Here is a 144179-nt window from a genome sequence, read left to right as displayed (position 1 = left end):
ACAAGTTGTAGTTGTTTACAGCCCTTAACTGGGTGTATGTTGCTATCAATCATTATTCTTCCTGAGGAAAACCTTGTTTCATGTACTAACCCCACTAAAACCAACGGACATGCTAAGCTGACTCCGATCAGTACTAAGCAGATTTTCTTTAAATTTTACAAGATTCATCTTAATTCATCTTTCTGGAAGTACAGACAAGTTGTTCAGACTTTCCCTTAGTATTTTCCTTCTCCTCCCCATTTCTTAATTATGCTGAAATGCTAAAAGGCTCTCTCACCATACTGTTTTATTTACCTGCCTTTAATTGATATAATTTCACAGGAGATATTATCAACCATGAAGATGATAAATGGCTGGATGTCTTTCCAGAAGCTGCTTCAGCAAGCTGTCGGATGTGAGATTTATTCACATGCCTTAAGGTCAGGATTAGTTTTACCACCAAAAAGCAAGAAAACCAGAAGAGTGAGACTTAGTTTACTTAGAAAAGGTGCAACTTGTCAAGTACAGTAGCATGTTGTTACTTGATAATTAGCTCAAGACGAGCTTGTAGCTGCTTCAAAGTACATTTTAAATCAGACCACACTGAGGAGTCTTTGGGGATGCATCAGCAACAATTCAGTGGAAGAATAGGATGCTGTGAATGCTTGTTATTCAAGTATTTCCTTTCCTTATGCATGAGTTATTTGGAAGGAGTAAGTACATATTTCTTCTTTTTCCCTCCCTTTGATGCAGAGAAAAATACAAGTCAGCCAAAACACACAGTGATCTAAGAAAGGTGAAACAAAAATCTCTGCAGACTTTAATCCAATTTCTAGGTTACCAGAGATGATGACAATAAAAATAACTAATGAGAAAATCCTGATTATGTATATTTCTAAACTGGCATAATTTGGAACTTTGAACAAGAACAAATACAAGAAAAATAATTTAAGGCATAAATTAAAAGTATTTGGGATTTCTGTTGCAAGTTTGCAAAGTGCCTTATGTGCTGGGGTCCATGAGACCATGGATAAAACAAAAAAGCATAACATTTAATAAAGTTTTGTTATCACTGACAAATCAAGAAAATATTGAATTCATCTCATATAAAATAAAAGAAAGAAATTATTTTCAGTAATTTAAACATTCAGTATCTTTAAGTACAAAGTTTATACTCTATCATCAGCATTCACTTCATATCAAAGAATTAAAAAGATATTTTTGAAGCTCTATTATTCATCAACAGTTAAAGGTAAAAAAGTATATATTCTTGCATACTTTCTTTTTGTCTCATTAACACCTTGAAGTAATTTCCTATGTCTTATATAAATGGCAGGTTCATCAAATACTACAATCTGCCTGGTATTTTTGTGTCATTAATGAGAAGTTGTATTTTGAATTCTGGTAGCTACTGACCGGCTTCTCATCTGTGATTCTGGTTCTTTGTTGTTATGCAGGGCTTGCACCACCGCAGTGAGACATTAACTCTTCCAGTCTCTCACACTGATGTTCGGAGGGAACCTCCTGTGTTTCAGTGTGTGCCCATTGCCTCTGGCTCTGTCTTCTTTGCACCCTCCCTTCAGGTATTTATATATGTTGATGAGATCCCCCTGAGCCTTCTTTTCTCCAGGCTGAACAATCCCAGTTCTCTCCCCCTTTCCTTATAGGAGAGATGCTCCAATCCCTTCATCATCTTTGTGGCCTTTTGCTGGACTCTTCCCAGTACATCCAAGTCCCTCTTGTACTGGGGAGCCCAGAACTGGACCCAGCACTCCAGGTGTGGCCTCACGAGAGCTGAGTAGAGGAGAAGAATCACCTTCCTTTACCTGCTGGCAATACTCCTCCCAATGCAGCCCAGGACACCATTCACCTTCTTTGCAGGAAGAGCACATTGCTGGCTCATGTTCAAGTTGGTATCCACCAGGACCCCCCAGATCCTTTCCTGCAAAGCTGCTTTCCAGCTGGGTGACCTGCAGTGTACACTGATGCCTGGGGTTTTTCCTGCCTAGGTGCAGGACTTGGCAGTTTCCCTTTTTGAACTTCATGAGGTTCCTGTCAGCCCATTTCTCCAGCCTGTTGGTGTCCCTCTCTAGGGCAGCACAACCCTCTGGTGTATCAGCCACTCCTCCCAGTTTTGTAACATATCACCCATATCAGTGATGAAGGCCTGTGTTCCTTTTGGTTTCTGAACTGTACAGAAGCCAGCCATGGAGCATTTTCAGTATTTTTTTTGGTAGTCCAAATCCATTTTATTTTATTTATTTTATTTTATGTTTTATTTTTCTCTGAATTTTAGGTGGGTTCTTGTTGAATTCTGATGGCTTCACCTCAAGTTTCAAGTTGTGTGACAGAAATCTATCATAAATGTATTCCATATAATATGAAATTTTCCTCTCTAAATATCAAAATAAAAATATAGTTTGGCCTTGTTGTCATATTTAGTATTATCAAATTGAGCCACTAAGATGATCAATAATATTTTTCATTGGTTTTGCTCATCACAGGTTTTGCTCTTTTGAAGTGTAACCACTCGGGAATGGTAAGGGAATATATACCCATCATACAGTTTTGCTTTTTCTAAGACATGTACTGTAACTGCATTCTGTAGAGTACAAGGCTTGATATACTGGGAACTTGGTATGTTTTCACTACAAGGCAAGTGATAAGTGACATTTTCTTTATGGTTATGGCAAAAGCCATTATAAAAGTCATTGGGACTGCATTAAACAGTGCTTTCTTTATGTCTGAATTCATGCCAGAGTTAGATATACAAGGGTAAATTAAGTGCATTTATGCCAAGAATAACTCCTCTGTGAGTTCAGTAAAACTTTCATACAAACAAGGGTACTTTGTATTTTTAATAGTACTTTAGAACTATATATATTCGTGTTTGGTTGTGGAATACCCAACAGGGTTCAAAAAGTGGTTGGATATGGTATTTTTCATAAATTTTATACAAAAATAAAGGCAGGAAATCAATCTTTGTACTTCTACTCCTTTATAAAACAGTGTGAATTTGTTATCTTTAAAAATAATCACACTGGTTTAATACAGGAGGAGGGAGATGCTACAAAGCTAGAAATGGGAAAGCACTTTATCAGAAGTGATGTTACATTATGAGCAACTGTTGGCTTCTACCATTGAGCTAACCTATGATACAAGAGTAAAAAAGAAGTGGCACAAAAGTGGCTATATCAAGACTTATGCTTGTAAAGAGGAAACAAAAGATGATAAAACATGTTATTAAAAACTGGAAGAAATAGACTGTGGCCTCCCAAAGAACATAATAAATGTTCTTTTGACTCACTACAATGCAAATCAAGGGGAAAAAAATACAAGGTAGAAACAAAGGGAGTAGAAACCTGCTATATAGAAAAATGGTATTGCAATCAGTAACATCCTTTTAAAAATGTTACAATACATAACTGAATTAAACTAATAATTCACAGACACACTATAGAATTTTTTGAGCAATACTAAATATGGAAAGGGATCCTATGTGTTTGGAGCAGACAGGAGGCTTTGAGATACTGTTTTATGAAGAACGTGGAAGAAGACGGTATGAAGAGAAAAACTCTCACAAGTACAATAAACTCAATTTTAGAAACATGAACACCAGAAATAAAACAAAACAAAATAAATAATAAGTAAGAAAACAAAACAAGAAACTTAAGACTGTTTAATGAAACATATTCATGGGTCAGATCATGTCTTGTAGAACAAATTTAGTCTCATGCTGAATAATGACACCTGTATGACTTGCAACAGAGAAAATGGTATTTTTGCATTTCCTGAAAGCATGGAACAGGATGTGAGTACTAAGAATTTCAGATCAATGTATAAAAATAATACTTTACTGAATAGAGAATACCAGCCATGGTGTACAGCTTTCTTCAGAGAGCCAAACTCCAAAGAAATTTTAAAAACAATCTGTGTGCTTGAGAATGATGTAACACTAAGTAATAACAAGATACTGAATTATTAGCCAGAAAGAAAGAATTTGTCAGACATTACCACTTTATTGTAGTGTTTGGTGATTTCTTCAAAAGTGGAAATGAAACTAAATGGAATGAAATGTATTGTACTACTTCTTCCTGTTTATAATTTATAAAGTCCTGCCTCTGATAACTGTGTGAAGACTAACTATGCTGCAGTCATAGTAAAGGACAATCAATATGTAGCCTAATAAGACCCAGGTACAGTTTTGACATGAAGCAAATATTTCTATCTCAGTACTCTCCTCTAAAGACATGGAAATAAAATTTGAATTTATCCTTTTCAAAGCAGTAAAATATACCATCTTGACATGACATTCATATTGTAATGAAAGACTTAACAAATCTATGATAATCAATTAGCATTAAAATAATGCAAAAAGGCACACTTTCCCTAGTATTCTTGAATGTGAGCAAAGGAAATAATGTGACCTTTAGCATGATCTTTGAGGAGATCTGACCTTTGCAAAATTTCTGGGATGGAATGAATTGGCATACCTGGAACCATTTGTGGATGAGGCATTTAAAATTAACAAAATTTAGATCCATGTGTGCCTGTAACAATATGGAAAGCTCTTTAGGTAAGTTAAACAAAAACAACATTCAGACATCTCAATGAGTTTATTGAAACATTTAGAAAAACTATACTTTTAATGGAGGATGAAATTAAGGAAAGAGAAGGACTAGGATGCCTTTTTTTTCATCACCTAGGAATAAGCTGCAGGTGGATGCAAAGAAGCTTCTTGAAGTGAATTATCAGAAGTGAGAAATAATTTCTTTGACAGAAACAGGTTGTGGTATAATAATGACTCTACAGAACAGGTAAAGTAGTATGTCCATCAGTACTTTAACGAATTTTAAAGATTCACATAACCTTTCATTCCTGAACGTATGATATGGCTGATTCTGTAGTGACTGATTCTACATAGTGAACAGATGTCCATTGCAGTTCAGTCTAGCCACTCTGCCTTTACAATGTGAATTTACTCAAGAGAGAGAACAGTAGAATAGGAAAAGCAAGGAGAAATTTTAATCTGAGCCAACTACAAAACAAGTGGAGTTGTGTAGAGATCTGGTACAGTCATGGTAAGAAAGGCACCACTCTGGTATTGGGCCATAAAGGGGACAGAGACTTGCATTACACATTTATGGTCGATTTTCATACAGTTTTTACTGCTATTTCCATAACGTTGTTTCTGTAGCAATCACTTTATTTTACATGACAAATGGTCTTAAGTTTGATTGTGGTTGCAGAAATCAGTCTCTAGCGCAGTCAAAGTGTAATATTTGCAACAAAACCTGAAGTGACAGGGATTTAAGCAAATCTTTTACTTTATTTCTAGGCCCTCAAAGGGAAAATACATTCTGTTGGAAAAAATAGTATTTCTTTTTTCCAGAAGAGATAGCTCTGTTGCTATTACTTGTTGTGCATATATATTGTATACCACTACTTTCTACTCTCTTGATAAACATACTGAATAATAATATTTTTCTGCTTTTTTATTTTTAGTGATCTTTCCCCATGAAAGTTACAGTTATTGACTACATACTATGTACAACAGTTACTAGCTATTCTATGAAGTGCTCTTTTTATTATATTTTTGTGCAAATTTGCTGTACAACACCGATGTTTTAAACCATAGTTTACATTAAAGGAAGGAACATTTATTTTCTGAACATATCATTTATTTCTGGACACTTCAAAACCAGGTAGCAACAGTAAGTACTGAAGATGGTTTTAAACTGTCTGTATGTGAGGGTGCAGGGGACAATGAATAAACCGTGGCACCTCAAAAATGTGTTTCTCTAAGAAGGCCTATGATTCATTCTTCTAACTGATAATTGCTTATGTAAACAATATATGTGGTGCAAGAAATACTGAATTCAAGGAAGCTTTACAAAGAAAACCTTTATTAAAATTGTTTTGTGATCAGACTGGGAAAGGGAAGGGACAGATTAACATATTCAGCATTTATGAGTGGATGAAAGAAGACAGGACGATCTTAGATTTCACAGTACATATCAACACCAAATAAGTTGTTGTTATTCTATGTTGCCATTTTTATCTGTGTATATAACAGTATGGCAACCTTTATTTTAAAGGAGAGATCTGAGAGGATGAAAGAAGGTAGCAATGTTTCTTTTTCTGAGAAAACTACATTACCAGCTTTTCACTACAAGCTAAAGTGGCACACTTCTAAATGCAGTAAAACAACTCAAAATATCACATCTCCTTAAGATCTCAGCTAGATTATTATTATACTTAAATTATGCTTCGTTTGGTATTATATGTGCAGATCTAGGAAAGAAAGATGTGTCATATCTCACATGGCAAAGCAGCGCTTAACAGAATGAGTAGCTATATGTCAGCATCTATAAGCAGTTTAATTCTGAAGGCCAAGAATGACAAAAAAAAAGTTATGCTCCTTATTAATTCATTAGAGGTGTATGCTGTTTCATTGAACAGAAAAAAAATGCAAAACCCCATAACCCAAACTTTGATTTACACAGTAGGATAAATCCAGAGCTATCCTGTTAAATAGATGAGTCTATCAGGCGCTTCATAGACATCAATGCAATAACAAAACCACCAAGACCCACCTATACCTTGCTAGACAACTTCCATAAACAGTGTTACATTTCCTAAGCTAGATTATCATGATTTTGGACATAAATCAGTAATAAAGTCTAATTTTTACACACACATCCATGGTTTTGTATTAGCAAGTGGGTTATAAGGAGAGAAAAATTATTCGTAACCTTAGGATATGAGCTGATCTTAAGCAGACTTTAAATGCTTACAAGCTAAATTATACTAAACTCCAAAAGTCATGCTCAAATACTTGCATACAGTGAAGCAAATCTTTCAGCTGACAGGTGTCTGCTGTCACATCTTCATGCTGCAGGAACACACTGACACAGGAAGCATTGAACAATGATAGATCTAAGTCATAAGGAATAAAGAGTCTTTAGGAATTCCACAGGTGTCAATTTAGGGTCTTAACAGATATAAAAAATATTTGATATTATTTTAACAGAGTGGTTTCAAATACAAAATAAATCCAATTCCTCTACTGGAATGATTTAAGGTCAAGGAAATGCATTTTTGTTTATAAGAACCTTGGCAAAACTGGGTCTTTGTAATTTACCTGATGAAATTGGGACAGTGCAAATGAACACCTTCTGCCATCATGGTAATGTCAAAAGTGGTTTTCTTCAGATCAAGGTTGTCTCCCTGGTCACTTCATTTTCCAGAACGTTCTGATTTAGTAAAGTGTCACTAGAGGGTGCTGCAAAGTTGTTTTCTAATGTATTTTACAGATAACTGAAGTATTTATTTTAATGTTTGTAGAAAATGCAGGGCTAAACTTGCAGGGTATAACTTTTGCTGTGTTTATGAAGTGCTGATGAACTATCACTGGCTGATAGGCTTGGATGTCATCATCTGCAGAAACGGTAGAAAAATGTTCAAGTTTCAATGAGAGATACAAAGCATGAGTTACAGGAGTTAATCTTAATGAGTAATAGTGTGTTTTGGTCTTTCTTTATATGCATAAGAAAGGGTCCAGATTAGGATACCTTTGCTTAGCTATCCAATAGTTCAAATTTCTTTCAAGCATGTCTTCTGACCACTAGCATGCCATTACATTAGGAATATTAATTAAGAAAGTAAAATCTATATCTTTCTAGAAAGACTAAAGTAAAATCTTGTGTCTTTAATATAACATGGAGGACCAGGCCTTTTGTTGTTGTTGTTGTTACAAAGCCTTTGAAATGAAACAACAGAGCAGCAGAAGAAATAGCGTGTGCTATGATGTTGGCTGAATTGTGTATAAATCACATAAATCACAGCCTACACTTCTTCCGAGCTATGGTGTGTATTTATGACCTCTTAAAGATGGTGGAAAACATGGTGACTTCAGTAAATTACAGTGAAGGGCACTTACAATATCTAGACTTCTGGGATTTTTAGACACTGTGAGAAATAATAGAGAAAACAGCTACCAATTAAAAGCCTCCTGTAAAATATTGAGCATTGAAGAGTCACATACGAGGATATGTGATTCACGTACTAGTATGGCTGGCATCATTTTCAGCCAAAAGCAGTTCAGAGGTGATAGCAGTACATGGAGGTTTAGGATTATAAGGAAGCCCATCTTCTTCATTTACATCGTCCTTGCCTTTTTTTGACAAGCTTTGTTCCCCCAGCAAATAGGTTTCCCTTGCTTGTAATAGCTTTATTAATGTTAATTTCCAAACCGTTTACAAACCACTTGTGACACTGCCCAATAACAAATTAAGTGTGTAGATCCTGGTTTTAAATCTAAAAGCACTAGTACAAGGCACAATACATAATGTGTTTGGAGATCTGTTGAACCCCCAGGACCTGCTGCTGGCCCAGCAATGCAAGCTACTGCATCTGCTTGCAACACGGGAGCTGCTGAAATAGGGATGCAAATGTTTCCACGTGTGGGAGCAAAGCCCCAGCCATGTCTCTCAGCAAGGAAAGAGCTGCCTTGCCCACAAGAACGCTAACGTGGGTGTAAACCACACAGATTTGACATGTTCCTTGGAAAACAATTGCAGGAACTCTCTTTTTTGACTGCACAGCCTTTTGCAGGCAGATGTGGCTTTGCTTGGCCCATCTTCTGCCATGGAGTAGACGTGACATGGACATGTTCATGCAGTAACACGCCCAAGGTGAAGAGCAGCTCTGCGTGAAGCTCTGGCATCTGGTTCCTACCGAAAAGCTTCCCCTGCTGCTGCAGTTCGCGAGCTACCCTTCCTCCAGCACCTCATGTTGCCCAGAGCATTCTGGCCTTGCTCAGAGGTGATTCTCTTTACTTTCCCTGTGAAACGCAGATGGTTTTTTCCCATCAGGCAACAGAAGAAGGCAGTGCGAACCTTTGCACATCATTCCATGTAACTGTTGAACTCCAGGAGTTCCTCCTAATGCTTTGCAGTCCTTTTGGGCTTTGAAAACAGCACAAAAGGGCTAGAAATAGTGGTGGAGGGGAATATTCTCTGCAAGGTCACAGAACTGATCTAGCTGTTATTGATATTTTTTGGTCTTACAACCACCCCTCTAAGAACAGAATAAAATCCCTGTCATTTATCTCCCTCAGTGGATCCTAACCTTGTCACAATCCGAAAACCGTTTCCTTCCCACAATAGATAGTGCTCTTCCTGAGCAGTAGTTAGCAGTTACTGTGCCAGTGCAAACCAATAGGCAACTTTGATAAGTAGATTATTGACATAGTAGATGGTAATTTTTCAGCTGGAACAACTGTGTCAATACACAATTTTGTAGTTTGTAGTTCATGGAAATGCTATCACTAGGTGATATGTCATTGTGGAGAGACCTTTAGTCCACAGGTTCACACAGGTACTGCCATGGTCTGTTTTAGCAGTGAATCGGTGCATTTAAAAATGAATATACTAAATAATCACTGTATTAACATTAATGATAAATATGCATCCTAAAAACAATAGAAAGGAACAAACATAACATGGGGGAGATTTAAAGCTTAGATCTTACTGCTACATTAATAGAAAAAAAAATCAGTCACTGATCCTAATTACACATAAACAACTATAACATTTGTGGATTTCCCTTTCAAAGCATTTGAGCTACAGTAGTGATGAAAAAAACATCCACAGAGTGTCTTCCTTTTTCACTCTAGTCTCATGTAACTTCATAATATCTGAACCAATTTAAAGCTGTATTAATAAAAATGCTTTGAACTGAGACCTTACATGTCAACTTGCAACACAGAATGAATTTTAACTGTCAAGTTATGATCCTCTAAATTAGGAGATGCTTTATAATTGAAATGCTGACACAGACTTCTAATTGTAGAGGTGTTGGCAGGTGCTGCTATGCTAGCATTATATTAGCAACTTTTGCGTGTGAATATTGTTCATTAAAGGTTATGCTTATATCACATGCATACAGATTATAGGCTGTAGAATGACAGCTGTGTAAAATCAGTCAAATTAGAACACACACTATAGATGCAAACAGTCACATATTAAACAGATTAAATTAGTATCCTTCAAACTTTCTTTCACTTTAAAAATATACATGGCAAATATTTTTATACCTAGGTGCTTAAAAATAAAGCAGTTTATGAAATAGTTTCTGATACAGCATTAATAATAAAGGGAAAATAAAAATAAATCTTCTCTTTTAACTAAACATTAAATTAGCTCAACTATAGTAGTTGCCTGAATTGCAAGTGAATGTTATAGAGCATGGATCTAATTGCTGTAGTGTTCCAACCCTCCAAGCAGTGCAGATGTTATGCAAATAGTTTTGTGTTCATTTTCAGACTGTAAAATGTGGTGGGTTTTGCAGAATCAGAATGGATACCAACATGCATGTGCACATGCACACATTTAAAAAAAAAAAATTACTGAATTCCCTTATGTCTGGTTACTAGAAAAAAATTTCCAAGCACAGTCTTCTTTTATGCCGTGTTAGAGAGTGATCCTCACCAAAATTCTTGATCGAAAGGTAGTAGACTTAGATAAAATTCGGATCTGAAGTTCACTGGGGCTGCTGGGTCTCACTGTGTGTTTGTGTGTGTGCATATACAGAATGTTTGGGCTATGAAGTACCAGCGTGGTATGCGGCTACAAATGTCTTTGTAATCCTTTCTACACTATCTCCATCCTGTTGAAAGTCATGGTCCCAAGGTACAAATTGCTGATACGTTCTGCTGGTGTATGTTAGCCTATTTCCGTCATCATCTAGTGATAATTTATCATTTAAGTGCCTTAGAAATGAGACCTGTGTAGGTGCTGAAATATGTAAAATTTTCCCAGTTTTGAAAATTTTGTAGCTTCTTTCAGTTTTCTAATGTTTCCATATGCCTTCAGTGGGGAATTCCAGCTATTCAGGGTTACACTGCAGATGCTAATGCACTTAGATTATTTAAAATATAAACAAAAATACAAGCAGAAAAGCAAGTTTACATCTTTTTTTTTTTAACCTTTTTTTTTTTTTTTCTTTTTTCTTTCTTTTTTTCAGGAAGGTAGTTAATTTGATGTTAAAAATACATATATTTGTTAAGTTGGTTCTGTGACATTAACTTAGCCTTTTTACATAGAAAATATATATATTCAGCAACTCACCTCCCACTGGTATGTTTAAAAGCTTTGTTAGTTTTAATAGCTATTTTCTTAAGTATTTTTCATTATTATATTTCCATGTATGTTTTATTTGACAAGGAGGGGGTAAAAAAGATGCCAAGATAAAAAGATTATTTCATGGTAACATTTCAGTGTTATTCATCTCAAGAAGTTGGATACCTTACCCATCCCAACTATTCCTATCCTATTGTATCTATTCCTTATCTATACCTATCTTGAACTGCTCACTCAATTACATAGATTTGTTTTTTCTCAGTTTGGCTCTATGTGTATATGTCTGTGTGTTGCAGTTCACTCCTATAGTCAGGCATCCACATATAATTATGAATTAGCATGTCGTGGGCTTATTTGTTTAATACCTAGCCCACCTCTTTTGCCACTACCACCTACCATCATTTGTTATGTCTAGCTACTTTTTTCTTTTGTGTGATTCATCAGCATATTGGACCACAGGGACATATCTTTAATAGTATCATGAAGAATGTGATTACCTGAAAATTTATGTTTGGAAATTTTGAGAGAAATCACTGATGACTTTGCATAAATTCTCAACATAAAATGTACTAAATATTAATTAAGTCTTTTATCAATATGATTCGTTTTAAAAAGGGCAAAATTCTGATAATGGAGTTCTTTTATTTGGCAACTGCCTCAAAATTCTTTTGTCATTGGGATCAGCTTCTATATAGAACTACTTGTTTGGGGATTTTTTAGGTAAAGTCAAAGCTTAGGCAATTTTTCTTTGGATAAAAAGCAATTTAAAAAAAAAAGAAATGAAAGAAAAGAAGGCAGCTGGATACATTTTTCTATTCCTGTTCTATCTTAATTTATATTTCTTACACAATGTGTTCAAGAGGAGAGATTAAGATCCTGCAACATAGCATCTTCTCTTGCTGTGGTGAGGAGGATCCTCACACAGCAGACTGCAGATATACGTTCAGATCTTCTCTCCAACTGAGTCAGTGCAGAGAATTGAACAAAAGATTTGACCTATTACTAGTCATTATTTTAGTTCAAGGTTAAGTTGAGCTATGAGTAATTTTCTTATTAAGAAGAGACTAGGGGCATGACAGTTACTGGAGAGATGCTTGCATAAACTGTCAGAGAACACAGAAGACAGGCATTTTTTTCTTTCTTTCTTTCTTTCTTTTTTAATGATTTGTGTAGCAGATCATACTTTCTCAAGAAAAATTAAAAGTATGTAATTGAGATGATTGAATTAATATTTTCTCCTTTACCAGAGGAAATACAGGACAGAACACGTGAGGCAGCTATAATACCTTTATCAATTGCTCAAACACCTGCTGCCTGACTGGTATAAGTAACTTTCAATTACCTAAATAAATGAACATGCAAAGTACTTTTTTTTTCAAAAGTATGTATTAGCCACAAATAAATAAATAATAAAATTGAGGTTGAAACCAAACAATAATTACATTTTTTGCTTCACTTAGTATCTGGGACTTTCTCCATTGCACTCACAGATGCAGTGCTTGTGCTTTGCCTGCAGAAGTGCACAATATTTTCCTCAGTTGTAATTGGTGGTGGCTTTAAAATTGCCTTTTGTTTAACAAAATAAGACGATAAGCAATGAAAAAAAAATAAATCAGAACACTCACAAAAGTTTTATTGCTCTAAGCGTGCTGAAATGCCAATTTAATTTCACCTCTGCCACCTGGAGGAAGCAGAGCTTAGTTTCTCATCCTAATGCCCATCACTAAATTTCTTTAATATGTGACAGCATGCTGAGAAGGGCAAGGGCAGTTTGGTTAGGGCAGGTGCCTGAAAAAGAGGGCTCCTGACTTCATTTTTGGCTGGGTTTTTGATTTGGGGTTTGTTTTTTAGTTGTGTTGTTGTGGTTTGGGTTTGTTTGGGTTTGGGTTTTTTTTTTGGGGGGGAGAGGGGGCAGAATTAGTTAATTTTTCAAGAGAATCCTAATACCTTGATAGAAAAGTGCTTTTACAAGGTTTTATGGTACTATTGTTACTGTTATTATTACTTCTTCTTCTTCTACTACTACTATTAAGCAGTTTTGTTAAAGTGAGGTATCCTGCTGTACATAGATTTCTAAAAAATTAAAACAAAATTTACAAAAAAAGCAAAAAGGAAAATTGCGTCCTTTATAGGTAACACAAACCTTAATCGTGTGCTACTGAAACAGACCTTTCTAATTTAAAGCAAAGGCAAGGAAATTAACTGAAGTTATAATGTCAGTGGTTGATCCATTAAAATATCACCATCCTCTGATGCTGTTTTCTCTAACTATGCAGGATAAATAAACAATCAGCTCTGTAGCCAAGATTCAGGGGTGCTTTTATTTGATCATTTTATGACCTCATAAGAAACTGGAGATCATTCATAAGGAAAATGCTAGTTTGCTGTGCCTCAAAAGATGTATTAGACAACATTTGGATAGCGAGTGAAATCACTGTAGAGTGCATCTAGGCAGTATTGCACTCATAGGTGAATAAAACTGTTGTCACCGAAGGAGTAACAGTAGATTGGCATGAGCCAAATGAGTTTGTGTATACATATATATGTATATCTGTATGTATGTGTGTATACATACCTGTGTATATGTATATATAAAAACATACAAAGATATATGGATGCATTTACTCAAACACATTTACCTTTTTTATAAACCCAATACCATTCCTTTTGAGTTGCAGCAAGATTAAACACTTGGATCCATTGAAGCTATTCTTCCACAAAAATAAATAAATAATGTATTGCAGCATGTTATAATGATGGTTTTGTTAGCAGAAAAAACCCCTCTGTTGAAGGCGAAAATATTTTCTGTAAGTAAAGCACTTCGATTCAAGGCAAGGGTGGCTTTAGTTAAAACAATCTGTTTGTGGTCTGACACTGATTTATGAGGTGTAGCTTATTTATCTTCTTTGTTTGAATTGTCTTTTTCTCTTCTGGTGATCAGATATATTTTTAATATACTTTGTTTAGTTTTGGCAGAAAATTAAGTCCTCTGAGGATTAGTGGTGTGCTACACCCTGAATTAACTGCCAAAGATGCAATAATTTTTCCCTTCTGCTTAATTGTATTGTGGAAGCAATCAGTCATGCAGCAAAAGCAATTACATTTTTGTTTTTATTCTATTTTCTTACTATTTTCGTTAATATCAAAGTGCATACGGTGTTTGAAAAGATGCTCTCTCTCAAGCACACTGTCTCTGTGAGAGCGAGGAAGCAAAACAAATCCAACAGCAATGAATTAAGTCTTGGTTTTGAGGTAGGGTACAGGGTAGAAGAAAGAAATGCATATTCACAAATACCTCATCAAAAATATTTTATCAAAACATATTTAATAGATTTTGACAAAATAAAATAAAATTAGAAAGACATGTCTGACCTCTGCAGAAAATTACATCTACTCAACAAAAACAAAACACCTGAATGTCAGAAATACTCAGCCAAAATATTTTTATTCACATCTGCTGATAATAATGCCCCATAGGCATTCAAAAGTCTCATGCCACTACTCCCAGTAGGTTTGATTCATTAGCAAAGATTTTTCCCCTTGATGCACTTTTGGCCAATATGTAACATGACTGTTTTTTTAATGTACTGAGTTTCCAGCTCCTGGTGGAAAAATATATCTATTTGCTAGAAGTTGACACTATTATTGAAAAAATCAGTGATTTTGTAATTGAAATATTTTATATAGAAAACAATCAACTTCTCAGGCAGTTTTATTTGTAAGCTTGGCATGACAAAGATCGAGTGCTAGAGAGTCCGATACCAGCCAACTAACTAACCAACAGGCTGGGATTCCAACCTCAACTATTCCATGGTATGGGTAGGTATTTCGGAAAACTATATGATTTCAACCTATATCGCATTTCAACAATAATCACAAGAAGGCTGTCCACTCATTTGTAATGCACAAAAAGGCCTTAGTCCATTGAATACTACATCCAAATACACTGAAATAAATCTGTCTTCCCCTCTGTATACTGTCTGATTGTACATCATTCTTCTTCATCACTCAGAGGGTCAGAATTATTCACAAATTACAAGTAAGTGATGCTCTGAAATCTCTAAGGATCTGGGAAAGGTGTTGATGGGAGGAAACACCACAGATTTCTTTGGATCACATTCAGTGATTTCTGCCCTTGATCTCACTGAATCCAACATTAACTACACTACACTTAATAAGTCTAGTTTTCTCCTGGTATAACCTGATGGAAACTAGAGAGGATGCTCTAGTGGAGAATTTGGCTATTGAGTTTCTCATATATTTGTACAGTGAATGTACTTGCTAGGTGTTAAGCTTATCAAATAAATGGCATCCAACATGGGGAAGAGTAGACATTACACATTAAATCGAGCACAAAGAAACCAACCATTCCTAGCTATACTTTAATCTTGTATCCTGTAATTTTATGAACTTTCATATGAGCAAGTTTTCATTTTCAAAAAATGCAGCAGCAAGAATAAAATTTAATCATTTTGATGTGTCAAAATTTAGTCATTTTGATTTATCATCTCTAAATAGAGTTTACTAAAGCATTTTTTTAAACATGTCAGAATTCATCAAGTTTAAAGAAAATTAAATAAATAGTCTCCCTTTAAAAATATCTTGAACAACAAACAATTGCTAAAGCTCACTTAGTAGTATCCAGAGAAAGAGATAAACTCTACATTAACCATGGAAATCTAATTAATAACAACCCATTCACACACTATAACTCTCAATGTGCATGCAAAACAATAGCTTCTGTTGATGTCTCATTATACTGTTCATCAAATGTAATATATTTTCTTACATTTTGTATACAGTATTTAAAAACATCTTGTAAACATTATTTTTGTACTGTGGGCTTGGTTGGAAAATTTATGAATATATTTACCAAACAATTCATTTAATAGATTTTACAATTTTTCAGAATAAGATATTGAACATTTTTTTCATTATTCCTCCAGCCCTTATTATGTAAAATATTGCACATCTTAACATTATTGATTTTTTTTTCCTTTAATGGAATACTTTGGCATTCAAATTAATATTAAGTAACTTTCTTTAAAGCTCTTTTGCTCAACTCTTGAGTTTAATAGGCTGAAATTCAATTTAGTGGAGCAGAGAGGAGGGTGCTGGGCAGGGAGAGCACAAGCACAGTGGGTTCGGGGTGACAGGGCAGCTTTGTGCAGCAGGACTCACGTTCTAGCACCTGGGTTTCCCCTTCCATGCTCAGTGCAGACTATTACAATATGCTTTATTTGCAGGATGCAGTCAGAAAATGCCAAGTATCTAAATCAGTGCTCTGCAAGACCGGTTGCCTTTTATACTGTACAATTCAGTGGTGTCAGCTCAGCTGGACACCAGGTGACCCTCAAAGCTGGTCTATCGTTCCCCTTCTTAGCTGCACAGGGGACAGAAAATAGAACAAAAGGTTCATGGGTCAAGATAAGGACAAGGAGAGATCACTCAACCAATTACTGTTGGGCAAAAGAGACTCAACTTGGGGAAAATTAACTTAATTTATTGCTGATCAAATCAGAGCAGGGTAATGAGAAATAAAACCAAACCTTAAAACACTTTCCCCCACCCCTCCCTTCTTCCCAGCTCAACTCCACTCCCGATTTTCTCTTCCTCCTCCCCCCAGCAGCTCAGGGGGACAGGGAGCGGGGGTTGGGGTCAGTTCCTCACACGTTGTCTCTGCCGCTCCTTCCTCCTCAGGGGGAGGACTCCTCACTCTTCCCCTGCTCCGCCGTGGGGTCCCTCCCATGGGAGACAGTTCTTCATGAACTTCTCCAAGGTGGGTCCTTCCCACAGGCTGCAGTTCACGAACTGCTCCAGTGTGTGTCCCTTCCATGGGCTGCAGTCCTTCAGGCACAGACTGCTGCGGTGTGGGGTCCTCCCCGGGCTGCAGGTGGAGATCTGCTCCCCCGTGGACCTCCCTGGGCTGCAGGGGGACAGCCTGCCTCACCATGGGCTTCCCCACGGGCTGCAGGGGAATCTCTGCTCCAGCCCCTGGAGCACCTCCTCCCCCTCCTTCTGCACTGACCTGGGGGTCTGCAGGGCTGTTTCTCTTACATGTTCTCACTCCTTTCTCCTGGCTGCTGTTCCGCAGCAGGGTGGGTTTTTTTTCCCCTTCTTAAATCTGTTCTCCCAGAGGTGCTACCACGGTTGCTGATGGGCTCGGCCTTGGCCAGCGGTGGATCCATCTTGGAGCCGGCTGGCATTGGCTCTGTTGGACATGGGGGAAGCTTCTAGCAGCTTCTCACAGAAGCCACCTCTGTAGCCCCCCCCCAAAAAAAACCTTGCCACGCAAACCCAATACATATGGTTTTAACAAAATTCTTTTAAACTGCCTGTTTCCTGAGCAAGTTAGGAAAAAGACCCTCTTGAAAGGCCACCTTCTCTCCTTCCCCCTGTGACCAGCAGCCTGAGGAAGCCCATAGCCTTGCTGTGCTGAAGAAGCTGGTGCTGCTGCGGGGTCGGCAATTCCAGCCTGTTCCAGGGGCCTCCCATCCCAGGGCTGGGTTGGAGATGTGTCATTGCGAGGAACTGGCAGACCTCTGAAACCCTTGGCAGGGTACACTGGAAGACACATTTTCAAAGGAGAAAATAGGGCCTGAAACAAATTAAGGAAGGCTCTTAGTTTGGGTACTAACCATTTGATTGGAATACTCTGCTATATGCTAAAAACCAGGAAATAAATTACCACAGCACTTCAAGACTCTATCTACCGTAACGGCAGGAGCAGACCTGAGCTCTTTGAACACAGGAACAAAGCTGCTCTGTGTCCATCCAAAGATTACAGAAATCATCAGGAAATCTCAGGTACTTGAGACAGTGCTAAGGAATGATAACTGTATTCTTCACTGAAATGGTTTTCATTTAGCCCCATCATTTGGAGATGATGCAAAAAGGGAAGTGAAAGGTAAGAGACGAATGGACCTACACAAAATGGTATAAGTATGCCTGAAACATGATCCTACACAGCATACCAAATAGACCTCTACAGCAAAGATCCATAAGTTAATGAGAGTGTCAGTGGTTAATGCATTGCTCCTCATGGGACATGAATCAGGCCATACCTTCCCATGGTAAGGAAAGTGTAATTTCAAATTGTCTCTGATATCAACATGCAACAACTGTGAGCAAATATTGAACTTGTAACGACAATCACTGCATTTTAATTACTGAATAAATTTTGTTGCATATAATAGACAGTAAACCTGCAAATGCTTTGCAACTTTTCAAATGCTAAAAATAAAATAACTATAGATGGAGAAAAAAGAATCCTGTTTTCTCAAAAGCACGCAAAAATCAAAGGAAACCAGTACTTTCCTGAAGTTGATAACAATTTTATTTAAAACAAACAAACAAGGGAATTGGAAAAGTCCTATCATGGTAGACATGTTTTCCTCCTTCTTATCTTCTACCTCCTCCTCAATTCCTAGTTCAGATAGTCACAACAGTAGGGCAATTGGGATGACATCATCTGACCTGTGTAGAACACTGGAAGTATGATTTGCATTGCTGAATAATCAGAATTTTTCTTCTAGAATGCCTGTTCTGTAGTCTGAGATAATACACTATTCTGAAAATTGAATATCTTTGCAATCATTTTAATATAGAACAGAACAAAACTATGCTGAAAGACGCTTACATTTAAATAAATTAGAGCACACTAGCAAACTGCAGAGGTTGAGATACAGAATGAATTGTGGGCATGAGGCAACTTTATCTAAAAAGGGTTCAAAACATGTTTTATCTTTGAATTCTTGAGGGGTGAAAAGAAAATCAGCAATAAAGTAAGCAATAGAGGAAGCTAGCTTTTTCGCACAGTAACCAAACCTTTGTAAGGGCAGATCCACTGGATAATCCCTATTTACTGGAGTCTAAACTCTTGTAGGCAAATGTAAATATTCAGCACAAGAATGTGTGCACAATGCAGACATTCTTTATTCTTTCAGAGCAAGGCCTCTTTGTTATAGCTTATTGTCAAGACAAGATAGCTGTCTGCGGAGAGAAAAGAAAAAAAAATACATTGTCCACTTAAGCTTAAGCCCTGCTCCAAAATAAAGATTACTCTAATTTGAAACACGTCTTTCCTGAGTCTTGGCATCAAGATATTTTCAGGTAATAAATATGTATAAACAAGCTCCTTATTACAGATTCCACAAAGGGCTTTATTCAGGTCTCTAAATAAAGTTTTTAAGAAAAGCCTTTTTTCCGTGTGCATTGGGCAGTTTCCACATTTCTTACATTTGATAAAATTTGTAAACAAAACAGTCAGGATTTCATTAAATTACTGTGGCATACAGAGACAATGTAAATAAATATGACCACTGAACATACTCATTTCTGGAATATACAACGTGTGGCAATCTTTTAAAATTAAGGATTCTCTAGCTCACTGTGTTTGTTCTGCATGTTGTCAGTGTGCTCTAGTGAGGGTGGTTTGGTATTGTAAAGTTTTAGTTAACTTAATGGTCATTTTGCACCACGCAGTGTAAACAGTTTGAATGTACCAAAAAAAAAAGGGGGGGGGATATTTTAGAGTATTATTACTCAATCATCTAAAAAGGTTGGTATGTCATATTTTGTCATCTGATAATTATTTTGTAATGCTCTTGGCAGACATATTGCTTCCCTAGGTAGAGATTGTCTGAACATTTCATTACAAATAGGAGCCTTTAGGGAAGAATGTTGCCTGATGAAATTAATCATTATACAGGTTTACTCTTTAATAGGTAGTTTACTTTATAAGAGATTATTTCTAGATGGAATATATTAGTGCCGATATGCTGATTTGACACTCACTACAGTATATGAGAAAGAGATATAGCAGGAGAGAAGAAGGAGAGGGGAGGGGAGGAGGGAAGAGGAGGAGAGAAGGAGAAATAACCTCCTTGGCATCCCTTCCTCTCTCCCCCTTGATGTGTACTGGGAATCATTTGACCTCGGCAAACCATCTGGCTGTTGATCACGCGATAGGTGGGAGCTGACTACGTGACTGCAGAGAGTGAAGGTATATCCTACGGTGTATCAGGTTTGGTGTGTTCTCAAGCTGTCTTTATTGTGCCTCACTGACCCATCCTGACTCCTCATATCCCCTTCTAGATCCCATCTCACTTAGAAGTTTTCAGGTGGGTATTTCTATGCAGGAGTCTTCTGGCAATTTCTTTTTTTCAGCATCAGAGAGTCATTGGTTCACTTGTTTCTGCTTCAGAGCAAAGCACTTGAACTTTTTTCTTTTCCTTTTTTTTTTTTTTCTTTTTTTTTTTTTTGTACTAGTGCACTGTCTGTTGAGCTTGTGGTTACATGCAATTTTGCAACTAGGAAGACCTTTGGTTTGGAAATAACAAAAAATAAAACAATTAATCCAAGATGCAGGATAGATATAATTATTGCTCACAACACCTTAAGAACTACTTCTAGTCAAGCTTCAGATCATTCACTGGTGATAGATTTCTCTGAAATCTACTTTGCTTATTTACAAATATATTTTCCTTCCTAACCAATGTATTTTTAACTGTCTTTGAATATAAGCTAATACTTGGAGATTAAAAGAGGAAATATGTTATAACTTGCTAGTGACCACCAGCAGTGTTAGCAGATGGCTGATACTTCATGAATTATCGTTCAAGACTTGTACAACTCCAGAGTTTGGTCCTCACCTTTCTTTTCGTTAGCTTTCATAAAGATTTTGTGTCACCTCCAGAGTTAACTCTACAGGCAAGAACATCAGCATATTACCTTGGGCATGAAATCAGAGTTGTCCCACAAGTTAAAATCAGACAACACTGCAAATCGTCCAAGGGTGATGGAGTACGATGCAGGGGCCCATGCTTCAGCTTCATGGGTGTGCAGTGCCAGGTTCATTTTCTGCAGGCCACATTGGTACAGGGAGACATGGCTTCTGCCTCGGTGCTGGAGCAGAAAGAGCTGTCTTTCATGTCAGACAGTCCTACTGGAAAAGGTAGAAGGTGGCCTATTCCTCCCTCTATTTCCATCCATGCATATCACCTCCAACAGATACCTATTTTGTTCTTTAGTTCAACATTTGTTCTCAGAATTCACAATAAATGACCTTCTGAGGTGAAAACATGCTATACTCCAGCAAAGGGTATATTATGAATTTAACATAAAAATAAGAAATGTATAAAATAGATAAGGCATAGGAAAGGACATGGCATTTTACTTGGTTTTATTGTTGTGAACCCAGGTTTAATTCACAGAAACTAGCTAGAGATCTATAGGCTTGGTATTTTTCTCAGATAAAGAACACAATATGCAAAAGAAAGGAGGAAAAAGCAATTATTTTTGTAAGCATAAACTATAAACTATCAATTTGCTAATTTGGACACTAGCTTCACTCTGAAGCTTAGCCAGTCTTTTATAATTTAACAACTAGCCCTGATAATCTGCTATGTTGTGCACAATCATTGTGCCATTTCTAATTAAAATTGACAACCCCCCTGAAACTTCCCTGAGACAAATGTGGCAAGTTTAGAAGAGCTTGAACTGGTTTAACTCTTTGGGACTGTATTTTTAAATAGGCACTTTTTAGAAGGGAAGAAACAATGTATAGAAAACTCTACAAACCCTGTACAAATGCCCAGAATATCATCACAGACTTCTTGCGATGATGTGTAAACAATGCTTACAAAACCTTTACCATATGAGAAAACATAGTGAAAGCATCATTTTCTCTCTAGGCATGTTAAAGATACTTTGTGCTTATTTGGAAGGGGAGTCTCTGAGAAAAATACTGTCTCATATACAGTGTGATCAGGGCTGCTGTCTGGATGGCTGCTTGTCCGCTAAACTTCAAACACCTACTGCAAAATAATACAGTGTGTGCTAGGGCTCTTATAAATGACCTACTTAATCTTGATAAAGGCAGCGTTGGACCATTTAATACAAAGGCATCGTTTGATACCTCCTCCTCTCCCGCAACGAGTCGGTGTCCTTGTAGAGCAATAAAAGAGTGACTGGAGGGTGACGTACAACAATTTGTGGATCGGGAAAGCCAGAATCCTTCACTCTTCCTCTGTACATTACGACACAGAATTATTACAGTCCTGTCTTCCATACCTAACTGTGATTAAAGGTGGTTGTGTAATTCAACATATTTATAGGAAAATATGTTTCTCTACTTCTGTGAAAATAGTTTGGGCCTTAATGACCAATTTTTTGATGAAGCAAATGAGACAGTGGGGAAAAATTTGCTAATATATACACGTGCTGTATACAGTCATGTAAGAGTGTATGCATTTTGCATATTTCAGGAGATGAATTTTGCCTGCGGCAATGCAGTCCCTTTCTGGAAGGTACAGAGTAAATTCCTGAGACCATGCATGGGGGAAGGGAGAAAAAGCGTGGGGAAGAAATGACACCAAAATGCAGACCTGCAGCTACTCATATGTTAGGCGACTTCTGGAAATTGATGTTGTTAACATCCTTACAGAGAAAGTACTGAAGTAGCTTTTGTAGAGACATTTCATTCTGGAAGAAAAGTACATTTTTATTGATAGTGGCTCTCTTTTGCTGTATGAATACAGAACAGATGACGCTGAAGCCCCACTCTTGGCTAAGACACCTAGCTAGTGTTGTAATAGGCATATATATAATGCACATATTCAGTAAGGACCTGATATGTAACAAGAACAGAACTGTGTTCTTTGCATGCATGTCTTGCAGGTAGAGAAGTCAGGAGACTGGTTGAAATATGTGGATTTGCATTCCTACCTCTAAAGACAGTGTAAAAAAAACCCAACCCAACCCAACCCCAAAAAAGTATTGACCAGAAGGTTTGTGGTTTCTGAAAAGAGTTCTTTTTCTCTATTTTGCACTTATGCCTTCACAGGTGACAATGAGGTCCAGGAAGAGAGTTCTGTTTCCTTGAGAACTTGATGTCAGAGAAATTTGTTAGGGAAAGGAAGATAGAGTTCTACATAAAAGTTCTGTGATTTAGAGAATAGAAAATCATTACAAGGAAAAAAAAAGTCCTTTCTCCATCTTTATTTCCCATCTTTGTGTGTGTGTGTGTTTTGTTTTCTGTTACAAATGCGTGAAGGCAGGAATTTTGAGAAAAGCAACTTCTATTTATTACTTTAATTGGAAACCAATTTTTGTAAGTTACTTGTGAAAAAAGGGAAGATATAAAAGCCCATAAAAAGTTATAGACTCTCAGATTTCCTAGTGCAATAAAATGAGTCTCTTTTTTTATACCTGTTATTCCTTTAGACTAAGTAATGTACCTGGCCTAGCCTATGCTTCCTCGTTTCCATCTTTGTTGATGAGAGAGAAAGACACATGAACAGCATTTATTTCCTGGCTGCCCTCTCCTTCTCTCTCTCTTTTCAAGTACTTGGATTCATGTATAGCATATTTTGGCTTCATGCATCTTCTTGCATGATGAAGCATCTGCCTGTGGTGCCGAAGCTACTGGCAGTGCCTGTGTTTGCCCCAGAGCACATTACAGATGGTAGTGTCATTGCAGATAATGATAGCCTAATATACTCATGGTAGCAACAGGGGACAGATGCTGCTTTTGTTCAGTTTTCAGTGGCAGATCCGCCCTGCAGACTGGGGCGGAGAGGGGGAAACTCCTCTAAAAACCAAGCAGAGCTGGCAATTTAGGTACTGGCCACTGGGTGGGGCAAAAGTGCACATCATTAAAACAAAACAAAACAAAACAAAACCCCAACCAAAAAAAACCCCAAACCCAAAAAGTGGATGAATTGTCGGAAACAACAGGGGAATCAAAAGCAGGACTCTTTAGGGTGGCCAGGAGATTCTCAAATATGTGAAGTAACAGTTTCTACATATGAAACAGTAGACATTCTTCATTACTTTTATTACTTCCACAATAATCTACATCAGATTACATGAGGGACCATTTCAAGGCATCTTGTTGTCTCTCAGGATACGGATGTGAATAAATCACACCCTATAATCTTCCATCATCCCCAGTGTTTTTGCCAGGGCGGATTTACACTCACACATAAACTAAACACTTAAACCCCTACTGTAGAATGGTAAAGGACGTTTTTTCCAGAGACTGCAAGCATATAAAGTACATGCTGTTTATCTTTTGCCTTTCTGCAGCATAGTCGGATGAGGAAAGCCTTACCAGATCATTATATTAAGTAGGAATTTAACTTTATGACTATTTTTATTGAGTGTAATGTTTTAACAAATTGCATTTGTCCTATTTCTCAGTTTAATAGCTTGAGATCCTGAAAGAAAATTTACATGTTTTTAATGATTAACATGATTTTAATGCAAAACAGCATTTTTCCCCTTTTAGTAAGCAACCTTAATGAGAACATGGACCTCAGATTATCCCTCATCCATGTGCAGCCAGTGTATCAGAAACATAGGAGAGAAGCCAGTAACTGAGCAAAAAAAAAAAAAATCACCCTGTGCATGAACTTAACTTCCTGTATATCCTTTTACCCACACCCAGATCTGCAGTCTGTTTTCTGCCATAATGTGATTGCTCTGCTTGAAGCCCTTGAAGAAATTTCTTCCCATAGAACTGCTTTTCTTTTTTTTTTTTTTTCTGTGGGAAGGAAAACTGTTGGCCTGATTCCAGCAAGTCCTTAAAAAGGAAGACATAGGGAAGAAGGGAGGAAGTATTACAGACATTTCTAACAATTTTTCCCAGACACATTCCTGAAGAGTGATCAGAAAACAAACGAATATACAAAAGAATCTCCATCGTCTTTATAACACAACTGCCATTTTCTAAATTAGCCAAAGGAACTGATCTGCATGCGGTTGTCCAAGCACTAAATCCAAGGTAGAGTACTGCCCTTTCTCTTTAAAGAAGGCCTTAAAAATACTTTTTTTTTCTCCTCTTCAACTTCTTACTTCTTCATGACTGTATCCATCTATAACTTTAGAAGACCTCTCACATTTATGAACTCAGTAACTATTATCATTTGTGTCATAGGGTCAGGGGACAGGACAGCTTATAATATACAGTACCATTTTCTGGAGGGAGAAGAGAACACCATATCTTATTTTCAGTGAAAAGACTAAAACAAGGTGACAAAAGCCATTATGTTTCCTCAGTCACTGAACTCCACGGCTGGCACCGTTTTTCACTGACCTCACAACTAGCTCTTTTTCTACAAACACCCCGATTAAAGCCCCTTCCTGTGACTACAGCAGCCATCTGCCCATGCTGCGAGTCCCTCTGCCCCCAGACAGGACTATTTTACCTCACTCTTTTTAGAGGAACTGACTGCCTGGATATATTTCTACTTGTGGTGCCTGGCCTACAAAGCGAACTGCTAATTTCAGCCTGTTTCCTGTTCATCAGGCATACCAGTCAGCAAAAATCATTAGAACAGATGTTACTATCTGTTAGTGGCTTTAAAAGAGAAGACACTGGAGAGCTGAACTACCTTGCAGAAATTTCCAGACGTGAAATGGTCAAATGCACAACACTTTCTTAATGCTCCTAACCTGTGGGTAAATTAACTTCATTCTCCGCTGTTGCCGGCTTTGCATTTTTCACAGTATTAAAAACTAATGTGAGGAAAAGCAAGCACAGTCACAGATAACAGTGCTTGGACTCTGTAGAGTGTTTCAGGGGATACCAGCATGGTAAACAAAAACACCTCTGCTAGTGTCTTAGAATACCTTTCAATTGCCCTGTTGCAGGGGTGCTAAACACCGAAACAGAAAAAGTTAATCTCAACAGTGTATGCAGTTTTACAGAAAGGGGGATGACTGAAATATGGCACCACTACCCCTGGCTCACCAAGGGAGTTGGATATTGGGTATCAAACTCGTAAATTCTGTCCCGTAACAAGAAGATCATCTTTCCACTCTGTCTTGCACTGCAAAGCTAAGATGATAATGCTTTTCAATAATGTCATTACTGATAGTACCTATTACTTAAAAGATTACCCAGTGTTGTAGTACAACTGCCAGTCAAACTGTATCTGCTTATACCAGAGCTGAATCTGTTTCGTAAGGCGTTATAAAATCTGAAGCACTTCAGACATGTAGGTAACGGTGACCATATACAGATAAGGAGACTGAAATACAAGTTTGGGATATTCCTCCAGGTAACTCTCTCTATCCACCACTACAGTACAAAGCAGTCTTTCAAATTAGTTCAGTTTGGGAGCCTAGTATTGGCTTGAGCATACTCTAACCAGGTCTTCCAAGGTCTCTTCTTCCAAGCACTAGAGCTTTGTGAGTTGCTTCTCTTCCAAAAATCAGTCATGATCCCCATCTAAAGTAGCTGTAGCTTTCCAGCCTACACCATGAGTACATTGCAGACTTCCATTTAGATTTACACCTCCTGACTACCCATCCTTGTCCTCGACAACTGAGAAACTCTGTTTTTTGATAATTGGGTTGGGAATTAAATGTGACATTACATTCAACGTGGGTTCGATAGTCAATAAACAATTGTCAATAGCAACTTGAAATATTCATTTAGGGCCTAAAGTAAATTTAATAAAAATTGCATAAGAGTTAATTAACATAAAACAGCCAAATGCAAAATGAATTAAATAAACTAAAATAAAGTTCATGTTTTAATCAGCAAAGCCTTGTTGCTTAACAGCTCCTCCAGGCTTAATGTTCAGCTTAGAGTCTGGATCACACTCTTTCAAATTGCTCCACAGAGACATAAATCTGACTGTAGCTACTGTATACTCTTGTGAGAGTGAATACATGTGGATATTTTTGAGTGGGAATGTAAAATATAGTGTGCTGGTGCACCGTGTGTGAATTAATCTTTTCTGTAGTAGGAAAAATACATTATAATATTTTTCTCTTACAGAACAGTGTCAAATATTTTCAGCTTTCTTTTGTTTGAGGTGATACCAGAGAAATTCAAGAATAATATTGGACTCAATTAGACTGTATGAAAGCAGAATAAGGTTATTGACTTCACTGGAATTTTCCTGAACAGACACCAACATGTTTGAAATCTAATGCTAACCCAAAGTTCCCTCCTTTGGAGTGCCTTCACTGCAATATTTTTCTTTCTTGAGATGAAATAAAAAAACATTTCACAATCTGTTAATCCATCGATCTAGGACACATGTATTTCAAAATAATGTTCAAACTTACACTTAAAAATGTGCAACTAGATGAATGATCTGGATTATGCCACATGTGTTAGCCTGCTTTGACTGTTCTGTTATGCCTCATCGTGCAATCCTCTGAGCGTTGTGAACACAACAAGTGAAAATGCAGCTTGAGATGTCTTTTCTCCCTCCAGTTTCTTACTGAAGTTTGGAAAAACTTGACCACAACCTGCTCTAAGCAACAAGGTTGCTGTTGTTTGACAAGGTAGAGCAACTCAGCGATCAGTACAGTAGCTGGTTGTTTCTTGGCTCTGAAGTGAGTGGCCTGGACTCCCAGGAGATGTCCACTGCCTGCCCCGGGACCCTGCCCTGGCTACTGTGTCTCTGTCTGGGAAGACGGAGAGAAAAATGTTGTGTAGCATCAGCTGCAACACTGGCTCCAGGATGTATCACACAGGTATTTTTGGTGTGCTCAAAGATATGTCTGAATTTTCCTGACAAATGTAAAAACCTTTCAGTTTTGTTAATAACTACATGGAAATCTCCTTGTATGGTCACCTAGTTTACACGTATATTAACAATCTAATCTACTCTGTTCTTCAGTCCATATTTCTGCTAAGGAATTCTATTATCATATAAGTTGTCTGAGGTTTTTTTCCTAATTTTCCCTATCTGTAAGTTCATAATGGTACTATTCTGTATGACAAAGATTGTGAAATAAAAGTGTCAGGAAGTGCTTTTTGAGCCTCAGGTGGAAAGTTTCACACAAGTGGAAAGTGTCTTTTTATTTTCTGAAGTCTATAAATGAATCTGCAGCTCAGAGCAAGCTTGTGAAAAGCAATTCTCTGAGGCAAAATAGTTCACATGGTCCTATTAAGACAAGCAGGTAACTTCTGTTGTGGAAGTTATGCACTTCAAGTACAACTGATTGAATTCTAGAAATTTTTATGTGGGAACAATTACTGAATGAAATCATGCTAATATGCTTAATTAATATTAAGCATGACTTAGGTTTTTTTAAGCAGTACTGATTTCACGTATCTCATTAAATGACTGGCGATCACTATTAAAGAGGGTCGCCTCTGACAAGGCTGTAGCCAGCAGTACTACGTCTGAAAAGCAACACTTACGGAAAAAAGGACAGTCATCCTTTTACTGTTGATACACCTTAGAGGGTCACTGCATGAAGTTTTCTGGGGTTAATCACATATTCGATGGAAAAGATTTTTAAGGGAGAAATGTAACAATATGTTTGAAGCCGGAAGAAGACAATCCCTCAGATACACAGTTGATTTTAAACCAAATTGCTAAGATACAAGCTTTTGATGAATTAAGTTTATAGTTTGAAATGCTTTCTCTGAGACCAACAACTCTGCATCAGTATGTCACTGCTAGACCCACCCGGTAAAACTGATGTGAGTGTGATGATGTAGAGGAAGGTGGTCCAGCTTCTTTAGGTATGATTTCCTACAACTTCACTTTGGTAAAACTTTCCAAAAGAATGAGACCTAGTGGGTATCCAAAAAGGTTTAAAGGCATCACAAGTCAGAGGAACATCATGAACCGCAAAAATAACTTTTGAAACACAGGTGGGCTTTCCCTGCCTTGTACCCAGGGACATAATGTCACTTGTGCCTGTGAAATCTCTTTGGATGGTATGGTGGAAACTAAGACTGATAACGTACTGCCTAAGATAATATTCCTTGGGAAATTTTTGTTGCCTGACCATTGATATTTCCCATAAGCAAGGGTGGTCCTGGTTAAGGTGTCCAAGAAATTGTGGCAAGGGCTTTAAAACTGTTTCAGAGCTGATTACATGCACTTAAACAGAGCAAGGATATCAGCCCTGGACCTATACAGTGTGCAGTCTCTCCACCGAGTTCAGATCCAGCACATCCTGGTGCAGAAAAGTGTCACTGCAAATTTGTCAGCAGAATGCCCCCAAATCAACACAAAAATAGAGGTCAAAACAAAAGTGGCGGGCAAATCAGTTATTGAGCACTCTCTAAAGAAAACCAAGGCCAGGTTAAATGCAGCTTATGCAATCCTTTCTAAAAAGGAGATTCAATAAATTTATGGACCTGCAATCGTGATTCTCAGGCTCAGGCAAATGAGAGCTGAGTGAAGAATACATTTTCTTCGTATTAATCTTTGCTGTTGTGCCACAGACAACTGACCCTACGGATGACTCGCAACACAGTTCTATCAGTCATTGGATCCTTCAATTGCTCCGTTTCCTTACCTGGGATCTGTGCCCAGCAGAACATTTTATTTTTTGAGAGATTGTTCATCAGTTATAAGGACAACTATTCAGAGTGAAGCAGAGGATCTCTCCAGACAAGAAAGAGAGGCTAATGTACCAAAATATAACAAAATTTAAAACATTCAATGTCTAAGTTTAGATGCTCTACAATTAAAAATAGTATGATTTCAGAGGACTTGCTTTATTTGCAGAGTTGTTTCATGTACAAATTGCATATCACTCGTTCATTTAAGAAGCTATATGTGCAGAGTAGTAAATGCATTTTGTTACATATAATGCATTCTCATTTAACCCTTTAACACTCATCTTCATAGGGCTTGTGTTGATTCAGAGTCTACAGTAATTCTAAATAGTGTGGTTTTATTGATTTAACTTGTAATGTCCCAGCAGATCAGTTTGATTCATTTTTTCCTCCAAACTAAGTGAATTGACTTGAAAAGTGAATTTACATTTTGGTTTCTGATTACATCTCAGAACTACTGGTCAATATTAGATGAACCAAGCAACTAACTGAATTTGTCATATTCTTGGCCTCCTTATTTTCAGTGCATATTTGCATTCTAGGTTTTGAAAGTAACATTCATAATATATCTCCCAGATACATAGAATCTACTTTAAGAACTAAAGGTAGAATGATCAAAGTATTTTATTTTAATAAATGAAGTATCATCTGCATCTTCACAAACCTGCAAATCTTATAGTATTGGCATTCTTACTGTCAACTAGCTCATCTGAGTACGGACAGCTTTGCTAGGGACAGAGTATATGCTCAGCTTCAACAAATCAGCCCAGTGTTCTACATAGTTAAAATTAGTTTTAGTGATTATGAACATCACACACAATTTCAGGTGCATGCTGTAATGCTCTTCCAGCCAGCCATGAGATTGAGAGGTGGAGTGTTTTCCCAGTTTACACTGATTATACTTTATACACAGGGAACTAAAAATCACTGTAGATATTAAGGGGGTTTATTTCTGCATAATAAATAAAGATGCATTCACTCAGATTCTCTATTTTTTTTTTTTAAATCAGTGTTTTTCTTCTTGAAAACACAGATTTCTGTCGGCTATTTGTATACTGTATTAAAATATTCTTTTATCTCTTAAATGTATCATTATGCACTTTTACTCCTGGTTTCTTCATTCCACATTACAGCAAAATAGATGAGTGCATTGAATTGCTTTTTGTAGATTTCAGTGTCTGATAGATGACTACTATTTTCAAAAGTGTAGAGGGCATTTGATATCCAGTTCAATTGCTTCATGTCTCTAGGAAAGTAGTAACCTCACCAGACATGAGTTTTGTAGGCTCTTTCTTCTTTTCATTTGAGAAGAAATGCTCTTTAAAAATGTATTTTAATGCTCATTTAAAATGTATGGCAGTAGTGGAATGCCCTTTGTCATAATCTGTCTAATTAGAGATCATGCTTAGGACGAAGTGACCCTGTGTATTCATGATATTTCTGAAGAATATATTTAGTTTGTGTGCTATTTGGGACCACTTCTGTGTTAATATTGCTGTATTTACTGAACATAAAACAACTAGAAAAATTACTGTTTAGGTTCTTTAAGGCTGAATTTTTTATCAATGGAAAAGAACCACTGAAGTTAAAAACCTTTAGAAACATTTTACCTCTTTCTCTTCATTATACAAAGAAATTTTCTTAGTCTCTCTCTCTATAAAAGACTTCAGGATGCTCATAAATATTTCTTGGGTGACCAAAACCAAATTCAGAATTCAATTTCAGGAAAATAAACCTGAAACTTATTTTAAATGTATTTAATTGGATATACAAGGTTTGATGGCTTGTGTTTTACGTTTTAAGACTTCTAAGTGATTACAGTGTGCTTAAACTATGACTTATTCCTCTTTCTTTTTGATAGGTTTCTCCTGCTACTTTATGATGTGCTCTTCACTTAATTTCTTCTGTACCTTTTCTTTCACAAAAGATAAGGACTGCCGTCAGACCAAATAATTGGACTGCTAAGGACCAAATAATTTTGAATGTGAATCTATAGCAGAGGTCTTCTGCAGTAATTCTGTGAGTGTTCTTACTGTGTCTGATGATCTAAGGTCTGGTAACCTGTATATCCCTCAGCTATTCTACAAAGGGAAGACCATTATCAAATTTATGTTGTTACATCAGAGCAGCTGATACATATTTCTGCTCACCCTGTATTTCATATACCTTGTATTGGAGTTTTTTGTGGGTATTGCCTTTGAAAGTGGAATTTATCTATAAATTTGTGATTTGAAACAACAAACACCTTTGTATGTCATAAGTAAGACAATAAAATGGTTTGGAGGCTTTTAAGTCAGGTCAGAAGTTATATCACCTTTGTAACTGTCTCCTAATGGAAAAGCATCACAATTATACTTCATGTCTAGCCAAACTGTGAACATTGTTTTACTCTGAACTGAAAATAGCAAAGCTAGTCCAAACCTGCATTTTAAGTATTTTAAGAAGTGTGTGCTCTCAGGATGGCCTAGTCTCAAGTTACCCTACAACTTGGGTTTTTTTCTCCCCTCTTATTTATTTTTAACCAGAGTAACACCAAAAGAAGCACCAGATGAGGTCTGGAGGGAAGCCAAAATATACTGAATGTAAATTAATACATTAATGAAAACTTCTGGACTGGAAGGGAGATTGGTTTTGGTTTTTTTGTGATGTTCAACCCAGTGGCATATCTTCAAGCTTAAGTAGCCTGGAGGACATGGGGAATATTACTTTGTGGAACACTTCACCTGTATCCTAAATCTTCACTTTATGGCTAGTGTAATTCTTCTTGTCTTCAATAAGAGTTTTGTCTGAATAAGTAGTGAAGGAACTATTCACATAAAAAAAATATATATACACACACACCCCCACGCAGATGCATAAACATACATATATAAATATGGAATAGGCAAATCTAAAGATATGATAAATGAAAAAGAAGAAGAAGGATAAAGAAAAAAATAAAAATAATGTGTCAGATTTTAGAACTGGTGAGAGTACCATTTCAGCTACCATCTAAAAACTACATTTAATTCAACAATGGTAAAATCCTTTTACTTCAAGATGTCGGTGATATTATTCCATCAAAAAGGAAGCTGAAGTCATTAGATGAGGTTTTATAAAGAATTTTTAACATTGGTTTGTCTTGACTGTTCAAATAAAAGAGTTAAGGGTGAAAAATAGTGTTAATGTACACTCTGTTGAGAAAGTATTAATTAGTTCATGCTTATAAAGTGTTTTGAGGAAGCACATTGTTACATAGGAGGCATGTGTTTCCCCTAATATCATGCAGCTCCTCTAGCTATTTCCCACTTTCATAGTATATAATTTTAAACTGTTCAGTAATTGATACAGCCTTCCTTCTTGGGCAAAACTTGTGTGAAAAAGTTCATCATTTTATTCTAGAAAGGTAAAGAAGTGACACTATGTTCACACTTAGAAATGTTCCTGCAAAGTTACAACTAGTTCTATGACTGCCTTATTCTATTATTACACAGGAATTGCAATACTGATTCAGATCCAAATCCTATCCTGAGCAAAGTCTCTCACTGAGAAAGTGGCTGGTGTCAGATGCTTTAAAGTCCTGGAGCACTCTCCATAGGCACTCCGTATCATATAGTCTGTCCCCACTTTTGACCTTTTTTTGGTTGCAAGCAGAAAGTCAACCCCCAAGCACGAAGTACTTCAATATGTCTCAATATAAAAAAATCTAATACTTGGTATCTTGTGTGCAAAAGAGCAAAGTTCTCCAGGTAGAGGTGGATGAAGAAAAGTCCTTGGCAGTTGTACACAGAGGCAACTGAGTGAACCAGTAGGTTGCCATAACTCTCATAATCAAGTGAGGGATGCTCAAGGAATAACGGTGTGTGCAAGCAAACTCCAACCCTGAGTTGCTTTTCATTCCCTGAAACCATCCTCACCTTCATTATCCATCATCTCATTTTCAGTCAACTAATTTGCATCCATGTTCTGATTTTACTTCTCTGGTGTTTTATTACAGTATTTGGGCATTATAGTGCGGTGTAACTTTCTGTATATGCTAATCCTCTCAGTCATAAGTCATTTCTTTATTCTGGGCTTAAAACTAAACCAAGATCAAACCCCTTTTATAATCTTTTGGTTTGTGTTTCATTTGGATAATTTTTTGATAGATCTTATAGATACTGTCTAAAGACTAAAAGAGTACTGTGCAAGTGGGAATGAGTGAAGTCCCTTCTCTGTGAAAATATGACTGAGGTTGATACTAACCCCTTGATTACATTCCTAATTCATTGGCATTTCAGTCTATATTCCCTGTATCTCTTACCAGGCTCTATTCAATTTTAAAAAGATGGAGGTTTGTAGATTCCTGTATAGTAGGCTTTTTACTTTGTAGAGAAGTTGTTACCTTAGGCTCCTAACTTCAATAGGAGACCAACTGCCATTGGTGGCCTCAAGGGCCCAACAGAGTGATGCTTGTGAACCAAACGGAGGTGATGAGTTCTCACAGGGGTGGCTACAACGGTGTTACAAAGATTGCCCATCCCTTCAGCATGGCCATCTGCAAATGGGTGCCAGAGCTTATGCTTAGCAAATAATCGTTACTGAAGGGAGCCCCACGAATGGCTAGAAATGGCTGGAATGAGCACAGTTTGCCCCAAAGGGTTCCCATGGATCCATTGTGGGCTAAATCTCTGAACTGCTGTCCAGTGTCCTTGAAGGTCCTTGATTTGCCTGAGATTGCCAACCTACCAAATGTAGGCATCTCATGTAAACACTGAATTAGGCAGGTGAACATCCTGCACGCCAACCAGAGCCAGTGAAAACTGAGGCCTCTGCAGAGAAAGAAGCCACTTCAGAGCTGAATGCTGCCCTTTGGTTTCCATCAGCTGGCTTCAGGTAGAAAAAGAAAGACTATGCTAATGCTGTAATTTCCTTGTAACTTCTTCTTTCTTCCAGGTAAATAGTCAAGGAAAAAACTGTAACACACTGTATCCTTTGGACGAGAATGTCATTGTATACCCAGCCCCAGTGAAAAAAGAAAGAAGAAAGATTTGAAAAAGTGTTTTGATTTGTTTCTCCTTTAATTTGTAAGCATGCTGGAGAGCAGTGAATGCAGTTTGGTGCAAATAGGGCTTGCTCTGGCACTGCTGTGTAAAGACACTCACCTCTGGGTTGTGAGCTAGAATACATTCCTACTCTGTTTTCTGTCTCCTAATTAGTTTTTAATCCATAACATGACTGTGCATCATCCCCTCTCATTGCTTAATATCCTCAAAAGAAGAAATTTTCAAAAGGCTCTTGAAATTCTAAACCAGTTATATAACCTGCTTCTATTATGTATTTTGTTAACTATCCCAAGTAGCACTAACCCTTTAAAATGTAAAAATCTATGTAACAATAAGCTTTGTAGTTTTTTTCCTTTTCATGTTGTATACATCAGAGATTCTTATGGACCTTTGGTCAGTGATACCAATTAGGAGCCATACACATACAGGAGATCAGACTTCACTCCGTACAGTTCTTGTCTGTTCCTATCAGTACTGAAAGTGCCTGGAGTACAATTGTTGTGCTATGGACAGTACCTTTACTAAAACATGGCATAGCAATAACCATCCATGAATTCTAATGGTGAGGTTTTTAAAATTTCTTTTCTTTAGTAGCCTATCTGCTTAAATTTTAAGGGCTTGAGTATTTGAGTTTTAGGCTACATTCTGCTGAGGCCTATATATATAGATGACTTTTTTTTAGATATCACCAAATAACTTGTGCACACCTAAATATTAAGACTTGTACCCTCAAAATGAATATATGGGAACTGATATTAGTTTTTAAATAGGATTTGCCACCCAGAAAGGGCAGGCACAAGCTTTTGCACACTCAGTATTATTTTATTTTTTTTTATGCACAAGAGGAAACTGTGTAGAAGCCCAAATGAGAACTTGCTTCCTTCAGAGCATTAATTCAGTCCATTTCTGTTCCCTGGTGCCTAGCTTACTAAAGTGCGTATCACCTCAGACTGACAACTGGCAAATGCCCATACCCTTTCTACTGTTCTCCTCAGCAGCGTTTGACACTGTCAGTCATACATTCCGGCTTTCATGCTGTACAAATCTGGCAAGTGTAGGCAGAAACACACTGAAGTGACTCTGATCTTTCTTGTCAGACTAATCCCAGAAGGCCCTATTTCCATCTCCAGAACTTGCCATTGAGGAACTTGCTAAGGTTCAATTCCTTCCCCTTTCTCATTCAATATCTCTACTTTGGGAAGCTATGACTTGGGAGACACTTGGGAGAAGACCAGCAAGAAGAAAATATACCCCACTAGCAGAATGAGATAAAAAATAGATAATATACCAGCAGATGTGCCCAAATACCTTTTATATTGAGCTTCCCAAAGAAGTATGTTTGAATTTTCTGACGGAATCTTAGTGTAAGTTTAATTTGCTTGCTTCTGCCGTCTCATCCCTATTTTTTGTTCTGCATGGTTACATAGGGACTTGTGCTGTAAAGCTGATCAGGGAAGCGATCTATGTTAAACAAAACAAATTTGAAACTTCTCTTTTTTATTGCTTGATTTAACTTGAACCATTGAACTGATCTATTTCACAAGGTGGCCTCACACACATGATGTCACCCCAGCTGATGGGGACAGTGAATGGCAGCCAGGGGGTAGGAAGGAAGGACAAGAGGAATGTCTCAGCTGGCTTTGTTGCCAGTGACACTGAAACATACAATTCCGCCCCTTGCCTAGCTGAAAACCACATGTCTTACAAATGGGAGTGAGTTTTCAGATGCAGCTCTTCAAAACTCATACAATTAGTATATCAACTGCCTTAAAGAAAAGGAAGCTTTAAGAAGCACTATGAAGGAAATTTCATGACACATATTTTTCTAGTTACTGTTTTAAGGAGAAAAAGAAGTGAATTCTCTGTTGAAGATACAAGCTCTTCCTGCTCTTTTTTAAAAAACTTTTCTTTGAACATACAGCATTCTTTTTTCTATTTTCTGTGTGAAAACAGCAGCAAGTAAAAGGATGAAATATTAATAAAGAAAGATCAAGATTTACCTCAGTTTTCTGTCTGTAATTCAAGGAATTAAAACTTTTTTTTTTTTTTTTTTTTTTTTGTGAAATCATGTATCAGAGGGTCTAGCATAGCCATTTGGACACTTTCTTTTCTCCATTTCAATGTTTCTGAGTCAACAGGCAGATTTTCATATATCTTTTCCCTTAGCTTCTGTTTCTATACCTGCTAATTGAGTAAATAAGAAGAGCTTTTTCCTTTCTTCTCCAGCTTACAAAGCTACCTCATGGATAACTGTACTTCAAAGGCCACGTGTTATACCAAGCCATTCCATTGAAATGCAGAGCCAGAGTAAATGCTGTAATTCCTCATTTCCCCTGATCTTAAATCCATGGTTCTATGAATTAACATAAACATCCATTCTTTGACCAGTCTGGTGAAATTACCTATATATCCATAGAGATTTTGCTTTCCTTTCAGAGGCATCAAAGAGTGCTTCCTTTTGAAGTGGTAAGTGCTCGGTATCGTGGCTTAATGCAGTACTGTATTGTTTTGTTTGGCCTCAGCCTCAGAGAGCTGTTGGTCTGATCCTTCACACAGCAGAAAATACTGTGATCTGATATCTGGGACTGAACCAAGTAATTGCAGGAGCTTGGCTGCACCAGGGAAAGGGGGAGGGTTATGCCTTCATCTTTCCCTGCTAATGCCTGCTGTGTGCTCTTATCTCATTTGGTAGATTAGAAAGAATTTAAAAAGAGGTAAATACCAAATCTTCTTTTTTTTCTTTCTTTTTTTTTCTTTTAATTTCTTTTTTTTTTTTTTCACTTGGATAACAGCTATGTAGCAGCTTCCAGTCACTGAAACAGGTTGTTAATGTAGTAGGAAATGGTGATGGTGATTATTCCTTTCTGTAAATTGGTTTCAGAAATAGTTTAGAGAACTTGCAGACAACGTTTCAAACAATATTGGGCACACACTCAGACACAACTGATCTTGAATCACACTTATATCAAGAATACTCTGCCAAGGGTTAAACAGCAAGATGTTCCCAAGCCTGAACTGTCAGTGTTACTATTTTAATTGTTCCCCAATTAAATAATTAGGTGTAACTTAATAAATGTTTGAACACCATTTTCTCCCCTCTTCTTTCAGTCCAACTGTCTTGTAGTTTATGTCACTATGTCCTACTTTTCAGCAAGAACATGTCTTAATATTGAGTGTATCAAATCTAATCCTACGGTTTATTGTGGGCAGCCCCAGTTGGTCCTGTTCTAAGGCTTTCCCTCCCTTTCTGGTGAAAAGCACTTGTACCGGGGTCCTGCTGGTGGCCTGAATCACCTCAATTTGTTCTAGCAATCAGAGGCAGCTGCTCCATGTGAAAGGAGTGTGGACCACTGAACAGAGCATTAGGACTGACCTCAGGCTGAATGCAAAAGGCTCAGCCTTTTCTGTGAGGCCAGTCGAGCATGTGCAAACAGATTTGCTGAAGTACAAAATGGTCCAGTGATTTAAAGCAAGTTCTCTTCTCTCTCTTTCTCTCCTTTTCCCTTTCAGAAATGAAACAGGATAGAGGATAGCCTGGGTACAATCTTAGCAACATCTGTTGCCTTTCACTGGGGTCTTGGCCAAGGACAATATCTATTCAAAGAGGTACTGACATTTTATTGAAAGAGAAAAAAGCCTTAAATAGAGAAGCGTTTGGACATGTTTCCCAACACACACAGTTGGGTCTTTTTATGGGTCAGAATGCTTTTGGAGAAACACTTTCCCCCCCCCCCTCTCCCTTTTCTGGTGAAAGTGTCAGAAAACAAATCTCCAGCAAATTACCGAGCTCAGTGGGCTTACAACACTGAAGAACAGTTAAATTTTCCCTTGTTTGCTTTTATTCCCTGAACTAAAGGGTGTTTGACAACCGAAATCTTAACCACACTTAATAAGAAGTGTGAAGGAATTTATGCTTAAGATTGTTTCACATCTGTTACTTTCTAATTTCCACATTAATTTATCTTTTAAAACAACTAGTAATAGCAATGGAGCAACTGCAGCATTTTAGCACTATTGCGATGACTGATATTGTATGAAGATGTATTTTGTAAAGTTATTTGTTATGTTTGTTTTCCTGTTGCTCTCCCCCCCCCCCAAACATTAATTTCATCCAGCACTTAGGAAGAGGCAGTTACCTGTTTCTCTCTCCCTTTTTTCCTCACATAGCTTTTCACAGGCAATTTTGCTCTGTCCAACCATGACATGCCTTCATAAAAATGACAGATGAAGCAGCTGAGTAACTGGTGGGTATATTATCCTCCTGCAGGCATCTGCTGCTCAAAAGGCACCTATTCTTTTGTTGGCCTTGAGACTGAGGATGTATGTTGCATCCCATACGTGAAGCCATTCTTATCAGCCTGCCACTACTTGGAAGAAAATCACAGTAGATTAAATAAAAGCTACTCAAAAGAAGTCTAGTAGAGTTATCCAATTACATAGATTAGCAATAAAACTTTATATAAGTACAATTTTTTAGACACAGAAGATAGTGCTAGAATCCTCAGAAGAAATCCTTCAGTTTTACTGAATTTTGGTTGATCAGGCCATGGTCTTTAAGTTCAAAGCAACATGAAAATGTACAGATGAACACAAGCTCCATGACATCAGATGACTTAACATAGCTGACTTATGTGTGTATTGTATGCATGTGTGTAGTAAATTATTAATAATTATCTGTATGGTGGTATTTCACACTGAGATTGGGGTGCTTGTGCTCTGCCTGTGTCCCATGATTGACATAAAAAATCTTTGTCTCAGAAAGTTCGCAACAGAAATATGTATGACAAACTTCAGTGACTCAAAGAAAAACAAAAGCAGTACTTCTGTCGAAAAACCAAGGCATGTAGGACTAGTAACACTAAGGTCAGTGTTGTTGAATGATTAGACACAGCATCCTAGTGACCAGTGCCTGATGTCTCCAAAGGCCAGACTGGAGGAAATACACTAAAAGAGTGAAGGGGATTGAATGGCTCTTACTTCTGGTGCTAGGGCACTAAACCATTAACCTGCTAAATGTGGGAGGAAGCAGGTTCCAGAGAACTGCTATTTTCTTTCACCTGCCCTCAGCCCTTTTTTTTCCTCCCTTATACATACAGGCACGGGTAGAAGTAGGAGGAAATAGGACCTAATCAGCCTCTGTTTTTATTCTTGCAGCACAACTGTTGGTGTAATGCCCTGGGACGTGCATCTTCATAGCAATGGGCAAAGATTTCCCCCACCATCTGTAGGAGTGGGACAAAGTGCTGTGCCCCATACTGTGAGCTAGTTTTCTAAATGGCAATGACTTAGATCTCCCATAAAACTTATTCTTCTCTCATTGAATCAAAAGATGTTTTTCCACTGATTTTAATGAATGCAGAATCTAGCCCAAGAACAGATAGAAGCTGGATAGGATTAAGGGATTTATAATGTTTTTAACATTTTAAGTATAAAAGTAATGTCTGAGTTGTCATTCCTAAGGAATAAAAAAATTGATGGATACATTAGCTGGGTGGAAAATTGACATATCAAATTATGTCTCCTTCGGCACTCACACCAAGTAATTGTGAGAGTGGGCAGTTCAAGATGATGAAGATAGTCACATTTTTTCTCTAGCTAACTTTGAAGACATTTCCATCTGCTTCCTATACAACTGCTTACATGCCATTTTAGAATTCTCTCTCCATAAATATTCAGGTATAGGAGTTTAACATTTAGGTTAACATTCAGACATGAAAAGTTTGATTGCCTGAAGGTGAGAAAGAAGGGTCACCAGCATGCTCCCTGCTTGTAGTGTTTGTTGTGCTTATAATGCTCAGAATGTACATTTTGCAAATGTTTAGTGTTTTGGGGTTGGATTGGTTTTTGTTTGGTTTGTTGGGGGTTTTTTTGGCTTGTTTTGGGGGTTTGGGGTTTTTTTGAAAGAGAGAGGGTGCTTGTCCAATTATTGTTGTGGTCAGGGGAAAAACAAATAAAAAAATTTGCTTACTTAGCTAATGTGTTCACATAGGGAAGGTTATGAGCATCTTGAATACCAGTCATGATGCAGGAGTACACCTAGTTTGGGCCAGTTATTCAGAAAAGTCTTCTAAAATTGCAGCTGTAATCTCTAATTTTGTTCATGCAAGTATTCAAGCTTGTATTGACAAACTACACTGGAACTCTGAAATCTGGTTTGGGTTTAGAGGTCAGTGGAGGAGTTATTCACATTAATTTTGTATACTTGGTGCAGAGTATAGAATCTGACCTGAAGTGACACATCCTGCTGTGTATGGGCAGTTACTGGTTTATTTGTGTACATATTGGCATTTTTCACAAGTAACTTAGCTGCAGATTTTCAGATGACTGCTACACAGTAGCAGTCCCCTGAAGCGTGCAAAACTCCCTGAAGTCAATTGGACTTCCTATGTATAACTTTTCATAGAATTAGACAAATGTTTTCAGTCTAGATTGCAATTCCTCTGAAAAATTGACCTTAGTTGTGCCACAGTGTGAATGCCATGCAGAATTGAGCTTAATATCCAGCAGAAACTTATCTAACCTTTTTCTGCATACATCAGAAAAGAGAGGAGTGCTGATTATAAAAATGGTGATGCTTCTTCTCCACTAGCAGGATCTTACTGGCATGAAGCATTAATCTGAGATACAAGTGTCTGTGGATTTATTTACTTACAATTTGAACTACTGTGGTCAAGAGATGCTCATAAATGTAGCTAGGTAAGGTCTGTTACAGAGCTACTGTTTAACTTACCATTGCAATGTTAGTGCAGGTCCAAGGATACGCAAGTAGTTGGCACTTTGTTTGCACTTCTCAGAAACTGGATTTTCTTCTGCTCCTTCCCTGACTGTGCCTTTCCTAGCACTTTTGTTTGAATAATGTCCTTGAATGAAACAGAAAAAAAGGTTTTTTTAAGCATTCTTCCTCCCTTTTGTCTTACCATACCTCATTTCCTAGCTCTTATTCCTAGCTCTTAAAAAAAAAAAAAAAAAAGTTTTAAAAATATTTTTTATGCTTTTATTCTCAGCACATTTCTTTGGTTGCTGCTGATCTTTTTTTTCTTCTTTCTTTTTTTTCCCCTTCCCCTATGGGTAAGACATGCTTCTTCCAGAGCACTCGGTGTACAACACTGCCAGCTTTGTCCTGCCGTGTTCTATCTCAGTGCTGGCCAACTTGGTACATCCACTTATAATATGATGAATAGCATCTGGAGCCTGGCCACACAGCCTACATTCTGGTCTTAGGGCTTTTTTAAGCCATCTATCCTTGCTTGTACAAATAGCCCATTCCTGTGTGGCCATAATGAAATTCTCCATTTCTCTTTTCAGTCTTCTGACAGCCTACCTGCCATTTGCCACCCTCTTCTTGTGAGGTTTTCAAAATTCTTTCCATACAGTTGTTTTTCATTTGATTTCTCCTTGTGCTGTTCTTACTGCTGTGTGACTAATAAATTACCCTCAATGGCAGAATCTTTTTCTTTTAATTTTGGAGCCTCCTTATGATTAAACAAGCCTGTTTTCTATCTACGGTTTCTTAACTTTACAGGTTCCTTTCCTACAACTGCCTCCGTTGCCTTTGTCTGTTCTTCCTGACAACATAAACTCCATTTTTATCTGCGTTCACAGCTTTTACCTTGGGCATCAGTAATTTCTTATTACTTTTACAGTTACATTGCCTTAGATTAACTAGATTTACTTCTGAAGAAGAATACCACTTTTTCACATATATCAGTTACCCAGATTTGCCTGTACATGTGGGCCAAATAGGTCATCAAAAGATTGTGGAAACTCAAGAGAAGATGAGGAACTCAAGAAGAGAGGAACAGGTGGAGCCATGATGGTAATGTTGACTTGATAAGGTAACACATCCTAAGTGGAATGGGTGGTTGTGGATACATAAAGAGACCCCATAAACTCACTAGATGAATCACCACTATTTTTATTCGCTACAGTTTAGTTCATATTGTTATGTCTTTTTGGCTTCCATATCGTTAGAGGATATTCTGCAAAATACCTTCTAAAGAACAGGTTGCTGAATCTTTGGAGGCTATTAGGTAGGTCCCCACAATTACTGTGGCTCCACAGGGGGTGGAAAAACTCCTAGAATATAGGCAACAATGCAATTGCCTCCAAAAATCAGTTTAAGTAGCATATTAAGCCATAACTGGGAGGACATAGAAAGGCAGAGACATTCCTGTGTTGAGTATCTTGTTAAAGGCAGTGAGTGTCTTCAATTTCAGTAGGCTTTTTGTTTTTCCTTCTGCTATTTGTAGAGATGAGAACAAAAGAAGACTAAAGACAAGCAACGCTCGGTTCTAGATTTGAATCAGAGCTGGCGCAACCACAACAATGGACAGTGGCTTCCCATGTGATACAGAAGGTGAGAAATTCACATCAGAATTATAGCCACCTGTAAATATCATCTCTGGACAGCAGGAGTACTTACCTAAGAGTCATTTATAGAGATATTTGTACTTGTACAGGGCAACCATGTGCTAATGGTGGTAAGAAGTGTTTTCCTTTAAAAAAGATCTTAAGCTGCAAGCTCTCCTACTTGCCTCATGAAAGTCAAATATCCATATAAATTTTTAGGAAAAGTTAGGATTTTGCCTCTGAGCATAATACATTCTCATATTGAAGGAACTCTGCAAGCTGTTGCTGAGCACATAATGGAAGTTATTTCTGCCCACACAGTCAATGAGTTACCAGCACCCAGGTAGCAGTTACCAGACGTTGCTTTTTTTCAGAATGTATATTAGAAGTGTACAGGTAGAAATGTTAAAGTCACAAGACTGTCAGTGGCTCAGGAGACTGAAGAGAACTATAAAACTTATCCATTTTCTGCCTCAGGTCCAAATCCTCCCTCAACAGTGGCCACCAAAGCTCTCACTGTCTAAGAAGCATTTGAGAGCGTGTCACAGGGCAGGGTTTGTGGTCCTAAATCTGCCTATGGATCTGCTATACAGAACAGCAACACAACTTGTACTGGGAAGAGGCATCCTTGACACCTTCAGAAGTCAAAAGATGGGAAAGGTGCCAGCAGCAACGCACCCTTTGATGCCTGCAGTCAGTCTTTACAGGGCCTATGTAAGAGACAGTCTAGCATGGCCCAGTGTTTGTTTTTACAAACCGTACACTTTCCTCCAGAAACGGTATACCCCTACCGCTCAAGATGACTAAATGTACTACAGAACGTATTAGAAAGAAATACAACAGCACTGTAAGTACGGGTTACAGCCAAAATGATCCAGTCAAAGTATTGGAATGGACTGACTCATTGGCAAAACCCCACACTCAAGACAGTCAAGAACAAATTGTATTAAAAAAAATATACATTTGCTTACATTACTAAAAATGATAGATTGCCAAAAGTGACTAAGAATAATTGCTTCTTTATATTTTATTCTGCCTGTGCAATGAAATTAAATTGGTCTGCTTAGTCACACTTTTTGCTTGGAGTCACTGGGCTGTTTTGCTCCCATGAAAGTCAAAGGGTTTAATGCATTTTATTTTGATATGACAGCATAAGCATTTAGAAAAATAATCAGACAAAAATATCTATCCTATTTTCAACATAGTAAAAATAAGTTCAAATGTTTTCTCAGACATACAGTTTAATGAAAGGTTTTGCTTGAGAGAATATAGATTTTTTGGAACATAAAGCACATCCTTGAGAGAAGTCTGTTAAGCTAGTAGGGACATCATGAAATACTCTGTGAAGGTCTACACATGAAAGCTTTTTAATTGGGTGATAATTGGCTATTCCAATTCTCCATTAGTAATATCTGGATCCGAATGAAAATTAATGAGAAAGAATCCTTCCTTTATAAAGAATTTTAAGTGATTGTAAATCTATTTAGTCCCTGTTTTGAACCTGAAGAGCAAAGAAAAAGTTTGAAGATGTTAGGTAAAGTTTATGAAGCATGTGACCCCTTGTAATTTCTTTTTTTTGTATCATCTTATTCCCAAATAATGATTTTTTTTTTTTGGGGGGGGGTGTCTCTTTAACTGTTCTATCTTCACCATTGAAGTCGTAGCTACTGAATTAAGTAGGAAAAGATAAAGTTTCCAATACTGGTTACCTCTCAGAATGAGTTTGAAAGAAGATAAAGCAGAGGTGTTTGTGATATTTAGTGATGAAAACCGATAATCTGTCCTTGAACCTTGTCCTCTAAGGATCAGTGCAAAGAGACTTATTTTGATTAACTTGTGAAAGATGAATTAGGGATTGGGGGAAGGAGGACAAAGGAAAGAAGAATCCTTAATTACAATCTTAAGCAACTGTGTGCAATCATGTTCCAGGATTTTCTTGCCTGAATACATCTTATTAAGTTGTAACCATGTACTCAGACGCTCCATAACTTGGAGAATGAAGATTGCTTCTAGTTGCTCTCTTCAAACCACTTCTTCAGTTCACAAATGCCATGATGCTGAATTGCCTCTCTTGGATTAGAAGGGTGACATTGGAAATCACATGTCTGAAAATGAAGCTAAAATATAAGGAACACATGGCAGTTACATATTACATTTATTAGAATACTCATCCATGTTTGCATTTGTGTATCCAAAGGCTGCAAAAAAATCAGAAATTAAAATGATTTAAAAAAAAATCCTTTGTGATCTAAACCAATTGTTTTGTTGTTTTTTTTTTTTTAAGAAGTGACTTTATCCTCACATTACTTTATTATTGTTGACACCACACTTCACAGTATAATGTATAATAGGAATGAAAATTAATTATAAAAGCACATTATTAGTTTGTTCACAGTATGTTAAGAATGTTTTTCTGGTGAAGCTATAAATCAAAAGACATTGGCCAAGGCTCATTTCTTACAGTTGCCCTTGGTACGATCCATTGTTCTAAAAACAGTACGTGTTAAAAATATTTGTGTCCGTGGAAAATGTCAGTTCAGCAGCTCCGCCAACATTTGGAACCTCTGCCTTTTTTTTTTTTTTTTTTTTTTTTTCAGGAGGCGTCCTGACTCCCGGGTGATCGCGTTTCAGTTGTAGATCTCTTCCCTTCTGCAGACCCAAAAGGCTTCAAGCGGTGCTAAAACGAGGCAGAAAGTTTGCCCTGCCGCTTTCCCAGCCGGACCGAGTCCAAACAAAGCAGGTATTCATTTCCCACAGCGGCTTCCCCGGGCAGCTCTGGGCTTGCGGGGCTGTGCGGGGATGCTGCCAGGCACCAGCCCCAGCGTGACTCTGCGCCTTCTCCTCCTGCCAGTGCGCAGAGCTCCAGCACGTCTCTCTCCAGCGTTTATTCTATGAAAGCACCTGCTTTATTTAGCCTTCTTTTTTTTTTTTTTTTTTCCCCCCACCCCCCCCCCCCCCGGTTTAAACAGGGGCCGGGGAAGAGGGACAGCAGCAGTAGGGAGGCAGAGGGCAGCAGGGGTGCGGGGTTTTAGGTGCCTTGAGCAGTCCGTGTCCTGCCCCGGCACCCGGAGAGGGGACCCCGGCCCGGCCCGGCCCGGCCCGCTCGCTGCCCCGCCGCCCCCAGCTGCGAACGGGCCGGGGCAGGAGGAGGAGGAGGAGGAGGAGGAGGAGGAGGAGGAGGAGGAGGAGGAGGAGGAGGAGGAGGAGGAGGAGGAGGAGAGGGGATGTGGGTTTGGCAGGGGGAAGCAGGGAGGGCTGGGGAGACTGAAAGGGCAAAACTGTCGAGCAGGGACCCCGCAAGTTCGGATTAGTTTTGCGACTTTGCCTTCACGCCTCGGGAGCTCAATTGATCGCGGCTTCTAGGACAAGTTGGGGGGGGGGGTGGGGTGGTGAAAAAAAAAAATATTCTTAAACTGTCCCCTTCAGCTCCGCGTTTCAAATGTAAATCGGGAGATAGATTGGCTCCCGCCCCACCCCCTAGCCCGGCTCCTGATTTTTATCCAAAGGACTCCATCTGTATATCCTGTCAAGGAGGAGGAGGAGGAGAGGAGAGGCGGGGGGAGCGGGGCCGGGCAGGCGGCTTTGCTCCCCGGCTCCCTTTTCAAGAGCCACCGCTGGGTCTTCGGGAGGTACAAAGAGTCCCGGTGCCTCCTCCGCACGCCCTCGGACGGAGCCGGCCGCCGAGCGCCGAGATCCCCTGCCCAGAGCAGCATCCCCACCTCCTCTGCCTTCTTCCCTCCCTCCCCCCTCCTTCCCTCCCTCCCTCCTCTTCCTCCTCCTCCTCCCGCAGCCACGATCCGCACCCAGTCGGAGCCGGGCTTGGCACCGGCACCCACTTCTCCCACCGTGTGCCCAGCGGCTTGCCGTTCCGCGCCGTGCCGCGGAGGAGGAGAAGGAGCAGGAGAAGGAGGAGGAGGAGGAGGAGGAGGAGGAGGAGGAGGAGCGGAGCGGCGGCGTTCCGACCTCCGCGGGTGCGGGCGGGCGCGCAGCCCCCATGCCAGGGGGGCCCCCCCGCCGCCCGCAGCCCGGCCCCCGCCTGGGAGCATCCCGCCAGCGCTTCGCCGCGAAGGCACCGGCGGCCCTTGGGATTAAAAGACTCGCTGCGCCGGGCAGCCGAGGGAGAGGGGAAGCAGGTAAGTGCTGGCTGCACCTCTGCCCTTCCTCGCTTTCCTCTCCCCGCCTTCCCCTCCGCGCAGGCAGAAGGAGAGCCGAGTAGTTGCAGGCAAGGGGAGCTGTGTGCCGTCCGTGTCCCCCCTCCCCGCCCCGTCCCTCGCCCTTAACCCGCCCCGCTCGGCAGCGGGGCCGCGGCTCTGCGGGGCGAGCAGGGAAGTTTGGTTGTGTCCCTGCCCGGGGGCGGCGGGGAAGGGGCCGGCGGGGCGGCCCGGGCAGCGGCGGGAGCAGCGGCGGCGGGGACGGCGTGGGAAGGGAGAGCCCCCGCGCTACGGGCGGGCGTGTGTTCACCTTCCGAGGAATGAGAGAACAATAGCAGCTCTCTGACTCTTTGGAGAAGTCTCGCGGACGAGGGGGGACGTGGGGGGGGGGGGGGGCGGTGGAGGAAGGGAGGACCACAGACTTGTGCAAAATACGGGCGGCACTAAGTCCTGACTGCCCCGGTCCTTTCTGCTGAGCCGAAGCGGCTGGCTTGCTCCATCCCAGAGTCCGGCACTGATGCTGCAGAGCAAAAGGTTACCGAGGCCAGGAAATTTCCCGAGTTCTTTCCCAGAGCTTTCCTCCTTTTGTGTCAAGGATGTTCCAGAGTTTGCAAATGTTGAAATGATGGGAGCGTATTTCTTCGATTAGTATTCAGCTGGTAAGGCTGGCTCTGCAGTCTTTGGCTGTTTGATACCGACCCTTCCCCCCCAGCCCCGTCCCCCCAGCTATCCACACAGCCACCCACGGGCATGTCCTGCTCTCCGGTAATAGGTTCTGGGCACCGGTAGCAAGCGGGTTGTGATCTGGATGCTCCCACTTCTGGTTGCTAAATGGAGGAAAAAAATATCCCTTTCTGAGATAAGATTTAGCCTTTATACTCGTGCTTCCAAAAGGTGAGGTAGTTCAGGTGAGCCGGGATTCTGCAGACGATGCCTTCCCCCTGCAAATTGGGGGATTTAGGGAGGGATGGGAGATGGAGGCTAGCGAGGCACTCTGATTTTGGGAACTGAAATGCTGATACTTTCATCTCTTCCCATCGCAAGGATAAAATCTTGTGTTCTGATAGATAACTTCTCAAGTCAAAGCAGAGACTTGGAAGGGCAGCATATACTTTATAGTCTTTCTAACAAGACACGCTGCCTTGCCATTTTTCAGCTAAAACATAGGTGATCGTACAGCTTTGCAGGAAATAAAGCGCTTTTCCAGGACAAATAAGTAAATACATAAAGGAGCCAAACTCTTAACAATTCCAGTTTCTGAAGCAGTCTCTCCTTGGCAGTGATGTGTGACTTTTCTACCCTTATTACATTTACTAATTGTTCCTCTGTTACCTTATTTGAAGTTTGCACGGAATTGTTACTGGTGAAAGCTAGATACTTATTTCAGTTTCTGAAAAAGGTAGGTCTACAGAATCTCAGGGGAAGAGCTATTCAGTTGGGCAATAGCATGAAAGTTGCGTCAGTAAATTAAGTTTGCTTAGAATATAGCTTCTGAAGGTACAACAGGTCAACAGATAAAGATCAGTTGGGAAATGATGCTCATCTGCTCTTAGCAATATCATAACAGTTTTAAAGATGCAACAGTGAATTGAGGATGTTTAGAAATAGTACAACCGTGCCTCATTAGAGCTAGTTCAGTGCAACGGGTGTGTTACCACCTTTGGGGGGGAAAAAGAACAAAAAAACCACTAAACAAATCCAAAAGAACTATCTAGGGACCAAGTGTGACATCCTGTTTAAAGTCCTTGTACAGACTTTTCTATCTCTCCAGCCTGCAGCTACCCGGGGATCTAATCTAGACACACTTCTTTTTTAGGGTCATGAAAGAGGGCTAAGTAAGATTTAAGAAACAATTGCAATAAAATCCATAGTGAGGGGAGAAGAGCAAAGGAGCTAAAAGCTGACTCTGACAAATATTAATGTTAAGTATGTGAAATATCTTGGGTTTGAGTACTTAATATAGATTAAAACCTACCTGGAATATTAGGGAAATATCGAAGGTAATAATCTGAGCTACCATTGCATGTTAGAAGTGTGTGGCAGTTAATGTGAATAAAAAACCAAACATCAGTAATGCAGACTATTTTCTTGCAAAAAGCCATTAAAGATTGCAGTTTTAATCAGAGGGCATTTCACCCTTATAATGGGAGACTGTACTGTAATTAGAGGCTGATGTAGGTCATTAGAATTGTGTTAAGAGTCAGATGACAGCCTCGCAACTCTCTTAAGTCTACTTTTATTGATTTAATAGCAAAGCACTCTTGATTATTTGCTATTGATTTAATAGCGAAGCATTCTTATCTTTCCATATAAAAGGGTAATTGTAAAGTATTTGTATAACTGCAGATTATCCATGAATTATCTGATGACAAGAATGGATATAGCATCCATGTAGATTTTCGCCTATCCTTTTCATCTATAGCTGTGTGCATGTGCATGTTGTGTCCATATTTTCCTATGTTTCTTCAGCAGTCAGAGACTTGACTGAAGAAAATCATTATTAATGCAAAACCTGAGGTTGTTCTACTCTAAGTTATAGTTCTACTTTGCTATAAACCTGACTAAGCTTTTTCTCAAAGGTATTTGGCTCACAAATTGACTCCAACGTGCAATGAAAATAGAAAATATTTTGAACTTCAAATGGTTTGCAGGTGAATATATTGCTTGGGAGTCAGTTGTGGTGACAGGCTGGCCAGTAAGTTTCTGTGTATGTTTTTGGCTATTGGCTTCAATATCTGCTGTGTTCAGCGGTTCTTCGATGAAGGCCTTTCTCAAACCATTCGGTTTCCTTTAGTTTATCGTGCACATTTTTTCTCATGTACGCTTTCATGCTACTACTGGGTATTGTTTTTTCGTGGTAATAAAAATCATTACATTCTAGCTGAAGAAGGGTGCATAAAAGAGATGATGGTTACTTCGGTTCTTCCTGTCAAACCAGGCTTAACTCTGAGCAGTAATGCAGGAGTGCCTCCTCTGGGAATTCAGTGGCTCTGCAAGAAAGTCATCCCTAGGTATTAATGTGAGGTTCCTCAGCTTAAATGAGGCTGCAGAAATCGAGCTTGTGGAAATTTAAATATTTGACTTGATTGGTCACAGATATACAAATACTGCTAACGTTTCTTTTCAATAACTGATCAAATTAGCATAATCCTTTCCAGCAACTTAGATCTATAAAATGTACCATAGCAAGGTGAAAAACCCACAAAGCACTTTCACATGGAGAAAATGATATTAAAATAAAAATAATAAATCCTTCTTTTGTTCACTTTTCTTGGGGGGAGGGGGGAAACTGTCAACAACCCAAACAACTTAGCACTCTAGCCACATACAATCTCATGAGCAACTGCAGAAGAGTATGAAAGAGCAAAAGCTGCTGCCTGGTTTCCTTTACACATTTTTTGAAGCCCTATCATTTACTGAAGTGTGCCTAGTGTTTTTCTGTTGTCTCATCAGGTCCTTTCACCTGAGTCAGAGGGTATTGGAGCCAGTTTAGTGTAGCAGCACCATATGTTTGGAGCAGTGATAGTTTTTTTCTTGATAACCAGATGCAGACTGCAGGATGTGCACTACATTTACAGATCTCCCATGTGAATATTTAGGCCAGTTAGCGGCAGGAGGTTGTGGTCTGTAGTTGTAATGTCTTCTGGCACAGGGACTTAATAGGTTTCATCATACTGCCTTGACTTGCAGAGCTTCATTTCATGGAAAGGTCCTCACCTCACTTGCTCCAAGGCACCTTTCTTTTTTTTTTTCTTTTTTTCTTCCTTTCCCTGGAAAAAGTGATATCCAGATGTAGCAATCTACACCCTAATTAGACATATCTTCTCTAAACCCTTTGTCTCAAGGATCACAGAGTCTCTGAGCCTGCGAAGGAGTTTCCTGTGATATTTAGGACGTGTGACATAGAGGAGCTGCAGGCTCATAACAAAGGGGAATTTTCTCTGCCACAGAAAGTGACACCCTTTCCAATGGGCATTGTAAAATGGAATGTCAAAATGTAAATATTTCAGTGAGGGTAGTTCAGCTGTCAGGGGGCTCACCTGCTGATTCCACTGTGTTTAAGGGATCATGGTTCAAGATCCAGTGGCAAAAGTCACCCTCAGAATTATCTCAACACACAGGGTCTTATTTTATTGAATGACTAAAGTAAAGGAACAAAAAACCCTAAACATGGGATAACTGTGCACTATTGACCAAGCTAAAGCAAGATTTACTAGCAGGTGTTGTCTGGGCTGCACTTCCAGAGACAGTGAGGTCCAGATTTACGCAGTAAATTTTGCAATGGCATCAAAAATTTAAGTGTTCCGATGAGAGGAGAATAATGGGAGGGGGGGGAGAGGGAAGGCAATCGGAGTGGAAAACTCTTCAGTGGATGCCCTGAGCTGACAGCGAGATTTTAAAATAGAGAAATGTAATCCAGACTGGGGGAGTTTAGTAATGGAAAAGCTTCTGGATTTCCACTTCTTCCTGAAGAATTTTGCAAGTTGGAAAGACTTTAGGACAGCATACGGTGAAGGACAAAATTCCCCGTTGGGTTGAAGGGATTGACGGGGAAATGATACGGTTCATAGATTAAGCTGGTACTGTGACACTGGTAGCAATGTGTGACTGGAAGTCTGCAGGAATTTGCGCTTTGGCTGCAAAGGTTAAGTGGTACGAAGATGATCTCAAAAGCCTTCAGCAAAAGCCCTCCAAGGCTGGGGAAATCTCAGGGGTGGGGAAGGAGGGCTTCCATGAGGATATCTGGGAGACTGAAGACATGTTTTTGTCCATACCTACTGGGTGCTGACTGCTGCATACAAACAGCGAGGACTAGTCTTGATGCGTTGTTTTAGAAATTATAGAGCGAAGCAAAATATTCAGAGAGATTTTCAGTGGGTGTAAATTACCCTTAATTGCTTGCAGTGAGGGGAACAATTCCTTAAAGCTGAGGATCTTATTCATGATCTGAATGTTTTCAACAAATCAAGATTGCCCCTCAGAGACAGTGCATAATAGTGTCTTTTTGACACTAGCAGATTGTTTTGGCAAAGTAGAGTAGTAACATTTTTCAGATTAGCAGTGTTCACCAGAACACTTCTGCTACTAGACTGTGGCTTAAATATAGTTCCATTTCTATGCAGCAGATGGGAGAGGATGTAAGTTTTATGGTATATATTGAATAAGGAGGTTATTATTTTTTCAAATGTATATTCTTCAGTCTGATGTTTTATATGTCAACCAGCTATTTAAGAACACAAACATGAAAGATTAGATATTTAGTGGATATTTTTAATTTATTTTTTTTTATTCTTATGGCTGTTCACACTGACAGTGTGTTACTGCTCTGGTAAGACATACTACTTGCACAGTCCAGATCACACAACATACTCTTTGAATTACACACCAGTTTTTATACTTTGTATTTTTCGTATTTGTGATTGTCAGGACTATATGCAAAGTAAGTAGGGAGTACAAGCTTAGATGTGAAAGGTAGACCCTAGTGCTTTAAATACACCAGCAGAAAAATTTATTTTATTTTTAAAGCCTAACTTAATTTTTATGTAGGCAAAGCGTGAGTGAGGAGACATGATTGCATTTTGCCCCTGTTTGGGGAGGGGAGTAGCATTCTGGAGATGCAGAAACAAGATGTAAAGGTGCACTGGTGTCCTAGGGTAAGTAATGACATCAATTACAAGTGCAAATATTTCTCAGTTCTGCGTACACTGAGTCCTGTTTGTGCAGAAAGTGATACCATTTTATAAAAGAGCATCTTTAAACACAAAATACAAAATGGTTGCAGGTCAGTTTTGCCTTCACTTCACACTCAAGCCTGTAAGCGCAGATGACAGAGAAGGCACTGGAAGCAGAGCACTGCATTCCCTCTATTGCTGTCAGTGTTAGTCATATCCACTGCTGCAAGTGCAACCCTGAACAGTGAAGTTATGCCTTGATGAGAAAAAAAACAACAGCATCTTTTAGTTTTCAGTTTTATGAATGCTGTGGTGTTGCTTATGTGGACTTGTAGACTTCATACTTATGGACTTCATAGAACAGGTGCTGTTGAAGTGAAAGTTATGCTTGGGCAGAAATATAATATATTTTTTTTTTATTAAAAAATCCATATAAATACGTATATCTGTATCAGCAAGATAGGTAATGAAATGCAATTTAATAAATAATTTTGCCCCAAACAGAAAAGGTTTTTAAATACCAGCACTTTTACTTCTGCCTTGGGAAGTATCACACTCAAAAGGCAATGCGCTGAAAGAACTATAAATAAAAACCTAAAAAAAAGTGCTCTAAGAGGAATAAGACTTATCCTGAAGAAGGGGAGGCAGGGAGGGAAGAGATTTCAGAGCAGAAAGTGCTGCCACACAGCTGAATAAAAATAATTGGAATTCTGGTGATTGTGTGGTGAAAGTATTTGAGAATGAGTAAACGACAACATTTTTTTTCCAGGGGGTGCGAGTACTCTGCTTTTCATCAGATTGTGCTGTCTAGCATATGGACTGTTTTTGAGTTGGTATTTTGGGTGCGTTTTTCAGTTCTGTGCTGTGGTGTGTGGCTGGGGACCATGGCACTCCATATGGTGGCTTTCATACTTCCCTGCAGGTGTAAAAGAGAGGATATAAGAGAACACTGTTCGAGATAAAGGTTAGAGCAATTCTAGGTTTGAAATGTCTGTTCAGAGCAAGAACAAGACATTTCAAACTGCTTAGTGGAAAGACTCTAACATATTGTAAATGTTTTACTGACATTTCTTAAGAAAATCCATTTCATATTTTTATCTCTGTTAAATAACAATCTGCTGCCTCTTTGAAATAAACTGACGGTTTATCAATATCAGATGTCTTTAACCTGATGTAACTTAGACACAGAGAGGGAAAGCAAAGGGTACATAAACAGCCTTTACTACAAACAACGCTTATCTTATTTGAACTGAGCGGTAGGAAGTGAACCTATGACGGAGGAAGCACAGCCGCTCTCCTTGCCACTCATGGCAGCCCTCCCAGTAATTACTATGTCATATGGTCACGATTTACCCAAAGGGCCAGATCAAAACTGAGCTATGACTAGTTGGGATTCATCATTTTGAGCTATGCTCTGCTAGGGATGATGACACCTGCCTGTTAATTCCACCGCGAAGGGAATCTTGGTCCATGTTGGAGAGACGTCTTTTATAACTGTAGCATCACGTTTTGGAAATCAGGGACTTTAGGTAAGACATTGCCTATTCTTGTTTTGCCTGTGGGGAGACACTGGATTTTCACATATGGAAGCTTTCAAATTGCTGCTGCTTAGCAAACACGCTCAGTGGGTTTGTGGTTTATCCCACCAGCCTCTAAGCAAAGCCTTTCTGGTGCAGGGCAGTACCACAGAAGGGATTACTGTAAAAAAGGCTTTAAATACAGTCTGTAATCAGAAGAGCTTTTTATTTGTTTCATGTTTCTGCCCTCTAGGTACCTTTGGCAGCATGATGCTTAGGCGTTCTGCAGCTAAAAGAGCCTGACATACTGAAAACAGATAGCAGAGATCACATTTCACTCAGTTTTAATAGTAGTGGGTAGGGATATAATGTTAATCTATCTAGAGCATTTAATGTGCATGTGATTTAATGTCTAGCCTTTTTAGATTAATTAAATGTAGAAAGGATGAAATCTTCTTTCTTCCAGGGCTTCCTAAGTAGCAGCAGTTCACTCCAAATGAATGTCTTGTTATCTGTTTTAATTTCATCCTCATTTTCACCGTGTGCTTGGCACTTCTTAAATCCTTCTTGTCTGCCTCATTGCTCACTCGGACACGGGGGATGCCTCTTTCAGAGAGAGCATTGCTTACCTGGGGTTAATGCAGGTGATTCCCCTGAAAGGCAAAGCTATGGTTGGTACTGTCTGACAGAACTTACACTTTTAAAAATATTATACTAAGTATACATTTTTACTTGGCCAGAGAATGCTCACAATTGTAAAAGGCAGAAAAAAGACTTGTTTAAATATTGAAGGGTTGGGGTTTTTTTGTAATTGGTTATTTTTTTAGTGAGTTCTACCAGTTATTAAATGATCAAGATTTTGAAATAAAAAAGGACAAGATACACAAAAAGACGAAAATTGTATGTGTTAGCGCTGAAAGATCGTTTGTTGTTAAATAAAGGTTTCATTGAAAACACAAAATCACATTATCCTCTGATCTTTCTGAACATATTTATAAGTATATAAACTAGTCTAACATGCTTCTTACTGAGCTTGACATTTGCTTTAGGAATGTCGTAAGAATGAGTGGGGAGACTCTGAGGGCTTTTTAGCGGGCCAGGTTCAGATCAGAACAAAATATAACATCTGGTGTACTGTGACTAAGATCAATCAAATTGTTCCGATTCATCTTATACTCCTTTATTTTACTTTTCCGTTGTATGGAAGAGAGTTAAGCTGGTGTATGTCCTTACCATTAATGTAAATTCCTGCCTGTAGTTGGTTTGTATCATGGTAATGGCAAGTAAAGAAGACTGTAGCAGACAGAGGAGGAAAAATCAAACCAAAGAACTGTATATAACTACACTTTCTTTGATTATTTTAAAGAGAATAAAATTCAGCTTTTGTACTGGGGAAACGTGTATTAAGAGAGCAGTCACAAGAAAACTTTATAGCTGTCAAGTACAGATGTATCAGCAGTAGTAATGCCATCCAAGGAATGTGCTCTAAGCTCTCAGAGACTTATTATGTAAACTCAACTGTGTTGATGATGAGAAAAATCATAAACATTTTTGATGCATTATATGAAGCTGCAAAGAATTTGCATTCTTTTAAAAAAAAAAAAAAGTTCTGACAACAGTTCTTGTCTTTTTCCCGGATAGGTACCTATTACACCATTTCTTTGGTGAAGGCTATTCAGCAGTGGTGACTTCTTCCAATCGACCACTCTACAAATTATTATCTCTGGACTCCCAGCTGACACCCTGCCGGAGGCTAGAGCTACTGAGACAACTGGAATTGTGCCTGCTCTCATCAAGGTTTTTTCTTTCACGGGGAAAAAAAAAAAAAAAGATGAAGTTGGGCAAAGTGGAGTTCTGCCATTTTCTGCAGATACTAGCTCTTTTCCTGTGTCTTTCTGGGATGAATCAAGCAGAGCTCTCAAGGTCCAGGTCCAAGCCCTACTTTCAATCAGGGAGGACGAGAACCAAACGCAGCTGGGTGTGGAATCAATTCTTTGTGCTGGAAGAATACATGGGTACAGACCCACTCTATGTAGGAAAGGTAGGGGTTTTAAACAATCTTTGGAAGGTGCAGATGCTCGCTTTTTGATGTGTTTATATGGTGCAGCCTGAAAATTGTAATTCTGTCAGCATGGTTGACTTAAGCCAGGGTGGGACAAAGTTTCGTAGTTTGAAAATGGAAAATGTTTAGCACTTCAAAACAGCAACACATTACATTCCTGATTCCTCTTGCAATTTTCATTAAGAGCTATTTTCATTTCAGCTATGATTCTTTAAAGGATCACAATAATGAACGTGTTTTCCACCTTTGATACAAAGAAAAGATTTTTTTACTAATATTAGATTATTTTTTATTTTACATAGGAATAGAGAAAAATATTGATGACTGCTCTTTTATAAGAGCTAGCAGCTAGTCCCAGGCAATAGAAGTTCTGTGTTATGTTGTTTGCTCCCTAAAGATCAGCACTACTGGAGGCAAGAGAGAAAGAATCGGGTGTCTGGGGGTGCGACAAGTGAAAAGGAGGGCATGTCTGCATTACTGCTTTGCTTTGACTATGCCTGGCTGGCAGATTGGCACCTTGGGGGCCTTGCTGTCCCTCCGTGCAAAATCTCGTGGCTTTACCTTCCCTCCGACAGGCAGCAGGCCAGCGCAGAGCAAGCCCTTCCATCGGGGCATCCCAAATGGCTTGTTTCGCACGCCCACTGCTGCACGTGGACCGTGCGGAGCACGGCTGTGAATCCTCATTCACTGCCTTGTGCTGGTGGGTAATACGCTTCCTTCAGCAATTGCAAAGGGAAAAAAAAACAACAAACAAAAATCCCTCTTGTGTTTCTATGTAACATTTATGTGTAATCATCTTACTGAAAGAAAACCCCATTTTTCTATGTGATATCAGAATCAATAAATAGAGTTTCTCATTAAACTACAGCAAATACATAGAAAACAATGGAGTGACAGCTTTTGGCAAAATGGCACGCTTACAGAGAAGGAGATGAAGTAATATGAAATCTACCACTTCAAGTATACGAGTGCAGTGAATTTCAGCTTACTTAATTTGTCCTGCTGAGACAAAAACCTTGATGTTTGTGTTAATACAGTTAAGCACTTAGAATTTAATCATGCCAACTGAATAATCAAGTTAAATGGGGAACTGCTCCTATGATTACAACTATGGTTGTATTTAGGTGCTTTTCTGAACTGGGGTTGGTACTTTGCACAATTGAGCCCTTGAGAAAGATGTGCTAGAATCAGAAATACCGTCTCTTATTACAGCAGTCCTGAAAGTTTTTGTGAAGTTTTCGGTTATGTAGCAGTGTCCATTCTGATGCCATGCAGCCCCTGCTTGGCTTTGTGAGTTTTGTCTTTTAGGCGAATTTGTTCTCAGGTTAGAGCTTTTCTTATGTCTCTGGAAAATGGCATATTTGGCATTCTTGCCCACTGATGAAAAAGGAAGTGTAGCTTGCAATTTGGAATTTCTCTCCTGGAAAAGAAGTATCTTTAAATACTCAACTAAAGACTGGTTTTGATCTGTAACTATTCTCATAGTCATTCAGTTACTATATCATGGCCAAAGAAGCTGTGGTAGCACTGGAGTACGTGATATTTCCATGTATGTGGTTATTTTTAGCTTCACAGTCTGCTTTTCCCTGTCCTTTCCAGGAGTCCTAGCATTCATAAGCAGGCATCTTCTGAAAAGCAAACCTTTTTTTCTGAAACAATCTGTGCCCAGCTTGCTTTTGTATCAGCAGGAACTCACATTTGTACCAGCAATTCATTTTCTAGGAAAAGCAGATAAAAATTTGCACTTGCAAAAGGAAGCCCATCTTCCTGCAAACAGAGTCCTTGCTGAGTGTCTCATACGATAAGATATGCCCGGTTCCTAACCTTCTCACTGGAGAGGCTTTTTACTGTATGGTTCCTGAGGTGCAATCATGACCGAAGCTGCATTCCCACGCAGGAAAGCAAAAAGGTGAAGAAGTGATTTTCTTTCTGTATGTTAATGTATTATGTGTAGCACCACTCTGAAGTGAGCAGCAGTCGCCTTCCTCCCCCTCTTCTCCCCTTAAAAATATTGCTGTTCTTGTTTCAAATCCTTTGCAGGCAGGTAGGGACTGAGAAGACCAAGATTTGGATAAGCAGGTTGTTTGGTTTTTTTTTGTTTTTTTTTTTTCTTTTTTCTTTTTTCTTTTTCTTTCCCCTTGATGAGGATGCTACAGCAAGCAAAGAGCTGGCATAACTCATAACTCACAACTCACTTCTCTCATCAAGTGAAGTGGAAGCAGCGACCAGACTCTGCCTCATGTTCTGCAGAGTGCTCTGCTCCTGGGGTGGTCAGTCCTGCACCGCCTTACGGTCAGGATGCTTTGCAGGGTGCCAATCTAACTGCACATCCAGGAATGAGGATCCTTCCTCCAGATTTTAAGGGCTGTGAGATAAAAATGCTTCAGAAACACTCAGGCAAATGGAGCTGCATTAGGGAATATTTTCTCCCCACCGCTGTTCCATTTCACAAAGCCCTAGGTGATTCTGGTTGGAAGGCAGCGTTTGGAGAATGTTAGGATTACACGGCAAATCATTCAAGAGTCATGAAATACCAATGTTAATTCCATGTTCAGCATTAACTCTGTCCTCCTGGGTGTGTGCATTCTAACACTTTAATTACATGATCATGCGGGGTAAAACCCTATTCCTTTTAAATAATGTAACAGGATTCCTATTTGCCTCAGTAAGATGAGTCTTTCACCTAAAATATTTTTTCAGTGTTTTGTGTTTATTTAACAAGATTTCAGATCCATACCTGAGGTATATTGCAGCCTTCCTTCTTGCATCCTTGACATCCATTTATTGCCAGAATGTTTTTTTTTGTTGTTGTTGGTTTTTTTTTTTTAAAAAAAAGGTATTTATTTTCTTAAGGCAGCAGGGGCCTGTTTCACATCACTCTGGAGAAACCTCTGGAGGAGTTCCATTAGTTTTACACTAATAGGAGTCAGAGGTGACTGAGGTTTTTTGCTTCTTTTTTTTTTTAAATGTAGGTCTTTCCTCTCCATGGTATGAATTTTAATCATCTTGGATTCAATCCTGAGTAATTCTGAGTGCCTCTTGGGAGGTGCTTAACATGTAATCAGATTGTGGACTGAACCACATACAATTTCTTTCTGTCCATCAGCACAGCATATGTTATGTTCACTTAAAGGGCTGAAGCATTTAACTGTTTATCCCATTTACCTGTTTGGATAGGTACTGTTATCTTCCAGATATACCGTGTAGGAGAAGAGGCAGTTAACTATGATGCTAATTTAGCTAGAAGCATAGGTGGCTTCTGTTTTCTGGAAAATATTTACTATTGCTTGGTAATACGTTTTGTGAAATGCCTTACTCTCTATTTTCCATATAAATGACCTAAATGGAATCTATTTGGGCACAAAAGTAATAGTACAGAGCAATTTAAAATGATGCAATGCATAAACACCTAAAATTAGGAAAAAGTGTATGCTATTATATTGAATATTTGAAAAGCTGTATACAAACTTGTAATTAAAGTCTCTATGGGTACACTTTGGCAAAAAGGGGTGAAGTTAAAGTAGAACTTTAAAATTTTGTTGATCTCATTTTTGGTTTTGTTATGTAGCTATCAGACATCCAGGATTTGGTTTTGGTTGCGTATTTTTGTTGTTGCTGGTGGGTTTTTTTAGTTTTAATTCCATTTGATGTGTTCTGCTGCAAGAATGTCAGTCTCCTCAAAAGCATTATAATGACACAAAGTCTCAGCCAGCAATCCTTTCATTTTCCTTATTAAAAAATTAAAAAAAAAATAATCGAAAGAAGCCACAAATAAACCTGAAGAAGTGAAACAAGGCTGTGAACTCCATGTGAGATGCTGATTGATGACTGGCTTCACTGTTTTCCTTTGGTTCCAAACCAAAGCTCCTTTTCCAATGGCTCTAAATTTAGGTATGGTTGAAGACAGGGAGAGTTTCAAGCTCTTTGCTGAGTTCCTCTTTTTTTTTTTTTTTTTTTTTCCCTGAAACCTCACTAAGATAGGAAGAACTGAAAATAAAAGAGAAAAAGGCATAGGCTTGATTGAGCACAAAACCAAGAAGCTGATATTTAACTTTGTGAGGCTCGCTGGTACTTCTCAGAAATAACACTTGGAACTTGTAGTGTGCCCTGCATGTAGTTGTTATTTATAATGTATGGGGAAGCAAAACATAAATCCTAACCTCCATTTTCTTGATGGTAAAAGCAAGAAAAAACGTTAAATGAGGGGACTAAGAGCAAGTAGTTTGTTAGAGCTCACAGTCATTGCCTTCCAATTCCATTTTACCTGCCTTTGGTTTCGCTTCTTGTTTTTCGAAGGTGTTGGTCAATGTGTCAATAGGGTGACAGAATTATTCACATATGATATTTATCTGGGGTGTGACCTTATATCAAGCCATAGGGATGTAGTCAGAAGTAGGGCTCTTTTTCTACATCATAGCCTGACACTTTCAGATGGGGCTGATGACTTTTTGGCTGACTTGGATAATAAGTGTCTTTGCTAAAATACTTTAAGGTGGTGAGCTACTCCCCTACTGTGGAAGTGCTGGCCCCTCAGTCAAACTTAGACCGATATGTGGGAATATCAGCTGCTGAGAAACTGGGGGAACTTCATCTGTGATGAAAGAGCTGAGGATCTCTGAATAGAAATTAGCCCAAATAGCTTTTCCTCTCTCTAGAAACTACACTACAGCAGTTTTACTGACACTTTGGGAAATGGAGAGGAGATGGGGTGAAATTACAAAACCGAAACGTAAGTAAAAGAGGCTAGGCTGCCTCATTTGCAGGTACCAGAGCAGGAGGTGGGTTGGTGGGTTGAGTGAGATTCCCTGGAGGGCTCTGTCCCTCCCGCTGCCTCTGGAGGCAACCCACGGGGGACCCACGCTCCCTGCCCAGCCTCAGCCTGGGCTCTCGCCCCTCCAAGCGTCCTGCGCAAGATGAATGTTCACGTCTGCTCTGCAAGTAAGCTCCCGCCTGAGAGTAGCTACAGCTCTGCACAGATGTTTTTTTCTCTTCTTTCTGTTTTTTTCCCCGGGTACTTCTGGTGGAAAAACCCCAAACCCAACATGAGCCACCTGTTCTTCATTTGTCTTTGTGGACACTATGTGGAAAACAAAGATGGCATAATAACTCAGAGAGAAACTTCCCCTTTGTTGTATTTTTTCTCCTTTTCTATTTATGTTATCTTTACTTTTAGCATAATCTTTGAAGCACTGTTGTTTTATATGTTCCCCAAAGGCCATTTATGAAAGTGAAAAAGCAAAACTGCTGTATTTCTGATATTTATCCATCTCAGGAACTCTGTGTTGTTCTGTGCTATGAAATTTGATAACAGTTGACCTTTTAAGTAAAATGGGACATGCCATTCTGGTCAATGTTTTTCTACCACAAGTGCTGCAAACGAAACAAATGAACAGACCAAATAGTCAAGTCCTGCTGACCTGCTTTGTGGATTGAATAGGTCTTGGTGAAGGGATGCTTCAACTGTACAGCAGTGGTATGAACTTACCGTCTCAGCTTGTACTACACAGCCACTAGTAGCACATACTTTTCTTCATTGGCTAGTCACTGTGGGCTTTGCGTTATTCCATGCTTTACTTTATTTGGATTACCCCGAATAACTGAGAGCTGACTGACAATCTGAATGTTTCCTACTCAACATGCAGGGCTAAAGCGTCTCTGGGGAGAATGGTGAGATTAAAGGCACACAGGAAGAATTATCCAAAGGGATAACCTAAAATCTACTGCTTTTTTCCTGGTTGATTTCATTAGCCTGCACAGCTATAGTGTAATTTCCTCTTTCCCTCTTGATAGGAAGTCGTCTTCTCACATAGCTGAATGGATACAGAAATGGGTTTTATGCTAGGGATTTACAGTGATGACAATTTCACATGCTCAAGCACTAAAAGACAATTTGTATGTAATTTCATTATTAGAAGCAATAATAGAGTTGAGAGACTTATGGTCGGATACTGAACCAGAACATGCAGCTTTTTGATCTTTTAGTATAATATAGAACATTGATCCTTAACATGTGGCATTACAGAAGAGGAAGGTTAGTGAAGGTGATGACAACATCCGTAAATTAAGTAGCCCTCATCACAGCTTTTTATTCCATACCACAGCCATGCTATTTATATAATCCTGTAATACCAGTTCTGTATTTCAGTAGACTATTAGGCTCTACCTGCAGTGCTCTCCTCTGAATTTCTTTTGGGCATTATTTAAAACTATATTTTATGGGTCTCTGACAAAATAGAAAAGGAAGAGTAAAAGCTAATTTTGCAATGATATGTAGATGCAAGTCTCCTGTATGCTCGGCTGGTTATCAGAAAATGCCTTCTTTTCATGAGAGCATGAGATTTACAGTTTTGATGTCAGTTAAGCTCATGCTGCTTCAGCTGACTTTTTTTAGCCATGTTGTAATGTTCCTTCTCCTTTTCATCTGCTGAGCTTGTTTTTAGTTCTCTAATTCATGCTATTGGGTGTCACTCAACATCCAGTTTTACCTCTGTCCTCTGGTCTCACAGTTGTGTATTAATGACATTAGAAATACAGTGCTGTAAAACTAGGGCTACTAATGAGCATTTACATTATTCAAGGGCTAAGGAAGTCCAGTCATGAACCAAATCCCCACTGTGCTAGGCGCAGCGCAAGCAGACACAACCCCTGCCCTGAGGCTGGGTTGTAAGACAGGAGGCAATAGCAGATTAAGAAGCAACGATGAAATTCAGAGAAATATGGACATGTTAGTCAACATCCCGAAAATAGCTTGAGAGCAATAGCTCACTGTTGTTCTTCGCTATGAAGATAGAATATTATTTGTTCTGAAAATGAGAATCATGCAACGTTTTTAAACATTATGAACAGATAACAGGGAGTTCTTTCCTGCCTTTATTTTCCATCCCTTATGGATGACAAGTTACTTGAAATTCATAAATGCAGATCTATTTGATATCTATGTTAGTACAAGGCTACTTCTTCTTTCAGACCGGTGAAGATAAAGGATATTTCTCAATTGCTTTCAAAAGATCAAACTGCATATGCTTTAAAGTTTTACATCTTGTAGCCTGCTATCATGCTACCTTTTCCATAGTGCCTTTTTTCTTATACCTGTACTGATAGACATAATTGTCTGTCTACAGACTCATTGGGCATTCATCCCATGTATTTAGTGCTTTCCATGTGTTACAGTTTAAACGTGCTGCCAGGACTATTCCTGCCTTGTCAGAATTCTTCTGCTTAATTTCTTCTTTGCTCCACACTACTGGGTTTTTTTGGTGTTTGGTTTTGTTGGTTTTTTTCTTGGTTTTTTTTTTTTTTTTTAAATATCACACTGCACTCCACGAGTTCCTTGTCTTTTTTTTTTTTCAGTAATCACTTAGTAAATAGTACCTGTGTACATGTAATTTTTTCAGTACCAACTTTTACCAGTTAACAGGAGTAACTGGGACAACATATTTAAAGATCCTGAAAAAATCAGGAAATGGTTCCTTCTTGTCCAATAAGTTGGCTTTTACATGAATATACTGGTGATAAGTCCTGGAAAATCTCTACAGTATAATCTTTTTCTCTCAGCATCATGCATTTGCCTGGAAGAGGTGGCTGAGCTAAGTGCAATGGTGGAACTGCTGAGAGAGGAAAGAATTTAATACACTAGGTTGCTCATTTCTCTCAGAATAACTATTAGCTACGTTATGCTAACCAGTGTCTTCTCTGTCACTTTTGCACTGGAAGAGGCACTTAGTGTTACGTAAATTAGAGACAAGTAGCTCTTAGAAAAAGCAGTGGAGTTTATGCTGTTAGGAGAACTCTAATTCTGTCCCATCTGTCCAAACCATGGTCGTGGTATGAATACCAGCCTACACCACGAGCAGAAGTTTGCGGAGGTCATAATGCTTAATCTCTCATATCTTCAAGGCTGTAAGAAGGAGGATCAGCCAGTTAAAAAATGGGGGTTTTGATTACATGCTATTAAAAATACATTGTCAACACCTAACTATAAATCACTTGACATCAGTTTATAAATGGGAACCAACTTAACCTTCCCAGGCCAAGTGTAAAGTTAGCCAATGAAGAAGCCCCACTGACAACAGAAGAACACATCATGAAAAGGTGCTGATCACCAAAATCAATGAATATGCTCATAAAATTATACAATATATTTAGGATTAATTCTTGCAGATGTTTTTGACTCAGCTAAAAAGTTACTACCATTAATAGTTCCTTCCATATTCAAGTATTTGCTGGTGCTACAACCCTGTACTGTTGCAGAAGTAATATTGTTATTTACATGGGTGTAAAGCACATAGTGTGATAGTAGTACTCTATAAATCATAAACAATATAGCAAAGGATAAACTTTATTTTATCTTTCAGATAAATAGGAATACCAAGACAAACATAGCTCTTTTGCATATAGTAGTTCATGTGTGATTATTCATGTACCAGAAAATACAAAATCTGCCTTACTGGCTCAGTCTCAGGCTGTCTTTTTCAGAATACTCCCCTGGGAGAAGAAGGTAGTTCTAAACATCCGAGAAGGCGGCAAAGGTTTTTTAATATGTGTTGTTTATTAAGTTGTGCTGTTCATAGAGTAACTGAAGATTTAATCCAGAATCTTGAGAACAGTTTTATCGACCCTAGTAGACCATCTGAGAATATTAATTTTGGAATAAAACTATTTGGCTGGTTTAAAATTGAATTTTTAACTGACATTTTATTCTGTAGGTTAGAAAAAGAATAATACTAAAGACTGATTGACAACAGGTAGCAACATATTCCACATTTTGACAGTGAAAAAATAGTGCCTTCCTTTCATATAGTCACACAGTAGTAGAGCACTGAAGGCTTGCATTATTGTGTTTTGTTTGGGTGAATAGGGTATATGTTGAGAACAGCTAAGGGCGGTCCCACAGATCATTCTACCTACATCACAAGAGATTCTCTGGCCCTCTCTGAGTAGAAAGAAATAAATTTAATGTAATTTTCCAGGTGATATAAGGAGATTTTGCAGCATGAAGTCCACAAAATGTTACTATAGTCATACTGTCCCATTCAGTTTTCCTGTTTCTGTAAATTATGAGAAATTATCTTGAGAACTATAGAGACATGCAATTTTGTTGTTGTGGAGTGCATGTGAGAAGAACTGAGCCCACAAAGTTATTTTCCATTTGAAATGTTTCCAAAATATGGAAAATCTGGTACTTGGATACATGTGTAAGGATGATAAGCTGCTTAAACATTTCATACTGAGGTACCAAATTGTAACCCTGCTGACTAGGCAATCAAGCAATCCATTTTCCTTACAAGGTAGGCAGGTGCTGTACTAGGCAAAGTTTAGCTTGTTATTCTGTAACAATGAAAAGTTTTCAGACACAGTTCGGAAAAGCAGATGGTCATTTCTTAAGTTTCCATAATCTTGGTAAAAATGCAATGCCCTAAATTAGCAAAATAGTTAACTTGTCTTTCTTATACAATTTACACACATTCTATGGGCAGAGTAGGCATTTGGGAGAGTATTTGGCATATTTTTATGTATCTTTTTTAACTTGCAAGGCTATAATGCTGCATGGTGTTTCTATTAAAAACTGTTAAATAATTCCTCCTGCTCCTGGGTGTTCATAATCTTCATGCACATGTAGACTGTTGTCCTCCCCACCCATCTTTTACCCTTTACCACTTAACTGTTGCTTAGCCAAGCAAAACATATTTCACACTTTTAAAAAGTTTTCCTCATTAGTCAGCATTGCAATCCCGTGTTCATTTTTACTGCTTTTTTATTTATTCCCTCTATTTTTTCAATATTTTCCTCATAATAAAAAGCCATAAACAAAAGCACTCTATTATACCTTCAGCTAAACAGGAAATAAACCAAGTGAAACTGTTATTTCCTGTCTCATTGTATGATTCAAATTGCACAATTCATGTTTGTTTCTTTCTTTGCAAGCTCATGTCCACTCCTGCTCTGAGGATCTTAAAGCCTTATTTTTTTTCTGTTTTATTCTTTCTGCTGAATCAAGGGTACCTGAGGAATACTTCCCACTTGTACTGACACATTTATTCATCTCAGATTTATCTTAAGATTGAAAGAAAATGTAAAGATTCTAGTACAGGAAAAAAGAGATTGAAAAAGTTTAAGAGAAGAAAAAGCATCCCAAAGAGTAAGTGTGAGAATGCAAGGACCATGACGAAGCAATACGCTATGTTTTTCTCACTCCAGAGCCTGACGTAAAGCTGAAAAGAACATACCAAAGCAATCGATGAAAAGATTAAGTTAGATTAATGTATAACAATCATATGTATAGGTCTTGATTCCCTTTGCTCTTTGCTAAAGGTGCTATACATGTGTGTATGTGGCATACATTGGTTTAAGTCACGTCAGTCTACCAAGCAGGGGTTCTAGAAAGAAAGCCTTGTAGGTATGCTAGTGGGCTTAATTATGTTAACGCAGATGGGAAAGGAGGGCAGCTAGCCAGAGATCCAGTAACACTCAGGTTTGAGAAATGTGCAGGAGACTCAGACTGTTTACTAGCAGATGCAGCTGAAAGCGACAAAAAGGTAAGTAAAGCTCATTTGTAATCGAAAGAGGAAGATGCCATGTACAATGTAATCTGTGGTACAAGACAGCAGCAGCAGCAAAAAAAAAACACAAAACATCAAGAAAAGAACTAGTAGAAAAGTGATTTTGTGTTTCTTTTCTGGGAACAGGGAAGCAACTGATAGAAAAGGAAAGATGTAAATATTTCTTCTAAAACATTACTGGAGAGGGCTAGAGAATTTGGAATTTGATCAAAAAAAGCCTAAAGCATGAGCAACATGGTACCAAACAACATAGGACAAGAAAGAAAAGCCTTCCATCTGTAGACATTCCAAGAATTACTGGGTCAAGATAGAGTGTGGATAAGCAAAAAGCCACATGCAGATCTGGAGGAGTTCAAGCAAGTCTGAGCTCTCAGCAGATGGATGGAAGGATGCGAATATGTCCAGCTGTCAGGGCAGCAACTGGGCCATGTCCAGACTGTTTCCAAATTAAGAGCTGAAAAGCAAAAGGATTAAAGCTCTGGTCTGCCACTAAGGAAGGCAGCCCCCACCTTATGAAGTAAATTAGTGTTTGGAATTAAGGGGATGAAATAATGATGCTCGTGGGTTTTCTAGGTCTTTCAGAAGCTCAGCAGACACCTTTCCTTCTAGACTGGTATTTTGACATTTGTCATTTCATGTAACTGTATTTCCTTCAGTCTATTTGCAGGCTACATGAGAATTTTTTCCTGCAGACTAATTTCAAAGTCCTGTCAAAATTAGATTTTGTTCCATACTATATGTAAGCAACAGTATCACATTCAACAATTTCCCTTCATCTATTATTTTAGTAAGTAGAGCTGGGTAGGAGATAACGGTCCATTCTGCTAGTCTGATGGCAAAATAATCTTTCCAGAATGTTTTTCTGACAATTTTACTTCTAGTAGCACAAAATGAAATCAATGACTGCTTTTCATGTGGGATGATACAGACTGAGGGCCCAGGTGCTTTGTCTTGCTTCCAAAATGTCTGCCAAGCAGGCAATGAGGAAGACAGAAAGATTAAGATGTCCACCTTGGTGACAGATCCTTCTGGTACCTTTATAGATATAAGAGTCCATATCTGCACACTACACTAAATAATTTTATCTTCTGTTTATTAGATACAGTGGCCCACCTTCCAGTTCTGACCATTTAATGTGTGCTTTGTACTATGCTTAAACTGCAAATATCAATTTGGAACACAGTTCTGGACTGTAGCAGGATGAGCTAACAGGTTGTGGATCAGATTCAATTCTCCGGAAAATTACTTTGTAAGGTAATTAGCAAGATACAGGGGAAAAATGCTGCAGCTTAACCATCAAGGTCGGAAGAGTTAAGTTTATTAGAGTGAACAAAGCGATCAGCAGTATTGCAAATTTTGCTGGAGTCAAACACTCTTGCACCTGTAAATAACCTTTACTGATAACAGAACTCTGACAGAACTGATACAAGTGCCATTGTAGAGAGTAACTGGGTGAAACCAGATCTTTTTTTCCCATAATTGCTTGGATCTGTTGGAAATGTAAATACAACTGATGATGAACAGTACATTCCATGCTTTCCTAATCTATTCTCAAAATCAAAGTACACTCTTGGTTTTATTGGTGGCAACAGAAGCAATGCAATAAAATAAGATAGATTTTCTTAAACCCTAAAACATCAAGATACCGTTAATAATGTTTGGTAGAGGATAACATTATTTTATGAATGATGTTTTGCAAGGCAAAATAAGATTTGTTCTGTTCTTCATACTCCTGAAGTTGCGTGTCTCATTAATCAATAGACCCTTCCTGATGTTTTGCTGTAAGGTTGGGCTCAGGGAAAACATTCAATACTGTTAAGTTTTTTACCGCAACTGAAGATTTAAATGACTTCAGGGTGGAGTGTGGGACTATCAGAAGAAGCAGCAGGTTGCCACGTGGAAAAGGCAGCTCAGGGCCATGAGTCTTGACATTGGCTTGGAAACCCTGGGTGTCTTCACTAAATACAATATGACTGTCTAGTATGTGTCTGTTTACAGAGTAGCAGAAAATTTGCTCTTAAAAGTGACTGTATAAAATTATACTTTGTAACTCAGTAGATGAATTCTATGTGTGAGTCACACCTGCCTGTTCTGGTGATAATTTTTTTTCTATTTATTATTGCTATTAGTCCTGCTGAGCTAACACAGCTGAGAGACAGCAAATTGCACTCTATTATTTCTTGTGTGTCATCCACAGATGTGTTTGTTAGTTCCACTGACTTACACCTGCACAACCCAGTTGCAAGCTATGGGACGATACATTTGTACAATGAGAACAGAATCTGAAGATAGCAGGGTTTTTACTTATGTAAGCAGAGGCCTAATTCGTGTCCTGGAAAGAAAGAGCTTGTCTTTAAAAGACTCAGCCAAGGTTGCAATACATACAGCTTATATACGAGTTGTCCGCTGAGTCTATTTGAAATGCAAGTCACAGAAAGGCATCGCTGGTTTTATACTTCCACTTTTCAGCATGCAGCACATTAATAGAAAGCCTATTTACTGTCTTAATGCCTTTTTTATGATCAAATTGGTTTACTTGGTTAATTCAGTTTGTTCTTTGCCAGTTAACATTGAATGCACTAGATTTGCTATTGAACAGCTACTATCCTTCCACTTGTACTGAAATTTTTGTTTATATATGGACATAACAACATGGCTCTATTACTGAACTGGCATGCTTTCTCTTTGGTAAAAATTGGGGAATTTAATAGTGCATTCTGGTTCCTTTATTCTCTTATATAGCCATTGTTTCTGCCTTCCAGTCTTCCACCTGTTTTAAAAGTAGCTGCAGAGCAGGCTGAAGGGTATTACTTATCTTGTGCTGTCATAAGCACTGACCACCAGTATCTGATCACTTCTGTGAACAACGTGCTTTAACGTTTCTTGTGTATTCTTCACTGAAAACAAATTAACCCCCCCCCAAACAATCTTTTTGCCTTCTCATAGATTTTATTTAGAAAATATGAATAGAGATTAATGGAGAAAACAAGAGGAAGCAGCAATAAAAAGGATGTATGTAGGAGAAAAATAAACCAATACTCACCAACCACAAACTCCAAGAAGAGCAGAGGATCTGTGGGACCATTAGGAGGACAAAGGATTCACCAGTTAGGTATGCGAGGAATAGAGTACAGTTGAAGAAACACAATGACCTTTGAAGATGTATATAAACTAGAGACAGGTGAGGAATATAAATTCCAGCTGTGAACTACAAGTGAGGTTATTAAGTAATATTTTCTCTTCACTTCAGAAAGTTTGATTTTAATGATATTTGAAATTTATACCTCCTTGATCTTCATTAGTTTGACTCATCTGCTTGTGACTTTTCTTTGCAGAAACTTTTATTTATTTGTGTTATTTTCGCAAGCTGGATTTCACCTATTTATAAGTAATGTAAATTTTACTAAACTGCCATTGTATTTAAATGACAATTTGCACATTTTTGAAGGGAAAAAGTACAGAAAAAATAACTTAAATAAGAGGTTTCTGTTTCATGTGCAGGAACAGTTACTATTTGGAAAATATTTACTGAATTTAAAATAACATTTTCCTTTTAAAAGGTATAACATTTTTGGCAGTATCTATTAATGTGCAAGGCTCAGAACTTTATGAATGGGGATATAATTAATTATTTGCTTTCCCTTAAAAATATAGGAGCAGATCCTCAATGAATGGAAACTGCTCTCTCCTTCCAGTGCGCAGAGCTGTGCTGATTTACACCAAGCCATATAGAACTTCCCTAAGGGGGGATATTTAGCACAGTTTGTTAAATTAAGTGATCATTTTAATGGACCACACAGAAGGTGTGAAACAAAAGTGAAAATGCCTTGAGTATAAAGTTCTGAACATTACAATTGGTGACAGAAGGCCTATCAATGAGACAGTAATCCTATAAAAATACAGAAAGATCAGATTGCTTGTCGAATTAGAATTGCTTTAATATGGATGCATGCAAGGGGATAGCAAAGGAGCTGGAAACTTTCCATCTGCTTTGTATACAAAGTGATTAGATTGTGATCACTTAGTCCAAGAGGATAGAAATGATGCACAATTCTGCCAGGATGAGACATGCAAATTGGATCAATTAAGCTTTGAGAGCGCTCAGACAATCTGGTAGAGAAGTTTACATGCTGTGTCAAGTGAAACTTAGCAAAGATCAGTCTTGAATGCTGGGGGCAAGTATTATAGTGATTTAAACTCTAATCTCCAAGAGTAATTCATTGTTTTCGGATTCGGTTATAAAACCGATCAGATACTATAATAAAACAATCAGATACTATAATAAAAGATCCCTTTAGGAGGTGTTTGATGGTATACACAAGGAGTATGACAGACAAATTAGTAACAGTCATCTGAGTTGAAACATTTGAGGTAGATGAGAGTAAATTCAGATGACTGATCTTTTTTGCAGTTAATGGAATACACAATACTAATAACTCCTGTACCTTCATGTTGACCACAATGCTTCGGAAGCAGGTAGTGTTCTCATAAGGAACTCATTGTGTGCTCTATTTTTTATTGAACCAGAGCTCACTCAGAAGGGGAACAATGTGAAAATGATCGTTAGATGAGAGTGCTCTAATTTCACCAGGGATCATCTAAGAATTTGAATTATGTACCCTATGCAATGTCTTTTATAGTGGCAAAAGAACAAGTTGTTTCAGATAATCAGAGGGGTCTTTATGTAAATTGGAAGTTCTCAATATATGTGAAGTACTGGAACCTTCAGAAATGAGTTTCTGAAGGAAGACTTTGAACATTTTCCGTAGAATCCAGATGGCTTTCAGAATTAGAAACAGGTCTGCACAATTTGAATTTTAATGTAGATTCAGCAAGTATACATGACCAACGTAAAATAACACCTGCCATTTCAGTATTTTCTCATCATTTGTTTATCAATGGCACATACATTTATTGTCTTGCCAGCATTTAATGGCAGTGAGTAAGAAACACAGCAAGAATGTGTTCTAGTGAAAACATGAAGAACAGATGAAAAAATCCTGGGTTGGCATCAGCATTGCACATGGCAAAACTATGGATTTTTTTTTTAAAAACGATGAGTGAATTTCAATTTTAATCCATAAATATCTTCTCCCATCATTTGAAATGTCAAAATATGATTTAAGGAAACAAGGTGTAACAACTGCATAGGAATTTGATGAGATTGTCTCTATTAAACACTCATCGTGCTCACCAAAACAAGAAAAGGCATCAGGAGAGCACTGTCCTTTACATACAGCTGTTAAAATCCTTCTAAGCTGCAAGGCTTTACAATTAACCTAGTATTGTTCATGTTAAGACAGTTTGTTATGGTTTTGAAATACTAATGCATTATCCTCCCCCTCAAATGTTTTCCGAAAAACAGCACAAAACATGGGCATTAAAAGCATTTCTTTCCCAGCCCTTAATCCTATGGAGTAAAAATGCCTATCAAAATATGAATTACTATCTTGAGATCAGTCTGGTTGTATCTGAAAGCCCTGGCAGACCTGCAAATTTGAATGGTTAAAAAAAAAAAAGTTAAGAAGAAATCAAACCTTTCAAAGTATTTATTCACAAAGGATTGCTTTAAATGATCTTAACAGTTTAAGGCACATTTTCAAATGCCCATACTTACTGTGCATCCCTTACTTCAGCTTGTTCTGAATACTGAACAGCTACAGTGTGAATTTATGTAATGCAATCACTTAAGCTTTCAATTCTGCTTCTTACAATTAGTCGATGTGATGCACATTGCTGTTCATTAAAGCACCCTTCCTTTGCACAGGGATTAAGGCTCTGTTTCAGAAAGGCGCTTAGGCATATGCTTAGTACCAACATTCATGAGCCTTAAGCAAGTCCTGACATGCTGTACATGCATAAGGATGATTTCCTAACTTAGAGAATTCTAAACCAGAGATTTAATTTGATGTAGCACAGGGTTAAATTTCCCTACTCTTTGGAGTGAATTTTGAACAATGGGCTGTTAATTAACTAGCCAGTATATATGGATGGATGGATATGTATTTTAGAAACACTTTTGGGCAAAAATCAATGTAATAAACCATCTTCAGTGAAATACATAAGAGTAGGGGAAAAAAGAAAAAAAAATAAGTTGTCTTATATCCTTCTGAAAAAAAGAAAAAAAATTATCTGTCATGCAGTGTTCTACCTTACTGAACTACATTGTTAGTAATCAGTCATAGTAGTTAATAGAAAGCACTACAGAAATGTTAGGGTGTTTAATCAAGGCAGACTGAAAAAGAGATTCCAAATGAAATGTAAACACACTGACAGCAGTAACTTGTGTTTTAAGATAATAAGTTAACCAAGGGATACTTCTGCTCTTTTTAAGTGAACTCAGTTTAAGACACAAGACAAGTGTCTACAGGAGGGTATCTAATACTGCACTTTATTTGGTCATGCATTGGTTTTTCATGTTACATTGTCATACTAGCAATGAAACTGTAATGATTTGCTATAGATTTTCATTGCTGCCCTTTTCATATGAAATAATTTACTCATTAAAATCTTATAGTAAAATTTTACTTTCAAAATTCTCTGTTCTTGCTTTATTTCCTTGACCCACTTCAGCTATGAGTAGTTATGACTCTCTCCCCAACATACCTTCCCAGGGACTAATTATGTGTGATATGGGCATTGTGTCAAATTCTTAATTTTGCACTTTAAATCTAGGAGTAGTCCTACTGATCTTAGTGGGAATAGTTATGGGATTAGGTTTGTGGAAATGCTTTGAGAAATATCTGGGTGGTGTGAAACATTTTATATCACATAACCAATATGATCATATGAAGAATTATCAATTTCAAGTTGACTATAAATCATTCGGGAAAGTCAGCACTAAGTACTGCATTTATCCAAACATATCAAACTTTATAAAGAAAGACAGTAGGAATTTATTTTTTAAGAAGCAAACTATGATAACAAACACTGATGCCCTGACATGTATATTATCATTTATGTAAGTTAAAAATGGACATGTAGACCAACATGTTAACTCTGCTTTGTTTGAACAGTTTCATAAATTTCATTTAACAAGTCCTTAACTGTTTTCAGGGAATTATAGGTTAGTGTGGTGGTGGACCCAGTTAATTACAGTTTTTCTGTATTGTAAATCTTTCATCATTAAAATGATCAGATCGTGCTGTCTTCTGTAGTCCAGTATTTTATAAGCTTCTACAGACACTATTAGTCACAGTAATTACTTCAACTGCTTTACAGTTACATATATTACCATTGTCTTCTAGTCTGTCAGGGTTTCAGCACTTCCCACTAACATGCAAGGTAAGATTATAAGTGGATTTTTAGCAGCATTAAACTTTCAAGAGCAAATGAAATTTGAGGAATTGATACAACATAAAAACAAAACAGAAACAACAGAAAAAGCTCTACACCCTCCGGGTATCTATTCCTTGGTACTAATGTTCTTTGGAAGCAGGTTTCTATGAAAAAAATCATTATCAACCAAGCAACGCTGCAAGCTATTTTGGATAGTTGAAGCAGAAACAGGATAATCACTCTAAACTATAGATCAGTAGTTTGACAAAGAAGAGACAATATGGGAGGTATAATTTCCACTCTAAAATAAAGACAGTCAGTATAAGTACATTTCTTATCTCAGAAAACACTTTAATACCAAATGAATTTTTGTTTGTAAGTTTGGTATTATTGATATGGTAGTCAAACAAGAAGTGTGTAAGATTATTTTTCCTGCTCAGTGCTATTACAGATAATTCTTTAGATTACAGGGTTAGATATGAAAAAATAGATGCTTTAATATGCTCTCATTTTCCATGGTTGAAATCCTAGGCCTGAATTATCACAGCTAAGTAGAAAAAGCAGTATGGGAGAAACAATTTCTATTTGTATATATTTGTATATTTGTATACTTTTTGTCTAATTTGTATTTTCAAGAACAGGGAAAAAGTAAAAACATTCATTTTACATTATTGCAGGCATATAAACTCTGCTATTGCCTTTCTTGTTTCATCTCCCCTCTTTCCCTCTTTCCTGTGCCATAAGGCAAAGTGCATTCATGCATTCTCTGCTCATAAAAAAAAAAATCCTTAAAAATCATAAATAATTAATAAAATGATGAATGTATTTTTTACCATGTACAGTGGCATAACCACTGAAACTATTCATATCACTGTAAACATATATCTATTTAAGCATATATACATATATGTATTTCAAGAAAAGTGTATGCTCAAGAAACAGTTCTTTACCATATGTATATTAATATTGTGCAAGCAGAGATTGTTTCGTGTCTAGTGGGAAAGTAATTTGCGAAGAAGAATGAATGCAGTTTCTTGAAGGCTCTGTTTCTCTAAGCTGCTACACGTGCATAAACTTTCCAAGCCCATGGACATCTGCTAGCCCTGAGATATTCTTCTATGAAGTATACTAGGGTCTTTGGTATTTATTTGCCATGCTACATATTTTAAGCCTGATCACTTTCATAGAAGCTATATGTGGGGAATGCAGGGACAGAGCATCTTCACACAGTTTTATTACACTGCTGAAATAGAGAGTAGTGACTTTAAGAGAATTTTGTCTTACAGCTTCAGTGATTCTTGGCAACAAAATAAATCAAACCACTGGACCAGCAAATACGTTGGTTTAGTACATAATGGCGAGTAGTATGGTGCATTATGAACAGATATGGATCATGTGAAAATACTGTTGGTATGTATGGCAGAGAACTTAGTCCCTTTCCTGGAGAATAAGTGAATGTAGAGACCCCAATACAGCTGGTAAGAATAAACATTCAGGAATTTGTAAATACAATTTCACTCCAGTGGTAGTTTCACATGATTTAATTGCTTTAGGCACTCGTATAAATGAGGTTTGAGTCATTGGTTTCTTTAATCAAAAATTAAATCTATTTGTGTAGAAACAGAAGTGGTTTTTATATGGCAAATAGGATAGCAAATCCACTACTCTATGGCTTGGTTTGTCAGTGATGCAGTATTGTTACTGAAATACTCAGAAGGAGCCCTCCAAGGAATAAATACTGATGGACTGAGAGTGGTTTGGGAAACAACAAAAAAATCCAAAGCTGAATATTGAACAGGTCTGTAAGGATTCCAATGTGCATATTGTTTACAAACGCTGTGCTCTGTTTCCCCATTCCAAATTCTAACAAGATAATTTCTGAAAAGCTTGAAGTGAGTGTGTGTGAGGGGAAAGCAGGTCTCTTTTTTCCATTCTTATTCCGAACGTGTTATGTTGCCTGCAGGCTCTTGGTGGTGCTACAATACAGTATTGCTGTCCCCCCCCCTCCCCGCCCCCCAATAAATATTATGCAATTAGTACGTGATGATGCACAGTATACAGATGGCTTTTACCTCCCAAAGCTGCCAAACTGTCTTTTTAAGAGTGTGAATGACAAATAGTCATTTTGGAGAGTGACATGTCATGATGATGGCCCATTAAAACTCCTCAAGAATACTCAGCCGGCTACATATGCCCACTCAGCTCCATCTACAGCGGCAGCTGCTTCTGAGTTCCTCCTGTAGCTGCACTAATCTTAATGGGCTGGCTGCACAATTCCCTGTCGCCACAGGGCATTTCGTGTTCTTAAAACTGGGGAGGGAAGAAGGTGCAGATCTGCGAGTACAGCATCTGCAGAGATGGGAAAAGAAGGGGACGGAATAAGGAAACAGATACATGTGTGCGCGTGCGCACGTGCATGTGTATGTATACATAGACACGCTTAAATGTACGCATACATTGTACACATAAACACAATTACTATATCACTGTCTATATAAAGAGCTAAATTATATAACTATAGACACAACTGGGTGTTATTAAGAGAAAAAAGTCATAAAAATTTGACATGGTTGTTCTTATCACATCCAGTTTTCGGTGTTTTCTATTAATTATTCAACTCAGTAGCCTTTAGATGACAGTATCTCTTATTCCTAGAGGAACCTTTCATCTGAACTTTGTCTTCCACTTAGAAGCCTTGAGGGCTTACTTAGATACTAACTGGAATGTTATGAAGTGTAAGATTTAGAATTTTGGTACTGCTACTTCGCATTTTGTTTGAACAATAACCATCAAGGCACTAAAGAAGTTTCACTGTTCTGTTTCCTGTTTCACGCCCCTTCTTGAAAAGGTTGGCAAACTTAAATATTTACTTCACTTCATGTGGCTGAGGTGATAAGGTTATCATCCTCCTGGAGCACTGATCAGTCGCTTAAGAGTATAAGAGTTATATATTTTTCACTAAACCCTTCCACCAACATATCTGAAACTTTTACTGAGGTTATAACATGGGCGAAGAAGGGGATAGTAACACCTAACTGCTTATTCCAAGTTTGATCACGGGAGAGAATAAGTCTGAGTAAATTAATAAAAATTCTTACTATTTTAATTTTTTAGGCACAGAAACATACATTCTGTAGCAGCAAAAAAGTTCAGAAACTGCATTAATAGGGGAAATCAGGATTTTATTTTTTTTTTTTAAGAACGATGCCTAGTTCATTCAGAACAAGCTGACACTTATGTTACTCTCCCTGCCCATCAGTCCTGTTTCTTATCTTTGCTCCTCTGGTTCCAGCACTTTAAAATCAATGACAATTTAATTTGCACCTTTTTTTTTTTTTTCCCCTTCCCCTCCAAAGTAAGCCTTTTTTTGTGAACTTGGAGTAGTAGTAATACACATCCTCAGTAAAATGACACCTGACTAGATTCAGGTTATCAACCTTTTTAATTCCTGTTGCATTAAATAGAGCATGAAAAGAAGAGGCTGGTAGAGTTGTACAGCTTTACTCTCAAACACTGTTCTGGCCTAACACTGATCAGTCACTGAAGATCAGCTCCACTTACTACTTCAGCTTTTTCTTTCATTTCTTTTAATTTTTATTTTTTCCTTGCTGTTTTGTCCCATTTCAACTTGTCATTCTACCTTTTGCCTGTCTCCTTTTGTCTTCCTCTTGCCCCATCTCCTCTGCCTCAGCACATTCATTTGAGGTCTTTCATCAGCCTGTTTCCCATTCCGGTTCTCTCCTCGTCCTTCAGACCTGTTCATGTTCTAATCCACTTTGGGTTTTTTGGTTTGTAGATTTTTTTACCTTGGTTTTTTTTAAACTCACTTTCCTTTCTTCCCTCTTTATCCTTCTTATTTATTATGTCTCTTATCCTATGCTTTCTTAATCCTCCACCTGCATGAATACCTTGATTGTAGATGGAGCTTTGTTCTCACTGGCTTTATATACACTGTTGAATATGAATATCTTGGAAGTCAAAATACACCAAATGACATAAAATTTCCCCGCAAGAGGGCTATTAAGGACAATGTGGGATGGCACAGCTGGTACTCCCAAAAGGATGCTCCTGGTTTTACCTTGAATATGAAATGTGCTCATGTGATAAGTGACCTCTCATTTGCTCATTGACTTTGTGGTGATCCTGGGCAGATCTGTTGGCTTGTGGTCATTCATAGGACTCTAGTATTATCCATAACAAGACAAAGGAGGATTCAGAGACAGTCTGAGTTCAGGCAGCCTATAAGGACAATGGTGGATATGAAGAGATCTCAGGAATGTTGTGGACCTCAGTTGTCTCAGCAGCTCTTAGGTCTTTGGTCAGCTCTGAGCACCCTAGACACAATTTTGAGGGTTTTAGATCAACACAGAAGTCTTGTCTAGGCTGACTGGCTTTTGAGCAAGCCTGTCACCAGCTGCTTGTGTTAGATAAATATAACGTGGTTATACTGTGGTCTACAGCATGGGACCTTCTATTCCCACATGACTATCTCTGTACTTGCCTGAAAATGAGAAAGTCTAGAGGCAACACAACAGTGCATGAAATTGCTAGTAAGTCAAAGTGGTGAATTGTGCCACTGTGGCACAGTTGTCTGTGCCAGTTCCCTACGATAGTGACAACATTGCTGAAACAAGGAAACTCTAGCAGCATTACAAACATATTCCCTCTTTTCAAACTCTAATTAAAAATGTTAGGGTTTGGGGTATGGCCATTTATATTGACTTGGATCTCTTGTACTCAGTGTTATCTCTTATACTGAAAGCACAGAACATAAACCAGCATATTTCTTTCCAAGCCCAGGCTTGTACTATAGTTTTACAAAAATTAATAAAATCAAAAGTAAACAAAAGCCCTCCAGGAGCTCCTTTATCACTTTCTCAATGTTTCTTGGAAAAAAAACTTTTATAAGAAAATCATTACCTGCTGAATAATACTTTCACTAGTGCCTGGGTGTGAAGTCAATTATATGAATCACAAGCCTTTGCTGACATCAATAAAATGTTGAGGAATCTGTCCCACATGACTTCTGTAATGACACTGAAAAGGAAATTAAAAAAGACATCTTAAGCTGTTGATATTGAAATATGGTTACAGTTTACAAGAGTGAGAGTTTCATAGCTCCCTCTGAAAACCACAATTGTATTTGTAACTAATGTGTTTGTGAGTCCCTTAAACGTTGCAGAAATGTGGTATGTGTGCATATTGGATTTTACTTAAATGTTAACTCTTGTCTATGCTGAATTTTAAATGTTAGTTATTATTTGCATTGAAATTGTTCCAAATCAGCAACTTTGAACCCTTAGTTATCCTGATAGTTATCAAATATAGTGTTATATTTTAAAAAAGAAGGAAAAAAAAATACAAATATCTAGTACTTTATGAGTCATCACAACTCAAAACACTTACTAGCAGTGATAATCTGAGAGGAAAAGGGACTTTCTAGGTGCAACCACAGTAAATACTGAATCCAAGAACAGAAGTTTTAAGAACCTAGCTGTTGTGATGAGCAAGATTTAGTAGAAATAGCCAAATTAAGTCTTTGTTTCAAATCACCTATTTTCTTTCACATTTTGGCAATTACATGTTTAATCTGTATGCACCCGACAAGTTCCCTTTTTAAGTCTTCCCAGAAAGCAGTGGCTCATGTATATGAAGGCAAGAGTGTCTTCCTCCCACAATCAATTCTCAGTTGTTTTGTGATTGTAAGTTGTGGTTATAAAATGGAAAAGAAGATTGCTCCTGGCTTGGTGTTCTTTCTTCCTTTTGTCCGTTTTTGCTTCCTAGTCCCTCCTTGCTTTTAGTGAGAAGGCAGCAATAAAGCTGCAGTTGCATCAATCCCATATTACCAAGAGCTACAGATGCCTGCACAGTCATGAGGAGGCAGTTTTCATTCCTTTCCTCCCTTTCTAGGCACTTTCACAGCAAGAAAGGGAAGGGTTCAGGCAGGGTAACTCCTCCTTGAGAAAACTTTTCAGTTGTTCTGCAAATAAGTGCACATTTCTTATGGTCTCAGGGAGCTATGGAGCTAGGTTGTACTGAAGCATCTTGTGGTTGCTCTGTCTGTCTCATTCTCACCATTACCTGATCCTGCTGGTACTGAAAACCTGGCAGCTCCTCATGTTCTCCCTGTGCTTTTCTTCTTCACCCAGAAGCTGTAAACTCAGCAATGAAACACTGGCCATGCTGCCGCAGGGAGGAACGACTGCAAAGGTAGATCTTTAGGGAAGAAAAAATGGAGAAGAGAGGCATGTGAACATTGCACCTGCTTTGAGGGATCCTGAACTGAAAATCAGAGAAATGGCAAACCTCTCATTCAGACCTCAAACAGATTGGTGGTGGCCAGATAAATTGTTTTTAATGCAGTGCAGTATCTCTGCTTACTGATAAAAATAAATGGCCTTCTCTATTAAAAATACTGCATTAACATATTTTAATGGCAAGTAACGCAGAATGACGTCAGCATTGGTTGTACAGATCTGTACCTACAAACAAAATCCAGAAACTACTGAGTATTAGGGAACTTGAAGGAAATGTATTATTTAGGTTTCCCTAGAATAATCATCATCCTAAGGGTCCACATAAACATAAATGCATTAGACAAGACCCTATACTAAGCTATATTGCTGCAGCGCCAAAAAATGTGAGGACAAAATTGCTTTCATTAAAGGAGTTAGGGTAATAGTGCCTTTGCTACTGAGTGAACCTGACTGCTTCCTTCTCTCACACATATCCAAACAAGCATTTTCTAAAACTGAGAAGAGTTTTAGGAGTTGGGCCTAAAAAGATGTAAGTGCCCTCTTTTTAGGTTGAGTTCAGAGACAGTAGAGGGCACTTGGTATATTACCTTCCTAAAAAAAATAAAAAAAAATAATAAAAAAAAAAAAAGAGCACTTATACACCCTGGTCCTCTATGCCTCCACAAGGCTTGTGTGGCTTTTCTTATTAGATTTGTTCACTCTGTGCTAAGTTTCCTAGAACATTAAAAAGTTACCCTCCTGTTAAAAATGCAGAAGCTTGCTGCTTCCGTTTTCTGTTCTCATGTACTCTTTCTTGTACATGGTGTAATGCAGGGAACACCCAACACCAAACCTCTTAAAATCTTAATGTTAGATGTATGTGGAATGTAACAAAGAAGCAAGAGGATCAGCATATAAGAATTGGATCATGAATCTCATACTGGAAATAAGGTTACTTGAAAGTCAAGGCAAACTGGAGAGTGACCATCACGGATATTGTGTGGACACAGCAATGGGTGAAATGAATTGGAATTATACAACTATCTTTACTTATAGCATTCCCCTTTCAGAAAGCAGAGGGAGGAATTTTATTTACAATTTTTATTGCAAACTACTTCTGAAAGAAAATTTGTCTGGGATGTTCCAGGATGGGATCAGATGAGATTTACCCAGTGAATCCTGGAATCTTCCATGTCTCTTGAAACAAGAATTGGAAACTGCCTTTGTCTTGACCCTCTGTTTCTAAAGTCATAGTCCCCATTTGCAGCTACAGCCTCAGCTGCTGTTCTGCCTCCTACATGAATGTCTCTGTAGAAAGCAGGAGGGGTGATAGACATAGTAGATGGCACCATCATAGATGCTTTCTGGAGCCTTCCTGTAAAGTACAAATGTCCTGAGGACTAACATTACTCTATATAGTTGTTGCCAAATTAATCACAAGAACAAATTCCAGGTCTTATTCTTAAATGTATTTCTTCTTAAAAAAAAGGGAGCTGGGGGGGTGGGATGACACCAAACCACGCTTCTGCGCCCCCCCCCCCCCAAAAAAAAAAAAAACAAACAAAAAAAGGAATGTGCAAAGTGTTTTCTAAAGCCAACAATATAAGGAAAATATTACTTCTCATTTCCTAGGGTGTTAAACTAAATAACTGGAAGTACAGGTAGTTTGAAGTCACATTTGGTAGTAGCAGAGGTGTAAATATGGTACAGGACTGCTGCATTCAAAAATGTTATTCTTAGTTGCAAATCACTGATGTCTCTCCATTAATGACTTTGAAGATCACTGTTTGGAAGGATTTTATTGGATGGAACTGGAATAAAGGTCATCTGAAAACTGCACCAAACATACATCTGGATTCTGTCAGCCTACTTTATTTTTGCATTGTTCTCTTGTATTGGACTTTTAAGTTATCTCAGATTGACACTAAAATACACATAAAGTTGAAAAAAATTCTTTAAGACTGCTTTGCACAGAATTGATTGTACTATAGTGCCAAAGATAAACTAAATCTTGAGTGGTATCACCTTACTGGGGTTAAGTAGGTAGAGAATGCTGCTTTACTAACTTGAGCATGGCCAGCATTGTTTTTTTAAAGGCTTAGTAGAACAAAGTTTTTGTAACAGATACAAAGAAGTTTGCTCTCCCAGAGCTTCAACCTTGGAGTAACAAAGGTCACTGCTAATCACTTTACTAATCTGTGTAGTAGCAGTTTTCTACCAACACATCATTCCAAAAAGTGGCTTCTGTTCAGTACTTCGCTTCAGGGCACCAGCCACTGTAGCGTAATCCATGAGGAGATTTATGGACCTCAGAGTGGGACTCTAAAAACCAATGCGTTAATCACAGAGCCACTGAGTGAGCAAATGGGAAACGCTGAAGCTACGGAATTTCTTCTTTCTCTGGGTTGTGGAAGCCTTACTCGGTGCATCTTTGAGGATTTACACTTCTGGCCTCTCCCGTGAAGGTCTCTCTTCTTTCAAAACACTGCTAGAAAGTTGTTCGGGGTGGGGCTGGCTCTAAATACAAGATGAATGGGAGGCTGTGCAGCCCTGCAGCATGAGACCCAGGTGTGAGTGCTACACTCTGGTGTGCTGATGGACTCGGCTTCCCCCCCATGAGAGAGTTCTATGTTGCCTTCAGCAAGTTGAGACATGGAATCCCTTCCCTCCTCTGCCTGAAGAGATCTACTGGCACATTTTTAACCTTCAGTAAACTGCTCTGCCGGATAAACTGCTGGGTATGCTGGTGTCATCCGCTTTTCTCTCATCCAGCACATCCTTACATATGCCACAAAAGGTGGAATAACTTTTACAGGGAGAATGGGAGAGTCTCAGCCACCACAGAAAGACCAGTGCTCTGCTAGAATATGGGATATGGAGAAAACTGAATCACTTCAAGAAGACAAAGGCATTGAATCTTTGTATCCCATAACTTCAGTTATTTCTTGGGTGATGTGACACTCAGCATTTCAGTCTAGACTGTAGGATTCTGGCTATGGAGGGAGCCCACACAATGCCTCTGTAGTACATAGGAGACTTATGCATCCTGAAGTAGGTCTTAGAAAAAGAAAAGAGGACAAAAAAAAGTAAAAGCAAATCAAACACAAGCCAGACAGATTCTTACTTGCACAGGCCACTGCTCCTTTGTAGGGAAGATGGGTACCTCTTCCAGTCAAGTTTGGAAAAGCAGCAAGAGCCCCAGCTGCCAGATTTGGGAAATGAACAGAGGTATGGTTTAATGAACAAATCCCCAGCCATTAGGGCTGAGGAATATGCAGTGCTGTGGATCTTGAAAGAGCCTGGATGTGAGAGACATTTTACCTTGATCTGCTCACAGTGTCAGCACTGAGTATTCCTGAGTGTGCCGAGAAGTAGGACTTTGAATGTTCGGGGAACTCCACCAAAGAAATCTCAGGCTTGTTTAGGTATCTCAGGAGTTAGGTAGCAGCAGAATGAGGATAAGCCATATTTTGAAAAAATGTAGCTGTTCTGGTTTAGACACCCTAGTTCTGTGTTTTGATCCAGTCCAAAGCTCAGACTCCATTTCTACCTTAAAAGAGAGAGGGAGTGCACTGTAATTGCATAAGTATGAGATATCCAGACAGTGTAAGTGAAATAATGTGTAAGAAATAGGCAGCTTTTTATCCAGCTGCAAAATTCAAAACTGATCTTGAATACTTCCCTGCTGAAATAGGAAAAGGTTTTGCAGCTGTGCTAAGTTATGCCTGAGATAGCAATTTTCTGTATGTATTCTGGAAGTGATTACTATCTCAGTGATACTCCCAGCTGAGAGAAAAAAAATGTTAGTGGAGGAAATTATGATGATGATGACAGTGGAGTTACCTCCAAACTCAACATGACATGGAGTTAGGACAGGTACAAAGTAGATAAGAGACCTAAGAGTAGATAAGAATCTGAACATCTTTAACATTGTCCTCAGCTATTTACAAGTAATAATCAACTTTTTAACAAGCGTGGAAATACTTTGAATTTTACTGATGTTCTTTTCAGTTATACCATGTTAAAAATGTGTGTGTGTTACTTTAACATGATATCCAGATCAATAAGATTGGTGATACAAGTATGAGAATTGTTTGAGTCTGTGTTCTGTAAGAGGAAGGTGAGACACAGTAGACGTAAAAAAAAAGCTACAAAACCTGTGGAACCTTGTTCTGTAACTTTAAATAGCTTGCGTGATGAGGAAGAAAGTTTCTTTGTGTAAATCTCTCTTGCAATTCCAGTGGAAGATACATTTTGACCTACTGAGGTACATTTGTTCTGTGCCTGCTAGGAGTAGTCCCAGGGAAACTACACCTGACCTTTGATGCTGCTTCAGGAGGTGCCAGGACACTTCTTGGTCTTTCTCAGACTCTGAATTTTTCTGAAGTTAGATAATGGAAAACAAGATATGGAAGTGAAGTTACTGGCCCATCAGATAGTAGTGAGCAATCTATCAACCAATCCCTTTTAATTAATTTGATGTTTTACTGCTCTACACAGTAAACACTGAGGAAATCAGTATGTCGCTTCCCATATGTACACAGGAGTAACCACACGCTGACATTAAGTTTATAGTGACATTTGTTTGAGGTCTCACCCTTCAGTAGGATAATAAGCTGAAACCAACAATGTTGTTAAATTCAGGTAGGAATAAAGTCACAATTATAATCATATGTGTGCATGGGCATATGTGTGTGGCTATGTAAAACTCTGGTATGAGAAGACTGTAAGACAATATCAAATGCATTTGAAAATGAGATTATTTGCAGGAAAGAATGAAATTATCTTGCTCAAAAGAGCAAGCTGACAGATTCTAATAGTCCCTCACATGCCGTGCACGATAAACATTCAGCTTATCTTTCCAAGGACAATAAAATTTCATGTACTACTGCTCGACATAAGAATTATTTTTACATATCTCCATGCCACTGACTGTCTTGTAAGTTAATCTCATCTCTCATCAATTTTTCACCAGCTTCACTCTGATGTTGATAAAGGAGATGGTTCCATCAAATACATCTTGTCAGGCGAAGGGGCAAGTTCCATTTTCATTATTGATGAGAACACGGGGGATATTCATGCTACAAAGAGGCTGGATCGAGAAGAGCAGGCCTACTACACGCTCCGAGCACAAGCACTAGATAGGCTGACTAATAAACCTGTGGAACCCGAATCTGAGTTCGTCATTAAGATTCAGGACATCAATGACAATGAGCCAAAATTTCTGGATGGTCCTTACACTGCTGGAGTTCCTGAGATGTCTCCTGTGGGTAAGTGCAAAATACACTGTTGGTGTTGTGGGAAATTTGTTCCTATTGCCTTTTTAAAAATTTCATTATTTTTTACTGTATCGCACTAAGCTACTTAATTATCCATGAGGCACCTGCAACAGTTAGATATTTCAAGACGTAACTGGAAATAACATGCTAGATTAAGTATTTACCCTCTCAAAAATGTTGTGAAACTCAAATAGCTATGTAGGGATTCAGATAAGCATTTTATGGTGTATTTCTCATTCCAGTGCCCAGAGGCTTTGTTTTATAATTCTCATTAACAATAATAAGTTTCACACCTATGCTATGGTACTCGGAGGTGATAATATATCATTTTGTTCAGATAAAGTCCGTTCTTAACAAACTCTTCAAATTCCTGCTAGCACACAGCTTCATTTTTTTGGTAAGTGTTGCATAAGTCGGTAACAGTTTACTGTATGTCTTTTCTAATACTGAAATCCAGCTCTCCGGGAAATAGATGCAAGCAGCAGGGACTGGGTTACAACTTGAGATAGTTTCAAAATTCACATGGAATCAGAGAAGAATGGCTTTTAGAGGCTTCAGACCCTCTGTTGGAAAAGAAGAAATGCTCTTTTTCCTGAGCTTGAATTAGGGAAGAATTTCAACATCAAATCCACTATCTCTTAATTTTAAAGAGACCAAATGCTCATCTATTGTCAGGTGCCACTGTTCCTTTGAAAGCTGACTTGATTCAGACCAGATAGGACTTTGGCCCAGAGACATTTTGATAAATTTTACTTTAACCTGAAATTATAAATGCAAGCATGAAGCTAAAGAAAGCAGAAGAACTTAATCTACTTCAGTGGAAATATGTGTATGGGAATTCTCACTTCAGGTTAGGAGAGACATACAGTGATTGAAATGAGGATTTCCTTTGCTTGACTGATTTTAACCCATAACAAAATTTGATACTCTTACAGTAAGACTGCCCATATAGAATATGCTATGGTTTCCTCTATACCATCTCCCATCTTTTTGGACGTTAAACAATGCCTTCTAAATTAGAGCTAGAGAGAGAACAATAATCTTCCCTGCCCAAGTGCCCTGCAGCAATCATTAGTCAACATTGCTGTTATATTTGAAACTCAGGTTAGGAGCCAGTAGGAGATGAGTAAAACATTGCTAATGACTTTTCTATTTATTTATTTTACTAAGCAGTGAGCATAGACACTATTTCTTATTTGATACGTGGCATTTTTTCGTTGTCACTCAAACACTATGTGGATGGCTGAAGAGGCAACAGTAGACTTGGAAAGAAAGATGGACACCACAGCTTTTGAAGAGTAGCAGGGAGGAGATGAAGTTGTGATACAGTACTGAGAACTTTTACAGCTGCACTTTGGAAAAACAGAGATAATCAGATAATCTAAGTCTGTAAAATATAAATATTCAGCACTTCAAAAACACCTTCTGTAAAAAACTTATCTTTTTTTAAATTGCTGTTTTATTTTAGAATTAGATTATTTAAGTGAGCTGTAGCACACAGCAATGATTAGATTTTTTGCACTTTTGCCTTGTGCCCTGAAAAGCAATATGTCCTCCTTTCCCTTTTATATGAGTTACCTCTGTCTTGTCCTGTACTAAATGTTGACATATGTACAACTACTACAAGTATATGGGGTTTACCTACACACACAAATCCATGCCTCTACCCCTCACCCATGCTTCATTTGTTCAAAAAATATATTGGAAATCAATCTATGTGGGGTGCCCAGTATGCAGTGGAGAACATAAGGACTATTTTTCAAAACGAGCTGGTTTTGCACATTTTAATGAATCTTTACCAGCGATTTCATCTTCATGAGCTTCCTGAAACTGTACATTTTAAACATCTTCATGGGATTTATCACACAACTATGAAATACTGCATTGTTACTGAATTAAGGATTAGCATGAAATGCCTGTGTGGCACTTGTCTTACATAGTCACATCAATTCATAGTTTATTCATATAACACAATTTTTAATTAATCACCTAGAACACTTATGAAATATTAAGGAGAAACAAAGTATCTCTCTCCTATTTTGTTTAAAATTATATCCATGACAAGGATTTTTAATTGGATATTAAACAAAATGAAAGAGATCATAGGATTATAAACCCAAATTAACTAGAAAGCTAGGAGAACTATAACCTTTAACCTAAAGGGTGATTATGCAAGTATAATGATTCCGTATTGTATTTGACAAATATTTTAGGACATTATCTAAGGCTAATTGAAGTCAATCTTTTCTGGTATTTGCAATGACTTGGGGTCAGGTTCAAATTATATTTGGGTCAGGCCCAATTATATTGATTATCCTAGATAGGGTAAATATCTTGACGGCTTGTAAATCTATTCATAGCAAAACCCTCACAGCTATGGCTTATCTAAAAAATCATAGGGATTTTTTTTTTTTAAGTATGTCTCTTAAAAAATTGAGTAGTGTTATATTTCAAACAAAAAGATTGCAAATTATAGTTAAAAGAGTACTAAAAGAGTGTTCCCGTGATGTTGAAAAAACAAGCTGATGTGAGATGCTGATCTGTTTGGCTTATAGCTGAGGGAACTGGAGATAAAAATTGCAATACCCAACATAGTTCTGGTTTCGTTTAATCTTCTCTACTCTCCAAAGATATCAACAGCTTTGCTTGTTACCCAGCACAACAAACGTCTTTCCTGCCTCATTTATTATTTCCGATTGAGATGGATAGAAACATTTGATTTTTATAGTAAACTAAAAAAAAAAAAAAAAAAAAAAGTAAAGCTTTATATCATGCTTTCATCTTTGGTACAAGTGGGGAGTGGGTTTTGAGAGCCTCAGTGAAGAGACAGTATCTCTCTCCAGTCAGAAGCCCCCTCTGCTTCACTTTATCTGACCTTGTTGCTGGGTTGGGACCAGTCTTGGGTTTTGTCCCCAAGTGAAGGCAACCTAATGAGGCTGTGGGAGGAGAGAGAGGAGGTGGAGAGGGTAGAACCTTCTTCCAGGTGCTGTTTCTCCCCCTTCACACTCCTGAGGGAAAAGACCATGCAGGCATTGATGCATCAGCTCTGGGTGATACCTGAAATACCAGATGTTATGGAGCAGAACCAGGCTGGGCTGTTGCACTTAACAATTAAGCAGGTCTTATGGATAACTTGATAGTAAAGGTGTTTAATATTTCTAGTGGCAGCTGATATCATGTAGAAAAGTGATGCCATCATGGAATTGTTTTGTGTATTGCGCATATTACACATCATTAATTGATATCAGTCAATGCCTTTAATAACTGACTGCCTTTAAAGGTCTATTTTTAATTTGTTAATGTGGCTACAATTCATTTGATAAAGGTTTGTGCAGTTTCAAAAATAATCATTTGTTAAGTTCATCTAGTTTTAGAAACCAGTTTTCCCTTAAATGATTTCACCAGTGTTAAAAACAGAAGTCACACAAGCATTTCCCATACAAACTCATTTAAAAGCTTTGGTAAAATACCACACAAGTTACTAGCAAGCTTTTAAAAAAGCTCTGTGCAGAGGTTTCTAAAACATTGAACTGAGAGATTTAAAAAGGTTCCTTTTGAAGGATCTCCAACTCAAAATAAACTTCCACAACCATCTTACCTTTATCTGACCCGATCACAGGAAAGGTTGATCTCTGCAACATGTCAGAAACATTGCTGAATCTTGACTTGGGTAAGTTAAGGTACATATAATGTTCTAAATTCAAGATCCTCTCTGCAAAAACTTCTTGCTTCCTTTTGCCCTAATATCAGAATTTGAATAGCTCACATTCTCAGATTACTGTGATTCTGTAACATCTATCATTATCTACTAAAGTTTAGGTTAAAAATGATGGCTTAAACATTTTGGAAAAAAACAAATCTGTGCCAGCCACACAAAATTCAATGTGTTATTAGCTTGTATCAGTAAAGAAATATGTGGAACACCCTTTGATTAACAGCACAGATTTCCCCTCAGTATGTGCTGCAATTGCTGAAAAAGTCTATGAAATTGCTGCATGTAGAATTCTTCTTAATGAACTGATATTCAAGCTTTGTTACAAAGACAATTGTACCTAAAAATAATTGTACAGAAAAATAATTGTAGAGGAATCCATATCTGAGAGGGAAATACATTTTTTCAGTAAATAACCCCTATTTATTTTTTCGACCCATATCAGATACACAAACTGTAAGAAATATTTAAAGTTGTAGTTGTGAAACTACAGGTTATAACAAGTCACGAATGAAAGTTTGGGTTAGGGCTAGTGTCCTGTTTACTGCTGCAGTTCAGGGCTCTGAACAATGCTGCCATAAACAGGATTTACCGGGACGCTCATTTTGTTGGATGGAGTGAAGGTGTGATGCCATTTGTTAGCTGTCCCATGTAACCTGTAAGTCCTAATCTTGGACGCATGTACGACAGCTGACCACCTGTGTTATGAGGTAGGGCAAAGTGTTCAAGAATAAAAAGAAGACTTAATTTCAGTGCAGGAACATGAAGTCTCCTTTTGTAAGGTGATGTAGTTGGAACTACGATGCAACTACTCATTTTTCCTCAACCTATAGATTTATTGACTATCCATGAGCATCCATAGAGCTTTATTGGTTACATTTTTTTTTTTTTTTAAGGAAAATAAGCATATGAATTTGACATCAATCCATTGCGAGAAAAAGTAGGACAGCCCTGTGTTGCAATGATCATCCTCTGAAGGAATTCCTGTTCTTCAAGAAAAATCTGCTTCCTCTGGGAAAATGTCTGGAAATCTTCCTGTACTGATCTTTCTCTGCATTATGTTTCCTTGGAACTGATTTTCTATACATAGGACTTTTCACATAGTTAGCATACCTTATGGTAGCTTGCATATTCTTTTTAAAAAATATATTGTGCAGAAATCTCCCTCTCAGCATGGGACTTCTGGAAGCTCAAAGTTTTTGTGTGCAACTGGTAAAGAAATAATGACAATAGTAGTTGTTTTAAAAGATCTTTCCCCCATGAGGTTTGAGAGAAGTGGATTAGCACGAAGGGACTAGAAAAGTATCATTGTTCTTTAGTTGCTGATTACACTTAAGTGGGATAAATGCAGAAAGATTTGGTGTTAGAATTTCTTCCTAAAAAAAACACCTTTTCTAAGGGATCTATGTGTTTTAGGAGAGAGCCAATTAGATTCAGATACTGACTTTATTCATCTCATAGAATGTAGAGGGTTTGTTTGTTACATCAATAGATTTTTACAGCAAACAAGCACTTCTAAGCTTGCAAGATTTCCAAAATGTCTGTGTTGAGGTTGCAGAGCCTGTAATTACTTTGATCTTGTATTGGTTTGGAGTCCTTGAAAGCGGCAAGAGCAAGGAGCAAAGACGTAACTGTGTGTGAGGTTTAGAAGCACTTTTGCCAATATTTGCAGACATTGTAAGCTTCATTGGCAGGGCTTAGGGACTTTGTAAATGTGGTAAGCCTGGCTTTCACAAAGAACACAGGATGTCAAATAGTCATTATGATACCCTTGTACTCAAAAGCTGGAGAGACTCTGGCAAGTTTAAAATAGGTCCCTGTATGAAATTACATTATAGAGTAATCTGTAAAATCAGTTTGACATGCTGAATCAAAGCTCTTAGTTACTGGTGAACAGAAAATTGATGTATTTTAAGTCCCATAACTGATAAATGACTTGATGGATTAACTACCAATTTCCTTTAAACATTCCATCTACTTAATAGTTGCATGTGAAATTTCAGGTTGAGAATAACCTTTTCCCTTTCCAAAAATATTAGACAGTCCACAAGAGAGAAAAATTGCATTTAAAATAGAATTGCAACCATAATACTTTGTCATGGATACGTTAGGAAGAGAGATCAGGAATGTGAGTTAGCTAAGCCATAACTTAAGTGAATAAAGTTATCTTATGAATGATCATTTCTAGTCAGAAATCATTCAAGCAGGTCCCATCCTTTGTAATCTGTACCATTTTATGGAGGGCTGCACTTAATCCTCTCTCTCTCCAAGCCTACCACCTGGTCCCAGAACCCGTTTATGATCCTCTACTCAACTGAGAATTGAAAAGCTGAGGAAAATGGATGGGGGACGTACTATATCAGACATAAAGAATTTCAGAACTTTCTCCCACCCATTTCCTGAAAAAATCCAAATAAAACTGACAAGAATACAACTTATGTTAAGTTCACCCTGGATACTTGCTATTGCAATTTGTTCTAAAAGAGTGATTTCTAGACTTGCTGCTCTTATTTTTGCATGTCAAAAATGTGTTCATTCAGAAAATGAACACTCTCTTTAACAAACGCTTTTCTCTAATCTTGTGTCTAAATCCAGTTTATGAAGGAATCTGATCCTCTGTTGAAGACTTTTACTGGGCATCTGCCAAATTGCTGCAATATTAATTTGCAACCTAACCTCCAAATGGGTCCCTGGGCTGTTGAATGGAAGGTCTCAATGTTCCAGACAATCTGCCAGTGAGAAAAAATAATCCTTTCTGGCTATCAGAGGGTGGTGACCATGGCCAAGGCCCTGGCTCCCAAGTGTCGTTCTATTCTGCTCTCAGCATACATCACGGAAGCTGTTGTACAGAACAAAACAAATGGGAGCTGACGTGGAGAACATAATGAATAGGAGCTGGATGCAGAATGAGGTCCTCACAAAATATACCCTTCTTTCTAGCCAGTTAGACATTTCACTTTCTTTTTCCTGTCAACATACAGACATTTCTTGCTCAAGAAATGTTTATGCAGCACATTATTACCACAACTGATACTAAAGTATTGCAGATTATTGAAGGAAATTAGTACTTTTAAAAGGAATTTAGAGACAGCTCTCACCAGTTTTTCTCTGAGCTGAAACAGAAACTCTTCAGCCATCTCTTTACGAAAGGGTAAATAATTTTATAGGCTAAAATTAATTTTATACATATATATGGGTACAATTATCAAAATATATAATACTTATATATGTATGTGTATTTGAATCTCTAACTACTCATTACAATTTAGCATGCAGACTTCCCTTCAAAGGGAAACTATTACTATATTTCATACTTAAGCATACTCCAGGCATCACCACAATTTAAGAAATATTGTTCACATACCCTCCACCAACAAAAGGCAGAGATAGAGCAGGGGAGATACTGAGTGAGATGGTTCTTATTGCTGTGAGTCAAAGGCTGAGACTATTTGGGAAGACGGAACTCTGTAATAGCTGATACTACTGGTTTACAAAGAGGACCTTATACTCTAAGTTGAATCAGCATGGAAATGATGGACAGTTGTGATAAAGCCACCTCACACTGTTTCAGATATATATTGGCACAGCATGTTGAATAAATGTAGTTCAGATTTTTGTATCTTTTATGTACAATAGTCCCTTAAACATTTTGCAGGTACCTCTGTGGTTCAGGTGACAGCGACTGATGCAGATGATCCTACTTATGGCAACAGTGCTCGAGTGGTTTACAGCATATTGCAAGGACAACCTTATTTTTCTGTGGAGCCAAAAACAGGTAACTTGCCATAAACTCTCTGCAGTAATGCTGAGAAAAAAGAAAAGGTGTATTAAAAATTGCTAGGAATTTATTAATGTGGTCTTTTGGTTAATTGAATACATTTGTATTTTGTTGATCTTTTAATCTCTTATTCTTCAGAATAGATTATGAAAACCACAGATCTGAGCTATGTGATGAGCAGACATTGTTGGAATGGGAATTTTTATCTTCTTGTCAATCTACCAGCACCCTGGTCTGCTACCTGTTGCCATCTTTCTGATCAATGAAAATTTCAAGAAGCTATGAACAAGTTATTTTGCAGACATTTGTTTGAGAAATATCTAAATGTCACATAGCCAGCTTTCCTTAAGTATGGATTTAGGCATGATCACCTCTCCATTCTCCTTCTTAAACTAAAGTTTTGTTGTGGGAAATTTATCTTTTCTTTATTAGTTTGAAGGAGAAAGCACCATGCTTCCTATCCTTATCTGATACAACATTTTGCTGCCACTTTCAAAACAAGTTACTGGTGGAACTTTTTTTTACTGTTTTCATGAAATTTTGTGAATATTTTAAGCCACAACAAGATTCAGCCTTTAATCCTCTGTCTGTTTAAAAAAACATTACCCATGCTACTGTATCATTTCATAGAGTGGGAAAATAAGTTCTCACTCTGCTCAGTTCAGTTTGGTGCCTGAACTTTCACTTACACCAACATGAAGAAGAGTTATAATCTTCATTCCAGAGATGGACAAATTGAGACAGAAGAGAAACAATTTACTGTATTTATCATAAACAATCTGTGATGTGAATCAGACCTGAAAACCAATGCTATGACCAAAAGGTCACACTCTGTTCAACAGCATCTAAATTTGCAGAAATAAGTACTATAATTATCTTCATTTTGCAACAGGTCCATCTTCAGCAGGGATATATAGCATTTTCTTTTTCCCCCAATGAGTATGATTTATAGTGGTTTTCCCTCCGCCTCTCTCTCTCCCAATGTATATGTATGTACAATGTATATCGTCATAATGACGGTAGACAGCCCTTGAACAATAATACAGTATTTTCTGCTAAATCATAATCTTTAAGGATTCAGACTGAAATGTTTGCATACATTTTCACTTTGATGTGATACTCAAATTTCCTGTGTGCATGATAATTAGCTTCCAAATGATTGGTTAATGTTGCCTGGCAATTTAACTATGATAGAAGAACAAGCAGGTCAGAAAAAGCAATGTAGAAACAATAACATTATGAAATTGTATATTAATTGTGTTTTAACACGTCTTGTAAAATGGGTGAAATAGTGCCAGACCGTCTGTTTGTGAAATAAATGTTTCAACCCAGAGATGATTAATGGCAAGTCCTGCATTCATAAGGGAAGAAAGAAATAAAACTCTAACTAAACATTCGACAAATATCAGATGAAGAGATATGTGTCCCAATGTGCCTCTCCTTTATTTAGTTTGTTTATGTTTCCTTCACTGCTGACACTAAGTGCTGGTGGAGTAAACGGCTGCCTCTCTGGAAATCAGAGTTAGCAGCTGTACTGTGTACTGAGCATGAAATATTCATAAAGTCATCACGTTTTGAGACGGCATATTTATTTTCTGACCTATATCAACAGAACTGAAAGGACGGAACATGGAGCTTTCTTCTGGTTTTAATTTCAAATCAATTAATTACAAATTGTATGCAGATTATGAAATGGATATAACAAAAACTACTTCAGATATTACAGTATTTGCATTGATAAATAAAAAATCTCTTAATTACACTGAGCTTTAGAAGTGGGTATTGTTAAAGCAAATATATGATAAAATAAGATAATTTCATATATATGTGGAGTCTGACACGATATCAATATTAGTAAGAGTTAATGTGGTGAATGACTATTCAAGATATTGTGAAATGAGTCTTGACCTTGGAATCTTAAAAAAGAATGCAGAATATTCTGTTCTTCCTAGCTTTAAAAGAGTGGGAAATCAAATACAGAAGATGATATCTTCCAGGGAAGGGAGTGTTACCCAAGACATGAAGTCTATAGTTCAGGGAGAAGATATTTGAAAAAATACAGTCATGGATGACACTACCCAAAGAATCTAGTACTAAATAAAAATTGGTGGGTTTTAATGACTACTTCAGATAAGCTTGTAGTATGTCAGTTCAGGTCCTAGTCAAAACCTGTGATATTAATGTTGAAATTAATTCTTTCCCCTCTTGTTGCAATCATTGATCTGCTGCTACCTTTCAAAGGCAAACTCGGCTTCCATGGTAACGTTTTTGCTTGTGCAACCATTGACATATCTTGTCTTACTGCAGGTGTTATCAAGACTGCCCTTCCAAATATGGATAGAGAAGCCAAGGACCAGTACCTACTGGTTATTCAAGCAAAGGACATGGTTGGGCAGAATGGTGGATTATCAGGGACCACATCTGTAACTGTCACCCTGACTGATGTTAATGACAACCCACCCCGCTTTCCACGACGTAAGTTACTTTGTCAAAATATGACTTGTAATATTATATCTAAACATTGTTATTTTCTTTACACGTCATGCTATTTCTAAGCAAAGAGTAAAAGTGCTCAGCTTACATGTTAAGTATTTTGAGAATCACTGTCAGCAAGGTATATTTTTATTATTCTTTATTATTATTATTATTACATTTGAAGAATCTTTTTTCTTTACCTAATATGTTTCATATCAGTTGAAATGATGTACAGCAGATGCATTTATGAATGTATTTTACTTCCTCTCTATGAATAAAAAGTAAAAAAATATACACCCTAATAGATACTTAGCTCTTGCCAGTTGGACTTCAGGATGCATAGTTCTTTAGCTTGACTCTTAATCCTTCATATTCATTTCGCATTTTAGCAGGATTTCTCTTGTGCATACAGCATTTCCTGAAGAGTTAATCACAGAAGAGCTGGAAAGTCATCATCCCTCCATTTACTTTCTTTGACCAAGGTGGCTCCCATCCTAACCAAATAAAGGAGTACACAGATGTATGCTCAAACCTGTAGAGCTCAGTTTAGTAATAGCATTCTGTCTGGGGTGCTTTTTTCTTAAAAAAAAAAAAAAAAAAAGCGCCCTTGCTAAGTAGAATAAAAATAATATGAAGAATGTATTCACGTCCACTCCAGCCTCACCTCCAATGAAATAAAAAATAGATCTGTACATAATAGATTTCCTGTTATTTCAAGCCACCAACTGCTTGAAATAATAATAGAATAACTGAAGTTATTTTTGAAGGTGAGGGCGTTATTGGCTACAGGCTGCACTCAGATACCCTTTTGACAGCATATATATCATTTTCTACTTGAATGAAAAAGCTGGAATTTTCAAGAATGCAGATGGTGCACTTACTGTTAAAGAAATGAATATATATCAGTTTCTAGTCATAGTCAGATTGCAAACTGCAAAATCAAGATACACAGCTATAAAAGCATAAGAGTTTATATTGATATTATTTGACTTACTTGCTTTTTTTCCTCTTTTGTGGAAACCAAATTAAAATATTTTCTGCATTGGAACTCTGTAGCAGGCATTCACCTCATGATTTGCACTTAAGTTTTGCATTATGTTTTTGCATCTTTGCCTTGTACTTCTGTCGTTGTAGGAAGGAATTATGCCCATAGTACTTAAAGTAGAGTCCATCACCAGGAAAACCTAGCAAAGAAAGGGCAATTCTATTTTAAACTGAATATATTCTGTTAGCCTGAGTAGACTGCAAGTGCATGATTTAAAGGAAGGTAGATTTTAAGAAGGCTAGGGGTTTTTTTAGCCTACAGTCCAGAAGACTGAATTCATTAATTTTTTAAATTTCACAGGATCATATCAGTATAATGTCCCAGAGTCTTTGCCCGTGGCTTCTGTGGTGGCCAGAATAAAAGCTGCAGATGCAGATGTGGGACCTAATGCTGAAATGGAGTATAAGATTGTGGATGGTGATGGTTTGGGAGTATTCAAAATTTCTGTCGACAAAGATACCCAGGAGGGAATCATAACAATTCAGAAAGTAAGTCTGATTTTTCTTACTGATTCTGTTTGGATCTGTGCAAGATGAGGGCAGCTAATGAGAGTATAAGCTTTTGTTTCTAAAAGCCTCATCTGCTGTAAAATTTTCCATTGGCATATTTCATCTTGACTTCAGTGTGTGCGTGCGTGTGTGTGATTTTGAGCTTTTTAATGACTTACACTGAAAAATCTTTTGGGTTTTTTTGGCAATAGCTGTATTGTTTTGATGAGTCTTTTTTTTAAAGCTCCTGCATATACAAGTTTGGATGGGAATCCAAGCTTTAGTCTCATTTGTCCTCATATTAAAGAGAAAATGTGAAAATATATCTTACAGTAAAAATGCAAGCTCCAAATATAAAATGGATCCCAAATGTAATTAAAAAAAATATATATATAATTGTCTTTGGCTGATGTTGTTCTATTCAGAAGGCACACATTACTAACATTAAAATTATGTATCAGTAAGAATAGTTGTTTTACGAGATAATATGTTATAGAAAAGTATTATTTGCAACAAAATGGAACTATTTAAAGAAATATTTTTTCTTCTTAGCTTTCTATATGTACAGTTAGAAAACTAACATTTTAAAACTGAAAAATCATGTTTATATAAAAACGTTAAAACTCAGTATTCTTACCTTGCTGCAACACATTTTAAAGAGTATCCTTTTACAAAATAAAAATGTGCTTAAATATTTTGCAAGAAAATTTAAATGTTGAGAAGAATGGGGAAAAAACCCAACACCTTAGAAGAATCTCTTCTCATAATTTCATACTCTTAATGTGTGAATGCTTGGCAATGACAATACTGAATCTATGGCCCTAACTCTGCTAAGCACTTTAATACCCCCTAAAATATGGTACTAACTTGGTATTTTAGAATATGTGCAAGTCTGTTCCTGAACAGGGACATATGTTTGTAGTTAAAATGATTCCACGGCAGATTTTTCTTCCCTATATACTCTTTAATCTCTGTAAACTTCACCCACCAGTTGTGGTTTTGTTTTGTTTGGGGTTCTTTTTTTTTCCCCTCCTCTGGTGCATCAGTTCCTTCTAAAGCAGTGTAAAACTTCAGTAACATTTCTCCTTTGAAAGAAGTTAATATTGCATGATGTTGCAAAGCAATGGGCTAATCCTCTGATGCTCTGAACGCCTGCTGAGAGCTGGTAAGCATCCATAGATGTCACAGCAAATGGAAGACGTTCTGCACCCTTGAAAGGTCAGGCTCTAATATGTATAATGTGAATCATCTTTTTTTAAAACAAAAACATTCATCTTAGGCTTCTTGCAAACTGTGCTAATTTCTGCTTAGCACTTTTGAAACACAAGTGATGAAAAGTTAGTTGTCTCTTTGTTCAACAGCCAAATTCAATGTGGCTCCTTCAGTTTGCTCATTTAGGGTTTTTGAGCAAGGATCTGGAAGAGAGATGCCCATCCCAGAGGGAGAGCATTTATTAGTGCCACAGTGAGCAACACTGACTCAGCTGGGGGCTTCAGTTTAGTATGCTCTTGTAGTTGTGGTGTTTGTTCCTGGAATATCCTGATTCCAGTGTTGCACAGTGGACCAAATAATTGTCATTTATTATTTCTATAATCACTTTAGTTAGGGAGCTGAACTGGACTTTTCAGTACTGAATATTTATCCTGGGAAGTGCTTTATGAAATAGCTAGTGGACTTCATTAAAAAGCTTACAAAATTTTGATCTGATGAAAAGCTCCAATTTGCTAATCATTTTTAAACCTAGATGCTGCTATATTTTGACACAAGAATTTGGACTTTTTTCTCTTCAGCATTAGAACTTTTCTCTCTCATTGTCCTGCTGTTATGGACTTTCTTCCCTCTTCTGTACGCAAAGGGGAGTCCCCATGCTGAGGGGCACCTCTCAACCTCTGGATGCCCTGAGCTCTTCACTGGGACTCCGGGGAACTTGGTTGCCTTGCCCAAGGCAGACAACATTGGCCAGGAGGGAAGAATGTAAGTGAAGAGCTCAAGCACAGTGGCTAAAAGGCAACGGTACCTTGTTCTTCTCTGGGGAACAAGTACAAAGAAGAGCATTCATGGCAGTGTATGCAGGTTAAATGGGCCTCAACCCCTGAGCCTTACCTGCCAGATCACTGTGGAGTTGAGCAGAGGTTATCTCTGCATGATAATGTATGATGGTTAGTAAGGAATCAGGGAAGAAATTAAGTCTGTAGCCTGGAATCTGCCTAAACATTTTACTATCCGGCACGTGACGTTCTGTACACCTCTGAGTGTAATTAGCTCTCTCCTTTTCATGCCCCTGAAATCAGCTGAGGCATTGAGAAACAGCTCAGCCCCCAAACACATGCCCATCATTTTAAATTCCTGTGTATTTTTATGCTCAGATGACATGTCTGTGTACACATCAAGCAGTAAAATGCCAAGGCAGAGACTTCTGAAAAGGCATGCTTTGGTTCTAAATGCAAATGCAAGCTTTAGCTTTGCGTACTTTTCCTTCAGTCGTACATAAAAATCAGCAGGCTGGGCATGAAAATCACCGCCAGTGTCGCTGAGCAGCTGAAGGCACTGCTCCATTCATTTTTGTGCTGGGTGTTGCAGGGAAAGTTTGGCATCTGGTTTTCAGAGTTCCATACACAAACTGAGGATTTTAATTTCTGTTTTTAGAAGGTTAACGCTTTGAGACAATTTGAAAAGTTGACTTCCTCTAAGACTTTTTTTAAACACTTAAGGAGCATCCAGTAAAAAACAAAGTTTTTCTAAAAAAAAAAAATAAATTGAAAGAAGTGAGATTTAAGAATTAAGTGAGCAAAGCAGGATTTTTGTATGCTCCAATTGGATGAAATATGGAAGAAAATGCCTAAGGATCAGCAAAAATTGCAAATAAATTATTTAGATATATATAAATTCAGGAAAATGAAATTTTTTTAAAAAGAGAGATACCAAGAATTGTTATATTAGAAAGAGAAAAATGTTACATGGCTACATATTTCCCAAGATTACTTGTGTATAATGGACTTGTGGCAAACAGTGAAAGGCGGCAAAACTTGTGAATGAGATTTGGGTGTGTATAATTTTCGGTTTGGTTTGGGTTTTTTTCCATGCACATTTGAACACATTTCTTCTCTGCAGCCTATGACACAAAGACTTCAAAACATCAAAAGTCAGCAGAAAAAAATAATCATGGTTTTAGTCTAACAGTGATATTCATCGAAATATGGAGTGTAATGTTCCCTCATTTATCCCTCTTCTGCATTGCTAAATCCAGGTATCTCTTTGGCTTGCATGGTTTATTCAGGATGGATTTTTCTCTAAACAGCTTGAGAACAGTGCTCTTTTTCAAATAGTAGTAGTAGTTCTGCTCATAATTTTTCTAGCCATGGTAGGACTGGGGATGGCATGTTCCTGAACATGCTGGTACTGTTGCTGCCTGGTGCCTCGCATCAGTCTGTACTAGCCACTAGACTAAACCTCAGCCCAAGGTAACATCTTGACAGTAGGCTGGTACTCTTATAATAACTCTCTTGACCATACAGAATCAGAAAAGAGAGGAATACTTTGTCTTTTCATCGACTTGGTCTTTATCCCTCCAAAGAGTAAAGAGTAGGATTGTACTACCTTATGCAGCACAACTAAGAAGCATGCATGCTGTACCACTGCACAATATTTGCTGCTATATGGTTTTCCACATGCTTGTGACACCTTATTTTCTTTCATCCTGGTTAGGAAGTTTGAATCAGGATTAAATGAATGAGATGTGAAGTTCATGTATTCCAGCAAGTTGCTTAAGTTCATTCTAGAAAACAAACAAACAAACTTTTAAAAAATTTTCTTTGGGACAAGGACTAACTTATGTTCATGAATTTGTGGTGTAAATAATAACAAGAGGTTAACTCTGGGTGGAATTGTTTTTTTTGTTAAATCAATGAAGCTAAGATTTCATCTTATGACAGTAAAAACAGTATTGAACCATTTACTTGGTTATTGTCACTAAAAAATAAAGTCTACCTTCTTCTGCAATACATTAACTGAATTCATTGAATTCATATGCAAAAATTTTATTCAGCACTTATCTAGGACAGTATATAAAAGTGCATAAGTTGCTTTTAGGATGCCATGCTCTGTTTCCAACCTGCAATAGGATATGAAAAATGCTAGAAGGCAAACTTTATTTTCCAAATGCTGGTATAAACAACAAGTGAATGGGACCCATAAGCACAGTTCAGAGTGGTATTCTCAGCTTACAGGAAGGGTGGGAAAACTAGTGGGGGTCTTTTCCTGTAACCTACTATGTTCATATAATTTGTTGCCTAGTCGTTTCAAGTCACTGTGGAAACCTTCCTATTTTTTTCTTTTCCCACCCTCTCTTTTATTAAATAATAATAAAAAATGAAAAGTTCTCACTTGGTAAATGAAACAGAAGAAAGCTCTTCCTTTATCCCGTACAGAGCAGTCTAAAGGTACCACCTGCTCAAACTTGGTGCTAGAGTTCTGATGTTGCAAATAATGGGAGAATTTGGCTATTCTCCACCCTGTAGGCACACTTGCTGTAGTGAATTCCTAAGTAGAGCTAAATTAGATGTGTAAGTCACTTTTAAGCAGGATTTAGAAAAACATTCATCTTAGGTGATCTTTTCAGGAAAAGGAAATGTCTTGCGCAGTTTTTGAAAAGGGATTGGGCATTTATATTTCTTAGAAGTATTTGAAAATTTTATCCTAGTTCACACTGTGACTCAGTTCTCCATCTGTAGAGTAGGATCAATTCCTTCCTGTGGTTTCATTTGTAATTTACATTCTGCTATCAATGCTGTTAGCAAGGACTCAGATAATTTGCATAGCTACATTTCACAGTGGTGAGGGTGTTTGGAAGAAAAGTGTAATTTTTCTGAATACATTGGAGTTTGAAAAAGATGTTTTGGATTTGTCTCTGCAGTAGCAACCTTAGAACTGAAGAAACGTTTATGGAAGTGAGTGATGATTCAGTCATTTAATACAATAAATTCTGAAGTATCCATGCAAACCTATCTGTGTACAATTTCAAAGTGAATTCATGTTGACTGTTCACAGAATCCTGATTGTAATACACATGAATGGAAGCTTGGCTAAACTTTCTAAGCAAAATGCATACACAAGACCATATTGTTTGTAGTTTCCAAAGCATTATTACTAAAAATAGGCATCATAGAAGTACAGATCTCATTTTGTTCACCAAGTTGCAGGCTATAGTTAGACTTCAATAAAAATAACAGCTTAGTAGCAAAACCTCTTAAGATAAAAACCTGATACATAATCTGTATCCACCTACGCCTTTATCAAATACTTGGTGCTTAAAGTAGTAATGGTAATTTAATAATAAAAAAGGCCGCTAGGTATATTTTTATTATATGAATCATATGTGACTTTTTGGAAGGTTATGAGATCTGATTCAAACAATTTCAAAGTCTATGAAGAGATTTTAGTGGATGTAAGTGCAAAACAAACAAACAAACAAACAAAAGCCTGAAGACTCTATAGAGGGTTGTCATGTCTCACTGTAGCAAGTGACAAGCATTGAGAAGATTTCCCATAGTACAGTTCTTGCTCACTTGGCCTTCATTTCTCCCCCCAGTACACAGCCCTACCACCAATATCAGCAACCAATTTGAAAGTTAAAGGGAAAAATGTGAAAATAGTGTCGCAAAGTACTTTCTCATCGAAATTGACTGCTAAGAGATTATTCTAAAACCTGAGTTCATTCTAAGAGCAATGCTGGCAATTGTAAAAATGGGGGGTTTATGCATAAGCTTTTGAGTGAAAAGCTATCTTTCTATTACTGTTAACATTTTGCTTTTTTTTTTCAGCTAGAAAATTTTCTTTCAATTCTATATCAGAGTTTACAATGTAAGAATTTGAGGCTTCCATGGTTCCTTTGAGAGATAATGTGCATTTGTTTGATGTACTGCAGTTTTCACTATAAAACCTCAACTGGGCTTAAAAATGGGATTTTCACTTCTGAGAAGTACATTATTACAAAGTTACCATACAATAAAAAATGAACATTACAAAAATGGCCTTCCTGTGAATGATAACTTCATATCCAGCCTCTGTAACACAGATGACTTGTTTTGCAATTTCCTTCAGACAGGATAAAATTCTTACCCTTAAAAGAAAAAAAGATAAAAATAAAAAGAAAGACCCCACAAACCCCCAAATGAGAGAAAGATAAATGGATCTTGCATGGGATCTAATCAGATAACACTAATGCACAGATATTAATGAAATTGTCAAGCTGTACTGAAGGACTGAAGTATACATTGTCCATTTAACCTTCAACACTGATGTAGCCATTTGTAGGCTGTTGACTTGGTATTCCATTATTGGAATCCTGTGCTTTTGTTATAGCAGGAAATAATGAAGGCATGATCCAAAGGCCAGTTAAATAATGCTCTCTGTATAACAAACACCAGTGATAATTAGATCAGAAGAAATGAGAAAAGGAAATATTTTCCATTCGCTTTTTCAGTCATTCATTACTCTCTGTAGTATGTAATGTCTTCATTAGATTATCTACAAATTGTTGAAACATTTCCACCAGGTCAAGAACTCTTGCATACTAATCATATCTTAGAGGTTTTGTTTATTTTCCCAGATTATATTCTGCCTCAAAACCTGCTACTTGTGTAGCCACCATAGGATCTGAGCATGTGTATCCTATAGGAACAGACTGAGGAATGATGACTAGCTTTTGTAGACATTGTCACACCCCACAGGAGACAGGCTCTGCTACAAAGAACTAAAATAAAACAATATTACCGCCCCTAAATGTCCCGATCCAATGACAGGGAAGATTTTGATATGATTCCAAGAGCGAGGTTAAGACACAAACAAGGTCAAATGCCGTATACCCAGTAATCTTTGAGACAAACAGCTCGAGATAACAATTCAGTCTCTCACACTGTATAAGACAATACCATTTGATGTTGTAAAACTCCTTTGCCAATCCATACTTCCCCTCTTCTAAACACCAACTGTTCCCCACTGTATATGTACATATGTTAGATTTTTTATTTATTTTTCATTAACAAGGACCCCTATATCTTTTGGAAACTATCAGCAGTATGGGGTACCAGAAGATATCTGAGGGAATCCCAGGGCAGGATTCATGTTGCTGAAAGCAGATGTTTACTTCTTCCATTTTTTGACACTCCCTTACTAGTAACTGGTGAAAAACAGGCATTCAGAAGTAGACCAGCTGATTTCTTCCCTGGAAGAATTTTCCTACGCCCACTGTAAGCACCATATGGTGGTTTTCTCCCATGTACATGGCTAAGTTAGAGGGGGTGAAACCTGCTTTTAGTAAGCAAGCCTGTTTAGAACATGCATCTGCACGATCATTAGTATTGCGTCCTTCTTTATGAGGAAACACCTTTCTAATGAAAGTGGGTTTTGTGTATTCCCTACAAGTCTAACACTCCTGTAATCCAGTCAAATAAAGAATGATCTCTTTCTACATTACAAGAATGAAATATGATGATTTAAAGTGTGTGTCAGCCCTTGTGATAAACATTCACATAGAAAACACCTGTTCTTATGATTTCCATTATAAAAGTTCTAATTTAGTCTTTAATCAATATAGAAACAAGGGAATGTATTAAAAATAATTTAAATAATATTTCATCATTATTGTTCTTATTCTATTCGAAGTAAAATTTATATAATTTGTCCAACCACATATACTGTGCTCTATGCACTTTCTTTATTAAATCAGAATTTTCGTAATCATTTTTTCTTAGGATGACTGCGGTGTTGACATTAGTATACCGAAAGAAACTATCTTGTCTGCAGTTTCATGATGTATTTCCATGTGTTTGATTAAGTATAGCTGTAATCTGAATCATACAATTTCAACAGATATCCCCGATTAATAAGAATTAATTAGCCTTCCCTTCTCTGCTACATATTTTTGTACATTCTGACTGAAAATACACTGTTCACTAAGGGCTTGCTTTTTTTTTTTTAGTTCAGCAAATCTCAGCCTTTTGTCTTTGGCATTCTTCAGGTTATCATTTCTTTAATTAATATGATGGTTTTATTGGAAGATGAGAAGTCTTAAGATATTTGTGTGCTTGGTTGTCTTCTCCTTAACCTTGCTGCTCATCTGGTCATATCAGTTGCTTAATTGTTATCCCCATACAATATAGTTTCTGAGGCATTTTTCATCATCCTGACACCGCATTACATTTGCATTATGGCTGTGAGGTTTGTTCCATAGCACACATATTGTACTTGAAATATAAAACCAAAATTAAAATGAAAAACAATTAAATATGCTTTAGTAATAAATACTGACCAGTTGTATCCAGTATAGTGACCAGTATCCAGACAACCTTTCCTTTATGTGTTTGGGGATCTATGGATACTACAGCACCTATTCAGTGCAAGAAGTAAGCACTTGCATAACATGAAGATCGTATGTATTCCCATTCGGAGAAGCCTTTTGCTGCCACATAGAGATTATAAAAGTTCAGTGCCTTTCTGAGTGTGTTGTGCTGGAATTCATTTTTCATGTTTAAATCTAAACTGTGTACAGCTGTATCATAACATCAGCATAATTGCTGACCTTAAGGTGCTCGTTTGGGATTTATCCTACTGTAGGTTGATGGAGAACTTAGACCCTTGCATTTGTAGGTCAACAGATGTGTGTTTCACCTCTGCTGCTCCTCTGAGTGAGTACAGGAGTGTTTTGCAGATGCTGTCAGGTTATTGTGCAAGAACGTTTCAGATCTCTATGATGTATTCAGAATCAGAACTGCAGAAAACCTTTTGTAATCTGTTTTATACACTTGGAATTATGGTTTGAAAAGACAGTTCAGTAACCAGACTGCAGTTTTAGAAATGCTTGGGTCTTTTACTGCTGTTCTTAATGATTAAACTTGGAATTGCAAAGGAATAGTTAGCCAGCTGTTTGGTGCAAGCTAACAAACTAAGATTATAGATATAGGATAAACTGTGCTAATATTAGCATGATGCTTTCTTTCAATAATTGGCTGTAAGGTAAGATGCTTTTGTGCCTCTAAAATAATTTTCTTTACGGGACTGTCCTCCAGATCACAGATATCCTGTTAGTTGTGGAGGGAAATATTCCAAAAGAAACTATACTTTCATCAAAGAAAATTAAAGCAGAATGGAGGTGGAAAAAATTAATGTGCATTTTGTTTAATGAGCAAAACAAACCAAAACAATCTCCAGGCTGCATGTCAGTCCAAAATATTGTCATATAAACAATGAAGTTTAACCAATTGCCGCGTTTTCTACACAAATTTATACAGAGCTTGGTGTAATAATTGATTAGTCAATCCCAATAGTATGCAAATGGCCCCTCCCCCAATTTTCCAAATGATGTGTTTTCACCAGTGAATATTATATTGAGTTCTTATGTCTGGGTAGTATGGCACATTGTATTTAGCATTATCTTATATAAAATATGAATAAGATAAAAAGAAGTATTCATTCACAATGATGAAATAATGGGGGAGAACTTGGTTGTCACAGAAGTCACAGAAAGTTTTGCCTTTAACAGAGAATTCTTGCTTCATTCACAGGCTAGAACTACCTTTACCGTTAAAATCATTGGGGAATATTCACTAGTGAGACACTGCAAACAGTGTTTTGAGAAAGCTAAAAAATAAGCCATCAGCTATGCTCTGCTAATCAAAAGTACTGGTTGTATACACATGGCAAAGTTCATTTTGTACTTACTGACAGTTGTAAGTGAAACAGTTTTGTGGCGACATCACTGGATAATAAAATTTCCAAATAACTTTACCTGTGTAGGAGCTGGATTTTGAAGCTAAGACAAGCTATACCCTGAGGATAGAAGCAGCCAATATGCATGTTGACCCTCGCTTTCTGAGTCTGGGGCCCTTCAGTGATATGACAACAGTGAAGATAATCGTAGAAGATGTTGATGAGCCGCCTGTGTTTACTTCACGTTTGTACTCCATGGTGGTGTCTGAAGCAGCAAAGGTTGGCACTATCATTGGAACTGTAGCGGCCCATGATCCAGATGCCTCAAATAGTCCTGTCAGGTAATTATAAGATGTCTTAATTGTTTATTTCTTTAGCCTTTGTATTGAGGTTGTTCATTTTGTTGAGAGAGGGTCTTTGGTTACACTGAAAGCAATTAGTTAGCCTGTTTCCCTTGCAGAGGGAGATTGAGATATTTCAAGAGTTTGCACATTTTGACTTTTATACTCCTGAACTACAGAACCTTTGAAAAGATAATATAATTACATCTCTGTAAAACAAAGAAGAGAAGAGAAGATATAATTTCACGATTCCAAAGGAAAAAAACCTCAACATATTACTTATAATTATTTCTCTCTAAGTTTAGGAAGAGTTTATTATTATCTATAACAAGTTATGTTCTCTTAAATCAACGAGGATCGCTTTATCTATCTATATATAAAATATACATATCTGTGTGTGTCTGTGTGTGTGTGCATAATGATTCATATTCTGCATGCACTATGCACAAAAACATAATAGCACATAGACTCTTGCATGGTAAACCAGAGCTGAGGTCCCACAGAAAAAAATGAGAAAAAAATATACATGAGAAAAATGGATAGGACAACACATCCTGTCCTAGTCAGGATGGTTAAAATCAATAATATCTTGGCTTCTGTAAATTCTGCTGCAGCCAAATATCTTCTGTTCAAATGGGAAGAGGTATGAACACTAGAGATGCCTGAACAGTGTCAAGGGCCTCTTCCTTTGTCTTCAGTGTGTGAAGATCCTGCAAGTCTTCCACAATTTAATGTCCAGGATCATAAAGAAACCATAAGAAAACACAAAGTATCAATCTTTTGTTTGCCAGTATCTAAGGCCAAAGCTCAAGGACAAAGACTCACCACCTAAGTTAAACCAGTAATAAGTTACTTGTTACTTTTCTTATGCAGAGTAGTAATATTAATTGTCAAAGGAACATGCAAAGGATCTAGGGGGTAACACTTCTAACTCAGGAATTTTGTGAGCTTAAATATCTGCAGGAGGATGAACATAGAGACAATTAAAAGTTAGTACTAAGTTTCATTTGTTATTATTGTTCATTTAGGGCATACATAGAAAAGAACCTCACAGGTACAGAACTCGTTTCGATGTCACCTTTTTTGGTGGTGTTAAATTTTTAGTTTCATGCACTGAAGATGAACTTGGGACTCTAGTGTAGCTCTGTAATTTCTAAAGAAGCAATCTTAAGTTGTAAAAATAAAGCATATGTTTCACTCCTAGAGGTGATGTAAGTGTTCTCTCTCTCTCTCTTTCATTATGTATTTGCAACATATTCAAAATAGCTGATTCCTGTCATGTATAAACAAGTCCTAGATGGATGGTTGGCATGGATTTACTTGTGAAATTTATCTTTGCTGAACTCTTTCTTTGCTGTGGCAGTGTTTTCTGGCACTGATGTTAGCATCTGGTGTATAATATCTGGTTTAGCAGAATCATGTAGAGTAGGATTAAATCCAGTTCCATAAATGCAGTCCACGCTCAGAACGCTTTTGACTCCTGTGTAAACATAAGAATGAGTTTATTGGCCTTGATCTGGTTAATTTTTACAATTCCAGCATAAAAAATAGTTATATCACTAGCTTAAATAACATCTTGAAGATTTCTTCTGCATCACAGCTGTTTGAAATTTGAGAGGGAGGAAAAAAAAATAGTGAGGGTTTATCTATATGCTTGTGAACTGGCTGTGTATATTGTCAGGGGTACTGACAGATCATATAATTTAAAGCTGTCCTGCATCTGCTTCAGATTCACCTAAAATTGGAATGTGTTAAGGAGGATTAATCCATAATACTCCTCATGATCTATTTAAGAAGTTTAAATTATCAATCTATAAATAAATATTACAAATTCCAAACATTGGATTATATTGATATTGATTAAAAAATAGATTTGTTACAATTCAGAAAATGTTGAAATTACAAGATCAGACACAATTAAAACCTTGACAATGCTGGAGGAGGGGGGGGTGAGTGGGAGTAATAAATATTTTGAAAATAAGAGGTTATCTCATATGGACCAGAGAACTATTGATGTTTGAACTAGCTTAAATAAAGGATTTAAGACTCCTGCAGCTCAAAGATTTTCAAGTATTAATGGCTGCAAGGAATTAAAGGATTAAAAGTATTTAAAATATTTTTTTAGAATTTGAATACGGATACAACACTTGTAAATAAGTTGAGGGAAACTGCTTGTTTCCTATGCATAAAAATGATTTTCCTTCTTGTTTCATAAGAATGTCATCCAATTTATATAACTTGTTTCCTTTCCCTCCCTCCTTCTTCCTTTCTTTCCTTCTTCCTTCCTTCCTTCTTTCCTTCTTTCCTTCCTTCCCTCCCTCCCTCCCTTCCTCCTTTTTATTGCTTCCTTGCTTTCTTTTCCTTTTTCTGTCTTTCTCACCCCTCTTTCTCCTTCTCCTTCTTTCTCTTTCTTACCTTTTTTTTAAAGAAAGGTCTTTGGCTCTTCAAATTGCATAGCGATAGTGTTAATAATTAGGAAATCTAAGGGCTGGCAGGAGATTAAATCCCAGCTACGGGGCCTGCCAAGACTGACTACATAGCAGAGGTGACAGGCATAGTCTCAGGGGGAAACTCGCCAGACACAAAACAGCTGAAGAGCATTGCTGACCAAATAAACAACAGTGCTGGCATGAAATAAAGTAAAAAATGAACTACAGTTAACAGAAAATGGAAACAAAAACAAAAGAAAAAAGTGAAAGAGGGAGGGCCTTAACCCATGAAAACTGCTGTAACTGTTGTTACAAGACTTTACTCTGTTCTCTCTCTCACTGTGACATAATATGATAAAACAGTTCTAATTATGTAACAAGTCTCTGCTCTAAGATTTTGCAGCCAAGATGGTTAGATAAAAACACAGTAATACAACAAAGTAGAAGTTGGTCTATTACAACATAGAACAAGCAAGTAGTCTCATAATATCTGGGAGGTCCCATTTTTTAACTATTTTCCATAATTCTTTCCTTCCACGTTGTTCAAAGGATTTGGTTAATGTTATATTAATAATCTAATATATCATCAGTGTGACAGTAATTGTAATGATCACACTTGGTCTGATTCAGACATTTTAATTCATCCTGAGTGTAGGGAAGTTCTCTGGAGTACATACTTGATCTAAATGAGAGTACAAGAATCTGACCCAATATTAAATTGAATGTCAAGAATATTCCAGTTGTAAATGTAAATCTGCCTAATCAACTGTCCCTTTCTCTCAAAATGGTCCTAAGCAAAACACCCACAGGCGTTTTGACCTTTTCCCTTATGCTATTTTCTGTTTGCTAAGGAGCTCATTTCCCCTTCCTAAAACAAATTTGGAGGTAAAAGATATGTTAAGCCAAAGAGTTAAGGGCACGAGCCTGTGTTTCCCTAATGACAGTAACGCACCAGGAGCTGACAGGGTTGACATGCAATCCTTTGACCTACTCCGCATCCCCTCTCTCTTATTCCCTACTCCTGCAGCTCTGGGTGACTCAGGAGCTCTTTGCTGGGGATAGAAAGCTCTGTGCTCAGACTGCCAGCCTCCCCCGGGAGCAGTGCCTGGATGGCACAGCCATGTAGTAAACTTCCAACGTGCCTTCTCCTTAGCTGGGGTTCAGGAGGATGTTATTCCATGACTAAATGAAAGTTTGCCTACAGCAGAGGGGAGGAAAGAAAAGAGAGGGCAATACCTATAACCTCACTTAAAAGGACACTCCAGGAATGGAGCCTGCCACAGTCAGCTCAGGTCACTCTGTAACTATCTCGCCTTTGCATACGGCTTTGCTTCTCTCAATGCCCCAGAGAAACTGGACAAAACAAAACTCAAAATGGGGAAACAGTGGAAATGCTTTCTCTCTAAGAAGAAATCAATGAAATCGTTTTACAAGCTGTAATTGAACATAAATCAAAAGTTTTCTTTCATCCTTTACCTAGGTACTCCATAGATCGAAACACAGACCTGGAGAGGTATTTTAATATCGATGCCAACAGTGGAGTCATTACAACTGCCAAATCTCTGGACAGGGAAACTAATGCTGTTCATAATATCACGGTTTTGGCTATGGAGAGTCGTAAGTAACAATTTAAAGATTTTATTGGCTGTTCATGTGTAAAACTTCAGGCTTGGATGTCATCAGCTGCATTGAGAGACATTATGACAGTTTCAAACCTTGGCAGAGAAAAATAACTTCTTACTTACTCAATGTAAAAGAAACCTGTGTGATAAAAAATAAGAAATGCAACAGATTAAGTATTTGCTCTTTCCTTTGCCTCACACTTTGTGTAGTCTTTTGACTTCTGAAAAACAAGTACAAAAGAAGGTGAACTATGTTAAGTCAGCAGTCTCAGACCAAGTGTCATTAAAGGAAAAGTGATATGGAGCATAGAGGAGAGCAGTTAGCCCATTTTAGTGATGGCACTCATTTAGAGTTGATTGCTGTTGGTCAACCACAGCATTCTTAAAAGGTGTGAAGGAAAGGGGATTGAATGCTTGTATGGTTTCACTTTCCTGACTCTATGGTAAGACTGTAGAGGATATTTTGTACTTGGTATCTTTTCTGGTGTAAGATGAAAAGTGTTGAAGAATTGAAACCTTCAAGTGCATACAACAAGAATTCTGTTAATGCAAGTTTAAACCTAAACTTGTTCAGCTCTGAATACATTCTGTGAAAAAAAATGTATATTTTTGCCTTTATATTTGAAGAATTTATTTCTTCAAACTTCATCCTTATTACTACCCTGTTGGGCTGCGATAATAAAAGAATTACAAGTTCTCTGGCCTGCTATTTTAAAAATCCTCACTTCTTGCTTTCAGTGAGGTTAATTTAATGTTTAACCTGAAAGATAACATTTATAATTTAGTGTCTGTATGGATTTATCTGTATTCTCAGGAGTAGAATTTTGGTCCAGGAGACCAGCATGGAAACCAAAATTTTCCTGGGTAGTAACAAAACTGACAAGATAGCCAAGGGGCATACCTGACACAAGCGAGAGTCTAGGAGCACTAGTAATACCTTACAATGCTTTAATTTATGTTCATGGCCTGCTTGGTTTTCAATAAGCTTAGATCAGCAGAGGAAAAAGTTGGTGTCAAAGTTGCTTACTCCTCTGATATTTGATACGAAAAATAAAAAACCAAGCCAAAACACATTGTGATCTACACTTGGATGCATTGCTTTAAATACTTGTAATATTTACTAAAATATGGTTGCAATACCCTGTAAAAAGATGGATAGATATTTGAACATTTATACAGTTTTTCATTCTGCCCTGCTCTGTCACTAATATCACCACTTGTGGTAAAAAAATAATTCAATCTCTCTTCTCCCTGCTCCAAAACAGAAGTGTTATCTAGCAAAATGAGTATGGCACACACTGATGTCCTTTATGCTCAGTCCAAAAATATCTACTGTTTAAGGGTAAATGATGACATTGGACCCTGAACAGATTCATATTTTAGCTAGAGATATGCATCAGTTTAAGAATGTCATTCATATTTAAGGTGTTCAACGTGTTAATGACAGCGTTGAAATACTTTGTGTGTGCACTTTAAATACTTTGGGATTTGCTTGGGAATGCAGCTTCCTCTTTTCTTCTGTTATATATAGCTGATGGAATTCTGTTTTTAACTTCTTAATAGCCTGATCAATCTGAATTGCAAAAAAAAAATTGTTTAACCCATAATAACCATTCTATTCCTGATATGAATAGTGCTGTTCTGGCTAGCTATACCTATTGGCAATGGCTTTACATCATCTTGCTCTTATCCCTCCATATGATGTGATTTAGATTTTCAGTTTATCCCTGAGAGTAAAATCTTAGTTTAATTAAAGTGGCTGGAAGACATAAACATTGTTTCCACTAGGTGCAGAAGATGAAGCCAAGAGCTTCCTTTGTCTTTCCAGGAGGGATTGTAATTGATTTGACATGTATATGCAAAAGAAGAATGCAAATGAAAAATGTACTGACCCAAAGAATAACTTTCAAGGAGCTCTTCCTGACTCTTTTGTTGGCTTCTTTTCCTATAGAGAATCCAGCACAGATTGGGAGAGGCTACGTAGCCATCACTATCCTTGACATCAATGACAATGCCCCTGAGTTTGCCATGGAGTATGAGACAACTGTCTGTGAAAATGCTCAGCCTGGTCAGGTATGGCTTGATAGGGATTTTATGTTTATTTTTATCAGATAGGCAGCTATTCCTTACGAAAGCCTGCCAGCTTTAAGATAAAATATAATCAGCTTATGGCAGGAAAAACGATGCTTTGATGTGCAGCACAAGCAAGTATCAATCAAACCCTAACATCTTCACCATACCTCTGAAGAGACAGACTCAGGTGTAATTACTTCCTGAAGGTGCTGTTAAAATCTCTGGCTTTCTTACTCATATAACTGACACATTTTGCTAAACTCACCTAATTTTGAATAATATTAAGAATGTGTTTTTTCCTCCTAATTTTGCTGGGACGTGGGAAGTCCTAACTCGGAGGTTGTTCTGAGACTAAAGGCCTAGCATTCCTCAAATGAGTACACACTTTTATTTCCCTGAGGAAGTATGGGCCATGAGGCCACAATTTCACAAGAGAGATGTATTCCTACCATATTCCCCAGTGTTTTTAACTCCCCAAATGTTTTCCAAGTAGTCCTAGACTCAACTAAAAGTATCTGGTGGTGTTTATCCTTGGCGTCTCTCATATTTGGACTTTTCCTCTCTACTTTGTGAGACCTCAGAAAATACATATATTTTCTCATTTTCTCTTCTTTCTCCCAGAAAACTAGTAGATGTTTCACTCACATAGATCCCACATACTCGCTGGGAGACTTTGCACTTTTGTGCCTTCTCCCAGAACATTGTCCTTCCTGTGGCAGATGTTGTTTATTGCACATTTCAAAATCACAGCATAATTTAAATCCTTAACAGAAAACACTATGATTATTAGCTTGTGTTCATGAGAAACACAGAATATGCATGCTCTTACGGGAGTACCTCTTTGTTTTCCCTGTGGTCTAGTCAGAATGTTAGCCTGAGTATTCATTCTTTATGGATTTTAAGCAATGGTGAAATTTTTTTTAGAGGCGGATTTTGATAGAATTTTAGAAAATAAAATTGGAAAAATAATAATAATAAAAAAGAAATCCCAGAAAATATTAGTATACATATGATTTAGATTTTTATTTTTCACTATATTGAAAAAAAAAAGCACATGAATTAAAATGTTCAAAACCATAATCGTCTCCTTGTGAAAGTTTACATTGATTGCAGCCACTGATAACTTCATTAGGGCCATCCAGAAGATACACTTCTTCCCCTGCTATGCAGTTTATACTCCAAGCTCTGGTGAATGACAGAACCTAACTTTCTCACAGGCCCTGCAGATCATTGCTTTTGGCCAATAAAGTTGGTACAGGGAAAGTAAACAGTTGAGTCACATTTTAGTTTTAAGAGTGTCTGTACATGCTTAGGAGATTAGAAACCCAAAATGCAATATGAGCAGGACTTGAGGGAGAGTTGATACTTTGATAGGTAATAGAAGGGTTATACAACGTACATGTATTTATGCTTCTTACCATTCCAAACAATGAAACCCCAATGCATCTTAAAACAGGTGATCCAGAAAATCAGTGCAATTGATAAAGATGACCCACCAAATGGCCATCAGTTCTACTTCAGTTTAACAGCAGAGGCAGCAAATAACCACAATTTTACACTGCAGGACAACAAAGGTAAGGATATTTTGTTTGGGTAAATATCCACCACTAACACCTTTCATTTTGAATATATCGTGCTGATTATGACTTCCATAAACTTCTATTCTGGTAAGGACATAAATTAAACTACAATCAGCCTGCAAAATAATTTTATGTGTAGATTATTTGTCAAGGAAATTAAGCTGGTTTGAATAATTTAAAGCATTGAGCCAGAGTAGCTTCAAATATTTCTTTTTTTTTTTTTTTTTTTTTTTCCAGAAGTCACTCCTCTCACATCTTTTCCTTGTATTTATAGGTTTTTATCTAAACTAGATTTTACCTTGGGGCAGTGACTGAAAAATGTCCAGGAATTCATGTTTTATTAATATAACTCAGGTCATAAAAAATAAGTGCACAGTAAATCAAAAAGTGGGTTTTGATTTTTTTAATTTTTTTTTTTAGAAAAACACATCTTTTCAGTAAGTATACCACCTATCGAAGAATGCTTTGGATAATGGAAGCTGCCTACAATATTTACACAGACTTCTTATGACTATTTCCCCAAAGACTTAAGCAAAGACTCCCAGTGACATCACGTTTCTATTAGTTAAAATATCTGAGCACACGCTTCTAATCAGTGTTCTCATTAGTTGCACTGCATACTATGGCATCTGGGCATGTATCAGTCAGTTTCGCTATTAGCTGAAGCAAATAGAACCAAATAGACACTATGTTACTCTTGCATTGCTCTTTTATGGCTCAGTACTAAATCAGAGTTACAAAGTCATCCTTATTAATAAGAAAAGCAGACATATGGTGGACTAAAGGGTAGTGTTTGTACAGACAGACTTTGAACAACATTCACTAACTATAACATGTGACCTAATAAAAGTTCTCTCACACACCTATTTATTGCCTTACCCTGAATGTAGTTACTGACATGCTTAATTTTCTTCATATGAGCAGCTTGCAGTTTCAAACTAAAGACTGTAATAGTAATAATGATCAAAATAATAAAAATGCATTAGAATAAGACTCTGTTCAGAAATCTGACATTGTTACAAGTACTGTAGAGTATTTAATGAAAAGACACGCCCTCTTCCAGAGAACTTATAATTTGAAAAGGGTAATAACAGACCTTTGCAATGCCAGTAAAATCAATGGAGTTGCAAGACACAGCAGCAGTTGCCTCTTTCGATGCTAACTAATTTTATGCATATGTCATATGATGCTATATGAAGAACTGCTTGCATATTTTGCCAGATAGGTCATAATAGATGACACAGTAAGATAACGTTACAGGACTATCGATATATCTGTCTATAAATAGATAGATAAATAGGTAGACAGATAGATAGACAGACCGACCGACCGACATTTTCTATACATTCTAGGAGATGTAACTCCCTACCTCTCAGGAGCTGTCAACCTGTATTGAACACAGTGAGTTTTGCGCATATTTTCTGGAACACATGGACTTTTTAATCACCTAACTCAGAGCACCATCGAACCACACATTTTAGACTGATTATATTAGTCATCTTGACTCTCAGATGAGACTGAAAACAAGTGCTTGTCTTTGTTACATGTGCAATTACCTGTATTTGTGCACCAACTGGATTTTTTTGCATTCAAAAAATATTTCATTGGTCTTCAGAACTTGTTCTCCTATTAGTATGTTCATCCCTTCCATTAATATGGTATCTATATCTGTAAATAATTGAAATAGATCCTTGGAAATCAGACCTGAAACAGGTATGTAGGTATTTTATCTAATCACTGAAGGGTAAATTTTTTCTTTTTTATAATGATCTCATCTTCAACTATCTATCAAGAGTGTGGAACTGTGAGCTTAACAAAAATCAAATAAACCTCTGCAATTTTGGAACAGTCTTGCGTGGAAAACAGAAAGCTTTTTGTTTAGTTGGTATCATTTCTCAGCTGATCCTATCTCTGCAGCTTCAAAAATATATGACCAGGAAAGATAAACTTGTTGAAATAATATAAATGTGTTTATAAAGTCTTTTAAGCGAATGACTGTATCATTTATAGGCTTGTGTTTTAGAAAGGTCATGTATTTTATATTTATCTTTTTATTCCTTTACCTAGATAACACTGCAACAGTATTAACCAGAAGAAATGGGTTCCGAAGACAGGAACAGTCTGTTTTCTACTTGCCAATATTCATTGTGGACAGTGGATCACCTTCACTTAGTAGCACTAATACCCTCACCATCAGAGTCTGTGATTGTGATGCAGATGGTATTGCTCAGACGTGCAATGCAGAAGCATATATCTTGCCTGCAGGACTTAGCACTGGAGCCCTGATAGCAATATTGGCTTGTGTCTTGACACTGCTAGGTACATCTTCCTGTTACCCTTATTTTCTGTTTAATGTATAGTAGCAAAAGAGATAGATATATATATGTATATAAGCTTCAACCCACTCCCCCCCGCCCCGATTTCTGTAAACAGGGACACCTGACATTCCCAGCAGAATGGCATTTTGTATCATGAGCTGCACAAAAATCTTTAGTTTGGGATTTTCAGGTTCAGATAATTTGTTTCTATGTCAAGCTGCCTCCAGACATATATATGAAATAATAGTAAAGGGAAAAAGGTCACTTGCATCAAATGTAATACTTAAGAGATAGCCAATGCAGTTTCTGGAAGTATTGTGTTTAGCATACTCACTGTATAACCAGTACCAGTGTGTGTCCCTTTTTCAGAGATATAACTATCATGAAACATTTATTGATTTGCATTTAAAAAAAAGACATTCAGAAAATAGAACAGATGTAATTTACTGATGGGAATCATTTACTTGAACCTCTTCTACAGAATGATCTTTTGTTACCTCTGCAACTGGTAGCACAGTTGGATTTTATGCCATGCAGTGAGACTGTAACTAGATAGAAGACAGTGGAAAACAGTGGAACAGTGTCAACATTCTGGTTTAGCATTTCTCATTTCATGCCTAGTCCTTAAACAAAATGACTACATAGTAGTAGTAAAGGCCTAAATCGAGGAGTAAAGATGAAGGATCATCTTTACTCCTGCAGAGTGCAGGTGAGCAAAAGTGCAGTTTTGCTTATTGTCAGAAAGTTCACGTTAATGCGGGTACTGATTCGGCACAAAAGGATTTTCTTGAGTGTTGTTATCAATGGAGAGATTTTTCTATTCCCTGGCTGTACATACCAGTCTAAGGGGAAGGGGAAGACCATAGCCTCCTCAGGTTGGTACAGTCCCAGTGGTGATTTGTCTGTCACCAAGTAATTTGAACAGGTCAAATCAAGAGACTTTGGTCCACATTTCTGTTCATGGTAGTATTTCAACAATTTATAGACGTCTCTTCTTATTGACTTTGATTCACCTCACTGTAAGCCAGTAGAAGGAAATGTCCCTTCTGCTGCACATATTTCTAGCGCATATGACCACCTTACCATCGATTTTATTTGCCAAAATTTAGACTTCCAAATTCAGCTGTCTGAATGTGTCACCACTGTTTATATGTTTGTATGTGCTATCTTCCCTTCCAATCTAAACTATTCCTTTTGGGTATAGTTCAAAGCTGCAGGTGCAGTTTAGGCTGCGTTTGTATGCTAACCCTGGCTTGGAGTCCTGCATTGGGGTACCATATCCCGCTGCTGGTTTGTTCCCAGCCAGGTGCTGGTCTTCACAAGGAAGAGGTGCCTAAGCATCACTGCTGCCCAGTGAAATCCCAGTCAAATGCTGTTGCTTGTCTGGTCCCAGAGCCTTTCTTCTTCTCCTGTTCGTTCCTAGAAGACATTTTCTGGGATCAGCTGAATGGTAGTACTGCTAGGAATTTTTCTCTTTTTTCCCTTTTTCTTTTCACATCCATTCCAAAGAAAAAACCTGAAGATCCACTAGCACAGCACAAAAAACAGGCTTCAGCTGTTGGCAAGCGGTTCCAGGGCTGGGACCAAGGGATGCACCTTTTTGTGTAGGAGTTTATCAGTGAAAAGAGGAGACAGGCTACCGGATCATTTTTTTTTTCTGATCCAAGGTTACACGCAGTGTAAATCCAGTCACATTCATCAATGTCATCTCAATGTGAGTGCCAGTTGTAAAGCGGAGGAGGCAGGAGATTTGCATAGATGTCATGGATACATGCATTTTGGCACTAGTATCTCGAATTCTCAACAAGCTTTTATCTTCTTAAAGTTAGTATGATGTACTTTGCTATTTCTTCTTGCCCCATACATCCCTTTGTCTAATAAATAACTATTTGTCTTGACCAAGACTCAGATTGTCTCAGTGGGATTTCTTAGTGTTATTATTTTGACTTAAGGAACCAATCAATTTTAGATAAGCACAATGTTTCCACTGATGCTAAGAAGGAAGAATGTTACTAAATCATACTAATTCATTATAATTGGATATAACATGGTGTAGGCTATTTTTTCAAACTAAAATAATTTTTAAAAGTTAAAAACATTTTACCAAAATCTTTTTCACTCCTCATCTTGACTGATGGAGATTAAATTCTGAATTTTATTCCACAAGAAAGTTCCAGTACTTTGTTAATTACTCAAAAGAGCTTTATAATTATTCACTCTGCAGTGAGGCTGTGTTTTAAAGAAAAACAAACAAACAAACAAAAAAGTGCTTGCAATTTATTCTATAAAAAGCATATGAAAAGCTAGTTTGCATTTGTTTTAGACTGTACATAATTTTTAGAGAAATAAGTAGGAATTTTTTAACTCCTCTGAAAATTATATGGTAATTTAATTCAAGGTAATTTGTTTTTCAGTTAGCATCTTCCAGACAGGATAATTGCTTTTATAACAAGTGCTTAGCATAAAATGTGTACATAAAATCATACAGAGAAAGAATGTTCACCTGTAGATAACCCAATCATATTTGAGAGGTTAAAGATTTTCTTTGTATTGAAACAATGGAAAGCTAAATTGACATAATGCTTTTTCATGATTTTCGTCTTTCATACTTGCGAATATAATCTATTAGTACCACCTATTTTCTTAGAAACACTAAAGAAAGCTCCTATTAGTGTGGTACTAGAGTTTACAAGTTAATAATACATTGATTAAACTTCAAAATACAGATTTAAATTACTATTTTTTCAGTTGAAAGATGAGGAATTTGTTATTATTATCACAATACCTACAAGAACATGATTAAATCAGCACACATAATTGTGTGATTCGTAAACAAGAAGAAACAGTCTTAGTCATAAGGATCTTATTCTCTAAACAGGTAAAATGTATACAGAATGTTACTATCTAGTATGTGTGGGTTTGGGTCTTGCAGTTTTAAAAGTGATAAAACTGTTTTAATTTGGGGGTATCCAAATTAAGTCATTTAAAAGGGGCTTTAGTATGCAATGCAGAAGCTGTTTTCTGAAAGTTATAGAGCCTATTAGGGTCACTCACTGTGGGCATTTAAAGGTCACAGTCACTTTGCAAATATCAATCCAAACTGATTAAACAACAGTTATATATGAAGCTTGTTAGCTGGGAATTAAATGCAGGTTTCCTGACTCTTGGCCTCTGTAATCCCCAAATCTCATCTGCCTGTACTGGCAACTGCAAGGTATAACTAAATAGGTTATTAGCGTGCTGCTTAGATGGCTGAGGATCTCCAGTCTTCAGCTTTATGAATCATGACACACCTAAGGCACAAACTGATGTGCAGATTAGCTTGCAGCTGATGCGGCTTATTGCTATAGTAAATGCCAGGCTTAGGGGCATTGCATATACACGGCGTGGTAACGCTCAGGATTTAGCTCTGTCCCTTACTGTAAAGCTCTGCAGGTAGTCTTCTCCCTCAGGTGCTCTCAGGGTGTTTATGGCTTCCTTACAATTATGTTGCAGTTGCCTCGAGTCTTAAAGGAAAGTTTAATACTAAAACAGAGAAATATGCTCTGGTGACCTAAACCTGACTTTTTACCAGATAATACCAAAATGGAAATTTCATGCTAATTCCATGAAGCACACTGCAAAATGGCAAAGCAAATATCCACTTTTGTATTCAAAGGTGTTTGTTTAAAGACTGATTCAGGTGAACTGAAACTACTGATATTATCATTACATCTACGCTGACAGAAGGATAAACCTATTTGTTACCACAGCTAATGTAAATACAAATGACATTTTCTCTTGGCTATTGTATCCATTAAACAAAAATCAACATTTCTAAAAATTCAGGTAAATCAGAACAAAAAGGTTAGTATAGATCTACCTTTATTAGTTCTGGTTATTTAGTCTTTTGTAAATAGTGACATCTAATACTGATTGGTTTATGTATTTGTTGAATCACATACAAAATCAGTATTGCCATTTCATCTCTTTAGCATGAGTTCCGCATACCAGTATGGAGCCAAACTGGTGGCCTCAATGTGCAATACGTATGTCCCTAAAGCTTTTCCATTGTATTATTTCTTCTCTAAAAAGCATAAAGTTAGGTTTTCTAGATGTTCAGCCAGTCACTAATTACTGACTTAATCTTTGCTTTTGTGATAAATGCAGGGTAAAAACCCCACCATGACTTAATGAGAAATGGATAAGCTTTAAAACCATTTGTACCTGATTTAGATATCAGTGAAATTTGTTTGGGGCTTGTATTCATCTCTGCAGTTCCTGCAATGCAGCTGAAGCTTTGTTCATTTAGAGGTTAAACTTTATTGTTCATAGCTGTTAGAAAGGCAGGAAATTAATAATCTCATAAAGCCATCTAAATGCTAAAATATTTAACCTTTAGAAAGACTCCGTATTTTTCTTGGCTTCAAGCAAGTGTGAGATGTACAAGGAATACTATATAAATCATTCAACATATCTTGATTTTTATTGTACCTTTAGGCGAACCTGCCTCCTAAGTTTCATATTTTTCACTTATTAGCAGGTATTTAACTTTCAAAATGAAGTATGTTAAGAGGGCCAGTGGTGTGAAAATGCATTTACACTTAAGTAAAGGCAATGATTAGCTGCATACTTACATGGCAATAAAAAATGTGGCAGTAAATGTTAAAAATAATTATTAAAAAGTTATGTCAATAGCAATCTTGGCTTAAATGTGTATTTGTACTGTCAGCAAGCTAATCTGTCTTTCACTTTAAAATATCTGTTATAATAAGGAAAAACATTGAGTGGTGTGCAATTGTCTCTGATAACAATTTTATGTTCTCTGCTGTATAATTTATAGCTCAATTTGTATTATACAAATATCAGAATGTTTTGAAATTTCACAAGAGCCATTGTAAAGGTCAAAATCTTATATTGTCAAACTGCTTATGTAAATATTGTTTAAAGCAAAATACCCCAAACTAGTGGCTTCTGAATTCAATACATATAACATGAATCAGGGAGATGCCAGGGGCAACAAAGTGAGAGTGTGATGCTGATGCTGCAGTAATATAGAATCACAAGGCATCTGTTAGTAGATGGATCATTAGATGTGTGCCTGGTAGCTGCTGAAAAAAAGGGGAAAAAAATATGGCCTAATATATTTGTCAAAAAGTTTAGAAAAAAATTGATCTTGTTCCAGTTTTGTTTTTAGACATGCATGGCTCCAAAGGAAACTAAAAAGAATTGCAGAAAATCCGCCTTTAAGTCATCTTATGCTATAACCAATTCCAAATACTACCATAACATCTGTGGATATATGATACAGTTTTCTGCATGTACAGTCTCTGAATGACTGGTTTATTTTAACCAAGTGATCCCAATATTAAATCATGCCTCACAATGACTAGATTGATATTGATTTTAAAAATTCCTCCATGAAAAGAAGGGCTTTCAAGAATGGCAGTCCTACATCATACAATTTATGGAGGCCACTTTTGAGACTGCCTAGGGAAGCTCAAACTTAATTTTTTCTGTATCAGCTTTTGTTTTTCCAGATGTTTCTACAGCATTTAGTTGGCATATCAAAGTACTGTAAGTAAAGGTTGTAAACCTTAGATATATGAATGCATATAATCACATATTCTTAAGATTAAAAAATAAACATAAAATCAGAAGAGATTAATTGAATGTGGAATGACACTTACTTTTCAACATACTGTTATTTTTACAGTCATAAAGATGCCTGCTATTTTCTAGGAGTATCATTAACTCAGCAAATGTTACCCAGATGCTACAATATAGTATTAATAATTTTCTAGGAGGATGATTCACACTCCATCATGTCCCACAGATGGGTGCAATATTCATATTACTGGTTCCATATTTTGTGTATCAGCAATGATGTTTCTCTACCGAAACTGTATTTGAACAAGAGGACCTTTGAGTTAGTTTCTCCCAGTTATTTTGGCTGTTACTGCAGTTTAGTATTAGGTTTCAAGCTGAAAGAAACTGTAAGAATTAAAATAAAAAAAAATAATAATATTTCTAGCACTGACTGATCCAATAAACTCCAGGTCTAGCAGTTCTCATTAGATGTAATTCATAAACCTCAAGTACAGTACTTTGCACTTCATAGGAAAGTGAGGTCTTATACAGAGATACTTTTAATCCATGAACTAAGACAGTCTTATTTTACACATTGCTTAACAATTCGCTGTTGTCCAATCTACAATTTTTAAATATTTTTTTTCTTCAGCAGAAATTGGCCGTATACTTTAATTCAGTCTCTTCCCAAACCATGGTTGTTAAATTCTATTCAGTTACTTTATGAATGTGCTTTTATCGCTTGGGCAATTAAGAGTTCAGGAAAAGGTCTTTTTTTTATTTCATGGCTGTGAGATTGTAATAGTCAGACTGAACCAGTTCTAAAATTTATGTTTAGAGGACAGCATAGATATAGAATTAGAGATGAAGACGTTAATCCAGAATGGTTTTGGAAATAGATTCTTTAACGTCTAAAAAGCTTACAGTTTAAAAGCTGTTTCAGAACCTGCTAGGTTTCAAATCTCATTGCCTGCTATTTCCTTGAGTCTTTGCCATATAAATTAATGAGTACTTCCACCACTAGGAAAAATATGAGGAAACTTTGGCGCTGCTAAAACACCTGTCTTTCTGTGTTACAGTTCTTGTCTTACTGATTGTCACTATGAGGCGACGGAAAAAAGAGCCTCTCATTTTTGATGAAGAGAGAGATATCAGAGAGAACATTGTCAGGTATGACGACGAGGGAGGTGGAGAAGAAGACACTGAGGCTTTTGATATGGCTGCCTTGAGAAACCTCAACATCATCCGAGACACCAAGACCAGAAGGGATGTGACGCCTGAGATTCAGTTCTTGAGCAGACCAACTTTTAAAAGCATTCCAGATAATGTCATTTTTCGGGAATTTATCTGGGAAAGACTAAAAGAAGCGGACGTGGACCCCTGCGCGCCACCCTACGACTCCCTGCAGACATACGCGTTTGAGGGGAATGGCTCGGTGGCAGAGTCGCTCAGTTCTTTAGATTCGATCAGCTCAAACTCTGATCAGAACTACGATTACCTCAGTGACTGGGGCCCTCGCTTTAAAAGGCTTGCGGATATGTATGGGACTGGACCAGACTGCTTATACTCATAGCCTTGGAACCTTTCTTTGAAAATGCACTGAAGAATACTAAAACAGAAAACTCAACCTTACGGACTGAAGAAAGTTGTAAATATTTCTCCATTTTTAACCTTTTAGGTTTTTTTGCCTTGGTGGTACATATCTTCATTAGACTTGTCCTAGGGACTGCACTGACCACACAGAATATGAGCATTTGGTGGCATTTTTGATAAAATGAAATGCTCAGCCACGTTCAAATAGATAGCAACCCTCAGATACCTGCAGACGTAGCTCACTTTCAAAAGTATGTTATGCACTGTGACCTCAATGAGCCAATGATACCCTGCAGATGCCTTCGCAGTATTGCTGTATCTAGAACACATAGTCTCTGGTGTGAGATAAGTGTAAGAAGAAACAAATTTACGAATATAACATTCAATACAACATTATAATATATAGTATTTACAGATGCAAGGTTTTTTTAACAAATTTTCTTTACAGTGTTGCATGCATCTTGCTAGGCCAAAAGCAGAAGGACAGACACGAAAACAAACAAAAGCCCAGCAGGTCATTTCTTTGCTTCTCCCTGTTTGTTCTCAGAGCTATTTAATTAGAATTCTCTGTAATTTTCTGGGTAGTTTTATGAAAAATTACCTTTTGTACTAAGAAATTCCACAATGTTTGTCATCAACTTACCAAAGTAGTTTACTAACCCCATAAAATGAGAAATATGGAGGGGAATTCTTCTGGCTGAAAAGTTTTGTGATGCCCTTGTAGGTATAGAAAAGGTGTTGCTATCTATTTGCTATTTTTTATTGTCTCTTCTGATTTGTACAGGAGAATTTATCCTTTTTTATTATTATTTGACATAAAGTGTTATATTTATTTTGGAGCTCCAATCTCCACTAAATTCAGGTCCATTTTACTGCCTCATGGTATTAGACTTGTCAGAACATGCTGATTTTTCTCCAGTCTCGGATAAATGTAGGAAATGAAGCATGGAAATGGAGAAATTACAGTAAAGCAATCTCGCCTGCCATTCATCTCTCAGAAAGGAGAGCAGCTCCAAGGACATGCAGTTGTTCTTCTGAGCCATTACAAAGTCTGAGACATTTAAATAAAATATTTGTACATTGAATTTTTGGAAAGAAGACTACAGAGGTAGCTGGGAGTGTCTTTAATGCAAGATTTAATTTTCAAGGTTAAACACGCTATATGCTTCAAAGACTGTAAACACCTTGCTTTTCTCCTTCCCCTTCTCTTTTGCTGCTGATGAATCACAGTAAAAGACTCTTCAATTTCTTTCTTATGTTAAGCAATGTAATGCTATTAACTCCAGAAATCATCTTTAGGTCCTGATGCACAGAAGTATTTTTCCCCAAAGGTGTTAACTCACTACACATAATTTCTACGCTGGTTCGGGAGTGCCAAAACAGAAGGACAACTGCTGTTGGTTAAAATACTGTATGATTTTGAAGTAGGATTTCTTAGAATAAGATGACTTTTTTATGATTCTGACAATATTTATACTTCATCTTTCATGATTTATTACTAGATAATAAGGCATTTATTCAAGTAAAATAGCGGTTTTAAGTATTATTTCAGATTCTTTTGTTTTAGATAATCTGTAGGTGAGTTCCTAAGTTAGACTCTGCTCCTGCAAACTTTTTTGCTTGTACCTAACTTGAAATGACTTAACTCTAGCTTGAAATGACTTGATTTGCCTGCAATTACTGAGAGGCATACAGAATTGTTTGCAGGACTCTGTTTGTGGATAGAAGGTACTCCATAGAGGATGATGCTCACTCTAAAAGTACTTCTTTCTGAAAGAAGGATCCTTGTACTAAAATCCTAATGTATGGGTGACACCAGGCTGGGAGACAGAAAATTATCATTAAGGCTTTGTAAGTTTTGCAGCCCAGCATTATTAATTAACTATGTGAAAGTGGCCTTCAGCTCCATCAGAGAAAACAAAATAATTTTAATCATCTGCAACATATTCAATTTGAGTTACATTTTGGTAGACAATCATTGTTTCATAATTCAGTAGATTTGCTTCTAGTTGTATTAAATATATATATATAGGTATATATATATATATATATATATATGACAGATTTTGTAATGGAACTGAAAGATGTCGCCCATGACTTTTAGTCATACATGTAAGATTTTCAATAAAAAATTCAAAAAAACCCCAAACCCAAAATGAGCCATGTGTATGCAGTTTAATGAGAGTGAGATATGCTGCAGGAGTTAAGCAGGTATTAAATCAACAAGGTACCGAGAGAACAGGTTTTTATTAATCTCCTTGTTGTTTGTGGGAAGATAATTCATGCATCTGGATTAAGATGTCAAAAATGCTGATTTTAGCACATAACACTCAAAAGAGATTTAAATGTGGTTTAGAGTAAACAGCACAATTCCCTTGCTCTTCCACCTTCTATATCTGTAAAAAAACCAAAAAGCTACCCTGTTATGAAAGTATGCTAGGGTGCGTTGGGTTTTTTTTTTTAATTTCTATGGAAAGAAATATGCTTTACTCCAATGCCATAAAAACTCTTGCATATATATATATATTCTGTTGCACAGTTCTAAAATAATCAAGCAAATTTGTTGTTACATTATATATACTTACCACCTGATTATATTATTGCAGTAAGAAAGAAAGGTGGAAATCCCTTATGTTTGATGACAGAAGTTTCCTATAATATATGCACACGGTACGCATAACACACATACTATATAATGTTCGCCATAAGTTACCATGACTGTAGGTTTTATTTATATTACATAGCCTGATGTCATAAAGTAGATTCTACTGACTAAATCGTGTAAAATATAAGAAATATTTTCTCTGTCCTGGAAAGGTTATGAAAGTATTTGAGCAAATTAATTAGAAGAGCCTTTTAAAAAGACTTCCCATTTTATTTATTTAACTTTCTGAAGAGCTCCAGTATCTAACTAGAGGCCACAGTCCTCCTTCAAAAGTATGTCAAACATTGCAACCACTCCCATCTTACAGTGAAATGCCAAGATCTCCTTCCTTCTACCATATGACAATTAAATAGGCTTATTCTAAATTAAGATGTTCAAGCACCTTGAAAAGCGTATGGTTTTAAGAGTGCTACTAAAAGAAAATCCATGTAAAGTTAAACCATTTGAAGAAGATTTAGGGCAAGACTCCTTACTCTGCTTTGACCAGTGTAAAATCTACTGAATTCAAGAGTTAAACAGTGGACATTGTGACTTACATTTTTAATTCAAAAGAATAAACTTAGTGTACTTATTCTAGTAAGTTATATCCTTACTACGACATAGCACAGGCCTTCCTAAGCCTACTAATTCTGGTGGCTGGGTTAATACAATCACTGCAGGACTCATGAAATTTGATGATACTGACTGAAACCTCTCCTTCCCCCTAAGAATTAAGGGGGAAAAAAAATTGCTTCCTTTTTACTTGTTGTTTTCTTTGTTGTTTTGAAAGGGGTGAGCCAGATTCATAGGAATTTCCCTTTAAAGTTAAGGTCTTTTCTCAGTTACTTTATCTTATTTACACTTCAGGTGCTGGCACTCATCAATAACAAAATATTTCCTATCCTTTTTTCTTTTTAGAGATTTTGGATAAAAGCATATTATGAAATATAAAATGGCAGCATCTTATTTTTATGGACAAGTACTCATATATGATATAAAGAACAGTAATAGTTTGTTGTTCTGAAAAAGAAATAAATATACTATAAAGTGTACAATTACATTGACTTTTAAGATCGTTAAAGAGTTGAAAGGTGAACAAAATTACCTATGTCAAATCTAGTATTAAATTCTTGGTTGCAGCCTGTCATGTGGCTGATTTTATTTTTCTATATGTAGAATTTTTCTCTACTTTAGAAACTATGTAGAGTAATAGTGGTTTGAGACAACATTATATTCACCTCATTAGTAATAGTTAGATGGTGTCAAGTATATTTTTATTGGTCTGTGACTCTAAAAGCAAATTGCTAAAGATAGAAATGTCATTTTATTTATTTGACAGAAACAGGAAGGTCTACAAGGTAACCAGAGGTCTACAAGTTGCAGTCCTAAATATGGCATCACCAAGTTTCCCAGATATATATCTAAGTTTCCCAAATATATCCTAAGATATATTTACACTCCAGCACCATTTCTTCCACACCAAGAATTCTTCCTCTGCTCAGTATCAGTGCAGCTAAAAATGTATTGTATTGTTTACTGAAAAGTTTTTTATGGATATCTACCTGCAGTTTTGTTCTTTGAACTAGGAGAATCACAGCACACGAGAAATAATCTATTTCCTATGTGAAGGGAATGAAAAAACATATCCACATATGAATGCTATACTTTGCTTTGTGTCTATAATTTATCATTTCTCAGAAAAGAGAAAAAAAATCTTTCAATGTGGTACCTAAACTGTGAAACCTTAGATCATCCAATTGCAGACAGAAATATATTGATTGAAAAAACATGATTTACCCAAGCGTTATATGACACATTGTCATGGAATCTTTAGGTATCTAATCAAACACAATCAAAGCAGAAATCAGCATAGGAATTTCTCGGAAATCAGAAAAAAATCTGATTTGAAGCCACAGTGGGGTATCATACACATGCTTCTCCTATCTCATATGTGAACATATATTTCCTAAAATTATATGTATATTTAAACATTCCACCCACACACTATTTATTTTAAAATACTTTATTTAACTAGAAAGTATCTGAAACAATGAACCTCACTTTCAAAAAATTTATTTATCCTCATTAATGTGTGTTGTAGAAAAATGTAGTTTAGACTCAGGCAAAACTTTTAAGATTGCCTGCACAATAAAAGCAAATTGTTTTCATATTTGGACCCAAAATAATTTAGAAGCTGTTAGAAATGTTGCAAGGACTGCTATTTCCATAATGTTTTAAAGCCATAGGTTATTTTATGGTAAAATGGTATCAGATTAAAATTCCTATTCCTAGAAATGGCATAAAGTTTAATGGAGTTTAATATTTGGTTGATTAACTAAGGTCATAAACCTATTGTGCATCATAACAACAAGCTGAATGCTGAAGCAGGGCTAGAAAAAAAGTCAAGGATTTTATTTTCTCCTTCTACTCCCTACCATCTCTGCCAAAGCCAGAATTTTTTTTCATTGTACATTAGAGCAAAATCATGTTGAGTCTAAGTTAGACACAGGAGGGAATTAGATCTTGGTCTCCTCCTCACAAAGGCTGAAAGACTATTTACTAGGTAGTTCTATTCAGTTATTCCTGTCTGATGATGTCTTGACTCCTGGGTCATGCTAGTTGAGACCTCTGAAGTTGTTGGTTGTTTTGTTTTTGGGTTTTTTTGGTATTGTTAAAACTGGTATTCTTGGTGAAAAGCTTATGTTTGGATGGGGTGACTTTTTTTCACTGGATTTTTTGTTTTTCTTTTTCTTTGGTCAAAAACACACCAGTCAGCTATATCCTGACTATTACTCAGTTTTAACTTCAACCCCCCATTTTCTCTTCTGTTAATAGAACAAAAGAAAGTCCTGAGAAGTTCTTTCTCTTTGATGTCAAGAAGCTATGGAGAAAAAGCTGAACATAGCAGCAACAGACTGCAGTGAAACTAATCTGTTACTTTCTCTAAACATAAGCTCACAAACACTATAGCTAAGCTGCCATTAACACCATTCAAATCATGACATGGGTCTAATCTTACAACTCTAAAATATACAATCATTTTCTGGCACTACTATCAGCAATTTTTACACATTTAGCAAAATCAAATTTTAGAATTGTCAATTTAGAATGTCAAATTTGACAAATTTTAGAATTTTCAAAATTTAGAATCATCAAACTGTAGCTCAGTTTTATCATTATTATTTATATCATGATCTTGGTGCACAGAAAAAAGAGGAAAAAGTTACAAAAGTAAAACAGCACAAGTACAAAACGCCCCTATGTGCACTGACTTTTAATGCAGTGTTTTAATTATTGCTCTGCCTTAGTACTCCCTAATATATTGATAGCTTTACCTCTCATTGAGACTAACTACTCATCAGTTAGGATAAGTGTGATATCCAGCCAGACATTCAAGCCACATTAGACCATTCGAGTCTGACAAGAATGGTCGGTCTGAATTTTAATGTCCTTATATTTCCTTAATGATCAAAGCATCCTTTTTTATTATTACACTGCTGAAATTACATGGAGAAAGAAGTGTTTACTGATGCACCTAAAAAATGCTAGGTGAAATCCTGATCATGTTGAAGTACTTGGCAGATCTCCCTGTGCCTTTCAAGAGGTGTCAGGATTTATACACATTGTTAGGGATGACTACTTACAGCATCAAGACGAGAGATTGTTGCTTTGAGCTGGATACCCTTTCTTTTTACACAATCTCTTCTGCTGACTTTCCCTTTCTAGAAGCCACAGTCTGCATCTTTTAATGGTAATGCAAGTAGCTTGATAGGATGTTTTTAACAGCATAAACTACTTACTATCAACATAGTACACATAACTTTGCTGTAACAAACAGCACCCTTGCTCACAAACATCATTTCTGTGCACATGCTAAATAAAGACACTGTTACAAAAGGTTTACACTTGATGAAGTACCAATGGTGAAATACTGACTGGAGAAAAAAACCCTCACACCTCTCTCTCCCTAAAATTAAGAACATATAGAATTTCTGAGCTATGAAAATCAAATTATTATACCTTTCCTCAGACTGTGTAACCATCTGCAGCTTTACTAACTTCCATGACTGTAGATACAATCCAAATGAATCATAATTTTCCTGTTTTGGAATCTGTTCTCTCACTGTTGCTTGAGATTTTAACATCAAAAGGGGCTGGAGCAACAAAATGGCAGAAAGATTGAGAGTATTAAGCTTTTCCTGGTGTTTTTATTGCTTCATACATGACCTAATGATGTGAAAAATATCATTTTAACAGATGTTTCTGGAATACAATTTCCTCTAAGCTAATAATGTTTCCATCCTGTGGAACAGTATCTTCCAACAGTCTACAGTACTTGGTCAGGTCTCATCTTCTTATCCAAATATAAAGAAAGAACTGTTAAGGAGAGACATTAAATATCTAAGTAATAAGCTTAATACAAATTTTTCTATTCCTCAAAACATTAAGTTTTCCTAGTTCATGTGCAATGAACACATGAATGGAGCTCTTATAGGACATACAACCTGTTGATGCAGTTACTATTTCTGGCTGGATGTTTGTTCATAGTTATTTTCCCCTTCAGTTTCTAGTAGAGTTTGACTGTGACATATAGAAAACAACTACAGCAATGAAAAAGTGTGGTATATTTACCTCCAAGGACACTGTGAAGATTCAAGCAGTGTAAAAAATAATTTATTTAGAACAGGTTAGTGAAAAGATGAACATTTTGTCTCCTCCTTTCTCTTCTCGCCCCTTGCATCCTCTGTCCCCCCAAAGATAATATATGACACTAAAGCTTTTGCTAATACATCATTTTGCTGTTTTGGGCACACATTCATTATCTTTTGTAGTAGTCACATGTAGAAGGTGAATGGAGAACAAGTCAGTGTCAAAGTCAAAGCTTGGGAATTAGGATAAAGATTTAATAGTTTCCTACTCTTTTTATATGACCTTGACAAACTAGCTTTGAGGTAAAACTATGATTTATCTTTCAGTGTAAATTATTATATGATAACAAAATAAAATAATATAAAAAATGATAGTAACAGCTGATAGTGAGAATTAGATTAATATATTATGTATGACATTTTTTTACTGTGGCTTAGCACAGGTCAATATATTTATTGGGACTCAAAGATTAATGTAGACCATCTTGGCTCATGCACAAAGCACTTTCACGAAGGGATTTTAATTCAAATAAATAGCTACTGTGAAATGTGGGGTTATTTCAACATTCAAAAGGCACAGTTCCTTGGAAGTAAACAGAGGTAACTAATAATCCAGACTTCATGTCGTTCTGGGAAGATGTAGATATACACAGAGAAGACAGGATGGGAAAGCTTTTAGAATTTAACTCCTGTAGTAAATATGTACACAAATCCAGTTGCCTATAACTGAAAGCAAGACAGAAGCAGAGGAGGCATCTTTCAAATGGCATACGATTTATTCAGTCTCATTTAGCCAATTATTGTCATCTGTATTGAGTTGTCTTTACCTTGTCCTCTGTATACTACAAAAAACCACAGCTTCAGAAACTGAAAAGATTTCTGCTGTCTTCTGGTGAATTTGCAGTCATGAAGACGTAAAGCAAATAATATATACAAAAGCTATGGCTGACTGGCAGTCTGTTCTCACCTACAATAGAGTTAAGTCTGATGGTATGTGGAGACTGTGCTGAATGACAATGTCTTCCTGTCTCATTCTTCATCCTTTCCTGTATACATCCACTGCTCAACTCTTTCTGTGGTTGCTATTTCATAGAGGAAAGTCTTATGGTTTTGAAATTTTTATGTATGGTGCTTCATACACTTGGTCACAGATGATGATTAGGCCTTCTAAAGAGAACAGCAATGCGACTGTTACTCTTACTACTACTCATAATGATGATGATGAAAAGAGACATTGGTCTTAGAATCAGAATATCAATTTATCTGCCCAGCTTTGTCACTGATCTGCTCTGTGACATTGGTTGATTCATCTGTCTTTGTCATCTGTTGATATAAAGGCCTGAAGAGGAATAGAGCCTTTTCAATATCTTGGAGAATGAAAATAGTATGGTAACATCTACATAATAAGTGTGTGGTTTTTTGTTTCCTCTTTTAAATTGAAAATATGAAGTATACCTCTGGATAGAATTCAGTCCTGGCATAAGTCTGGAGTAAACCATTCCTGAGCCAATGTCAGCAACAATGTAATTTCAGTGTTGCATATGGAATGGCAAGGGAGCATTAAGACACAACGAGCATTCCTGAAAATGATTTGGCATTAGAAAGGCACACGAATGCAATATGATAATCATACCAGTGGGATGGAATGTTGTAGAAAAAAAGCACAAATAAAGTCTGCCAATACTTTCATTTAATACATCTTGTATTCTATAGAGTTTCAGACAAAGAAAGAGATTGAATTAATTTGCTTATTCATTCTGTCTTTAAAGTAAGTGTTGTCTCAAATCCACAATGAAACAGTAGAGTATAAATATATTGGAGGGCTAGTATACTTTGTTCTGAGGTAAAAGAAAGCTTCATATCCTTCTGTTGGGTATACAAGTAGATAAAAACAAATACTGAATTGATGTTTTAATATGGAAGAAACCATATTTGCAAGTAACCAAGAAAGGTTTTTAGAATGTATGTTCTCCTCAGCTAATTTATTTCGATAGCTGAAGCTTGTTAAAATCCTTCCCTAAAGTAAAACATGCGTCTTTTTAAACCTTATGGTTTAACTAATCTGAGATTAATAAATACCAACTTTATTGACATGGAAGCTCCATCTGAGGAGAGAAAATTAATTCATCCTTCTTGCCATTCAATCATAAAAAAAACAAATGGTTTTGTAAATTTTAAAATCTGACCTCCATTTGGAAAAGAGAAATTAAAGGCCCCCTCACTAGCAAGTTGTATTGGCGAAGCAATGCGTGGGAAGAGCCAATGGTCTTGAACAGACTACATAATTGAATAATATCTCTAAAGTTTATCTGTCATGTGCATCAGGAATTGCTGCTCTGTTAGAAAACCAAAATGGAGGCAGCTCAGGTAAGCTATCATCAACTTCAGTAACAAAACAGGGTTTTCTCTATCATTTTATCTCTGTAATTTGATGGTGGATGGAAATGATATAAACCAATTGATACGGACAGAATTGATACATGATTAATTTTAAAGGTGATCATACTGTCCAAATATATCCTGTGTGAAATAATTTATCAAGGTTCAGGCCAATAAAGCTGGACGGCTCACATTTTTGCTGAGTGAATTAAAAAGGATGCCAATACTCTGATACCAAAATTATTTTGTAAAGTAAATGGAATCTCACAGAACGTATGTTCCACTGTTTGCTTTTATCATGTTTAAATGAAAAAAAAGTCAGGGAAACAGAAGACGTAAGAGTTCAAAGAGCTCATACAGGACTTTTTTGTAACTACAGCAGCTGTTTTATTTGTCCAGTAGCTCAGATGATACAGTAGGTCAATAATAAAGCTTCTCTTTTTACTATTTGTTGTTTTTTTTTTAATAGAATCTAATCTTTTGACACTCTGAGCTGAAGTGTAAAATCAGAATATCTTGTGTTTAGAAGAACAGCAAGCTAGCTGGGCTTAGGATAAAACTGTAATAGCTTCTGAAACATCCTATTCTTTTTATTTTTTTATTATTTTTCTATAAATAAGATCATATTGACCTTTGCATTACAAGACAGAGAGCAAATTTAGTGGTTTTTATACATATTGTCCAAGGAGCTAGAGATGTGTTATTTACAGCCAACAGGCAGAAGAGTGAGTAGGCGCAAGATGACATGATGTTAGACTACAAGGATGCAACTTTAACAAGCTGAGAAACAGGACATCTTGTTTACAATGGCGTGTATTCATCAGAGAGCTGTTAAATATGAATTATTAAACTTAGTGCACTTCAGAAAATGTAATTGAACGCGGGAGACTAAAAATATAAATTATAGTCTGCAAGTAAATAAATGTAACCTTCTCCTAGCTCTAAAACAGATATAAAGTATAATATTAGCATACAATTTAAAGGTCAATTAGTAGTGGTAGTCTATCAGTATTATGTAGGTTAGCCATGTTGGCAGCTTGAAAAATAACTGACTGGTCACATGATTTTATAGACTTCTGTTACACCCATACTCCTTCACCTTTCTCTCTAATTTTTCCTCTCCTCATTCCCCTTCACTCTTTTTCTCCTTTAATAAATTTATTTTATTATACAACCTCTCAATCTCTAAGAGGTTAAGATGTACCAGGTACTCTCAGTATTTAGGTTGCAAAATTAGATTACAGCAATGGGTTTCATAATCAGTGCTTCTGGCAGTGCTTCCTTCTAGATCCACGTAGAACAAAATTCTCTACCAGTGTTTACATGGGTCAGGATTTTGCCTATTTCTTATAAAAGACAGGCAAAAGACATAAAACCAGTACACTGCCTGATGTCTTCTCCTTCTGCCTGTGTAGTTTACAAATTCTAAAAGAAAAACTTTTCAAGAAACTATGGTACTTTGTAGAGAAAAAGACAGAGTAGGAAAAGGGCAGTAGTTCAGATAACTTCTCAGGAAGTTAATAATGAATTAGGGAGCCCCCCTTACCTATGTAAACCAAGTTGTGAGTGGGAAGGAGATCCTAGTCAACAATATTTGAAATACATTACATTACTTTCAGCTGGCTATGAGGCAGCCTATGTCAAAAGAATTGTGTTTTGAAACTAGGTCATAGAGAATAAGTCTTCACATAACTGCTGACCATTAATTTAACATCTTTGTGGGCAGTCTCAATAAAGAAAAAAAGTACTGAATTAACACACACACTAAAATACCCTCTCTCTTTCCATCTGATTTCAAAATGTTCCCTTCAGGTCATTTTTTTTTTAGTCACACTGGTGAAGAAAACCTGTATTAGCCATCACAGAACAAGATCAAGAAAGCTTCAGATGTTAATGGATTGTTAATTCAGCATTTTTATAATAGCATTAGAAAGAAAAGAAAATAGTTGACTAAGCAAAAATAATTCAAGTTAAGGTCAGTCATAAAACCTTTCTGATATTTAACCAGCTGCCATGCTCAACTTTCAAAACTTCTAGCAGTTATGATGTTCAAATCAGGTCAAAAGTAATCATTAAGACAGGTAAGTATTTAGATAGAATTTAAATTCATTTTTGGACAAAGTTCCAATGTCTTCCTTTTTTCTTACATCTTTTTCTTTTAGCCTATATGAAATTGCAGATGTTCACTATGCAATAATCTCAGTAAAATTCTGGAAGTAACAAGTAACATAATTATGAAACACTACAATTTTCTAGACACATATTGTGAAAGATATCATAATAACTGTAGGGACAAGATATTCTTGTACATGGAGCTGGCAGATATCTCTACCAAATACTGAAATGAAACAGTGAAATAAATTCTTTTACATCAGAAAGTATATTTATAAAAGAATTAGCCACAAAAAGTAATCTGTGACTGTGTTGAAATGCAAGACAAAAATAAGCCTTTGACTTTTTAGTTTCTTACTTCTAATTGGTGATTTTGATTGGCTTGAGTGAGGAACACAAGGACTTGAATGTGGAACAGGCAAAGAATTATTTTCTGTAAAAAGGGCAAATCTGATCAGGATTTTTTATTCAAAGCAGGAGGACAAAATAACTGATATAGAAGAAGTACAAGACTTACTGAATGAAAAAACACAAAAGAACCTTGAACATGTCAAAAAGAATATTAAGGCAACAAGCACAAATTACAGAAAAAGAATCTGCGAGAAGGATGCCTATGACACCATTGCAAGGAAGTACAGAGAGAGAATGAAAATAGTCAAAATATAGTTAAGCTGAACTCTTTAAAGCAAATTACAACTGGCAGTTACAAAGATAAAAATAGAAAAGGGTCAGCAGGGATAGGTAACAGAAGAAAAGTGATACTAATGCATGCTTAGGAAGGAGTAAAGTTCAAGATTAATCTATTCCAGTTGCCAAAGGAATACTTTTGCCTCAGATTTTTTTTTTTTTTAAATATGACTGCTATACAGAAAAAATGATGGTGAGCTATCTTAAAAAAACAAACCAAAACAAAACCAAAAACCAACAAAAAAAAAAAAAAGAAGTATGTAACAGAAATAAGGATATCTGAAATGGAAAGAAAACTTAGACTGCATATTCTAACAAAATCAGGATAGTCCATTAGTCTCTATCCCTGAAGAATCTATTGCTTAAAAGAATCATCACTTGAAATTGAAAGTCCAGTACTATGAATGAATGATGGCAATGTTCTCTGAATGGAGAGCAGGAAATACAGCACTGTACGTATATCCCCTGTATGTACATAATAGGCCTCAGTGCTGCATAACAGCTTAGAACCTATTTTGGAAAAAAAATTTACCAAATCCATGGAACTCTGCAGACCCTTGAGTAGGTTACAAAATTGTTTTAAAGAGATAGCACATTAGATACACTCCATATACATATGTTTGTAAGTATACATATGTGCATATTTTCTGACAGCTGATCTATTAGATCATCATAGTCATCAGTCCAATGTATCTAGACTTACAAAGGCACTTTGTATAGCTCCCTGTAGAAAGTGATATTTCAAATAGACTTATATTCATCAGAAATTATGAATAGCTAGGTAACAGGAAAGTGACACAAGTTACATCAAACAGACCAGACTAGGAAGAGATTAGACAGTGATTTTCCTCAGTTGTTATACTTGTGGTAGATTTGTTCAATATTCTCATTACAGACCTTCATGCAGGAAGTAAATAGATACTTTGAGATGTGCAGGAAGTATTATCCATACTCTGGAAGACCAAATCAATAAGTGGAAGAATCAGATGAACTTCTGGACTAAAGCAATGGAAATTGAATTAAATTTAATAATACAAAGCACAAAGATATATACTTCAGAATTAATGAGAAATTGAGCCTATAAATGTCAACTACATCAATTGTATGTGACAAAGGAAAGGAAGAATCTGAATACATTGGTGAGTAATAGGATGACAGTGTGGCATGGCTGTGAAAATGCTAATGACATCCTGGGATGCATCAAGCAAGGTATTCTCAGTACAGATAGGAAAATATTGCTCCCATTTTATAACATGTTGGCAGGATGTTACTCAAAATATTCTATCCATTACTCATCTGATAATGATGAAATTAACCTGAACTAGGTGCAGAAAAAGGCTATAAGGATGACTATGGGAATGGAAAAATCCTTATAAAATTATGTTAGAAGAGATAGTAAAACAAACGTTGAGAGAAGACTACTTTCTTTGTAAGTGTGCAAATACAAGAAGGACAAGTATGATCTGCTTTAGAAGACAATGCTCTGCTATGGATATAAAATGGTCATGAAAATTCTGTCATCACAATTAGAGAGTTGTTTCTAAGTAAGGTCCTGGGATAGCCTTTCTAATGTTTTTGGCTTTAACACAAAAGTTGAAAAGATTATAGAAGAAGGGATCACATAAGGCAAAAATACATCAGTCCTAATTCTCATGATGAAAGACTATATGTATTCAACTCATTTAAATTTTCAAAGGCTGTTGAAATAAACTTAAATGTTTCATTGATCAAAAATATGGACCCTATTTATTTGGTACTACACAGAAGTTACATGTTGTTGAGATTACCTCCTAGATAAACAAATTGGCTCTTTTTGGTGTTCTGTTTTTTACTGTCCATCCCAAAAAGCACTTGGAGATTGATCACGGGCTACTGTACAGGTTCACAAGTGGCTGTAGCAATACTGAAAATTTTTCACATGCCCGCATGGTATTTCTTGCTTAGATACTCAAGTGCTCATCACATATCATTAAACTAGTAGTCAGGAAGTCACCCCAGACTGACTGGCAGAAAACATTGGAAAGTTGTTTTAATTTGCTATGCAGTGTCCTTACCTAGATGGCTTCATCTAACAAATGCTCACATTCTTCCAGGAATCTAGGACAGTGTCAATGCCCTTGGTGTTCTCAGCTATATTTCTGTACATTTTCATAGCTTTTGATCTTGTGTTGAAATATCGAAGTCTTTGGTTTGCATAGTGTTATGACTTGTGAGATGTTCAACTAAGGTTTTTTGGTGCCTATCCAAGTAGGTGTTCTTTAATCTATAACTGGTGAGCACTGGGCTCTATTGCTATAGTTCTTCCCCCCTTCCCCCTCCCCTCCCCCCAAGCTCTATTTCCTTATTTATTTGTATTTGTCTAAGGGCTTAAGCTGTATTATTGACTGCTTTCCCAACCTGGTAACAGAAGTAATACCACATTTTGTGTAATTCTTGTTCTTTGGGGCCTTAAAACAACATTCTGGGTCCATGTTACTGAAGGGGTATAAATCTGATTTGGGATTAGATGAAATTCATGTAATATTTTAAAATTTAGGATCAATATTGTAAAGAACAAAATTTTAGCTGTTAGAGTGTCTTAAACACTGCATATGTATATACCTAGAAAATCACTGGTTTTGGTTAAGCAACATTGACTTATCTTTTCTTCCCTTTACTGATACTTACCTCACCTTTCTCAATTTCTGTCATTTCTGACTGAATATCTGAAACTACCTGTTATCATTCCCCTACTGTATGTCACTCAAGACCACTTTCCCAGTAGTTAATTGGGAAAAGACAGCTCACCTGGGCAAGCTCTAGCCTCATGATATTTGCACACAGGAGTCTTTACCACTCAGGTATCATCACTGATGCTGCTCTATATATCATTGCATAGAAAAGAGCAAGAAATTCAGAAGGCATCCCCAGTATTTTTCTGCACAGTGCTCCAGAAGAGAAATGGGGGAAAAAGTAAAGAGGTTTTGTTAGAGAGAAAAAAAATTGACAAATTGAGATTAAGCAAAGGGGAATTCATATTTCTAATACTGAGGAGGAAACATAAGATTTTCATCATATCAATCAGCAGTTTTACTATTTTTATATGTAAAAATAAACAAATGTAGACCAGTATGGAAACAGGCTTGTATGTATTTGTTTTTGTTTCTTAATCTGCCTTTTCCACTGCTTCTTCTGCTCTACCATTACAAGAAAGTAGCAGGAAATTGTAGGTTATATTTTCTCAATTCATTTGTTGTCTGTTTTAAAACAGTGTTTAATAATTTATACGTAATAACTTTACAAAATACATATTTTTCAAATAAATATCATTCATCTAGAGAAAGAAGAATGCCTTATAATATTAGATTCACTGACAGCTGAATCATGCTTCCTTTAAATGAGCAATGCAACTGTTTCCCTTAATTAGGGAAAGGTCAGTGTTGAATAAGAATAGTAATCATAGTGATAAAACTTTACATTTATATTATGTGTTGCGTGTGAATAATTCAAAGTATTTTTCAAGTTTAATAGCAATTAGCCAAGTATTAGAGGTCTATTTACACAGAAGAAGCTAAGAACCAGGGCAGAGATAATTTCAGTGACTTACCCAAGGCCACAGGACAATTCAGTTCCAGTAAAAAACTAAGATTCTATAATTTGTCTCCTTTTTTCCTAGCTAGACCTCATTCCTGCCAAGCACCTGTCTTATAGACAAATACCCTTGTTCTCAATGGTGAAGTGAAATGAAAGGAAATGAAGTCACCTTCTGTGGTTTTATTAGCTGACCTGTCTTGATGAAATATTGAATCCTCTAAAGATGGTGCATAGAATTTATCTTTCTGGTCCTAAATATGTTAATAATATTCTTTTACTCTTTCTCTTGTAGAAATTTTGGTTATAACAGAAATGTCACAGTGTCACCAGAGCTGTGTCCTTTCAGCACCACCTTTGCAGCTGGGTGGATGTCATGGTTTAACCCCAGCCAGCAGCTCAGCCCCACCCAGCCACTCACTCCTCCCCAGTGGGATGGGGAAGAGAATTAAAAGGGTAAAAGTGAGAAAACTCATGGGCTGGGATAAAGACAGTTTAACAGGTAAAGCAAAAGCCATGTGCACAAGCAAAGCAAAATGAGGGATTCCTTCCCCACTTCCCATGGCAGGCAGGTGTTCAGCCATCTCCAGGAAAGCAGGGCTCCATCACGCCTAACGGTGACTTGGGAAGACAAATGCCATCGCTCCAAATGTCCCCCCTTCCTTTTTCTTCCCCCACCTATGCTGAGCCTGACACCATATGGTCTGGGATATCCCTTGGGTCAGTCGGGGTCAGCTGTCCCAGCTGTGTCCCCTCCCAACTCCTTGTGCCCCCCCAGGCTCCTCGCTGGTGGGGTGGGGTAAGAAGAACAGCCCTTGGCTCTGGGTAAGCACTGCTCAGCAACAACGAACACATCCCTGTGTTATCAACACTGTTTTCAGCACAAGTCCAAAACACAGCCCCGTACTAGTTGCTGTGAAGAAAATTAACTCTGTCCCAGCCCAAACCAGTGCTGTAGACTTATGAGTAAAAAGGAGCAGATGTGATAGCAAAGGACTAACTGCATTAGCAGCTTAAATAAAAAGTAAATGCCATATCAGACAGAAATGTGAAGGAAGTGAAATACCTTCTATCTAAATATACACATGCAGTCACAGCTGTTTCCGAGGTAACACAGTGTGCCTTTCTGAACAGTAATTCCCAAAAGCAGGTGTAACTTTCAAGGGATGAGTCAGTGCAGAAAGACATTCAGACCCATAACATTTCTAACACCAGCAGTTAGTTATTTTAGGTGAACTTTTCCTTGTCACAGGCTTTTATATAATCACTAGCAAAAGTTTGCCAGGAAAGTAACTGCAGTCTTCTGGCAATCTCTCTCTCTGCTTCCTGTAGAGTTGTCTGTGCTTCTCTATGTTGGTAAAAACAAGAACAAAAATAAGTTGATAAGAAAGTCATGAGGAGCAAGAGTATTTGATTAAGGCTTCATTGCCTGACAGAACAGTTGTCTATAAATCTTCTGTGCATTTTTTACCTTGGCAAAACTGGGCACTAGCCAGTAGCATACAATGCTCTGTAGGCAGGGAATCCAATTCTCTACTGCCTGAAGCCTGCGTAATTTCTCATAGTTTTTCAGAGTGCACGTAAAATACCACTATTCTGATCATACTCACACTTCTTTACATGCAAGATAGTGATTACCTAAGGCAGTGTGGAATCAGACCAAGACAGACAGGGAAGAGGACTCTTTCCTTATGATCGATATTTAAGCAAGAAAATACAGAATAATAAAAAAACACATGCATTTTCATGAGCTTTCACTTTTTTTTCCAGTGTTTGCAATAGCATTAATCAATTTTTAATTATGAATTCAGGCAGGTGTTAAAATATTCAAACTGTATAAAATTTTCCAATGGATTATTACTGCATTCAAACCCACTTAAAATTACATTTTTGTAGCACACCTATAAAAACTGTTATTTAATCATCTCTGCATAAGGTCTATTTAAAACCTATGCACAGATTCAGAGAACTAGATTCCTGCTGTGTTACTTTTGGGTGCAATAATATATCTATTAGTACTTTGCTCAGAGTGCTAGTGGACAAAACTACCTAGAAATGCACAGAATGAATATGGAACATCTACTTTTTAATCTTTTATAGTCTCTGAGTACATCTTGCTGCACCTTAGTCAATTTGTCACATGCTCTAAGGGTTGTTTACAGTGAAGGACTGCAGATTTGCAATTTTAATGTTTTTTTTGTGGGCTTGTTGTTGCATAAGGTCCCACAAAAGCTTTGACAATATGTGATTAACTATTTGTTTCTCATTCATACTCAAAATTTTCATTCACGGATTGAAAGTAGAGACCTACAGTCAAAGGAGATGTGACTGGCTGCCTTTCAGCATTATAATGGAAAGTAATATCTGTCATTTAAATTCTCCCCCCCCACACACACACACTCTTGCTCTTATGTGGCAATAATTGCAGTCTAGATGAATCTGCAGAGAATATAAAACATCCATGTTCTGCTGTATTTTTGAGAAATGACAATATATTTATATGAATAATTTTTATTGTTACATCAGCATTTTAGGTAAGAAGAAGATGATGTTATTCAAAGAAGTCTTGAAAATTTGGAGAGGTATGTCAGGACACAGGTGAGATTAAGAAGTTAATAGCCTCAAGAACATAAGAATGTCCATAGTTCAGACTAAAGGCCCTGTAATCAAAAGCGAAAAATTAATATAGAAAAACCTAGCAAGGAGCTGAAATGTTCTCAAAAGACCTTCCCAGCCTTGAGATGGAATTACAGTTCCAGGACTCAAGGCAGATGATATGTGCTTGTCTATACTACCCAGATGAAAACTGGGAATAGAAAGTGCTTTCACATCTCTGGGCAGATATGTTCTTCTTGTCTTTTATCCCAGTCAGACTTTGTTTTCCTCAAAACAATCTGCCCATCATTGTATAAACATACTACATTTCAGAGACTTCATATTTTTTCATAATGGTCAGTTTAGTAGTCAGAGAACCATGGACCATTACAAGTTCACTCATATTCCTCAGCTGTCATATCTGACCAGACAGTAATGCTTGCTGATTTGAACGGTCTGCTTACAAACTATGTAAAAACCATACTATTACATATTGAGAAATGGCTTTAATCTATTAGTTGACGTGAGAGGAACAAACAGAAACAAAGGAAATTCGTTCTGCGACTTTCATTTGTAGGGAGCTGCAGTGCAATCATTAAGATTGGTGTGAATGGAGAATGAACAGGATTTTTTGGCTATAGAAGTAATGGAAGGAAAAGCAGAAGAAAACAAGGCCTATAAGGATAGCATGCATTGATAGCACGTAGATTATCAGGTGGTCATCAGGACCCACGCACACTTACATGTTGATTCTCAAAGCATCCATATCAATAGACAAATAACTGAGTAAATTCTGAAAACTCATAAAGGTTGGACAGGATCGAGAGTTTAATCTCTGAAGAGGCCAACAGACACATGCAAAACTAGCATATAGTCACCAAACTAAGAAAAACTGAGGAGATGATGAGTAGCTGGTGTTCCTTGGAATCTGTAACATCCTGGGTCCAACTGCTATTGTACAAGCACATTGGTCACTGCATGCTGGAGAGGCTGCTAAGACAAAAAGGTCTTGGTGCCTGTGAGTATGTGAGTATGAGTGTGAGTGTTAACAAGTTAAATTAGTTGGGTTTGTTTGGTTTAGTATGGTTTTTAATAAAATGATCTTTCCCTCCTAGAAGGCCTGCACTAAGTTTTGCTACATTTTTGCTATTATGTTATGACATTATTTCCTACCTTCTCTATTTCTCTTTTGTTCTTATTTTTTTATTTTTTCATATATCCTCCTTCTGCATGAGCTAGAA

The 144179-nt window shown here is 37.2% G+C and overlaps 1 protein-coding gene across 1 annotated transcript; it reads left to right on the top strand.

Annotated features, from left to right (window-relative positions):
- The first annotated feature begins 46891 nt into the window (after positions 1-46891).
- Positions 46892-126524, top strand: LOC142028918 (cadherin-7). Its single transcript, XM_075022918.1, has 12 exons — positions 46892-46954; positions 55803-56202; positions 85272-85566; positions 92943-93062; positions 95373-95540; positions 96886-97073; positions 106866-107119; positions 111029-111165; positions 113122-113243; positions 114700-114817; positions 116891-117142; positions 123789-126524. The coding sequence occupies exons 2-12, from the start codon at positions 55993-55995 to the stop codon at positions 124280-124282; spliced, it is 2358 nt and encodes a 785-aa protein (XP_074879019.1). The 5' UTR covers positions 46892-46954; positions 55803-55992; the 3' UTR covers positions 124283-126524.
- Positions 126525-144179: the final 17655 nt, after the last annotated feature.

Source organism: Buteo buteo, chromosome 3 (assembly GCF_964188355.1).
Source record: "Buteo buteo chromosome 3, bButBut1.hap1.1, whole genome shotgun sequence".
Classification (NCBI taxonomy): domain Eukaryota; kingdom Metazoa; phylum Chordata; class Aves; order Accipitriformes; family Accipitridae; genus Buteo; species Buteo buteo.
This window is presented reverse-complemented; position numbering and strand designations above follow the sequence as displayed.

Bases quoted from the DNA above. Each gene is read 5' to 3' on its own strand.
- LOC142028918 (XM_075022918.1), top strand. From the start codon at position 55,993: ATGAAGTTGGGCAAAGTGGAGTTCTGCCATTTTCTGCAGATACTAGCT. The intron at 95,541-96,885 runs GTAAGTTACTTT...TAAATTTCACAG, and splicing joins CCCACCCCGCTTTCCACGAC to GATCATATCAGTATAATGTC. The intron at 97,074-106,865 runs GTAAGTCTGATT...TTACCTGTGTAG, and splicing joins GAATCATAACAATTCAGAAA to GAGCTGGATTTTGAAGCTAA.